The sequence below is a fragment of the Euleptes europaea genome, chromosome 9 (genome assembly GCF_029931775.1).
Source record: "Euleptes europaea isolate rEulEur1 chromosome 9, rEulEur1.hap1, whole genome shotgun sequence".
NCBI classification, from domain to species: domain Eukaryota; kingdom Metazoa; phylum Chordata; class Lepidosauria; order Squamata; family Sphaerodactylidae; genus Euleptes; species Euleptes europaea.
This window is the reverse complement of record NC_079320.1, coordinates 87970989-88115167: the sequence shown is the minus strand read 5'-3', so window position 1 is coordinate 88115167 and position 144179 is coordinate 87970989. Positions and strand designations below refer to the sequence as shown.

Sequence of the window (144179 nt, the reverse complement as noted above, 5' to 3'; positions counted from 1 at the left end):
AAATAGCTGAACTGGAGAAGCACTGATGAGACCTTAAGGGGTGTACTGGGTGGGGGCGGGGGGGGGGGGGAGGCGGTCCGCTGTCTGGTATAAGCTCTTGTGTTATCACGGAAAATTAACAGTCTCAGGGCAGGTGGGAAACATTCTGGAGAAGAGGAAATGGGCTTTAGAAAAGATCTACTCCTCAAGTGATGAACAGAATATCCTTTCAGGGGAAGGAGGCTCCTGCCAATGGAAGACACAGTCATCAGGGTCATGGAGAGATACGTTTGAGTGATTTGCCTGCCTGGTGCTAAGGTTACAGATACCACATGTAGATAGGAAGAGTTGGCAATTACAAAGTACTTTGGGAAATGAAGCTGTAATGTCCAGGAAGAAAAAATTAGGTTACTAAGTCAAGCTTGGGCAAAACAGGTGGGATCTCGTTTAACAGCAATGGCGTATGGCTGTTGTCACTTAATATCCCACGGTCACAGAGTAGCTTTCAAACTAATATCTGATTTGGAATAACTCAGGGATCTGTGCTGGGCCCTGTGTTGCTCAATATCTTTATAAATGATTTGGATGAAGGAATAGAGGGGATGCTTATTAAATCTGCAGATGATACTAAATTGGGAAGGGTAGCAAATATGGTAGAAGACAGAGCCAAGATGCAGGATGATCTTGACAGGCTGGAGAATTGGGCTAAAACTAATAAAATGCACTTCAACAAAGATAAATGTAAAGTTCTGCATTTAGGTAGGAAAAATCGAATGCATGATTATAGAATGGGGGAGACTTGTCTGAGCAGCAGTGTGTACGAAAAGGATCTTGGGGTCTTAGCAGACCAAGCACTGAACATGAGTCAGCAGTGTGATATGGTAGCTAAAAAGGCAAATGTGATCTTGGGCCATATCAACAGAAGTATAGTGTCCAGATCACGCGAAGTGACGGTATTGCTTTACTCTGCTCTGGTTAGACATCACCTAGAGTATTGTGTTGTTTGGGGCCAGAGGAGGGCAACAAAGACGGTGAAAGGTCTGGAGACCAAGTCCTATAAGGAAAGGTTGAAGGAGCTGGGTATGTTTAGCCTGAAGAGGAGAAGACTGAGAGGGGATATGATAACCATCTTCAAATACTTGAAGGGCTGTCATATAGAGGAGGGTGCCGAGTTGTTTTCTGTTGCTCCAGAAGATCGGACCAGAACCAATGGGCTGAAATTAAATCAAAAGAGTTTCCGTCTAGACATTAGGAAGAATTTTCTAACAGAGTGGTTCCTCAGTGGAATAGGCTTCCTTGGGAGGTGGTAAGCTCTCCTTCCCTGGAGGTTTTTAAGAAGAGGCTGGATGGCCATCTGTCAGCAATGCTGATTCTATGACCTTAGGCAGATCACGAGAGGGAGGTCACCTTGGCCATCTTCTGGGCCTGGAGGAGGGGTCACTGGGTGTGTGTGTAGGGGGGAGGTAGTTTGGAATGTCCTGCATTGTGCAGGGGGTTGGATTAGATGACCCTGGTGGTCCCTTCCAACTATATGATTCTATGATTCTAACTCTTCCCTAAGTGTAAATACTGCAAATATTTTAGGCCATTTAAATGGGGATAGAGTAGAACGTGACAATGAGCATGCAGAATGAAATGACAGCTATTTAAGAGGCCAAAAGGCCTTAGGGGGAAATGGACATATGTTTACATGCTAATGCTAGACGTTTTTGAAACAGGATGGGGAAACTAGAGTGCTGAGTGGTAAATGAGAACATATCCACCTGGTGGGCAGTTTAGATATCTGTTGGAACCAGATATGATTATTCCTGCTCGTCGCGTCTGTTCATCCCAGTTCTTTGGAATACCCCCTCCACGTGGTCTGCCTGCCTATACATATTATCTAACAACTCCTCGTCTCTGTAGAGCTTTTTGCTTGGCTAGATTGAATGCTAACCCTTCTATGGTAATGCAGGGCAGAATTCTGAATATACCCTACTCAGACAGGATCTGCCCTTGCTCTTCTGGCTCTATTGACTCATTAGCCCATGCCCTTTTGGAATGCCGATTTTATGAGGAACTTCGATCGCACTATATTTCCCCCCTTTTAATATACAAATCCAATGCCTCTGTGACTGACATAATGCCTTTTTTACTGATAGGGACCCCAAGGCTACATTGTCAGTGGCAAGATTTGTTTCAGTCCTTATATCCCTCCAACACTAGATATATGCTGCTCAAGATCAATTGATCAAGGAGCTTCTAAGGGATAAAAGGAAAGGAAAAGGAAAGGATAAACAAATTATGGAAGGACAGGGAAGGATGAGTCAGAGATGGTGCTGTTCTGTATGTCGAAGAAGGCAAATCAAGTAAACTAGAGAAGAGGAATAAGCTGTTCCACACCATTGTAGTGGGGGAAAATGCCAGCTCCCCAAAGTAAGGGCACCTGTGGGTATGCTATTGCCTCTTCTGGGTGATCACTAGATGGAGAAAAAAAATCAGAAAGGCATAAGAACGGAAATAATTGAGACTTCAACAGTTTTCATATTGACTGGGATAGATATGTCCAGGCTGTGACAAAGAGAGATGATAGAATGTTTAGATACCGTAAAGGCTGCCCCCTTGTGAAGTTAATTGTGGAACTGAGAGAGGGAAGGCAGCCTTGAACTTAACCTTGGTGGCCAAGTGTGTGCTATGTTCTGGTGGTCCCTTCTCAAGGAAGACAGAAGGCTGGAGAAGGGGCAGATTAGGGCCATCCCTAATGAACAAGAGATGGAACATCTTCCTTTCAGGGAAAGTCTAACAGCACCATCCTAAGCAGATGGCACTAAGCAGATGGCACTTCTTAGGATGGCACTGTAAATGATTTCATTTGGGATCTTCAGTTTAGAAAGACCAGGAGGTGGATCCTGCAGTCTAAGTGATTGACAGCCATGGGCCTTTCCTGTTCTCCCTCCTTTATTTCTTTTATTTATTTTTTATTTATTATTAGTCTTATATCCCGCTCTAAATCCTGGCTGAAGCTGTGGGGCGCACACGTGGGTCATCAAGAAGATGCAATGAGGAGGGGGACTGGGGGAAAATGCCCCCCCCTTGCCCGACTATGCGGCCATTAGCCCAATTTGATCCAGTGATCCTGGGAATCCTGGGATCAGATGGGATTACTGGAAGGAGGGGAGCTCAGAAAAGAGCCCCAATTGTTGTAGGGATGGTGGGATGTAAACCCTGCGCACGCACACACATTCACTCCCCAGAGCCAGGCCCACCAGCCACCAGCGGGCGACTTGATACTGGGCTCGGTCCCCGACTCCCCCAGGCATGGGTGCTCGCCACTGCTCAACAGCAGCAGCCCCCCCCCCCCAGAAGGCTCGTAGGGGTGTTGGTGAGAGTTTTAGACTCGATTCTGAGAGCCCCGTGAGACTCTCCCCTCGGCCACGGGCGCTCGCGGGATGGCCCGGAGCCTGGGACACGTTCTCGGCCAGAGAGCCAGGCAGGCCGGCCGGCCGTCGAGGGCCCGTCGAGGCGGCCTCCCCGGTGTCCAGCAGGCGAACGGGCTCGCTCTTCCCGGCGGCGCGGGGCTGTGGCAGGGGCCCCGCGCCCCGCCGCGCCACGCCCAGCCCGCCGCCCCTCGGGCCGGACGGCGAGCCGCTGGCCAGGAGGGGCCCCGGGGCGCGGCTCCCGCCACGCCACGCCGCCCGCCCGCCGGCTGCAACCCGACTCCGCCCGCGCGCCCCGCAGCCCGGCCGGGCCCCTATATAGGGGCGGCGAGGCGCCTGCCCGGCCAGCGTGCCAGCGGCGGGCGGCCAAGCGAGCGGCAGCAGCAGCCTCGACGGGGCTCCGGGCGCGGCGCGAGGGACGGAGGGAGGAGGCGGGGGGCGCGCTCGGCTGCGCGGCCATGGTGGCCGAGGGCCCGGCCGAGGGGGCGCCGCAGGGCCGGCGGGGCCGCGCCAGGGCGCCCGAGGAGTGGGAGCTGGAGAAGGCGGCCGGGCGGCCCCCCTCGCCGCCGCCGCCGCGCGCCCCCCGGGCGTACCCGCAGAAGAGCGCCGAGATCCTGAGCAGCCAGTACGGCCTGAACCTCTTCCTGGCCGGCCTGGTGCTGATGTTCGCGTGGGCCGTGCACGCCGCCAACCTGCCCAAGAGCGCCGTGCTCGCCTACCTCGTCACCCTCATGCTCCTGCAGCTCGTCTGGATGGCCTGGTACGTGTGCCGACGCTGCGCCCACAAGAGGCTCATCCAGGACAAGGACACCCACGCCGGCGCCCGATGGCTCAAGGGTGAGTGCCAGGCGCGCGCAGCACCCCCCCCCCCACACCCGCGCAGGGCCCGCCAGGCGTGAGACCGCGCAGCGCAGCGCAGCGCCCAGCCACCAGGGAGGGGAAGAAAAGCGCGCCGGAAAGGCTCCCGCCTCCCGCCCGGGAGCTTCGGCCCGGCCTTGGCCGCCGCTCTCTGCGGAGACGCCCCCTCCCCGCGCCCCAATTCCCAGCGGCCAACGATCAGCCCCGTGCAGAGGGCGGACCCTTCGGACGCGGGGAAGGGGCGTCCGGCCGAAGCTCCCGGGCATAAGTGGCCGCTGCGGGTGTTCTGCCGGTCGTCGCCCCCCCCCCCGCCCCAATGAAACTTCACTTCCAGGCAAACAGGCCCGGGATCAGGCCGCCTGTGTTGGTCAAACTACAGCCTGGGCTCATGCAGGTTGACTAGGAAAGACGAAAGCCACAGCAGGGCCCAGGCTGCATTGTTTTTGAAAGGGGGCAAAAGTACAAAATGACCCCCCCCCATATATTATATACATTTTTTCTTTATATGTGCATATATAATCAACAACTATTTTAAACGATAGAATAAATTATGTTGACCTCTATGAACTGTTGATGAATAATTACACTTTTACATGATTGTGTCTATCGTGTTTGAATATTCCCTCAACCACTCTGCACACATAAAAACCCAACCCAAGGAGAAAGTTTTTCAGCTCAGCCTTTTCGTGGACATTTTTTTTAAAAATATAACACGCATAATTTTGACATGGGAAACACCAAACGTTTGCAGCCAGTGTGGAAAGGGCAAGATTAAAACCCAATAAATAAATAAATGAATTGCAGCCCAAGAAAAGCTTAATCTGGTCATTACGTCACTAGAAGCCAAAATAACTTGAAGTGACTGCACTTTAGTTACTGGAACAGACAATAATGCTAGGAAACGTTGAAGAGAGTAGGAAAAGAGGAAGACCCACCATGAGATGGATCGACTCAATCAAGGAAGCCACGACCCTCAGTTTGCATGACTTGAGCCAGGCTGTTAATGAAAGGACGCTTTGGAGGTCATTGATCCATTGATCAGAAGTGACTTAATGGCACGTAAGGCACATGAACAGGCCTGCTGTTCTTGTCCCTCCCCTTTCCCAAGGTGTAAAATCAGGCTCTTAGGGAAGGCCAAGCCTTTCAGATGAGGGGGCAGGTCTACTCGTGGCCTTCGGCAAAGCCAAGCATAATGCAGCTCCCAGTTTTAAAGCAGTGGAGTGTGTGTGTGGGGGGAGATAAGAGCCCATCCTCTTCCCCTCCACCCCATTCAACTCCAGGCTGCTTTAGGATTTGCAGTGCATCAGCAGAGCACAAGGCAGGGGGGGGGAAGAGGGGCACATCAGGCATTCTAAACTGTTAATGGTCACCAGCCCCCAAAACTCCTCATCTCTCGCCAGCTAACAGCCACAGCTTCTGCCTTACCAAGGGCTGCGACTCACCTCTGAGGCCCGGGGTCTCCCTCTTTCTTCTACCCCACCTCCTAGCAGCAGCCTAATCAGGGGAGTGGGTCACGCATGCTGCAGAATGAGCCCTCTCTGCTGGGCAATTCAGCCTCCCCCACCTCCTAGCAGCAGCCTAATAGGGGAAGCTGTGTGCGCTGCTGAACGAGCCATCTCTTCTGGGCAGTTGAGCATCCCCCACTTCCTGCGGCTGCCCCCACTTTGCCCACCGCCCAGGGTACCTGCTCCCCCTTGCCCCCTTTGCCCTGAGGCACAGTATGATCTTAAACAGAGTTACACCTTTCCGAGTCTATTAAAATCGGTGGGCTTAGAATGGTGTAACTCTGTTTAGGATTGCACTGTGACTTTACTTATGGGGCCCCGCATTTTCATTGGATGGAATGGCAAGAATTTAGGCTTCGTGGTGTAGCAAATGCAGGCAGATCTCTGGCATACTAACAAGGGGTGTGATGGCTGATGTCCCAGTTTAAACCTAGATGCAGAGTTCAGTCAGAGTTGCAGTTTTTTTCTTTTGTGACCCATCACTCAGAATTGCCGCCTAATAAGTAAGTAAAAGTCGGTTCTAATGTCTTCTGCTGGGCTTTCCCTCAAGTAAATATGCATAAGAGTTTGGTCTCAACATTCAACTCCTACTTGGATTTGCATTCAGTGAGATAAAATGTCACTGGTGGGGGGGGAGTATTTGAGAATGCATTACAGCTTAACTGTAGTCATGTGTGAAGTCCAGATTCATGTGTGCTTACTTGGGAGTAAGTCCCATTGAGTTCAGTGGGATTTATTCCTGAGTAAGCACGTATGGAGCAAAGCCACAGTATTGTAAGAATGCTTGCAAATATGTAAAATATTGTGCTTATAATAGACCATACAAATGTGTATGTAAATATCTGTACAGATTTGCTGTCTGTCATTGCATTTTCCTGCAGAAGTTGTGTTTTGGGGACTGGTTAGGATGCAGAGAAGGGGTAGGGGTGAAAGTATAGAGTTTTGCTGTACTAGTTACCTATGAGCAGGTAGATAGACGGGGTGCTGTACAGAGGGAGGCCTTGGCCTCCTTGCCCCTGAAAGTTCACTGGATGACCTTGGGCCAGTCACTCTCCCTCAGCCTAGCTTACCCAACAGGGTAGTTGTGAGGATAAGAAAGAGGAGAGAATGATGTTTTAAGCAGTTTGGGGTGCCCATTGGGGAGAAAAGCAGGTTATAAAGAAATCACCTGTTTTGGAGGTAGCGGGAAGGCTGGGTTGAGAAGTCACGTGGCACTGGGCAAGGTTTCAAGGTCGCTTGAATGAAGCAGGAGGCATCTGACACAAGTCAGCAGGTGGCAGCTAACACATCTTCAGCGCGGTGGGGGGAGGTTGGGGTGGGGAGGATTGTTCTGCAGGACCTGGGAGAGCTCCCAGTGAGAACATCACACAACGCCAAAGCGCTTCAGGGGTGGTCTGAGCTCAGTTGAGCACCGAAACCGATCAAGCGAACCTGCTGGATGCCCAAGCTCTTCCCCCTTGGCTGAAAACCCATGGAGGTTTAAAAGGACAGGACCCTGTCTCATAACCCTAAACGTTCAGCGTTGCAGGCTGCCTTCAGGTTCACCTGTTTTCTCTTGAACTCGGAGAGGCAGGCCCCAGGATGGATCTAGTCTGACGTTTCCATCAGTGGAATGGAACTTTCCTTCCTCCACCTACTTATCTCCATGAAATGTTGGTCTTTGGGGACAGGAGACCTTGAGGAATGCAAGGGTGTGTGTGTCTGCAGGCAGGAAGGCAGAATCAGTGGAAATTGCCAATTTAGTCCGGATTTGGACTTAGTCTAGATTTGGAATTTAGTCTGTAATTTGGATGGAATTCTGGCTTCTGCAGAATACCAGAGCCCTAAGGAACTGGCAAGCAGGTTCACCAAAGGGATGGACTCTTTCGGCAAGAGGTGATCCCCAAGTGTCCTGTATATCGGTTTGGATCAGGTAACAACTTCAAACTTTAGTTAAAATCCATCTGTGAAATTAATCTCCTGTAAAGCACAAGGACAGAATTAAAAAGATTCTCCCTCCACCCACTAGAACCCAGCCCAAACAGAGAAGCCTTGTGGCATTTCCAGCAATTGTCCAAGCTTGTATTTTGGTGTGTTATGAGGAAGAAGAGATATGTTGCACAGGTGTAAAGCAGCATTGCCAGTTTCTATTTTCATTGTCTGTAAGCTTAATTTTTGGCCTAACCCTTTTTTAAAATTTCTTTACACAGCCTCTAAAGCTATCACCTTCATAGTAACATTTTTTCTCTTTTAACATTTTTCTTAGGTGGGATTACTTTGTTTGCAATGATTACTTTAATTATGGACTCTTTCAAAATTGGATATTTTGTTGGATATTCCGATTGCTTATCCATCGCAGAAGGCATTTTCCCTGTGACACATGCTTTGCATACGGTTGTGCAGGTAACACCCTTTAGTCTTGCTTTGTTCCTTTGCATGCCCAATTGTTGCATATACTGTGCCAGGCTGTGCATTACTTTTATCACATCTAAAGCAGCTGAGTGTAAACCAGGCTTTGTCTGTTGAGCATTCTGAATCTGCCCCCAAAAAGAGGCAGAGAAAGCTGGAGGGGATTCTAGGCAAATTGGTACTTACCTTATCTCTCCTTTAGCACCTAATTGTACCTGCTCCTCCTGCATGCTCTCTCAACAATAAAGGAGAGGTAAAGTAAGCTGGGATGAAAAAGGGCTGTGCACCATCCCCCCCCCCCACCGTGCCTTCTCTGCCTGCATCCAGACACTGAGGTTTTAAGCCCCAGAGGGCTGGTGTTACAGCAGCCGTTCTTGCAGTGCCCTCACTCTTCTGCGGATGGTCTAATTGATATTGTACAATGTGGACTGGCCAGTAAGACATTTACAGCCCAAAGTATGGTTTACAGATGAAACAGTCACGTCAGGAATGTTAGCCATGTCTCCAAATGAAAATTGGGATTAATTCCCTTTACTAAAGAAGTTGTGGTTAAACTGCCTTAATCTTCTTTCTGAATGGGCAAACTATTTATTGAATGACATTTCAGTTCCTCTTGCCTTGTAAGCACAGTGTATTGGCTTGTCATAATTTGTTTCACGTTACACCAGTCCTTTCCAAAACATCACCATAAGAGTTGTGAAGTTTTCGTCTGTTGAGGAAATATTTTCTAACATCTATGCTGTTAATCCTAAAAACAGACCATCAGCAGGTAGACGCCTGCCTAGGAACTGACCCTGCACCAGCTCCGTTGAAAGAACTGTGAGCCTGTTGAAAGAGCGTGGCTTTTGCTCCAGGGCATTCCACTAGAGGTTGGTGCAGGAGAAGTTCCCATCAGCTGGGACCTGTCATCAGAGAGAGCTGCAAGAATATCACGTCATTTTTCTAGGTCCGGAAATGTGTTGTTTTGACATCTACATTTGCATACCATGTTGCATACCTGCCGCATCCTTGAATTTTACCAGCAAATCTTTAGCAGTGAAGCAGAAAGTAGTAACAGGATAGATGGAAATAATAGCCTCTTACTTCAAACAGAGAGTCAGCTTGTTCCTAGCCCTTCTGCAAATGCCGAGTATGGGGAGAACAACACAAATCCCCTTTCCTTCCCTATGCAGTCAACCTTGAAGAGGCGAGGTAACATTAGCCCCTCCATATGTACTGTAGAGCTGTACAGAGGAGAGGGGAGAGACACGGCCATACATAACTGCTGCATAATACACCTCTTGTAAATTCCTCAACATTACAGTGAAGGGCATGATCTAAGAACCCAAAGCAAAGAGAATAGCACTCCCATTATTGGCCTGGGTCTGAAATAGCAAAACTGGGGCTTGAAACAAAGGCTTTTCAGTCCTTACTAAAACTTCTCCTGTAACTCTCTTGCTTCCCATGCCCCTCTCGTCTCAACCTTTTGTTGTTGTTCCTTTTCCTGAACTTTAAAAAGATCAAAGAAAATAAACTCCAGAGTATGCACGAGCACATTTGAATCTGCATTAAACATAACTGAAATACTCACGAGAGAAGTCACTTGCAAGGTACACAATCCCTCTGCCAGTTTTGAGCATGCCGTCAGCAGACTCGAGGGCTGCTAATTTGTCTCTGGTCTGCGGCTCAGGTTGGAAGGAAGGGGCTGGAGGTGCGATGGGCACTCGGAACCTCTCCCCTGGCACCCCTGGTCCCCAGCCTATGCTGTGCCAAAACCTGAGGAACCGGTAATCAATAAAGTTGTGGCCTGATTCTTCCCAGCCTCCTTCCCTCTCCCCACTCCCCGGCTGGCCCCCACTCCAGGCACAGATGGCCCAGCTTGCTTTTTCTCTCAAGGCAAACTGATCGGTTTTCCCGTGAACAAGCTGGGTGTTGGGAAAGTTGTCCAGCCCCCTGTGAAGTGTAGAGCTCAAACATGTCTGTTTGCAAGAGAGCCACCAAGGAAGCACACTGCAGGCCATCAGCCAGCCTTGCAAAAAGAACCCCAAGTGTGACTGGTGTTCTGTGTCAGGAGTTTGTGTGTGTGTGTGTGTGTGTGTTGGTATGTGTTGCTTTGGACCTGATGTGCACTTAGAAGAAAGGAGCTGAGCCTTCCCAACATTAACATCTGTGTATCCATGAGGATACACAGCAACCAAGAAATCAGATGAGACTGGGAAGGGCAGCCATGAAGGAGCTAGAAAAGATTCTGAAGTGTAAGGATGTGTCACTGGCAACCAAAATCAGGTTAATTCATGCCATCGTATTCCCTGTTACTCTGTATGGGTGTGAAAGCTGGACAATGAAGAAAGCTGATAGGAAGAAAGTAGATTCCTTTGAAATGAAGCTAAAATGACTAAACTGAGGCTGTCATACTTTGGTCACATTATGAGAAGACAAGAGTCACTGGAAAAGACAATCATGCTAGGAAAAGTTGTGGGCAGCAGGAAAAGAGGAAGACCCAACAAGAGATGGATTGACTCTATAAAGGAAGCCACAGCCCTCAATTTGCAAGACCTGAGCAAGGCTGTTAAGGATAGGATGTTTTGGAGGACACTGATTCATAAGGTCGCCATGGGCCAGAAATGACTTGACGGCACTTAAAACACACACACACACATCCATGAGGAAGCTGCAGAGCCCGGCACGCTGCCATCCGCAACGGGCATAGTGACCTCCTTCTAAATAGGTCTGCTTGCAGGAATTCTCGTGGGTGTAAGCTCTTGACCCATCGAACCAGAAATCACCACAGAGACAATCAGATTCCAAGCAGATGGCTTTACTGGTCAAATAGGCAATACAATGCTTTGAAGGCAAGATGACAGCTATGGGTTGTCTTGCCCGTTATTTGGAAATATAAGGCAGAGAAACGGCGGGAGATTACAAAGCATAAACAGAGCATTATTTCCCAGGAGTGGCGTTCCCAGGCTTTGGTATGTGTAGCCGTCCTTGAAGTCTGGACGGTTCAGCAGAGAAACGAAAGGAAACATCTAAACCGAGATAACAGCCTGACATCCTGCTCCCCTTAAGGCCCCCTCCCATCCGGCAAGGGGGCAGGTCTGTCTGGGTAGGTATTGTGAAAAGCGTTGACGAGTTTGGGGGCGGAGACATCCCGTGCGCGAACCCATTCGTCATAGGCAGGGGGGAAGTGTTTCCAGCGGATCAGGTATTGCAAGACCCCGTGGTGTATGCGGGAATCGAGGATTTTGGAGACTTCGAAATGTTCCTCCCCCCCCCCACCATTATGGGCTGTTCAGGAGGCGGCTCCGGGTGCCATTGTGGGGAAGCAACATGGGGCTTTAGAAGGCTGATATGGAAAACGGGGTGTACACGCCTCAGAGTTTTGGGGAGAGACAGTTCCACTGTGACAGGATTTATGAGGCGGATGATGGGAAATGGGCCAATGCATTTAGCATTGAGCTTATGGCACGGACGGGTAGAGCGCAGGTTCTTGGTGGAAAGGTATACTAAGTTACCCACTTGCAGGTCCCTACCAAGGGAACGATGCTTGTCGGCCTGCGCCTTGTATTTGTGCTTGGCTCGGTCTAGGTTGCTAACCAGCCAGGGCCATGTTGTACGGAGGGTGTGTGCCCAAGAGGCAATGTCGGCATCCCCCTCCCCCTCTAATCCTTCTATTGGGGTGATAGGACCGAAGTCCTGTCCATACACCGCATAAAACGGGCTGAAACCTGTGGACTGATGTACAGCATTATTGTAGGCATATTCTGCAAAAGGCAACAGTTCCACCCAGTCATCTTGGTGGTAATTGACATAACAGCGCAAATAGCATTCAAGTACAGCATTGACACGTTCGGTTTGACCATCCGTTTGGGGATGGTATGCACTAGACAACCCCTGCTCCACCCCCACCAATTTGAGAAAAGCTTTCCAAAACTTAGCAACGAAACTACTTCCGTGGTCGCAGATTATCTTGCGCTGAAACGAATGTAGTCTAAAGACTACATGTGACACGAAGAGGCGGGCCAACTTCTGAGCGGAGGGGATCCCCGCACATGGAACCAAATGTATTTGCTTAGAAAATAAGTCAGTGATAACCCATAACACAGTTTTTCCCCCGCTGAGAGGGAGATCCGTCATAAAATCCATAGCAATCACTTCCCAGGGTTTGCTGGGTATTTCAAGTGGTTGCAGTAGTCCTGGGGGCTTGCCTTGAGATCGTTTGACTGTGGCGCAAACAGGACAGTTGCGAATGAAAGAGTCAATGTCAGAACGCATTCCCCCCCACCAAAATTGTCTGCGCAACAGGTGAAGGGTCTTTAGAAACCCAAAGTGTCCAGCTGTTTTTACTCCATGAGCCAAGTGTAAGACGTCTTTTCGGAGCGCTTTGGGCACATATAATTTCGAGTCTTTGTACCAAGAGCCTCCTTGTTCGATTACACCAGGAGGCAGGGTTTGATCAGAGCGTTCCATAAGGCATTGTTCCCGAAGGGAATTTAAGAAAGATTCAGAGACGGGAACCCCCCCCCTTGTTTACGGTGGTAGTAGGAGCAGTTATGGGGGTTGACGAGGGGGAAGCGCTTACGTGCGGTGGTGTGCAGACTGCAGGCATCTGGGCGGCCGGTTGGGTTGGAGGAGTTGGAGCGCCGGCTATCGTGTGTTTCCGTTGTGGGGGCAGCTGGGCGGCCGGTAGGGCTGGAGGAGCTTGCGCGCCGGCTACCGTGTGCTTCCGCTGGGGCAGCGTCTGGGATCGAGTTTGTACAGCCAGTACGGGCAGGGCTTCTCTTTGAGCGGGCGTAAATAAAGAGTTTGTTGGCCGATCGAGTTTCGCCGGGTATTGAGGCAACCGGGAGAGAGCATCTGCGAGAACGTTTTGTTTTCCAGGGACATGCTTCAGGACAAAACGAAACTGAGCAAAGAATTCCGCCCAACGCTGTTGTTTCGCGGATAACTTATGGGTTCCCGTGAGGGCGGCTAGATTCTTGTGATCGGTCCATACTTCGAAGGGGACTTTAGACCCTTCCAGGAATTGTCGCCATAGAGTAAGCGCATGGTGAACGGCTGAGGCTTCTTTCTCCCAAATGGGCCAGTTCAATTGGGAGTGCGCAAATTTCTTTGAGAAGTAAGCGCAGGGGTGAAGGAGACCATATGGTCCTCTTTGGAGCAGGGCCCCTCCCATAGCTACGTCGGAGGCATCGACTTGTACAATGAACATTCGATTAGGGTCTGGGTGCCGTAGTACAGGTTCTGACGTGAAAAGTCGTTTGAGGGCTACAAAGGCGGTCTGGCATTGATCAGTCCACTGTATCTTAGCGGAGGGTAATGTAGCAGAGCTTCCTTTACCCTTGGTTTTCAGAAGGTCGGTGATGGGCAGCGCTATTTGGGCGAAGTTAGGGATAAATCCGCGGTAGAAATTAGCAAAGCCCAGAAACTGTTGTACTTGCTTGCGGTTGGAGGGAGGAGTCCAATCGAGGACGGATTGGACCTTGGCCGGGTCCATGCTAAGGCCATGGTGGGAGATTATATATCCCAAGAAAGTTATTTTGCTCTGGTGAAATTCGCATTTAGCCAACTTTGCAAAGAGTTGGTGATTGCGCAGGCGGTGCAGAACTTCTCGGACCAAAGTGACGTGCTCGTCCATGATTTTTGAATAAATAAGAATGTCATCCAAATAAACTACCACCCCGCGGTACAGTAAATCATGGAGGATTTCGTTGATGAGTTGCATGAAGACCCCCGGGGCACCTTTTAACCCGAAGGGCATCACAAGGAATTCAAACATTCCAAAACAGCTAGAGAAGGCAGTGAGGGGTTCGTCCCCCTCGCGGATACGGACGCGGTAGTAGGCTTCTACTAGGTCCAATTTGGAGAATATACGTCCCTCTTGTAGTTGTCCCAAAATATCTGAAATTATCGGTATAGGATAGGCGTTGGCTTGAGTAACTGCATTGAGTTTTCGGAAGTCAATGCAGAGGCGTAGGTCGCCCTCCTTTTTTCGGACGAAAAACGCGGGGGCTGAGTTGGGAGCATTTGATGGGCGAATGAACCCTCTGGCAAGGTTTTTGTCCAAAAAGTCCCGTAGTACAGTGCGCTCGGAAGTGCTCATAGGGTAAATCTTACTCTTGGTTAATGTGCAGTCCTTCACCACCTCAATTGCACAGTCAGTGGCCCGGTGGGGGGGTAAGGCATCACATTCTTTAATGTTAAAGACATCCGCAAAGTCCTGGTATACATCAGGTAGGGACGGCGGTGATGGGACATCGGAGATTAATGCCGGAGCGGGTGGAGACAGCACCGCAACTTGCTGTCGGTGCTGGTCGCATTTGGGGTTAGCAAAGGAGATAGTGTTCGTCTCCCAGTCTATACTGGGACTATGACCTTTAATCCAGTTAATTCCCAGGACCACTTCAAATCGGATAGGAGCTATGGTAAAGTCTATTTGCTCCCAGTGGGAACCAATACCCATCGCTATTCCCCATGTGCGATGATCGACTGGTCCCCCCTTAAAAGGGCTCCCATCCATCTGGGCAAATTGGACGGGAGCTGGTAAAGCCTCGGACTTGACTTTGAGGGCTGCAAACGTGGCCTCACTGATTAAAGTGCGGCCGCAGCCAGAGTCAATAAGTGCCTTGACAGGCAGTTGGGGACCCCCTTTATAGTGTTGCAACACTGCGTCCACATACACCGTATTTTCTACTTCTTTCACCTTCGTCGGTTTCGTAGGTTTTGCAGGAGAAACTGCGGGGGTCTGCGGGGACGTTCCATTCACCGCAGACTGTGACCGGTTATTAGACAGGTCAAGAGGCGAGTCCAGGTTTAACGCTGGGGTATCCTGGAGATGACCCCCGTCCGAAGATGGAGAATTGTCCCCCACTGGGGCACTTGTAATCCGAGACCCGGAGGGGTCTGTAGAAACAGGAAGATCGGGAGAGTCTCTGAACTGAAGTGCAGAGGGTGTGAACCGACCCGGCGTTGTACTGCGGGCGGCCGCGGTGCCTCCACGTTGAGGTCTTCCCCGGTTTTGTGACAGGTCAGGAAGCGAGTCCAGGGTTAACGCTGGGGTATCCCAGGGAAGATCCCTGTCCGAAGATGGAGAATTGTCCCCCACTGGGGCACTTGTAATCCAGAACCCGGAGGAGTCTGCAGAAGTAGGAAGTGCAGAGGGTGTGGGCCGTCCCGGTGCTGTACTGCGGGTGGCCGCGGTGCCTCTGCGTTGAGGTCGTCCCCGAACTCGGGGCAATGCATTCGGTCGAGGGAGTTCCAGGCGTTGAGGACATGCTGAAACAAAGTGGTTCATCGCGCCGCAAACGAGGCAAGCTCCCCTTTGGAATCGGGATTCGCGATCTTGAGGGGGCCGTGCTGATCTCTGCGGGCAGGGAACGGAAGCTTCGGGGGGAGGCTTCTGGCTTCCCCTCAGCTTGGGTCGCTGACAAGGTAGTATCTCTGCCGAGCCGGCAAAAGAGATCTTCAGTTTGGGTGGTCTCCATGGAACTGGAGGTAGTACGGGTGCTGGTGTAGATCCAAGGAACGGGGCCCCTGGACTTCCTGGCGGTGGCAGGACGGGAGCTCTGGGGTCTCCTGGCGCCACAGGCACTGCTGGAGTTACTGGCAACATGGGTGCTCCGCCCAGAGGTGCCGCAGGTTGCTGCGGTTGAGCCTGATCAGGAGACCCTGGTTGTGGAGCTGGGGCCGAGCCATCCGGTTCGGCTTGTATCTGCTGCAAGCAGTCGTCGTCGTGAAGCAAAAAGTGCATTTGACCCTGCAAGTGGGCCACCCGGTCTATGTGTTCCCAATTGTGCTGTCGGAGCAAAAACATATCCTTGCCCGCATCACCTAAGCGACGGGGCTGGCTGATTCGGAGGTTTGCAGTCCAGAGAGTTTCCTCATGGTGCAAGTCCTCCTTGGTCCCTTTACGATCCGCTAAAACTTGATCCCCTTCAAGTTTGGTGGTCAGGGTCGTGGTCACTAGTGGCAGAGCTTCCTGCTCCCATGCCGAAATAGGTCCGGCTTGATCCGGAAGATCCAGCCGCGGCTGGACCTGAACCGCTAAGGTCGCTGCGCTGACACCAAAGACGGGGGTTGACAGCTTAGCAATCCCGGCCATTGAAACGGTGGTCGAGGTCATTCCGTGGAAGAGCGCAACCATCCGTTTTGCCAGTGCTTTTGACCCGGCTCCGCACACCCGGGCCAGTTGAGCATCCTCCACTAGACAATCTGACACTAGGAGGTCGTGGCGGGCGCTGGCTTCCACGCTGCGCCCGTACAAGTCCAGTCAGGCGGCTACGTTCCACTTCTGCCCGATGAACGTTGTCTAGGGCGTCCTCAAAGGAAGGTGTCAAGGATGAGACCCTTCCAGGGCTCCGGCTTCGGGGAACAGATCCACCGGGACCGGGGAAAACCACACCGGGCTCACTCGGAGAGCTCTGTCTTAGCTCTCATCCGAGTGGCAGGCGAACCACACGGGGCTCCAGCCACGGTAAACTCACTCGGAGAGCTCTGTCTTAGCTCCCATCCGAGTGGCAGGCGAACCCTCCTGGGCTCCAGCCTGACTGATGAAAAGGGTAATGGGATAGCTGTCATAATGTAAGCTCTTGACCCATCGAACCAGAAATCACCACAGAGACAATCAGATTCCAAGCAGATGGCTTTACTGGTCAAATAGGCAATACAGTGCTTTGAAGGCAAGATGACAGCTATGGGTTGTCTTGCCCGTTATTTGGAAATATAAGGCAGAGAAACGGCGGGAGATTACAAAGCATAAACAGAGCATTATTTCCCAGAAGTGGCGTTCCCAGGCTTTGGTATGTGTAGCCGTCCTTGAAGTCTGGACGGTTCAGCAGAGAAACGAAAGGAAACATCTAAACCGAGATAACAGCCTGACAGTGGGGCCCGGTGCGCCTCCTTGTGACAGGCTCACTGATTTCCTTCCAATGGAAGAGGAGAGTGCTTCTGGATGGATTGTCTGTGTGCATCACTGCATTTAAAGTACATGTTGATGATGCTGGCCCAAGTTCTGTTTTTATGAGTGAAATTAATAACATTCCACAGAAAGTCATGAACCACCGCTTATCCTAATAATGGAACCATTTAAATTTATATGTGTAAAAGTAAGTTCAGCCTTCCCGGAAGAAGTAATTATATGTCTAGAACACAGGGTGGTGTATGTCTCCCTTTGTGTAAGGACCCTACATAATTCAGTGAATGGGCTGTTGGGCCTGGATTAGAAAGTCTGTTTTCAGCCACAAATTCACTGTAAAATGGGAGTCACTGACAGCCCATTCCTGAGGATTGGGCTGAAAGCGGAGTGGAGGCGGTGTGTTATTCTTATAACAGAATAAGAGGCACTTATGCTGGCGGCGGGGGCAGTTCTGTTGGCACCTGGGCACCACGGAGCTGCACTGTGCCCCTCTGATGCCGCAGCCTCTCTGGGTCCTGAAATGTGGCGCTGGTGGTGGTGGTGGGGTTTCCAGGGGCGGAGCTGACTGTATGCCTCTCCAGCCCAGGTTTTTCTTGGTGCAGCATTGCTGTTTTCAGTGGGGCCTTCTGCCTCCCATGTTTGTTTTTTGTTTTTTATAAAGGGGTTTTTAAACCTTGCAGCGGCCGGGAAACCTCTTTAGAGGCGCCGCTGCAGAGCCTTGGCCACAACGTCTCCTGCCTCTGCAAGGCTTAGCAATGAGCTGTTAGTCTACCTCCACAAAGAGTTATGCTTTCAGGAATGACCCGGTTCTTGCACAGGGGACCTTTACCTTTTTAGTAAGCCAAACTGGTTTTGCCTTCATTGAACTTTTTTTTCCCTTCATATTTCCAGCTGTATCTTTTTATATATAAAGTACAGAGGGTAAATGAGATAAAGCAGTTCATTTGGTGGATACATTGTTGGGAAGCTAAGGAAGAGGAAAACATAAATTATTCCCTGGCAAATCAGTAGAAGATTTAAAACTACAAGGCAGCTAAGACAGGCATTCTCCATAAGGGAGCAGAGCTTGGAAATCACCAACCTCCTGTGCACAAAAATGTTTTTAAAGGGGAAGGGAATTTGGGAGCCATGGCTGCAGGTGTGTCATTCCTGATTGTGCTGAAACCACTAAAATACATAAGGTACAGAAGTGTTTATACACTTTTATTTCTGCATCTTTTGTTGTCCTTGACATGTCGCACAATTCAATTTTGTTGCCACAGGAGTTCAGTATTTCCAGATTAGACAATAGTACAAATAAAATGTCCCACCAGTACACCAGGGCAAAACAAATATGGCAGCATTTTTCCAGCAACAACTCTTATCTGTATTTTTCTTTCAGGTGTATTTCTTATGGTGTCACGCAAAGGATATCATCCAGTCTTTCAAAACGCTGGAGAGGTAAACAGAATTTTTTGCATTTATAATATCGTACGTGTTGTGTTTGAACCTGGAAAATAACAACAGCAAACCCAAAAACTGATGATATGGGAAGCATGACAATAATGCAAAGAACTATTCACCTAAGTTAAACAGCAGGGGAATGCTTGTATTGATGGCTGGTGTCTGCCTTCGGTGGGAGAAGTCTCATATTCTCTCTGAGCCTTTTGGGGTTTTTTTCTTGCATATTGTGTATATTGTGGGCTGTGCCCCCTCCAATTGTCTTTTCACTATTATTTTGGATGGCTTTGGTGAGGCTATACTAAGGTGGGGAATCTGTGCTTCAGACTGATGGCACATTGATGGTGCATTTCCCTTGAAAACTCTTTAGAAGAAGAAGAAGAGTTGGTTTTTATATGCTGACTTTCTCTACCTTTTAAGGAGAATCAAACTGGCTTACAATCTCCTTCCCTTCCTCTCCCCACAACAGACACCTTGTGGGGTAGGTGTGGCTGAGAGAGCTGTGACTAGCCCAAGGTCACCCAGCTGGCTTCATGTGGAGGAGTGGGGAAACCAACCCAGTTCACCAGTTCACATGAAAGTAGTTTGGGATGCATTCAGTTTTTGAGTCAGTGGATGGTCAAGAAGGTTGACAGATGACAGATTCAGTCTTCCTGTGCTGCAGAACGCACATGCAATTTCGTCTGATGAAAGGAGAGGTTCCTGTTTCCCTTCATTTCACACACTGTTCCTGGGACAAAGTAGTGAGTCCAAAGCCAGGGGTTTCTCCACTGGAGATATAATTTACGTCCAGCTCTGAGCCATTATTTCCATGGGTCCCCAACAAAGTAGCCTCTTTTATGACAATCTCTAGTTTCCTTTGACAAGTAGAAAAGAGTCAGAGTCCAGTAGCACCTTAACGACTAACCAAATTTCTGGCAGCGTATGAGCTTCCATGAGCCACAGCTCACTTCTTCAGTCTTTAAGGTGCTCCTGGACTCTTGCTCTTTTCTGCTGCTACAGACACAGCCCATTCCTGACCTCAAAGGATGAAAGTGCATCATTGCCCAGGGACACTGGCTGGGCCTTCCACCAGCGTCCCACTGGCACAAAGCCCTGTGCCAGGGCCCCGGGGGTGTTCCCAGGGCATGCCAGGGTGCGGAGCTGCTAGTAGGCAGTTTCCTGTCCCCTTTTGGCCCAGCACACCAATGGGGAGAACAGCGTTGCTGCGACAGTTTTTTTTGCTGGCACAGCCTCGCTGTTCTCAATGGGGCAAAATGGCCCATTTTAAAAATAAAAAGCCTCCAAAAGGCTTTTTAAAGCCTTTTGGCAGCCAGAAAATGGCTTTGGGGGCACCACGGTGGCACCTTGGCCACACTGGCCACCGAAAGGTCAGGAATGGGCTGACAGTCTTAACATGGCTACCCTTTGTGACCCCTCTTCCTCTGACAAGGCAGAGATATTTTTATGCTTAAGACTCAGTAACTTAGGCACCAGTTTAAATATCAGAAAGTAAAATATTCATGTCCACGTTTAATAAGTGTTTATCAATAAATGCATTTACATTACCTTCTAGGTTTGGAGTGATCCATTCAGTGTTTACAAATTTGCTTCTGTGGACAAATGCAGTCTTAGCAGAATCCAAGCATCAACTTAATGAGCACAAGGAAAGGCTAATTACTCTTGGGTTTGGAAACATATCAATAGGTGAGATAATGGTATTGCTAATTTCTAAAAGTTTGACTACTCTGTTTTATAAAGGCTGTGTAGCCAGAAAGCCACTCTATCACATTTCTGAAATCTATTTTCTTTTGTCTTGAATTCTTAGATTTGCACAATCTGTGTTCTTTGTTGTATGACCATGGAACATTGTCTGCATTGGCTCTGATTATCCTTCTGATATTCTATTTAAACTCCTCCTGTTGACTATCAACAGTCTTCATTTTCTTATTCCCACTTAACTTTCCCTCTTGATTTTCCTTCTTGCTCTCTTTTTTGTACTCTGGTCTTTATCACCTTAATCCAAAAATTATACCTTCCATTCCCCAACTGGGCTTTTCCTACCTGACTTTTCCCTGTTACTGAGACTCTTTATTTCCATCTGGCCAATAATTACCTTTTTGAAAAGTCATCTTTCACGCTGGCGTTTGACTGCTCCTGCACATCTGTGTTTTCCTTTATGTGCTTTGTGTTTTATAAAACATTGAAGTCAGCAAACATTAGAAGAAAAAATATTTTGTGAACCCTTTTACCCATTTTACCAGGTTCCTCAGTATGGTCTAGAGCAGGGATGCAGAACGTAATTGTTAGGAGGGCTGGAAATGACATAAATGTCATTTGGTCAGGCTGGGCCACATGTACCAAATAAATAAATAAATGCCATAAAATGTAATGCCAGATACTGGAGCTACAAACTTTATAAAAGACACATGTGGGGCACATGTTTGACACCCCTGGTCTAGAGGGCTTGTCCTGGTTCCAGAGTGGTAGATGTCCCATTCATTAGTCTGTTCTTGTGAATAGTGTTCAGCTGCAGGTACCTCTGCACAGAGGCTGATAGTGTCGTGCCGTAAGCTTTCTGTTTCTATTCATATAGCATTCTTGCAGCCAGACCCTATGCATGTCTAAAATGATATTGATAGCTAACATACTTTAATATGCTGCTATTATTCTCTCTTTTCTTAGAGCTGGATGACCATGCTCCGCAGTGTAATTGTTCCACTACATCTCTCTGCTCTATATTTTCTCAAGGAATATACTACTTGTACCCTTTCAACATAGAGTATCACATCTTAGCATCTACGGTGCTCTATGTGCTTTGGAAGAACATTGGGCGCAACGTCGAACACCTTCAGCATCACAAGATACCGTTCAAATTTCAAGGCAAAACACTGGGCACCATTGTGGGCATGGTTGTGTTTGCCACCACGATAGCCATCGTTGTGGTGTATCTGATCCAGATTGGGCGTTCAAAGCTAAAGAGTGAAATTGCTCTGGTGATGTTTTACATGTTTGCAATCATCGTACTGACCCTGATGTGTGCAGCTGGGATTGTCGCTCTGCTGATATACAGACTTGAAGGTCGATCACTAGACGTCTCCAAAAACCCAGCCAGAAAACTTGACGGGGACCTTCTGGTTGGAACGGCTTCAGGATCCTGGCTCCTTTCTTGGGGCTCCATCCTGGCAATTATCTGTGCTGAAACCCACCCTATATACGCGTGGTACAATCTGCCTTATTCCATATTAGTTATAATTGAGAAATATGTCCAGAACCTCTTTATAATTGAATCGATACATCGTGAGCATGAAAAGGGTCACGACGACATCAAAACTCTTCGGATACTGACAGTGTCCAACGGGAGCACCCTTTCTCCTGCACCTTCTTACAAAGAAATCTACAATGGGGCCAATGGCCTCCACAACGGGGAGTTTCCGTGCAAGTTCAACGGCAGCATTTGCCTGCCTGAGAGCAATGGAACAGGCGCTCCGGATGAAGGAAAGGGGGAGCCCAGCAAAGCCCTCGCCCCTCCTGCGTCTGATTCCTCCCACTGTGGAAGAAGCTTCACACTCGACAAGCGGCGCATCCTGAAGAATGTGGCTGCTTTCCTGTTCCTGTGCAATCTGTCGGTAAGTCGCCGTACGGGAATGAGGACGGCTCTTCCACAAGAGTTCCCTCTTATTGGGGAAAATTGACAGCCTTGGCCGGCTGCTGTTGTGTTTTTAAAGAGCCGCTTGGTCTGCAGAAATCAGCAGGTGAAACTTTTCGCAACACGAAAGTAAACATCACCTACGGAAGCCTGAACTGTGGTCAACGCACCAGCTGCAGAGGCCTGTGGGGGAGAGGAAATTAGCCACTTTGCCTCCCTTTCCCCACAATATGCCAAATCAAAGAAATTACTCTAAGTGCTATTGCATGTGGGAGTTGATGGCTTGGTTAAAGGTCCTCACCTGCAACTTCCTCAGTGATGAATCACATTAAAACGGGGGGATGTACTTAAGTATTAGCATTTAGGACTTCTGTCCTAAGCACACTTAGGGAATGTAAGTGCTCTTAAATGGCACTGAAATCAATGGAGATTAAGCAGACCATTGGCTATTCAAGCACCAGTGATTTCCACAAGATTTCTAAATGCTTGCTCTTTTCTGGAGCATTTTATCCATCATCCATAACGAAGACCTCACCCAGGCCAAGCCCACAACTTATTTTCAAAAGGAGAAAATGCAGCTGACTTGAGTCAGACTTCTGTGCAATGGCTTGGCTCTAGCAATTCAGAGTTGGAAACGTCAATGGAATTAGTACAGTTACCCTTGCTCCGGAACTCATGCACCACTTAGCACTTTCCTCCCTATATACTACAATGCCTAGAAATAGGTTGCACAAGATCCTGTGCAAGTGGAAATGCACGTGGGGATACGATACAGGTGGATGTTTTGTTCTTGATCCAACCCCATGTGTGGAATGTCCATTTTCTTTAAATTCATGTGGTGGCAAAAGAGATATTTGGAACATATGGGGAGGCTGGAAGCCAAAGTCTCTGATCCACTATGTAGAGATGGTTTTTAGGACCCAGCATAAGGATGTTGGTTACTTCTCCGAACCCGTGCTAGAGTCCTAATCAAATCAGCAGCTCTTTTGAGCATTGCTGAACCCAGGGTTGCCCTCCAAAAATCTGTGAAGCACAGCTGTATGAAACTTCGGCCTTCTTCAAAACTTGCTTTTATGAATCAATGCTTTAATAAAGCCAGCTAAGATCTCAGGAGAGAGCCAGCATGGTGTAGTGGTTAAGAGCAGTGGACTCTAATCTGGAGAACTGGGTTCGATTCACCATTCCTCCACATGAGCCCTGCTGGGTGACCTTGGGCCAGTCATAACTCTCTGTACTCTCTCAGCTCATGGGGAGGCAGGCAATGGCAAACCACCTTCCAACGTTTCTTGCCTTGAATACCCTATGGGGTCACCATAAGTCAGCTGTGACTTGATGGCACTTTCCATCATCGAGATCTCAGGTATAGGGAAATGGCACCTGAGCAGTATCCAAAAAGTGCACCTCTATCATTTTCTGTTATTGTTATTCTCAGAGCAGCTGAGAAAACAGCTGAGAAAAAAGCTGAAAAATGCAAAGAAAACAAATATGTGAAAGGGGGAATCTTGGGAAGAGTTATGCGTCCCACCCCCACCCCCCCAACAAATTTGACACTACAGAGGTTAGCTGGAGAGTATTTACCACAAGCAAAGTGTTCATTTGGCAGAGGCAGAATGAATTGTGCTGTTGCTGCATGTTCATGAAAATATAACGTGTAAAAGAGGTCTGCATAGACACGCAGGGCTCTTCTGCTGTGAAGCCACACCTTTAGGCCCAGCCCAGGGCCTGTCCACTTACTCACCAGCTTTAGTGGAATCACATGTTCTACTGACTTTGAAAATAAGTCCTGGGCTTGGCCTGAGGGAGGTCTTCGCTATGGATGATGTAATGCTGTTTTCCTGTAGAATTCCTTAATGAGAGTGATGTTCAAACCAAACAACCTAGCAAACTTTAGTAGGAGTGCCCAGAACTGCCTTGAGCCAAGAGGGAAGGGAAGGTGTAACAGAGCATGCAGGCGATTTAGGCTGCAAGCCACTGTGGCCTAGTTTAGTCAGACTAGGATCTGGATACTTCCCCACTCTCCCTGAAAAGCTCGCTGGGTGACCTCAGGCAAGTCACACACCTCAGCCTCACCTACCTCACAGGGCTGTTGTGAGGATAAAATGGAGGAGAGAAGAATGATGTCATCTGCTTTGAGTCCCTACTGGGGAAAAAGACAGGTTATAAAATAAATACATTAAAGTTTGTATTTGTTTTAACGTATTCCTTTTCTTACCCACCCACCCAGCTTTGGATTCCACCAGCTTTCGGCTGCCGTCCTGAGTACGACAACGGATTGGAAGAGATGGTTTTTGGGTTTGAGCCGTGGATCATCATTGTGAACCTTGCAATGCCCTTTTCCATCTTCTATCGGATGCATTCGGCTGCCTCGCTCTTTGAGGTCAGTTGCATAACATGAACTGCACAGGCACGGAACGTATTGACAGGATGAATGCTCAGTCAGCTGTTTGACCAAAGCAACACGTGCAGTAATTTAATGAAGAATGAAGAAAATACAGACATTCATAGAGTGGAGTACTTCTCTCTCCCCCCCCCCAATATTCTAGGCAAGCTTTTAATACATTGTTTCTAGTGTTGAATGGCTAAGTTATTGAGGATATGTCTGGATCTTTCTCTGGATAACCATTTCACTACTGAAAAAAACATATGTTCCCAATATATTTTTTATGGCAGTACAACTTTCCTCCCAATTCCAAGAGATTTGAAAGTTAAAACAAGAAGCACACAAGCTAGTCACATCCAAGGCCCTTTAAATCACTGTGTGAGAGAGTGAAATAACATATATCTGTGGGTCTTAAAGTGGCTGCACTATACTCATGATGCACAAAACTGTTCAGCAAACATTTTATTTAACGTTTGATATGTAGAAAAACAGTGTTACATTAACATTTCACAAGGCAGGTGTAGTTTGACAGCTGAATCTGAAATGTCATAATATGCTTGCTAGGAGAAACACACGCGTTCATGACACTGTGGTGTTTTGTACTTGTTATATATGTATTTTTGTATTTGTTTATGAAAGGACTAAATAATAAAGTTAATTTCTTTAATAAGCAAGACTCATTCTTTCCAAAACAAGATTGATTTTCCAACGTTTGATATAAATCTGGAGGAACCAATCAAAGGAGATGAGTTGGCTTTTCAAATCCAAAATCTTTATTGCTCATTGACAAAGTCTTAAGCATTCATAGTATAGAGAAACAAAGAAATAAGCAATTATACAATTTTAGAATAAACACAATAAAAGACTTTATCCATTTGTGGTACAGGGTAAACTTGCATTATCAGAGCTATTTGATAGCTTTAGGGTTATTTCATATGCTGGGTATTTTGCTATCTGTTGTACTTTCTCAGTATCTGAGTCTAGATCTGATAAAAGGAACGGTATAATTCAAGGTTTTAAGAGGACCGTACTTTACTAAAATAGGCAAAATCCATTGGGTTGTCTCTGCTTCCCACTTCTTACAAAAGAGTTGGTTTTTATATGCCATCTTTCTCCAGATTAGAGTCCAACACTCTTAACCACTACACCATGCTGACAGCTTCGAGAACATTATCACAGAGATATTTTCAGAAAGCAGCCATGTTGGTCTACAGTAGAACAGCTAGAATCAGAGTTGGAAGGGACCACCAGGGTCATCTAGTCCAACCCCCTGCACAATGCAGGAAATTCCAAACTACCTCCCCCCCACACCCCCAGTGACCCCTCCTCCATGCCCAGAAGATGGCCAAGATGCCCTCCCTCTCATCATCTGCCTAAGGTCATAGAATCAGCATTGCTGACAGATGGCCATCCAGCCTCTGCTTAAAAACCTCCAGGGAAGGAGCACTTACCACCTCCCAAGGAAGCCTGTTCCACTGAGGAACCGCTCTAACTATTAGAAAATTCTTCCTAATGTCTAGACGGAAACTCTTTTGATTTAATTTCAACCCGTTGGTTCTGGTCGGACCTTCTGGGGCAACAGAAAACAACTCGGCACCATCCTCTATATGACAGCCCTTCAAGTACTTGAAGATGGTTATCATATCCCCTCTCAGCCTTCTCCTCTTCAGGCTAAACATATCCAGCTCCTTCAACCTTTCCTCATAGGACTTGGTCTCCAGACCCCTCACCATCTTGGTTGCCCTCCTCTGGACACGTTCCAGCTTGTCTACATCCTTAAATTACAGTGCCCAAAACTGAACACAGTAGTCTAGTTGAGGTCTAACCAGAGCAGAGTAAAGTGATACCATCACTTCGACTGATCTGGACACTATACTTCTGTTGATACAGCCCAGGATCCCATTTGCCTTCTGATGAAGTCTTCTGATGAAGGGAGCTTTGACTTTTGAAAGCGTATACCCAGAAACTCTGGTTGGTCTCTAAGGTGCTACTGGGCTTGGGTACTGCTTTCCATTGCAGTGGTATGCAGGTGCTCTCTGGGATAGGCAAAGAGGTGGGAGAAGGAGGTATTCATATTTCATATTTATTTATTGCGGTCAGTTGACCAGTTCCATATAATGGGAATTGTGACAGCATGGGAATGTGACAGCACATTGCCTTCTCTTGGTCTCAGCTAGGTGTCAAGCTAAGGTGTCCACCTCTCGATCTATGTAAAGGACTCAGACAGGTGTGGTCTGAAGTAAAACGCTTTATTCAAAGACAAGCAGGCTAAGATTTAAGACTTGACCGCTCACAGGTGTAGCAAAGCAGGCAATACTTTCCTAGGAAAGTTTACTAGACTATAAGCACCTCTTCTGGGGTCCTGGGCCGGCGTTGCCTGGCAATGACGGAGATAAGGATTCCCACGGTTGGAGTCTCAGCCCAAGTGCTTGGCCGGGCTAAACTGAAAGCACAAACACCAGAGAGGTCCTGGGAAGCGAGACCAGGCCAAAGCCCTGACACTAGGCCTGGCACCACTTGGACAAGGCAAAGCAACTCTGGCAGCAGCGGCTGGAGGAGGAGAGAGAACCGGCATTACACAAAGCAAGATGGTGGCAGTGGACAAGTGAAGAGAACTGGGATCACATAGAAATAGAGCTTAGGAGGGGGAGGTTATTTACTTCTCTATTTCAGTGTAGTGCATATCCCATTCCTAAGGGTCAGGAAAGGTGGATATGCCTTTTAATTATTATTTTTTTTAGCCAAAGGCCATAAGTACAGGATAACATGCAAATACTAAAATACATCTTTAAATGCCTCACATTTTTCTGCTAAGCTGTGACTCCCAAAAGTGAGCTCAAACAGGCTACTGTTCTGAAAGGTGCTCAGGAATGAACACTGGTGAGTTTCCTTGGGAAAGAACTGCAATAACTGGGGCAGTCACTGAGAATGCTTCTGAGTGTATCTGGGCCATCTGAAACACAACCGACCATGTGAACAGTGAAGGTGCGTGCTGGGTCATAGTCAAGCAATATGTGACAATGTGTCTTTTCCCTTGAACAAAAAATATAGGAGGGAGGATTTTTAATGGCAGGGAGGGAAAGGGTTAAAAATCCTCCACAGCAGGTTGCGCACGATAGTTTCCATTAAAATGGTGAGGACAAATGGCACAGAACGGAGCATCCCTCCCACTTGGGCCTCCCAATTAGCACGCTGGAATAGTCTCATAGCTTTGCTAGCTTTTATTAATTATCTTCTCATCCACTAGATGGCAGTACTTCATAATTTAATGAGTATCACCACTAGACGTGATACTATCCAACATGGTGTGGTGCGGTGGTTAAGAGCAGCAGACTCTAATCCAGAGAACCCGGTTCAATTCCCCACTCCTCCACATGAAGCCTGCTGGATGACCTTGGGCTAGTCACAGTTATCTCAGAACTCTCTCAGCCCCACCTACATCACAGGGTGTCTGTTGTGGGAAGAGGAAGGGAAGGCAATTGCAAGCCTCTTTGAGAATCCTTAAAAGCAGAGAAAATCAGGGCATAAAAACCAACTCTTCTTCTTCTAAACTAACTGGTTCCTGTGTGGATAACTCCGCATAATAGAGCCACCCACAGACACGAATCTGTGTATACACAGGGGAGTGATCAGGTACGCATAAAAATATAGCACTGTAAATTGAGCAAAAGAAAACACCTTGCTCCCCCCCCCAAAAAAAACACCCCATCCTGATAGAGACTGAGCATGCTCCAGGGGGCCTGGACTGTAAAGAATATGCTAAATGGGGGTGGTATTCAGTTATACCCCGCTTTTCCCCAATGGTTCCTCAGTGTACCAAAAGTGGTTTAAAACATTCTCCCCCTCCCCATTTTATCCTCACAACAACCCTGTGAGGTAGGTTAGGCTGAGAGTGTGTAACTGGCCCAAGGTCATCCAGCAAGCTTCCGTGGCAGAGCTGGGATTTGAACCTGGGTCTCCCAGACCCTAATCCTATTCTCTAACTACTGCACTGAGCTGGCAGAGTGAAACAGAGAAACAGGCTTGTTCAAGACACTGAGAGTTTATGGAATCCAGAAGGAGGAGATTTGGATGTGCAGATTTGGGTGTGTGTAATTTCTTTGCAGCTTTGCTGCCACTTAACAGTAACACAGTCTGTCCCTTCCTCTTGCCAAAGACACACATTTCTTCCATGATCTCACATGAACAAACTGGCCCAAGAAGACCTAGGCTTGGCAAGATGGCGACCGTTGCAGGTAGGGGTGCGCTAGGCAGAAGTTGGAGCAACCTGGCTCCCTCCCTCCTCACTCCACTGGGAAGTCAGGGCTGGAGCCGGGCCCTCTTTGTCTTTCCCTTCCTCTTTCTATTAGGCGTGGGGCCAGGGGCCATTTTTTTGCCTTCGAGGCCACCCGTTCCAGACAATCTCTGGACAATTCTCCTCCTTATTAAAGCCCCCATTTGGCATGACTTATGCCCATGCAGGTCCCACGATCCCCAGCAGTGCCTTTTTAGTGGTCAAAGGACTACAGAAAAGCTAGCTGGATCCGACCCAGTCTTTCACCCAGCCGCTGGTCTTTTTTTAGTGTTACACCCTCTGGACCAGCTACGTGTTCAGTGCACACAGCAGTGGGTCTGTCTGAGGAGTGCTGCCCTTGGGCGGGCCCTTTCGCCTATGAGAGAGGTCTCAGGAAGGCCTGTCAGTATCTCCATCTGTTGTTGCAATGGCAGCCTTTAAGGGGAATAAACTTCATCTGTTTATACAATGCACAGTCATTCGCAGCTAAATTCCCTGCTTAGTTGCTCCATTGTGATTCCATTTTACTCTCACACTGCTACAAACAAACTGACTTGCTAGTACCTTATTAATATATTGGGATGCCAATAAGCTAATTGGTTGCAGGTGTGTGTGCACAGTCTCATCCTTCAGAGTAAACCTAAGAACCTTTGAATTAATGAGATGTACGTGACCCTTTGGAATAAACTATGCCCCAAAGTGTTTGTTTCAGTGTGCGCTCTGCTGTCAAAGCAGACAAAGCTTTCACATCCCTCCAAGCTGTCCTCAGAAGACCTCTGCAGACTTACCTCTGACCCCTAACCTTCCTTGTATATTTAACAGTTAGGTAAGATAATATTTCAAGGACAACAGAGCAAAGTAAAACAAATACAGCTGATGGTTTTCTCAGGGCTTTAGGTATAGAGGAATACTTTGCATTGCTAGTACGACGTTCTCTTTGTTTTGATTGTCAAGGAGAAACCCCTCACAATCCAGGAAGTGACCTGGTGGCTTCACATGCTGGTCACTGTGCTGCAATCCTCCTCCTCACGATGCCACTAAGAGAGTCAAAGGTGCTGAGCCCCCATTTGGCTGTCACGGCTGCTGCAAATCCAAAGGCGTCCATAGCTGCCATGGGGCTTCCGCACAGGGGTTCTGCCTTTGCTTTCCCCTTGCAACCACCATTTCCCCTCCCATGCCCCTGTCAGGCTTTTTGCCAGGTTTCTTTTTAAATGCTAGAGTGTTAGGAAACCATAGTCATAGAACCACTACCTGATTTAAAAAGGCAACAGCAAATATCCCACAAGCAACAGCACAAGGAGAGGGCAGTGACAGATGCAAGGAAGAAAGAGCAGTTTCCTGTTCATCCTCTCCCAAACCTGCTCTGGGTACCATATTTAAGGAAAGCTCCAACAAAGTAGATCTGGTAAACTGTGGAGCAGAGGAAGAAGAAGAGTTGGTTTTCATATGCCGACTTTCTCTACTACTTAAGGGAGACTCAAACCGGCTTACAATCACTTTCCCTTCCCTTCCCCACAACAGACACCCTGTGAGGTGGGTAGGGCTGAGAGAGCTCTGACAGAGCTGTGACTTGCCCAGGGTCACCCAAGGTGACCCAGCTGGCTTTGTGTGGAGGAGTGGGGAAACAAATCCAGTTCACCAGATTAGCCCCTGCCGCTCATGTGGAGGAGTGGGGGATCAAACCCAATTCTCCTGATCAGACTCCACCACTCCAAACCACCGCTCTTAACTACTACACCACGCTGCCTCTCAACCACTCCAAACCACCGCTCTTAACCACCACACCACGCTGCCTCTCAACCACTCCAAACCACTGCTCTTAACCACTACACCACGGTTCCTCTCAACCACTCCAAACCACTGCTCTTAACCACACCACGCTGCCTCTCAACCACTCCAAACCACTGCTCTTAACCACTACACCACGGTTCCTCTCAACCACTCCAAACCACTGCTCTTAACCACACCACGCTGCCTCTCAACCACTCCAAACCACTGCTCTTAACCACTACACACGCTGCCTCTCAACCACTCCAAACCACTGCTCTTAACCACTACACAACGCTGCCTCTCAACCACTCCAAACCGCTCTTAACTACTACACCACGCTGCCTCTCAATCACTCCAAACCACTGCTCTTAACCACCACACCGCCTCTCAACCACTCCAAACCACCGCTCTTAACCACTACACCACGCTGCCTCTCAACCACTCCAAACCACTGCTCTTAACCACTACACCAGGCTGGCTCTCAACCACTCCAAACCACTGCTCTTAACCACACCACGCTGCCTCTCAATCACTCCAAACCACTGCTCTTAACCACCACACCCCGCTGCCTCTCAACCACTCCAAACCACCGCTCTTAACCACTACACCACATTGCCTCTCAACCACTCCAAATCACTGCTCTTAACCACCACACCATGCTGGCTCTCAACCCAAGTGTCACCTTGATGGTCACCTGGAAACTTTCCCCACCTACCTTAAATTGCATCCCAGTTGGGCAGATCAAGTTACACAGTTGAGATGAGCGATGGGCACATGCCAGGTGGCCTCTCCTTCCTCGGGATTAGATAAGATGAAGGGTGGGGCTTCAGAAGTTACCCAGGTGATAACCAAGGCACCGATTCATGTGGCTCCTTCTCAGGCCAATAGGTGAAATCTTGCGCGTGTGTATGTAGTTTGGAGCACCAGCTGTATTCATATGAAAACTGCCAACACAGAAGTTCCTTTCTGAGTACTGTACATATTTGTTAAACATTCTATTTCAGATACGCACCAACATGGAAAATGCTCCAATTCCAGCCTGGTGGCTACGTAAAAAGGCAGCTATTTTAATTGCTAGCTGTAATTAAACCTGCATGAGAAACACGTATGGTGTCATTTCTGTGGATTTTGAGGTCATGGAATGTATTGGTTAGTATTAAAATAGTTCTGAGTAAAAGAGAAGCAAGTTTGTAGATGGTTTTACTGAAAAATTAACACACCATAAATTAAACAAATCATATATGGTGAGCTCCAACTCAATGGGAAGCCCCCCAATAAATATCATTTCAGTTGTAGAAAAACCTCTTTGTAAATAAGGGCACTTAAAGCATGTGTGAAATGTACCTTACATCTGGATATGAGCAATGAGAAAGATTGTACACACACACACACACAGAGAGAGAGAGAGAAGACTGTCTGAATCATGATAACAGACTTATGTTTTACAAAGCTGGAATAAATGCACAAATTAAATTCCACAATTAACTCTGTCGTTTCCACACATCCCAGGCATGGCAGCCTTGATTCCTTGCAACTGTATCTCATCTGCTTGTGGAATGCATCCCATAGGTCTCAAATTGCAATGTCACTGATCACCCAAAGACAATGTCCGTTCAGGGGAGAGGGGCTGCCTAGACTATTCTCAATCCTGAGCAGAAAACTCAGATGCTTAAAAGCCATAGGCAGACTGGCAGGCATCTGAATTGATTCCCCCCCTTTGTAAGCCCTTCCAGTCTGTCTTATCTCACCTGCATTGCCACTTATGGGACAGCAAAGAGGAATGATGAACTGCTCAGTGTTGGATGATGTGTTTGTCGGCCCTCCAGGGTAACTGGTTGGTTACTGTGTGGAAAGGCAGCTGGACCACCGGTCTGATCCAGCAGGGCTTTAATGTCCTTATTAATGTTACTTAGCTGTGCATGCCTGCAACAATGATGTGAATCCAGTTATTTCCATGCTTATCCTTGTCTTTTATTATGCAGCTATGATGCACCCCCCTTCCCACCACTTCAATATCCCACTCACTCAGCCGGGCTGTATATGCTGAGGGGAAAAGGTGTTGGCCTGAGTATATTTGTGAGGATAATTTTTTTCCCCTTCTTCTCCTCCAGTCCCACACCTGTATTTACCTCAGTGAGAAATAGGAGACAAGAGGCTTTTCACCTTAAACAGAGAAAACAGGGAAGTTTATTAAAGAGAACTCACAGAGATTGGTTTTTAAGAAAAGGGGGAAATTTTGGAGGGAAAACTCAATTGATACAAGCAAGATTACTTCAGAGAAAAAGCTTAGATGTTCCCTTTATTCAAGTTACTTTCAGTTCTCAAGCTTAGTTCTATCTCTCAGAACTATTATGCACATTCAGCTTCAGCTCTAGTTCGATCCCTTAGAACTACTATTCAGATTCAGCTTTCAAAACTGCCATGCAGCTTCAGACTCTCAAAACTCTGTCCCCAGCCCAGCTCTCTCTCTCTGACTACCCCACCTCAGTGGCTGTAATCCTCCACACCTCCCTGCTACCGGAATAGCTCTACCTCAGAGACTCATTCCCCTTGTGACGTGAGAACGGGCCCTCAGTCTCTAACCCAGTTCTCACTCCTGTCACTCCCACAGGTTGTGTGTCTGTCAATAGCTCTGGCTTTCACAGAACCCCTCTCAGGTTCTCAGAGTATAGTCTGGCTTCCGCTCGGTCTTGCTACCAAGCTCTGCATCCCACTCTGGCTGGTCTCCAGCTTCCACTACTTTCTCAGCCTCCTCTCAGGCTGGTTCCACGCTTCGAATCCTCTCACAGCCCTCCTGTCAGGCTGGGTCCCAAACTCGAATCCCTTCTCTGTCTCTCTCAGCTCCGAGTGTCAGCTCTCTGGCTCGGCCCACTCTTCGCCTGTCAGCTCTTGCTGCTGGTTAACCCCTTATCCCTCCCAGCAGATTATTCCCAATCCCATGCAAAAGCTTTGCCATCCACCTGAGAAGGCCTGTCTTGTTGTAGGTCCTGGAGGGCAGCCCTTATAAACAGAGGCGGGAGGCAGTTTACTGCTGACACAAAAATTGGTGGGAATTCTTGAGCTGTAGACATGGAATCCTGCCCATGAAATGTCAAGTCCAATCTGAGTGCACTTCTATGCTGCTTTGACTGTGAACATGTTGGAGCCGTGCTATTTCATCCTGCTGTTTGTCTGTCTTGAGACAATGTGCAGATTGAATATCCTCATCTGCAAAAAGTAAGAAGCTGTGATACCAAGTGAGTTGATTGAGTAATCAGGCCTTTACTTTTGGCCATGTCCCCATTGTGGTTACAGGTGTCCTGCGGTGAAATTACCACCCCCACTCCTTTGATAAGATCAAGAACTATCTGTAGCTCTGTTCTGATGATATGAACAATGGGGTGGACAGGCACATTCCTAACAGTGTTGCAGCCATGAACCTAAAAATATAGATATAGGAACGTATAGAGCAGGAGAGTTTGTATAATTTCCCCATTAAAGTTCCTAATTCAGAGGCTTGTTTTTCAGAAAGGAACAAAACCAAAATATTCCTTTGCTATGGCTTGCCAGAAAACACTTTAACCCTATCCGTCCTTGACTGATTGCCCTCTTAGAAAGGCCCTTGTTTCTGAGGATATTCAGAGTGACCTTGAAGCCGGCAAGGAGGCTTCCAGGATGTTCTCCACTGAAACGCAGGCAGCATCAAAGAGTTTTTCACTTTTTCTCCTGTACTCTGGTAATGTGTTACTAACTATGACCTAATGATGTAATGTAGTCATATAATGTGAGCTTTAAGGTTTCAAAATGAAAGAAACATCTTACAAGATAAAGGACTGATTCCTTCTGACCATAAGATTCAGAATATGGGAATGCAGGTAAAATCAACCATTACATACACACAGCAGAGACACAAACTGACTGTTTAGTTTATAGTTATGGTCAGCAAATGACCTAACAGGAAATCCTTATAAGGTAAGCACAAAAGACTTGTGGCCCAGAGGACATGCAATGCACACAGGTATCAGGGTATATCTCCAGATCCAACCAAATACTGTCAAGGTAGGGAAGGATACTGATCTTGAAAGATATAAAAGAAGGAATTTCCTAGCTAAGAGTTGGAGTTCCTCACAGGTGGATGCCTGAATGGATCTCTCCATCCCTTGCATGGGATGTGGGCTCTCAGACCTTAATTCTTGCATGGGTTGAGGCTCTTAGACTTGCCATATGGGTTAAGACTTTCTTGCTTACAAAGTCTCTTTAAGTATTCAGTCCTTGTTGTGTACTCTGAGTACTTACAGATTTCTCCAACATTTACAAGTCTTCTGATAAGACTGGAGAACTCCCTAAACTGAGGATTCTCTCTGGATATTCAGCCCTTAAGGGGACTGGGTGTCTAGCCTGAATACCTGCAGATTTTCACATCTTTTACATAAGATGGGAGCTCTTGGAGTCCATTGACCCTTGCGTGGATTCTGGTGTGAACCAGTCCTCATGGACTGTAGGAGCTTAGATTTCTCCAAGTCTTTGCGTAGACATGGAGGTTCTATAGACTCCTTATGGACCTCTCCATCCTTTGAATGGAGGCACTGAATACTCATTAATACTTGCAGGCATTGGGAAGTGTTCACTAAGGTCTATCCAGCCCTTATAGACATAGAAGTTCATAAGACTTCTCATAGACCAAAGTCTTACACAACTTTACACAGCTTTAAGCTTTGCATAGCCTTCTAGTTCGGACAAGGTCTTCTGAGTCACTTGCAGGAAGATCTTGGACCTTCCCACAACATGAACCTTCCTTTTACACACCTCCCCCCCTCCGCCCCCAGGCTGTATCATGGAACATCCCAGACACATGAAATGAAGGGGTGGATGGCAGCATCATGGGAGGCAGCACCATGAAACGCCAGCCAAAAGATCCTCTAGCCAGGAGAGGGAGGAGCCCGAAGTCAGGGCTCTGGAGGAATGATCTCCACCACCAAAGGGAAGGAGGAACCACGTCAAGGAGAAGCAAGAAATAGTCAAACATGTACTCTAGACTTTAAGAAAGCTGATTTCAATAAATTTAGGGAACTACTGGGTGTGATCCCGTGGGTGAGAATATTGAATGAGAAGGGAGTACATGAAGGACGGGAAATTCTTAAAAGGGAGATATTGAAGGCGCAATTTCAATCAATTCCCACGAGGAGCAAAAAAGATAGAGGTTTGAAGAAACCAGGGTGGATGACCAAAGAACTTTTGGTTGAGAAAGGATTTAAGAAGGGCATGTACAAGAAATGGGAAAAGGGAGAAATCAACAAAGAGCCAGCACATGTAGAGAGAAAGTCAGGAAGGCTAAAGTGCAGAATGAGCTCCGGCTAGCCAGGGAAGTTAAAAACAACAAAAAAGGTTTTTTTGGTTATGTCCATAACAAAAGGAAGATAAAGGTACGGGATCAGGTCACTGCGTGGAGAGGATGGTGAGTTATTAACAGGGGAGGCAGAAAAGGCAGCCAAGCATAGAAGGCCATAGAAGTAGCTACTAGGGTTGCCATCTCTGGGTTGGGAAATTCCTGGAGATTCAAGGGCAGTGTTTGGGGGGGGGGAGGTTTCAGGGAGGGGAAGGAGCTCATCATGTCAATAAAGGTGACTGAAACTGAAACGGGAAGGAGCTGAGTGGGATGGGATGCCACACAGTCCACCCTCCAAAGCTGTCATTTCCTCCAAGGGAAGTGATCTCTGTAGCCTGGAGATCAGCTGCAATTCCAGGAGAATTCCGGGCTCCACCTGGGGGTTGGTAAGCCTGGTGGGTCCTTCCAGAAAGCAGCCAGAACACCCCCCACCCAAGAGTTGTGACACAGGGGCTGAAGACGGGGGGCTGAAGAGGCTGGGGGATGGTGCTTGAAGGGGGGGAGGGAAGCACAGGCCATTTTTGCATGGTAATTAGCAGCTGGTTCCAGGCAGAAGTGCCCCGCATATTTTAAAAAAATTTGCTGAACCGTCATTTCGGAAGTGACCGCGAAGCCGAGGCGACCTTTGGCGTTTGCCGGGAAGAAACCCCCTCAAGGAAGCATGCAAAACAGAGGCGCGATGGCTATGCGTATGCTAACGGCGATGCAAACAGGAACAAAGGAGTCGGGGAGTGGGGGGAGTGGACCTTCTCCTTTGGCGTGGGGACCGTGGGAAGGCATCGTTAAGGTCGCATTTTAAAAAAGGGCTTCGAGCGAGCCTCAAAGCTGACGGTGCCAAAAGGGCCACAGGCTGGTGGGCAGCCGCCGCGTCCGACCGGGGGCCTTCTTCCCACCGGCCGGACCGGCCCTCTCCGGCCTGCCCTCCCCCCCGGGTTGCTGCCGGCCACCCCGAGGCAGGCGGGCGAGAGCGAGCGAGCGAGCGGAGCCCAGCTGCTCGGGCGGCAGAGGCGCCGTGCAGGCAGGCGGGCCAGGCGGCTGCTGGCCGGGGCCCGGGGCGCGCGCGGGACGGGCCGCGTCCGGAGGTCCGCCGTCCTTTGCCGGCGGGGCGGGGCGGGGCTGCCGTTTGCAAGGCGGCCGCCTGGCCCGCCCCGCGGAGCTCCCCCGGCCCCCTGCTGCCGGCCGCGGCCAGGAGGGCTCGGCCGGGCGGCGCTGCGCAGGCAGGCTTGCCCGACGCCTGCCGGAGCCGCCCGCCAGAGGCGCGCCGGGCGCTGCGCGGGAGAGGCGGGCGGCGGCGCTGGGGGTCGGCGGGCGGGCGGGCGGGCGGGCGGCGTCGCGGGACCCGCCCGGGCAGCCCGACGACGCTTGGCCGCCGCCGCCGCCGCCGCGAGAGCTGGACGGGGCGGGGCGGGGGGCGCCGCCGCGTTGAGAGGCGGGCAGGGGGCGGCGGGGGCGAGGGGCGGCGCGGCAGGCGCGCGCGGCAGCCCTGAGGCGATGGGGCGGGCGGCGCTGGGGCCGCGGCGGGCCATGCTGCCGTCGCCCTGGGCCCCCAACGCCACGGCGCCCTGGCAGCCCGGCGGCGGCGGCGGCGGCGGCGGGTCCCCGACGGCGTGGCGCTGGGAGGCGTCGGGGTCTGCGTCGTCGCCGGGCCCCCCGGCGTGGGGCGCGGGCTCGGTGGCGGCTGGCGGCGCGCTGTCGCTGCTGGTGGCCTGGACGCTGCTGGGCAACGGGCTGGTGTGCGCCGCCCTCGTGGGCTGCCGCCGGCTGCGCGCCCGGGTGAGCAGCGTCTTCCTGGCCTCGCTGGCCGTGTCGGACCTGCTGGTGGCGCTGCTGGTGATGCCCTGGAAGGCGGCGGCCGAGGTGGCGGGCCACTGGCCCTTCGGCGCCTTCTGCCGCGTGTGGGTGGCCTTCGACATCCTCTGCTCCACCGCCTCCATCCTCAGCCTGTGCGCCATCGCGCTGGACCGCTGCTGGGCCGTGTGCAGCCCCTTCGGCTACGAGCGCCGCATGACCCCGCGCCGGGCCCTGGCCGCCGCCGCCCTGGCCTGGGCCCTGGCCCTCGCCGTCTCCTTCCTGCCCGTCCAGCTCGACTGGCACCGCCGCCCCGACGCGGCGGCCCCGCGCGACGGCAGCGCGCCCCCGCCGGCCCGGCGCTGCGACGCCCGCCTGAACCGCGCCTACGCCCTCTCCTCGTCGCTGGTCAGCTTCTACATCCCGGGGGCCGTCATGCTGGTGGCCTACGGCCGCATCTACCGCGTCGCCCGGGGCCAGATCCGGCGCATCTCCTCGCTGGAGCGGGCGGCCGAGCGGGCCCGGCGCTGCCGCGGCGGCCCCCGGACCCCGACGGCCCCGCCGCGCGCCGCGCCGCGCCACGAGGCGCGCGTGCTCCGGACGCTGGCCCTCCTCGTGGGCGTCTTCGTGGGCTGCTGGCTGCCCTTCTTCGTGCTCAACTGCCTGGCGCCCTTCTGCCCGCCCGGCCGCGACGGCGCCGGCCCGCCCTGCGTCAGCGACGCCACCTTCGACGTCTTCGCCTGGGTCGGCTGGGCCAACTCCTCGCTCAACCCGCTCATCTACGCCTGCAACGCCGACTTCCGCAAGGTCTTCTCCGGCCTGCTGGGCTGCGGCCACCGCGGCCCCTCTGCGCCCCGGGAGACGGCCAACCTCACCCGCGAGCTCCTCTCCTGCCGCCACGACCCGCTCCCGCCGCCCCGGCGCCTGCCCTCTGCCTGCCCGGCCGGCAGCCCCCACACCCCAGCCCCCCTGCCCTGCCCGGGCACCGGGCCCCAGTCGCCCGAGCCCACCGACTGCCAGCTGGATCTCTCGCTTGGTGCCCCGTCCCCCTGCACCCCCCAGGGGCTGTGCTGACCTGCTGTGGAAGGGATGGGGCTTGCTGGGGGGTGGTGGTGGGGTTACGCAACCAAACTTGCAGGAAGGGCCTCTGATCCGGATGTCGCGAGGGTGGGCGGCCCCTACAGCGATGGAGATCAGTTGGCTGGGAAGCCAGCTGGTGGAAAGGGGCCAGAACTGGGCCAGTGGGGTTTGGGGTTTGTGCGGACCGAAAAGGGGTTCGGCTGGACCAGTAAGCCCCCTTTCCCCTGCATGGTTCTTCTCCTGCCCAACTGGTCTGTGGTTGCCCCAGGGCATCTGGCTCTCCTGCTCCCTCTTCCTGTGTTCCTGAAGACAAAATAAACTGAAAGTAGACAGGATTCTTGTGGATTTCAAACTGGCCCCGTTTGAACTGGGGTATGTGTGCTCTCCTGCAGAAGCCCACCGGGAAAGAAGAGGGAGGTGGTGAGCAAGAATTCTTGTACAGGACAGATTCCTACTGGATGGTTCCGTGTGGTGGTCCACTTCAATGTGCAGGTTTAAGGAGGCAATCCTGTGCATACTTGCTTTGAACCAACCCCATCAAGAACTGTGGGATTTACTTCTGAATAAACATGATTGGGTAGCACCGTTGCTTCCCTAGGTGGGTTTGGGTCTTCTTTTGATAATGCCACCTTAATATCCTGTGTGGCAGATCCCCTCCTCTGCATCCTGAAAAAGAAACACAGACAGCACTCACTTCTGCTCATGAAATGCCGGTTGGTAATTATAAGGTAGTCTTCCCTTGACTGTATTCCCCAAACTGTAGGTTACAGGTTTATAATGCTAGTAATTTTCAAATATGATCGTATTCTGCAATCATTTCCATATTTGCTTGTAAATACCTCTCATGTGTTATACTTTCAGAGGAGACAAAATGATGAAACATTTATAATTACATTAAAAACCCTTTAAACTGCCTTTTCGATTTCCCATAATCAAAGAAAGAATGCTTAGGCAGCCCCTGAAGTACATGATTTGAGGAATGGTACCATTGGCACAGGTTTGTTAGCTGGGCTGCATTTTAGTGATTGGGCACAAATTGAATCCAACATTAAATCCAGCCTAAGAGTCACACTTACATGCAAGTAAGCCTGGACTCACACCGAGGATTACTTCCAAGTAAACATGCAACCATTCCCTTAGGCACTAAGAAGTATATCTCATTGAAATGAATGGGGCTTCAGTCAGTTTAATGAACACATGAAGCTGCCTTATACTGAATCAGATTCTCTGTCCATCAAGGTCAGTATTGACTACTCAGACTGGCAGTGGCTCTCCAGGGTCTCAGGCAGAGGGCTTTCAAATCACCTACCACTTGATCCTTTTAGCTGGCAATGCTGGGGACTGAACCGGAGACCTACACTCCAAGCAGATGCTCTGCCACTGAGGCACAGCCCCTTCCCTTTATAAGACTGGACTATAAATGAAACAGCCAAACAGAAAGAATGTGGCAGCTTTGAAAAACCATGACAGCACAAGGCTGATATTGTCGAAGGCTTTCACGGTCAGAGTTCATTGGTTCTTGTAGGTTATCCGGGCTGTGTAACCGTGGTCTTGGTATTTTCTTTCCTGACATTTCGCCAGCAGCTGTGGCAGGCATCTTCAGAGGAGTAACACTGAAGGACACTGAAGTGTCTCTCAGTGTCTAGTGTGTAGGAAGAGTAATATATAGTCAGAAAGGGGTGGGTTTGAGCTGAATCATTGTCCTGCAAAAAGTATCAAAGGTAATGTGCTAATCTTACGGACAATGATTAGCACATTACCTTTGATACTTTTTGCAGGACAATGATTCAGCTCAAACCCACCCCTTTCTGACTATATATTACTCTTCCTACACACTAGACACTGTGAGACACTGTCCTTCAGTGTTACTCCTCTGAAGATGCCTGCCACAGCTGCTGGCGAAACGTCAGCAAAGAAAATACCAAGACCACGGTCACAGAGCCCATATAACCTACAAGAACCAACACAGGGCTGATGTTCTTTTGCCATAGGGAGCTGGAAATATTAAAATAGCTAACTTTTAAAAATTACACTGATCCTGCTACGACCTCTCAAGCAATAACGAAATGGGTAGAAAACATTTTCCAGGGAAGGCCTTTTGTGCTTGCACAATATATTTACCATTTATTATCAGATTCTTACAAGATATTTGACTGCCAGCAGGCCAGTCAAATGTATTGGGCATTTCTCCCCCCCCCCCCGCCTTTTTGAAGGCTTGCTGAGGGGTCTTGTGAATCTGCCATTTTTTATAAGGTTGTAAAACACTTGGAGCTCTTTTGTGTAGCAAATATTTGTGCTGTATTTTCAATTTCACTTCTGATAGTTAAAGATGATGTCCTGTCTTTCCGTTGCTTCTTTATTTCTGATCATAGGGTTTTTATTGCAAGGTTTAAAATAACGCACAGCTCTTCGTCAGGCAGATGAGGCATTTCGTATGCTGAATAAGGGCTGTTTTTCTTCTTCCATAATCCTTAGGACAAGATACCTTTGATTTAAAATTAATGCAACATTTATCAATATGCCAATATTAAGAACAAGGCTGAATTGAAGGGGTTCAGGTATTGTAATTCCTGTAGTTTCTGATTAAAATATCCTCTGGAGTAGCCCATGCCCAGTTCTTGAAGGATAAACTCTAGGTGCAAAGTTTATTACTGTATTCTGTGTGTGAAAAGAAGTTGGGATCCATGTACAAGTCCAAATGAAAAAAAAGCACAATCCACATAGTACCATTTATTCAGATTGACCAGATTACACAGAACAGTGTGCAAGGTTTCAGGGTCTCCAGAACTCTGTTTCAGGCTGGACAAAAAAACAAAATTAAAAATAGGAAAAGGCCTTTCCTCTATAGTCAAGGAATGTCACTTGAGCAGGTAAACATGTGCTTTTATATTTCAGCTTTCAGATCTAAGCCAGTATAAGGCTTTTAACAATAGATTATCCTTTTCTAGCAACATTCAGAGCAGAGGGGAAAGGTGTCAACATCTACAGACAATCTTGGAAAGACCATATTTTTAAAAAAGCAGTTCCAATTTCTCTACTGAGGCCTTGCAGTGATGACAGTTTGTTACTGTGATAAGAACTGAGCACCTGTAAATTGGTAAAGTGCATTTAAGCTTTGGGGTGGACAGCTGTGCTCCCAGATGTGTCCTTTCTGACCTCTGCCTCACAATAGAAAAAGCTCCTCTTTAGCAGAAGGAATCTTTGAGTTAGGATTTTCCTTTGGGTCTTTTGGCCAGTCAGAGTCCAGGGGCTGGTCTTTGTGTCACTTGTAAATTTACAGCCAGCCAATGGAGCTTTGAAGAATTTGGGGAGCCCCGCGGTCCTCAGGAGTGCTCTGCCAGTCCCCCAAAAACTGGCTCTTCCAAGTAGTGCATTAAAGGCGTACGGAGGAAGAAACAAATAACCACCTGCTGAGCCCAGGTGTCCCTCCTCTCTTGCTGCTTGGTGGGGCTCTGGTTGGGAGGGGCCAGGCTCTGTGCTGTGTTTGGGGAGAGGCTGGGCGTGAGGCAGCCCTACGAGGCATCCTGGCTCTTCTCTCAAAGGGGGTTCATGAATCTCTTGCAGAAATCTTGGGTCTGACTTTCAATTCTAGATAGCTAGGACATCAAAGTGTATATAAAAAGAGGTATTCTGGGAGCAATTGTAAGCGTGCCTACTCAGAAGTAAGTCCCATTTTATTCAGTGGGACTTATTTCCAGAAAAGTGGTCTTAAGAATGCAGCCTTTGACATTTATTCAGATCCACTTGTTATGCAAAGAGTCCAAACTATGGAGCTGCTTGTGTGCTTCATTCCAGTACTTTGTCATTTTCTTCAACCTTTCCCAGACCAGATTTGTGCTGATTTTTTGTTTTTGCATAAAACACCATCAGCCTGTCCAATGTGGACTAGCAAAGGAATACATTTGTTACCACACCCTCACAAGCACGTGAACTTGTGTTCAGACTGCCATGGGGAATTAGCTTGTGTGTTTGTGCAGGGAGTGGAAAACTGGGATCGTTTACCTCGTGAGGTGGCTGGAAGGAACGGGTTCCTGCAGGAAAACAATGGCAGAAAATGGATTTAAAGGTTTAAAATGGAAATGTGGAGTTTATTGAGAGATTTGATATGAGGGTGGGTGGGTGGGTGGGGACTTATCCTAAGAAAATATTAGCAAATATTAAATCAAAGCACCAACAAATAGCACATTCCTACTACTACTACTACTACAAAATCAACCAGAGCTACTCCAGTTTGAGGCAGGAGTTACTTTTTAAGCCAAAGGTGTAAAAGTGGGGGAAATGGGGAAGTAGGACTGAGGAGAAGTGGAATCTTTTTGGACACAGGTGTTCAGCCTTCCAGATGTGGATGCCAGCTCTCTGTGTAGTGCAGTGGGAGTTAAAAAATAAGGTAAGATGAGAACAAGATGGGGAGCAAAGATACACCTTTCCTAGTCTGCGTAGAAATCAGATGAAAGAAGGAAGGATTTATTGGGAGCCTGAGTTGCAGTCCAGTGTGTAACCAGGATCAGGCTCAAATTACTGGCTCTAAATCCAGGCCAGTTACCTGTGGCTTCCTTTAGGCCCATAGGATAACATGGTTTATTTTCAGGAAACAAAAGATTGAAATAGGGGACAAATGAATACTTAGGAGCTGGTCAACTTATCAGGAGAAAACCACAGAATGGACTGAATTATCAGGGAAGGGCAACAGGAAGGAAAGTTATAGATTGAATTATAATTCAGAATTACAAAACTGGAGACATGAAATGGAGTCACATATTCATTTTGGTTAAAACACTCCTGTGCTGTTTTAAGTACTCGAAAGGCTGCCACTTAGAGGAGGGCAGGGAGCTGTTCCTGTTGGCAGCAGAGGATCATAGGACTCGCAATAATGGGTTTAAGTTGCAGGCGGAGAGGTACCGGCTGGATATTAGGAAGAATTTTTTTACAGCAAGAGTTGTTCAGCAGTGGAATGGGCTGCCTAGGGAGGTGATGAGCTCCCCCTCACTGAGGGTGTTCAAGCAACTGCTGGACGAACACTTGTCAGGGATGCTCTAGGCCAGTGATGGCGAACCTTTTAGAGACCGAGTGCCCAAACTGCAACCCAAAACCCACTTACTTATCGCAAAGTGCCAACACAGCAATTTAACCTGAATACTGAGGTTTTAGTTTAGAAAAAACAACTTGTACATTAACATCTTTTGTCTTAAAAGAAAAACACAATAACAGAGCTTTCAATGATACAAACAACTTTTTATTGAAAGGTAACAGTTTGCATTTTGCATGCTTTTGAACAATTAATGTGATTTTTGCTGTTGTATGCATGCTGATAATCTGTCTAACCTTGGCTCATACCTATCTATTCCAGCTCCTGTATCTCACAGTGGCCCACATCTATAATAAGGAGGTAGCACATACCCATCAGGGCTAGTAACCCGTGATGGACTTTTCCTCCAGAAATTTGTCCAATCCCCTCTTAAAGGCATCTAGGCTAGATGCCATCACCACATCCTGTGGCAAGGAGTTCCACAGGTTAATTACATGTTGGGTAAGTGGGTGTTCCTCTTTTAGTAGGAGATTTCACTAAAAGGTGGGAGGCGCCGCAAAGCCCGCTCTGTGGCCCGGGCACTCTGCTCCCCTCCAGCTATGCCACGCTGTGAGCTATGCTCCCCTCCAACCTAGCTCCTCTCCAACCCCACCACGGGAATCACCTTTGCCACAGACTCAACAGGCTGCTGTCCGCGCCGCACCCTCACACTGCATGTGAGCCAACCGGCATGTGAGCCGCCTTGCCACATGTGACGGGAGGGAGGAAGCGCTCCCATTGGGCTGCTGGGCAGAGGGGTGGGTGGCATGAGAAATGCCCTCAGGCGCGCGTGGAGAGGGGGAGGGGAGCAGCCCAGCCCTGCGTTCCTCTGGCTTTCTAGTAACGAACGCAGGCGAACTCTGTGCTGGGGCGACAGCGCGTGTGCCCACAGAGAGGCTCTGAGTGTCCCCACTGGCATGTGTACTATAGGTTCGCTACCATGGATGTAGGCTGATCCTGCATTGAGCAGGGGGCTGGAATAGATGGCCTTATGGCCCCTTCCAACTCTGATTCCTTGTGGGGAAACAAGGCAGGAAAAAAGTGTTGACTGCTCTAGAGAAGTCTGAGCATCCATCTCTACTGATTCTCATTTGGGTTTGGCCTCCTTGTCAGTCGTGAAGAAGCATCCTTGGATCCTGAGCCTGGGTGCCCCCAAAACCAACAGAGCCTGCCTGCCTTCCAGCTTCCACCCCATCTAGCTCATGATCTAGCTCTGCCTTTCAATACATTCTGTAACATCCATTCACCCTCCTAAAAAAAAATAGTATCAGTGAGTGATAAAACACCTATACAGTGTTACAAAAATGGCAACTCATTAATAATCTCACCAGCAATACCTGTCAGCAGGTTCAGCTAAAAAAAACTGTGTTGCAGAAAAGTAATTGAGGGTTGAAATAGATGTGATTTGGGAGATCGCTCTTTTATAAACAAACAAACAGACTGCAGGGCGGAAGATGGCCAAACTAGATCAGGACAGCACTTTCCTCTGTCCTGTTTTCCTGATTAAAATCATTCCAGTAGAGGTACTCTTAGACCTACAGTGTGTGTGTGCGCGCGCGCGGGGCAGGGGGACAGGTCCCTGAATCATATCTATATTTTTTAAAATTTATTAATAAAATAGACAGTCAACAATAGATATATACATAAACTAAAAACAAATAGCTACATAATCACATAAAATCACGTCAAGTACTTTAGAGCTCTGTATCAGTAACCCTTCTCATTTAACCAAAACTATAACTTATAAAATGGACATCTCCATTCTTTGAATCTTTCTTGCCCATAAAAGGTCTACACTATTAATATCATTATTTTTTTGGTAAGCGGTTAACTTCACCTCTTTTATTTTTGATATCCAGTCATGTATCTTAGGGGAGGCTTTCTGATTCCACTGACTAGCAAAGACCGTTCTGGCTGCAGTTATCATATGTAAAGCAACTATCCGTTGATCTCTCGGAATATAAGGATGATAACAAGGTTTCTGGCTTAAGAATCATATCTATATTTTATTATCCTGAGGAGCAAATAGCAACTTCAGGGTTGTACGATTTGCAGTTCAGTCCTAAGGAGAGTTACACCCTAGTAGTTCATAGACTTCAGTCACTGCAGTAAGCCCCACTGAATAAAGTGGGACTTGCTTCTGGGTGAACATGCACAGAGTGCACTGTTAGATCGGGGAAAGGGTCAAATACCCCATTTCCCCAGCTGCTCTGATGGAAATAAGTAGGGCTGGAGCTGGTTTAAAGTTGTGGTGGCCCCAGTTTTCTACTCCTTTATTTTTGACCTATGTGAAGACTGTTTGAGAGTGCTACATAACTCCTAGGCTGAAAAATGTACATTCTAGCTGTGATGGAGAGAAGGCTTACAAGTGGTGCATTTCAACCTCCTGGCATTCCCCCCCCTCCACCCCCCGCTCGCTGGATTGATGTGAAGAGTGGAAATAATGTCACACTATGAACCAACTTCAGTTCTGGGTGAAAAACTGAAAGTAACACCAGTGTATGGGGGGCATTCCAGAGCATTGCCTGACACACCGATGTCACATCCAGGTAGGGTTGCCAGGTCCCTCCTTCGCCACTGGTGGGAAGGTTTTTGGGGCAGAGCCTGAGGAGGGAGGGGTTTGGGGAGGGGAGGGACTTCAATGCCATAGAGTACAATTGCCAAAGCAGCCATTTTCTCCCGGTGAACTGGTCTCTTATCGGCTGGAGATCAGTGGTAATAGCAGGAGATCTGCAGCTAGTACCTGGAGGTTGAGCAACCAAAATAAACACCTCTGTACTGATACCACCGGTAAGGAAATGAGTACAGGAGAGGCTAATATAACCAATTAAACACCAGCTGTGTTTAATTGGTTATATTAGCCTCTCCTGTACTCAGTACCTGGAGGTTGGCAACCCTACATCCAGGTTATTACCTGGAAGTGATGTTTTTGCATTGTGAGGTGTCATTTCTGTCCCTTGCCCTGCCTCCACGAGTGCCCAGCAATGGAGAGAGATGTTGACAGCACCTCTTGCCCTTCTGGAGGTTAGACAAGAAGCAGGAAGAGGATTTAGTCAGAAGGAAGAAAATCCCTGAGAACAGGAATCTGATTAGTTAAACAAGAGACAGCTGCAGAGTAGACAAGAGGAATGATACTGAGGAAGCCAACCTCGCTAGCTTTCTAGTTCTACTGCCCCTTCTGGAGTACTGGTGTGCTTGGCACAAGAAGCCATCACACAGTCCTTCTCTTCCAACATCACATGCATCCTCTGGCATTTGATGGGGGCAAACAAAATGTTTGTTTTATTTATAGTTTGTATTGAGTCTCAAGATGGGAACAGCAGCAGAGCCTTCCATCCTTCCGAGGTTGGTAAAATGAGTACCCAGCTTGCTGGGGGTAAAGGGAAGGCACTGGCAAAGTCTGCCTAGTAAACATTGGGATGTGACATCACCCCATGGGTCAGGAATGACCCGGTGCTTGCACAGGGGACTTTTACCTTTAGTGATGCTGAAATGGTACACAGATGCGTTTCCATTGCCTTAAACATGACTTACAAGGATACTGGAGGAATGAATACTTCCTTTGGGAACCACTATGGCCTGAGATCTCACAAATGGGCACAACCATTCTAGCTCTTTTCAAGGCCTTGGGATGGCTGAGCATTACTAATCACAGAACAACTAACGGTAGTTTATTCCACATGAATGGAGAAGTGTATGTAGAAGAATTCTGCCCAATTATTTTTTAATTGAAAGAATACTGAGGTGAGATGTGTTTCAGGAGCTTAAATCAAAGCAACAGCTTGAGACATCATGAATGGAATGGAGTGATTTCAGCTGGCCCCCCTTGTAGCTTTGAAAGACAATTTAAGTAACGAAGACCAACATCCAATTAAAAATGTCAGTGTTTCTAGCAGTTGCCTGTTGGGTTGCAAATGCACAAAACATATGTTTCAAATTCTGAAAGAGTTTATTTATCTCTGGCTGCTTCGGGTCCACCCATGGAAGCAGAGTAAGGCACAAAGTCTATTGTCCTCGGTGTGACTGAGAGATGCTGTTTGGTTGAGATGATTGTTAGTGCTTCACTTCATTAAACAGATTATTGTTACATGTTTTTAAATTGTCTACTCAAGCCTTTTCAGAAAGGTAGACTATAATTTTTTAAACTAAAATACAAAAGTAAAATCTTCTGCACTAATTGCAGCCATATTTGTAATGGCTCCAGCACTGTCCACATCTCCAGATTAACAGTGCAATCCTAAGGACACTTTCCTGGGAGTAAGCTCCATTTAGTAGACTTCAGAAGGCTCTTGAGTAGACCTGCCTAGGATTGCACTGTAAGTTTAGTAAGGAGACATTTCTCCCTTGACTTTGCGGGGGGGGGGGGGGAGGTAGAGCATATGTTTGTTTGTCTGGACGACTTCTATTCAATTCTATCAGGATATAATGGATCTGCTCTGGAGGTCATATACATCACTGGAGGATGTATTCCTGTTGGGCATTGAGTGTTTGCGATACAGAACAACAGCAAATGGATACGTTATGGGTCTTTGCTGGCCATATTCCACACATCTCTCCATTACCTGACTCATGTCCCATAAACTCTTTGAAAGGCAGGCATCTTTTCCATGTTACAGAAATATTTCAATAATTTTTAAAAATTATTTTACTGAAAGTGAAAATGCATGGATAGCTTCTGCAGTATTGCAGTATTCTGTGTTTTCCCACACACATGGTAGCTCCTTGTCAACATGCAACATCGTACTATAAAAGGGGTCACTCGACATTTTGCCACAACAATCCAAGGTGGGTAGGGTTGCCAACCTCCCGGTGAACTAGATTTGTTTCCCCACTCTTACCAGCTGGGTGACCTTGGGCGAGCCACACTCTTTCCTGCTATCACAACTGATCTCCAGGTGACAGAGATCAGTTCACCTGGAGAAAATGCCTGCTTTGGCCATTGGACTCTATGGCATTGAAGTCCCCCTCTCTCCAAACCCTGCCCTCAGGCTCTGGCTGTGAGAGTTCCCAACCTTCCTGTGCAAACTCCATAAAATCCTCTGCTCAGACGGTCATGCAGAAACAAGGAACTTTATTGGAAGCTTCAGGTAGTACAGGCCTTACACTGGTAAAGTTGCAAGTGAATACAGATTCACAAAGACAGAATTATAACCCCTACAGGGAAGCAGATGTCAAACGTATGTTATGGGAACCTACGAGATAATTGTGCATGGTACAAGAACATCAAAGAACTCAGAGCTTGTTAGTACTATCTACCCACCAAGGCCACATTGGTGGAAGGGAGTCAGTGAGAGCAAGGGAGGGACGTGGGAAGAGGGAAGAGACATTCCAACCTGGGGCCCGTCAGACGCTGCGCCTGAACCAAGGAAAGTCAAGAGGCCTGGACTGCTTTTACGAGTCCAGGGAGGGGGGGGGAAACATACAAGGCAAAGGCCTATCCAAGGCAAGGCATACAGACCCTCACATTCTGCCCCCCTTAAGGCCCCCCTCCCCCGAGTCCGGGCGGACGAGGCTTGTCAGGATAGGCAGAGTGAAACTCTCGAACCAGACGGGGAGCTGCCACATGGGGAGCAGCCACCCACTTATCCTGGGCGGACCCAGGTGCTTCCAGCGGACCAAATAGAACAGTTTTCCCTTTTTCAGCTTAGAGTCCAACACTTTAGAAACTTCAAGATGCGATTCCCCTCCCACAACTGTAGGAACTTCAGACTTAGGGAGGGGGTGGAACTGAGGGGCAGCGACGTACGGTTTAAGTAGGCTGATATGGAACACCGGATGCACCCCTCGAAGAGACTTGGGAAGTTCCAACTCTACCGTGACGTCATTGATCCCCGGGTAATGAGGAAAGGACCTACATACTTGTCACTAAGCTTTTTGCAAGGCCGAAGTAACCGTAGGTTCTTTGTGGAAAGGTAAACCTGCCCTCCCACCTTGAGTTCCCACCCCGGAGACCGATGTTTATCGGCCTGGTCTTTGTACTTGCGCTTGGCCCTTTCCAGGTTCTTTTGCAGCCAGGGCCAAGTGGTCTGCACTACTTGTACCCAATCCTGAACCTCCTGCACCCCCTCAAGTTCAGGAGTGATGTTAGGAGAACCAAAGGGCCCAAAGTTCTTTCCATAAACCACGTGAAAAGGACTGAAACCTGTGGAGGAATGGGGGGCATTATTGTAGGCATATTCAGCAAAAGGCAGTAGGTCTACCCAATCGTCCTGGTGGTAATTGACATAACACCTTAGATAGCATTCTACTACAGCATTGACACGTTCGGTCTGACCATCGGTCTGGGGGTGGTAGGCTGAAGAGAGTCCAGATGGATGGGAGTAATTTCAGGGGCGGTCCGGTCCGCTATAAAACTGCATGGGTTTCCTTGGGAGTGGGGGAACATTGGGAACAGATCCATTTAACTATTGCTCCCATACAGGCTCCCGTTATTTTGGGAATGAACTGGCTTTTCAGTCATAGCCCAATTATAGACTGGAAGAATCGAACCCTAACCTTTTCACAAGCCCAGTGCGACCGTCATAGGAGGGCAGTGGCCTTCAAAGAGCAAGCGGCTGCGTTACTGGAACAGCCATCCACGAGCGTTCCACCGCCTCAACTCCCCAGGGAATATGCCCAGTTCACTGATGTATTTGACATGCGTGAATGTGATGAATTACCCCCTCACCGTGAGACAGACTGTGCAATTGAAGTGGTGGGGGAGGGCAAGCATTCAAAAGGGGAAATCTACCCTATGAGCCCAAAGGAGAAGGTGGTGTTGAGAGACTATTTGGCTCCTAATCTGAAGAGAGGGTTTATTCTTCCTTATGACCACACAACCCACTAATAATTGACTCGGTGCCAAGGTTCCTACAGCTCGCAATCTAGTCACACTCTCTCAGAGCTCTCTCAGCCCCACTTACCTCATAGGGTGTCTGTTGTGGGGAAGGGAAGGTGAAAGTAAGCCGGTTTGAGTCTCCCTTAAATGGCAGAGAAAGTCAGCATATTTTGTATAATATGATTTTATTGTAAACTCCATTGCATGATTTCCCTTTTAATGCCAGAAAAAGCTTTCATATTGTAAGCACTTGTTCCATAGGGTTCCCAATAGCCACACCAGGAGACTAGTAGTCCAAAAGAGTTGGTTTATTGGTAACACAGATAAGCAGAGCTTAGGAATCGAAAGGCAGCAATGAGGGGGAAATGTCATGCACTTGATTATATGAGAACACTACAAAAGCAGGAGCAATACAGTCTCATGAGATAATACCAAACAGCTTAGACACACCAAGGCTCCCACGGGCACCCGCTAGCTACAAAAGGAACAGGAATGTGATCGTTAGGGAAACAGACCTTGAACGGGAGTCTGAGAAAACGAAACTATCCCTAGACACAGAGAGCAGGCCTGACACATATTCGTTTGTTCGAATAGCTTTTGCTCTTACTACAGGTCACTATTTTCCTACACAGAAGCGTAGAATGACTATTCACTTATCTGGGAGAAATTAAAGGGTGTACTGTGAGATAACATGGGGAGAGGGCATGGGGGGACTAAAATGGCTCTCTGCGTCTGGTCAGGCCCTGCTAGCTGTGCCCTTGGCTCTGTTAACTTGGTCACAAGCCAGCGTGGTGTAGTGGTTAAGAACGGATGGTTTGGAGCGGTGGAGTCTGATCTGGAGAACCGGGTTTGATTCCCCTCTCCTCCACATGAACGGCGGAGGCTAATCTGCTGAACTGGATTTGTTTCCCCACTCCTACACACGAAGCCAGGTGGGTGACCTTGGGCCAGTCACACACTCTCAGCCCCACCCACCTCACAGGGAGCCTGTTGTGGGAAGGGGAAGGGAAGGTGATTGTAAGCCGGTTTGATTCTCCCTTAAGTGGCAGAGAAAGTCGGCATATAAAAACCAACTCTTCTTCTTATTCTACATTAGACTAAAATGGAGTGCCAGCCAGTCAAGTACTCCAAGAATGGTTGCATCAGAAGATTGCTGAGCACTCCTGAATGCCAGGAACAATTCTGTTTCAGAGGGCTTACTGTCATACATAAGACATGGTTTGGAACAGGTCCAGATTTGGAAAGTCCCAACTGTACAGACCTAATATGAAGGACTAGAGACAGCTTTCTCCCTTGTGTGATGCTCAGATGCAGAGTCACCCAAGGAAGCAGATGGAAAGTTGTTTGATATGGACTGAGAAAATTAAATTCTCATCTTTTTCATACAATAGGTAACATATGGGATTCACAGTCACAAAATGTGGCAATAACCACTACTTGTTTAGGTGGCTCAGACAGGATTAACAGATTCTATGGAGGATTAATCTATTAACAGCACTAACCATTATAGCTAAATGGACTGTTCATGTACATGGGAAATTACAAAATATTCACTATATGATTTTGATACAACAGCAGTGCACTATGTACAAACAATCTCTGTAAATGACTGACAGTCTTGTACAAAGCTGAAAAAAGAAACAGCTACAAAGATTTCTTTGAAAATCTGACTGTGTATGCACATTATGGAAGTACTGGTTTTAAAAACAGTAAGAAGAGTTGGCTTTTTATATGCTGATTTTCTCTACCTTTTAAGGAGAATCAAACTGGCTTACAATCTTCCCCCCTTTCCCGCCCCACAACAGATGCCTTGTGAGGTAGGTGGGCCTGAGAATTCGGAGAGAACTGTGACTGGCTCAAGGTCACCCAGCTGGTTTCATGTGGAGTGGGGAATCAAACCCAGTTCTCCAGATTAGAGTCCACCGCTTTTAACCACTATCACGCTGGCTCTCGTAACTGAAGAACACCCACTTATTCAAGTCAAAAAAGCATGTCATCTTTTAACATTTTGTCATTGCAAATACTGCTGTTTATTAGTGATTTGGCTTAACAAACAAGTGAATGAAGCCTCTGGTTTACTCTCCGTGTAACAGAGTGTGCCAGTGATTTAAGCTGCAAGCCAATGTGGTGTAGTGGTTAGAGTGCTGGGCCAGGATCTGAGAGACCCGGAATTGAATCCCCACTCCGCCATGGGAAGTTCATAGGGAGACCTTGGGCCAGTCAGACACTAACTGATAAAATGGAGAAGGAGCAAATGTCAGCTGCTTTGGGTTCCCATTGGGGAGAAAGGGGGGTATATAAATGAAGTAAATAAATAAATTCTGCCCCCCTTCTCTGCCATGTGCATGAGCATACAGCTGTCTGCTGAGGAACTCCTTGGAGGGCCCAAGATCCCCCCTCCCCTCTTCTTTCATGGAGTGGCCATGCCAGCGAGGTTTAGCCGAGCGCTCATGACCCAGCAATTCCCCCCTGGACAATCTGGCAGCACCCCCTGCCCAAGGCCCTCTGCGTGCCCAACCTGCTTCTGCTAAGAGCCGCCTGTGCACTTCCCAGGGAATGCTGCAGTGGCTGCCAGATTGATGAGTGAGGGGTGTGGGTCGAACTCTGCTTGGGTTTCATTGTCTGGCCCCCATGGTGTGTCGATACAGCAATGGTTCAGCCGGCACAGTGAACCACTGTCACTCCATAATCTGCTGTCCACACACACATATGCATACGAGCAAAGAGAACAGGGTTTCCGCCCCCGCCCCCATGTCTGAACTTTCAACGGGCTCAAGGCTCAAGGCTTTGTGCATGCTAATTTCTAGGTAAATCAAACAAAAACTGCAAGTGAAAAGTATTAGCTACATTTTATTCATTTTTTGATTACATTCAGAGCATCTGACACCTACGGACCCCGTCTTTGTTGACTTCAAGTGCAGAAGGGTCTGGGCTGGCTCACGGGTTCCTTGGAAGCCACTGAACAGCCAGCCAAACACCGGGACCAGAAGAATCCCACAGGAAGCTTAGAATTTGGTGAAATATCACATAACAGAAACAGGAATCCACTTAGTTCAACTGAAACCCATCAGCCACACCTGGAAAAGAGTACCTAGGGCACATTTTTGAGCTTCTGTTCTTCAAGTTACAGGAATATACAATGGAAATAGGAAAGGACCACTGGATGGTGAGATCTTGGAAATCTGAGGTATTTTTGGCATGTCTTAACATTGAATATGACAACTTTCCTGCTCAAGTTGATGAATGGTGTGTATTCTCCCATGCATGAATCATAAAACAATTCTTTCTGTGAAAGCTACATGCCCATTAACACGGAGTCTGCACTTTCCATTATCTCAGTTCTGCTTATCTCCAGCCTCATTTTTTTGTTCACAGTTGAAGTGATGTTATTCAAGCCTGAGGTAGGTAGGAGATGGCCACAGAAATCATATGCTCCTGAAAATGCCACAGAGACGTGTGCATTCTCCTGCAAGGGCGCAAATGGGAGTGGCAATGCTTAGTAAGCCATGCATTGGGGAGGGGAAGGTGGCAGAGCATAGCTCCATCAGATCTCAGAAGCTAAGCAGGGTCGGTACTTGGATGGGAGACCTCCAAGGAAGACTCTGCTGAGGAAAGCAAGGGCAAACCACATCTGCTTCTCACTTGCCTTGAAAGCCCCTTGCTGGGGTCACCACAGGTCAGTTGCCACTTGACAGCCCTTATGCACGCACACAATCTATGTATTACAGCACCTCCCAGAAAGTGGTTATACTGCTGGGGTAAAATCTGGGAGAATTGAGTTCAAATTCTCATGCTCCAGCAACGCTCACTGGGTGATGTGGCTAGTCCCTACCTCACAGGGTTGTTGTGGGGATAAAATGAGGAATGGAAGAGCCACAAACATGGCCCAAGGACCCTTGGATGAAAGGCGGAATACAAACAGATGGACACTAGGCTAGGGGGGCAAATAGTTCTCTCTCAGTCTGCAAAATCACACCCAAGCCTCATTTGCTCTTTGATCAAGGAAGGGGAAAGAGGCAAGGAAGCCTCCATAATCTATGGTCAAATGAGACCACAAATATTTGTGTATTCAGTTATGGGGATCCAAAGCAAACAGAAGAGTACATTCCAGAGGGCTGTTACGTCCCAGAATGAGGGGCTGTCATTAATTTAAAGGAGTTTAATTGACAGTTGTTAAAATGTGTTTAGTTCAGGTCCGTTTGCCGATATAAGCAGATTTGGTTTGACAAACTTTATACGATGCAGTTTTGTCACCAATATCTGCAAGGCTCTAGGAAGCAGCACAGGGTGACGCTACACGTGGGTTTGAACTTTGGTTATGCATATTCCACAGTTAAGGGGTGGAGTTATCTCCTTGTAATGACCCCTAAGACAGTGGATAGAGGAATCTGGTGGCTTCAGTGGACTTACATGGAACCAGACGTTTTGACACATTAGATGTGTGTGTGTGTGTGTGTTAAGTGCCATCAAGTCGCTTCCGACTCATGGCGACCCTATGAATGAAAGTCCTCGAAAATGGCGACCCTATGAATGAAAGTCCTCGAAAATGTCCTATCTTTGACAGCCTTGCTCAGATCTTGCAAATTGAAGGCTGTGGCTTCCTTTATTGAGTCAATCCATCCCTTGTTGGGTCTTCCTCTTTTCCTGCTGCCCTCAACTTTTCCTAGCATGACTGTCTTTTCCAGTGACTCTTGTCATCTCATGACGTGACCAAAATACGACAGCCTCAGTTTAGTCATTTTAGCTTCTAGGGTCAGTTCAGGCTTGATTTGATCTATAACCCACTGATTTGTTTTTTTGGCAGTCCACGGAATCTGTAACACTCTCCTCCAACATCACATTTCAAAGGAATCTATTTTCTTCCTATCAGCTTTCTTCACTGTCCAGCTTTCACACCCATACATAGTAATAGGGAATACGATGGCATGAATTAATCTAGTCTTGGTGGCCAGTGACATATCCTTACACTTCAAAATATTTTCTAGCTCCTTCATGCCTGCCCTTCCCAGTCTCAAACTCCTTCTGATTTCTTGGCTGCAGTCTCCCTTTTGGTTGATGGTGGAGCCAAGGAATAGAAAGTCTTGAACAATTTCAATTTCCTCATTGTCAGCCTTAAAGTTGTGTAATTCTCCTGTAGTCATTACTTTTGTTTTCTTGATGTTCAGCTGTAGTCCTGCTTTGGCACTTTCTCTTTCAACTTTCAGCAGTAGTCGTTTAAAATCTTCACTATTTTCTGCCAATAATGTAGTGTCATCAGCATATCTCAAATTATTAATGTTCCTCCCTCCAATTTTCATTCCACCTTCATCTAAATCTAATCCAGCTTTCCTAATTATATGTTCTGCATACAGATTGAAGAGATAGGGAGATAAAATACATCTTTGTCTGACACCTTTGACAATTGGAAACCATTCTGTTTCTCCATATTCTGTTTTAACTGTGGCCTCTTGTCCAGAGTACAGGTTGCGCATTAAAACGATCAGATGTAGTGGCACACCCATTTCTTTTAAAACCAGCCATAGCTTTTCATGATCCACACAGTCAAAAACTTACATTAGATACAGACTCCTAATCAGGGCCTGAATTACCAGGGCCACTTTTAACATCCAATAATCAGGAAATACCAAACCCAAATACATGAACAGGAAAGCAGTGAACATTTATCAGTGGTTCCCAAATAGGATCAATCTGCAACCTTAACTTAAAAATTTGAGTGGGGCTGTGGCTCAGTGGAAGAGCATCTGCTCGGCATGCACAAGGTCCCAGGTTCAAAGCCTGCCGTCTCCAGTTAAAAGGATCAGGTAGAATGTTTGAAAGACCTCGACCTGAGTCCCTGGACAGCCATTGCCAGTGTGAGTAGAGAGTGCTGACCTTGACGGGCTTATTCAGTATAGGCTCGTTTTATATTGGTATGATTAAATTGAAGCCCACAACCCAAAGTTAAACTCAGCAGTCTTTCTCTTACATATTGTCTGAAAATGAACCTGAATTTCTTTGGGCGATGCTGTTTAGGATGGAGCATGGGCCTGAAATTCAAGCAGGCACTGTGAATTGGCATCTACACTTTGAAATGTTGGGCTTGTTGGCAACGTGATTGTTGCACTAAGACAGTTTGATCAAAATTGTTAAAATAAAAATTAATAAATACTTCCAGAAACTGATATTACACGTACCCCAAACCTGAAAACATTATTGAAAAAGGATTTGCTTAGCCTGAAAATGTCCGTGGACTATACGTTGGCGATAAGGGAGACAGATTAAATTATTTTATTTACATAGTGGTTGCTCTGCCACAAAAATGATTCTGAAGTCCTAAAAAGCTGCAATTTGGCTGTAATAAAGATACTCTACTTCAAAGCACTTCAAAGCAAGTTATCGTGGAGAGTTTGATTTCATTAATTTCCTTGATTTCATTTAAATATGGGAGACAACACAGACAAAGAAAAAAGATGGTATGGCCTGAGATTTAAGTAATATCTTATATCACATTTGAGTCCAAGAAATCTGTAATATGTGGAGAATGTCCAGTGCTTCTTCCCTGAGCCCAGGTAGTTCTTGGAAAACTGTGAAATTCAAGAGGGTGAGAAGCTGTCAATCAGATTGCACAACACAGACATGGAAAGACAGTCTTCTAGCAGGGCACGCAAACATCTGTTGTCATTTTGCAAGCAGGTGACAACTTCAATGGGAGCGGTTGCCATTGGGGCAACTCCTCCCCTTAGAAGGGCCTGCCTGAGGAAAGTGCCTTCCACGGGGTCAGTTCTTTGGCCCAGTCATCCAGGCGACTGCTTCAGGTGGTGCAATGAGGAAGGGGCCGATCCGCTGCAGGGGCTCGACTTACTCCCAGCCATCAGCAGCACAGGAGGGGACCAGCATTCCTGCTTGCATCTGCACCGATACCAGCTGCGGCTGAGCTGGGCTTCTTTGGTGTTGCTTGCAAGGCTTGGATCCAGACCAGAAGTGAGGGGGTGATCTTGGTCAGGGCGATCAAAGACCTTCAATGGACTGCTACGCAGGAAGGTGCTGTGTGCAGCTGCCTCTCCTTTAGCTGGTCTTGGAAGAACTGGGCCAAATAGCAAAGGCATACCACAGAGGCAGCATTCTTCCCCACTGTTTCCCTTACCTGCCATCCCTAAAGGTATTCCCTGACTTTAGAGAGCATCTTGGGGAAACTGCCAGGAAACATTCCAGTGCTTCTTGCCCCAGCCCCAAATGGTCGGGCCAGATGGCTGGGACCAAAATACAGCAGCAGAACCTGCCCAGGGAGAGGTCGATCTTACGAAGATGCACAACATTAAGAATATGGGGATGGGAGGAAAACACGTGGCCCCAGCGTCCAGAGCAGTGAAACATCTTGGTTACGGCTCCTTTGAAATGACATCTAACTAATGTGACCCGCTAATTTTTCTCTTGTCTACCTGAATAAACAAGGACCCGTCTGGAATCAGAATAGCTGGAAGTGAAAATTGCAATCCGTTCTGCTTCCTCTAGCAGCTTTTCCCTACGAATTTTGCATTATCCCCCCTCCCCTGCCTCTTGTACCGTAGGTCAGCCCCAGTGACAGCAAATTCCCCTACAATCATACTGAGGTTTTTTGGTTTTTTTTTTTTTTTTTTTTTAAAGAGAGCTATCTTGGCAGACAGCACAGGTATGGTATCAGTCCATTTGGTACAAAAATATTCTCTGGTAAAAATAGGGTTTAACATATTCTGGCTTTGGTTTCCCCATTGTCCAGCGCAGAAGAGAAGGGAGGCTCTTGTCCGCCACTCGATTTTCTTGTGGCTGCGAACTGGTCCATCTCACGCACTTCTGAAGACGCCTTCTTTTTGGCAAATGCTTGATTGATTTCAAGGAGCGTTTTGTTTTTTGTTTCGGGAAGGACGAAAAAGAGGAAGGTGGCTCCAGCCAGACAGACGGCTGCAAACACCAAGAAGCAGTAAGTCTGCAGGCCACTCTGCAAAAAAAGGAAGAGTGCAGCGTTACCAGGACCAAAGAAGCCAGGACTGCAGCTGGAAAATATGTGAATGCTACAGAAAAGTCTTTCAACATGCACAGAGAACATTTTTATTGAGTAGCCAGAGCCCCCCCCCCCCATGCAGGATTAGGGTTTGAAAATCTGGATGCTGTCCAAACTCATGTGCATTTCTGTCATACTCCTGTTTGGAGTGGGGGTGGAGGAAACAGAAGAGACTTCTATTTGTGAAAGGGCAACAAAAACATTCACCTAATAGTGTGACTAGGAGCCCCGTGGTGCAGAGTGGTAAGCTGCAGTAATGCAGTTCGAAGCTTTGCTCACGACCTGAGTTCGATCCCGACAGAAGTCGGTTTCAGGTAGCCGGCTCAAGGTTGACTCAGCCTTCCATCCTTCCGAGGTCAGTCAAATGAGTACCCAGCTTGCTGGGGGTAAAGGGAAGATGACTGGGGAAGGCACTGGTAAACCACCCCACAAACAAAGTCTGCCTAGAAAATGTCGGGATGTGACATCACCCCATGGGTCAAGAATGACCCGATGCTTGCACAGGGGACCTTTACCTTATAATAGTGTGACTGTCAACTCATCCTAATGTTTATGCAATGAAATAAAATGTAGGGAGAGTCCTGAGCCACCATTTGCCTGTCTTTATGGGATCAGGAGTTCTGACAGGGGAATCCAATTGGAACCGGTACTGTGGAGCCCATAAGCCTGTGTACAGTGGATTTTATTTGGTGTCTGTAAGTGTGTGTGTGTGTGTGTGTGTGTGTGTGTGTGTGTGTGTGTAGGTATGCTGGATATGGTAGGGCTTTCCCTCTTTTCTCATCTCTTCCAGCTCTTCTCACACTTACCTTCATGTCTTACAGAGAGGGTCCCTCTCCTTCCACCCCTCATGAAGACAAACGGGCTAGCCAAGTTGCAGAGTAAGCCCCCCACCCCCAGTTGCCTTTTAAGCTCTGGCTACTGCTTGGGCTTCATTGAGAGGAGGCTGGCACGTGGCCCTCCCTCTGCCCCTTCAATCCCACCCCCACACCTCACTGCCCTCCCACTGCCTTTAGCCCACCTGGGCATCAGGCAGAGGTGGTGAGAAGTGAGGGTCACAGAGACCTGAGAAAGAACAAGAGGCAGAGAAAGGGGAAGGAGAGACTGTGACAAGGGAAAGTGCAGGACAGGACAGAATGGCAGGAAGCTGTCACTGTCAGGGCAAGCGGGCACCAGCAAACACATCATCTAGTGCAAGGCTGGGGACCCCTGGAATCATGCATCTAATATTATGCAATTGATAGACTCCAATCTACGCAGAAGCAGCATTCAGGAATCCATATGTAGAGTCCTGTAGGTACTCTTACAATTTTGGCTGGTAAACTCTGCAGGGAAGAACCTCCCACCTTGCACTGTGTAAGGAAGCATGCCCACTGAATACACTGCAGAAATAAATAACAATGAGCATAGCGAACTCTTGTGGGCATGGTTTGCCCAATTCATGTCAGCACAGTGGGGAGTGTGAATATAGGTCAGCTTCCTCTACTCAAAGGGATATTGTGGGCAGTGCAATTCATAAATGCCCTGGAAGTCAGGGACAGAAATATGGAGTGGTTGCAACTCAAAACTATGTAGAGCTCAGCATCACATAGAGTTGGAAGGGACCTCCAAGGTCATCTAGTCCAACCCCCTGCACAATGCAGAAAAATCACAACTACCTACTGCTCACACCCCCAGTAACTCCTACTCCATGCCCAGAAGATGGCAACAAAAACCCTCCAGGATCCCTGGCCAATCTGGCCTGGAGGAAAATTCCTTCCTGACCCCAAAGTGGCGATCGGCATTACCCTGGGCATGTAAGAAGGGGCCATGAGAGTCAAGCACTGACACAACCCTACCTGCCCTCCCTCTCATGACCCGCCTAAGTTCACAGAATCAGCATTATTGTCAAATGGCCATCTAGCCTCTGCTTAAAAACCTCCAAAGAAGAGCCCACCACCTCACAAGGAAGCTAGTTCCACTAAGAAACTGCTCTAACTGTCAGAAAGTTCTTCCTAATGTTTAGCCAAAAACTCTTTTAATTCCAACCCGTTGGTTCTGATCCAACCTTCTGGGGCAACAGAAAACAATTCAGCACACCATCCTCTCTATGACAACCCTTCAAGTACTTGAAGACCATTATCATATCACCTCTCAGTCGTCGCCTCTTCAGACTAAACACACCCAGTTCCTTCAACCTTTCCTCATAGGACTTGGTTTCCAGACCCCTCACCATCTTTGTTGCCCTCCTCTGGATACGTTCTAGCTTGTCTACATCCTTCTTAAATTGTAGTGCCCAAAACTGAACACAATACTCTAGGTGAGGTCTAACCAGAGAAGAGTAAAGTGATACCATCACTTTGCGTGATCTGGACACTATACTTCTGTTGATGCAGCCCAAGACCACATTTGCCTTTTTAGCTACCATATCACACTGCTGACTCATGTTCAGTGTATGGTCTACTAAGACCCCTAGATCATTTTCACACATACTACTATCAAGACAAGACTCCCCCATCCTATAATTATGCATTTGATTTTTCCTACCGAAATGCAGAACTTCACATTTATCTCCGTTGAAATTCATTCAGTTTTCCAGCCTGTCAAGATCATCCTATATCCTGGCTCAGTCTTCTACCTTATTTGCTACCTCTCCCAATTTAGTATCATCTGTTAATTTAATAAGCATTCCCTCTGTTCCTTCATTCAAATAATTTATAAAGATGTTGAACAACACAGGGCCCAGGATAGATCCCCAAGGCGCTCCACTTGTCACTCCTCTCCAAAAGGATGAGGAACCATTAGCAAGCACTCTTTGGGTGTGATCCGTCAACCGGTTACAGACCCACCTAACGGTAATAGGATCTAAACCACATTTTACCAATTTGTCAACCAGAATATTATGTGGGACCTTATCAAAAGCCTTACCGAAATCAAGATAAACTATGTCCACATCATTCCCCTAATCCAGCAAGATAGTAACTTTCTCAAAAAAGGAGATGAAATTAATCTGACATGACTTGTTCTTGAGAAACCCATGCTGGCTCTTAGTAATTAAAGCCAGCCTTTATCTTTCCTTCCTGTATTTAGACTTGTATCCCACCCTCAATCCCTGGCCAAGGGTGGGCTCAAGACGGGTAACAACAAATCAATAACAATAAGTACAATAAAAACATCTTCCATTAAAACTATTAAAACCACACAACAATATAGAAATACATAGAATAAGATGGCACTTCACCAAGCATAGAAAGCACTGAGGGCCCAGAAGAGCACCCACATAATTGATAAGACTAAGAGAGGCCAGCACAGATGACAACCTGTGGCTGCCCTCAATTGTAGGCCTGGTGGAATAACTCCATTTTACAGGCCCTATGGAACTCTTTCAGGTCCCGCAGGGCCTTGATGTCACTAGGGAGGGAATTCCACCCTTCTTGAAAATGGGGACAATATTTGCCCGCCTCCAATCTTCCGGCACCTCACCTGTTCTCTAAGAATTCTGAACAATAATGGACAGAGGTTCAGAAATTACTTCCGTGAGTTCTTTCAGTACTCTTGGATGCAATTCATCTGGCCCCGGGGACTTAATTTCATTTAAAGAAACCAGGTGTTTCTGTACTACCCCTATGCCAATCCTAGGCTGCAGCTCCCTTCCCTCATCATGTGTTCTGTTTTTGCCATATTGAGCACCGTTTCCCTCACAAGATTGGGAATAGTAGGAATTGAGCAGTTCTGCCCTCTCTTTATCACCTGTTACAATTTCATTTTCCTGTCCCCGCAATGGGCCTACCATATCCTTGTTCTTTTTCTTACTTTGAAAATAACAAAATAACTCTTTTTTTGTTGTTTTTAGCATCTCTTGCTAGTCTAGGCTCATACTGAGCTTTAGCTTTCCTAACACTCTCCCTACAAACACTAGTTATTTGTTTATATTCCTCTATGGTTATAAGGCCCTCCTTCCACTTTTTAAATAAATGTTTTTTATTTCTCAAATCTTTATAGACAGAATTATGTACCGAGCACTTCCCAGGAAGAGAAAGGGGGCATGCCAGTTCAGTGCTTTCTCTCTATTTTGTTATTTTAGGGAAGAAAGAAAAATCAGTCACTTAGAAGAACAGAACTTGTAATTGAGTAAATGTCCCTGTCAAAAAAGATGGAGCCCCTTTTAAGCTAAAGCAATGAAAATTTCATCAAAGTTTAAAGAGAAGTTGGATTTCCCAGGGAATAAGGTTTCCTTTGAAAACAGAGAAATTCAAACTGAGCATGAAATGAATTATGGCCTTCTTATTTGCATTCAAACCACAAAAGAGAAACCTTCTCTTTTCAGAAGTGTTTATGGTTTAGTATTTTAAAGAATTTTTTAAAAAATAAATACATTTAGTGCACCACTTTTCTGAAAAAGTTAAAGCAAAACCCATCCAATTCACCAACAAGCACCACTTTATATTAAAAAAATCTCTTTCAGTTGAATGGATGTTAGCCGCTCTGAGCACGACCTTTGTTGGGATAGAGAGTGGGATACAAATTTAATAAAATAACCATTAAGAAGGCTGTGCCAAGTGCCCCTCATACAGAAAAATACAATACAGTAATTGAATTATGCTTTTAACTGCTGCAAAGTGCTCTTGGATTTTCAGTGGGATGCGACTGCATCCGTCGTCTGTCCCAACTAGTCATACGCAAGAGTTATGAGGTGGACCCTGGGGATGACCCTCTTGCCGACCAGCAACGAAACTGGCAAGCACAGCTGTGCCCAGACTGGAAGCCTCGCTCTGCGGTCTTGACATGGTGGGGGAGGGGGCACTTCTACTGCTCCTGATTCAAAGTGAGGGAATGGGAGGAATCGCAAGAGTCTGCCCTTCTGCTACAACAAGTCTACATAATAATGTTCTCCTGTGGGATGAGGCATGTCCCACTTCTGGCTGGAGCGGTTCACAGAGACCATATCACACCAGTCTCACCTACAGTAGCTTCCAGTTTGCTTCTGGGCCCAATTCAAAGAGCTGGCATTGACCTTTAAAGCCCGATATAGCTTGGGGTCAGCTTAACTGAAGCACCACCTATTCCCATATTAATCAACCTGGCCACTATGCTCACATGCAGAAGCCTTGCTTTGGGTGCCCCTGCCATCTGAGGCGAGATGGATGGTAACCTGGGAAACCCTGGCAACCCGAGGCCTTCTCAGTCGAAGGATCAAGCTGATGGAATTCCCTCACCAGGGATCTGTTCCCTTCTATTGCTGTCTTCTGTCCAGTGTTCCCTCACTGGTTCTCATCAGCCATTCCTCCCTTCCATGTGGTAATCTGTTTACGAGTTTTATATGTATTTCAACCTTGTTTTAATGTTTTGATTGTTTGTTGCCTCGTGGACCTTAGGTTGGGTGGGCAGCTTAAAATACTTTAAATACATAAATAACTATCTAAGACCACCCTATAAGACAGGAGCTACAACAAAGAGGACATGGTTTTGTGTACCACTGACATTTTAATGTGGTATGCTCTGATGGAAGATGGTGATCCACAGTAGGGCCCCAACTGCATATGATTTTCATACCATTACACACACAAATTTTCATCAAAGAACTAACTTGAAGGGGAAGAGAGAGAGGAGAGGTGTTGTTTTAAGTGCTTACCCTTTAAAATGGAACAAATATTTTCAACACTGTGATTTCTCTCAGTAAAAACTCCATATCAGCCCACAATTTTGCATAATGCTGCAGTATACATGTCACAGGAAAGTTCTGGACCGATCTTCTGGGGCAACAGAAAACAACTCCACACCATCCTCTCTGTCGTGAGCAGCAGGGATCTAGATACTGAACAGACACAGATCCCGGCTGAGGCGGGGCCCTCTGTCTCCTCTGAAGTTGGCAGTTTGCCTCCGTTGAAGTCAGAAGTTCCCGCTCCTCTCATGATTAACGATGAGGACAGTCAGCCGGCAAGGATAGAAGATTCACCCCCACAGATAGATAGGCTTAAGGAAAGATTACGCAGACTTAGCTACCCGTCGCAAGAAGGCACGGGAGTATACACGGACACAAAGCCCTGAATATTGAGAGAAGGCAGGCTAGGTAATTGATGGGGCTAATGAGCACGCTACCGGAGGGTCATATAATCCCAGGCTGTTGAAAGGTTTCTCCGTGGAAGCAACAATTCAGTTTCCGGACTGCTTCGCATCCACTTCGGCTCCTGACCCTTTCTCCGACCGGCTTGAATTCCTGGCACTCTGACCCTCGGCTTGATTAACGACTCTTCTTCTGGACACGTTTGTACTCCTGTTTTGATCTCCACTAACTTGACCTTGGACCGCACGACTACCCAGCCACCTAGCCCCGCCCGGGACCTGACAGATTGCTTCCACCTCCTTCAACTCCCACTCTCCTCCCTTATCGCAACCGGCTGACTGCGAAGAATGGAAGCTGCAGCCGGGCCCACGATGTCCGACCTGCTGCAACAGGTGCAGCAACTGACCCAAGCCGTCGCTCATCTGCAGCAACAACAACTGTACCAACAAGCTGCAGCTGTTCCTCAGCCCAAATGCCCAGTGAGTCCCCCAGAAAAATTCAGAGGCAATGTAGAGGAATTTGCTGCTTTCTTGGCTCAGTGCAAGCTCTATATTGAGTTACGGGCACGGGATTTCCCCTCAGATAAAACCAAGGTTTGCTTTATTATCAGTCTCTTAAAGGGGCAGGTGGCCAAATGGGCAACTCTGTTATTGGTTGGCTCTTCTCCTTTACTCACCGACTTCCAGGGGTTTCTAGACTATTTTTCTGCTGCTTATGCAAACCCCCAACAAGCAGCCTCAGCCAACCAGAAGATAAGGGCTCTGAAACAAGGGAAGGAGGCAGTGGCCCACTACACCACAGAGTTTCGGCTCTTAGCTCAAGATTTGAACTGGAATGAAGTGGCCTTGATGGATCAATATGTGGAAGGGTTGGCCGATGAAGTACTCGATGAATTGGCCCGGGTAGATTGCCCCTCCAAGACCGAGTGTCACGCTTTCAAAGGGGAGCTTGCCTCGTTTGGGGTGCCATGGGTCATTTTGCTGCGGCCTGCCCATCTCGCCCATTTTGCGGTGGGGGGGGTAATGCATCACATTCTTTTACATCAAAAACATCCTCAAAGTTTCGGTATACATCGGGTAATTGGGTCAATGGTAGGGCATCGGAGGCTAAGGCTGAGGCGGGTGGAAGAACAACCGCGACCTTGCGTCGATGCTGGTCACACTTAGGGTTGGTAAACGTAATAGTGTCAGCCTCCCAGTCTATGGAGGGACTGTGCCCTTTGAGCCAGTTGATTCCCAAAATGACCTTGTATCGGACTGGAGCTATGGTAAAGTCTATCTGCTCCCTATGGGAACCAATGCCCATCACTACTTCCCGTGTGCGACGGTCGACCGGACCCCCTTTAAAGTGGCTACCGTCCATTTGGGCGAATTGGATGGGAGCAGGTAGATTTTCGGACTTGACTTGCAGAGCTGCAAACGTGGCCTCATTGATTAAAGAGCACCCGCAGCCGGAATCTATGAGTGCTTTGACACGTAACTGGGGGCCCTTTTTATAGTGTTGTAACACTACGTCCACATACACAGTATTTTCGACTTCACTCACCATGACAGGAGCCTTGGGTTTTGCAGGGGATTCTGCAGGGGTCTGTGGGGACGCTCCACTCACCACAGACCGTGTCCGTTTTTTGACAGGTCAAGAGGAGATTCCAGATTTAGAGCTGGGGAATTCTAATGATGGTCTTCGTCTGAAGAAGGAGAGTTGTCCCCCAATGGGGCACTTGTAATCTGGGACCCTATGGGGTCGATGGGTGCAGGGAGACTAGACGGTTCTCCGACATGAAGTGCAGAGGGAGTGGGTCGTCCCGGTGCTGCGCTGCGGGTGGCTGCGGTGCCTCTGCATTGAGGTCATCCCCGAGCTCGAGGCGGTGCGTCCGGTCGAGTGGGTTCTGGACGTTGAGGACAAGCTGCTGCAAAGTGGCCCATAATACCGCAAACGAGACAGGCTCCTCTCTGGAATCGGGACTCGCGATCCAGAGGGAGCCGGGTTGGTCTCTGCCGGTTGGGAGTCAAAGGTTTGGGGAAAGGTTTTTGACTGCCCCTCTCTTTGGCCCGATTTCGGACTAGGGAAACGAATCGCCAGCGGCTTTCTACTTCCTCGGCCAGTAAAATCCAATCCTCAAGGGTATCTGGGTCGCCTCGCATATAAGACCAGTTCAAAATGTCCGGGTGCAAAGCTTCTCGGAAGTAGTGGATAAGGGTAGCTTCAGGCCAGTCCACTACTTTACTCGCGAGTCGTTGGAATTCATTTGCGAATTCCCGAACCGGAGAGGAGACTTGCCTGAGTTGCAAAAGTTCCGCTTTGGCTCTCTCTCCCATGAAGGGATCCTCAAAGCGCCTCCTCAAGGCAAATATAAAATTGTTGAGGGAGCGAATGGAGCGGGACCGCGTATCGAACTGGAGAATCATCTAGTTGGCCACTTTCTCCGTTAGCAGGGAGGCAACGAAACGGACACAGCTATCCTCGGTAGGGAGGAATTGTCTTTGCTCCCTCATGTAACTATCCACATGGTGCAAGAATCAGGGCAGTGTTTCAACCGAACCGTCATAAGTAATCTTCAACTTGGGTTGCCTCCATGGCATTGGGGGTGCAGGTGGGTGTCCAGGAATTGGTGCCCCTGGTACTCCCGGGGCACCGGGTAGCAATGGTAGGGCAGGGACTCCTGGCACTATGGGACCTCCACCAGGGGCAACGACCCTCCGCCAGCGGCAAAGGGTCCTCCGCCGGGAGGCACCACCAGTGCAGCTGGTTGCTGCGGCAGCTGTTGTGGTGGTTGTTGTGGTGGCTGCTGCGGCATCGCCGGAGCCGGGGCAACGGGCGTTGTTTGGGCCCGTTGTAACTGGTGGTTGTCTTGGAGTACTAGGGCCAGTTGGTCCTGTAAGCACGCCACCTGTTCCATAAGGTCTAGATTCTGGTTGCGCAACAAAAACACAGCGTCGCCGGCACAACCAGTGCAGCGGGATTGGCTTGCCCGTAGGTTAGTAGCCCAGAGGGACTCCCCACCATATAGGTCCTCCTCGTCAGAGTCATCCGGTACAGTGGACAAAGGTCCCGCGAACCTATGGGCGCGTTGGACGCTGCGAGACGAAACGCAAGTCGGGGAGAACAAGGGAAATTCATAGCCCCCAGGGTGTCGGGGGCGTGTTCCGGAACGCGCCCGTTCAGCAGCCAAGCATTCCTTCTCCTCCTGTTCAGCCCGAGCCTTGGCCGCGGCATCCGCCGCTGCCCGTGCCTGATCCTCAGCCTTCTTGCATTCAGCTAAGGCCTGGTCGGCCGTCATCTTAGTGGCGAGGGCTGTGGTAACCAGTGGGAGAGCCTCCAGTTCCAAAGCCAAGAGGAGTTCAGAGGGGTCGGTAAGATCCAACAGCAGTTGGATCTGCACCGCCAAGGCTGCCGCACCAGCACTGAAGTCAGGGGTCAGAAGCTTTGTGATTTCTGCCACCGAAATCGTTGCTGAGGTCTTGCCCTGCAAGAGCGCAGCCACCCGTGTTGCTATCACTTTTGCCTCCGTTTGGCAAAGCTGGGGGTCCGGCGTGGCTGGAGTCGCCATATTTAGTGATTCAGCAGGGCGGATTGGGACCCCTGCCTGATCCAACTGCGTGTCGCTAGAGGTTAGTCCCGCCAACAGGCTAGTTAACAACTGTAAATCCTCCGCCGTCAAGCGAGTATCCTCCACCAACCAGTCCAGGGTGTGGAGGTCTTGGCGAGCACTGGCGTCCGCGACCTCGGACGTCCAGGGAACCGTCGCGGCCAGAGAACGCCACTGAGCTCGAACAAGTCCAGTTAGGGGGCTGACTTCCGCGTCAGTACGATGTATCTCAGCTAAAATGTCCCGTGTTAAATCGGGGTCGTCCTCCGCTGTCCCCAAGGGAAGGAACCAAGGATGGAAGCCTTCCAGGGCTTCGGGCCGGAACCCACCACCCGGGGAGCGGATCCACTCCCACCCGGGTCCCAGGCGAACCGCACGGGGCTCCAGCCACGGGTAGGTCACTCGGAGAGCACCGTCCCAGCTCCAATCCGAGCGGCAGGCGAACCCTCCGGGGCTCTAGCCTGACAGGTAAAAGAGGTGTGATTGCTGCCTTAATGTAAGCACTTGTTCCATAGAAATCCCAAAAGCCACACCAGGAGACTTAGTAGTCCAAAAGAGTAGGTTTATTGGTAACATAGGCAAGCAGAGCTTAGAAATCGAAAGGCAGCAATGGAGGGGAAATGGCATGAACTTGATTATATGAGAACACTAGAAAAACAGAAGCAATACAGTCTCATGAGATAATCCCAAACAGTTTAGACACACCAAGGCTCCCACGGGCACCCGCTAGCTTCAAAGGGAACAGGAATGCTATCGTTAAGGAAACAGACCTTGAACGGGAGTCTGTGAGAAAACGAAACTAACTCAGACACAGAGAGCAGGCCTGACAGTACCTGCTGGTACATGGGACACCATCTCCATGGACTTTATCACCAAATTACCCTGATCCCTGGGATATACCTGTATAATGGTGGTCGTGGATCTTCTCACCAAGATGGCCCATTTCATTCCTTGTCTAAAGCTTCCATCAGCCCAGGAAACGGCTCAGCTATATATCTAGCACATTTTCCGGTTACATGGGCTCCCAGCCCATGTCATATCTGACAGAGGTTCTCAATTTACCTCCCGGTTCTGGAAAGCCTTTCATTCGTATCTCGACACCCAGGTTCAACTATCCTCTGCGTACCACCCCCAATCTGATGGCCAAACGGAGCGAACTAACGCCACTTTAGAACAATACCTCTGGTGTTATACAAGTTACCAGCAAGACAACTGGGCTACGCTGCTGCCACTCGCAGAGTTCGCTTATAACAACGCAGTACACTCGTCTACGCAGCAGACTCTGTCGCAAACTACGGGTACAATCCCCGGTATTTCCCGGCGAGCCTCCCACCTACCAATGTCCCCGCCTTACAGACTCGCTTACAAGAATTGCAAGCGCTACAGAATCTACTGCAAGAACAGCTCCAACAGGCGAAAGACACCTACAAAGCAGTTGCAGACACTAAACGTAAAGAAGGCCCGATGCTCAAACCTGGAGATCGTGTTTGGTTGTCTACCCGATACCTTCGCTATCCAGGACGCACCCGAAAGTTAAGTGCTCATTTCATTGGCCCCTTCCCTATTTTGGAACAGGTCAACCCTGTCGCTTTCCAGCTCCAGTTACCACCAGCCCTCCACCTCCATCCGGTCTTCCATCGATCGCTATTATCACCAGCCGGGCCGACCGACCCTACCCAATCTCCAACTCAGCCGCCACCTCCTGTGGTGATTGATGACCAGGAAGAATATGAGGTGTGCGACATCCTGGATTCCCGTTTACACCGTGGAGGTCTGCAATACCTAGTAGACTGGGAAGGGTACGGTCCCGAGGATCGGTCTTGGGAGCCTGCAGAGAACCTCCATACACCCAACCTGCTTCACCAGTTTCATACCTCATACCCTGATAAAACAGGCCCCCTGGATGGGGGGGGGGCTGCGGGGGGGATAGTGTCATGAGCAGCAGGGATCTAGATACTGAACAGACACAGATCCCGGCTGAGTTGGTAACAGAGGCAGAGGTGGGGCCCTCTGTCTCCTCTGAAGTTGGCAGTTTGCCTCCGTCTGAGTCAGAAGTTCCTGCTCCTCTCATGATTAACGATGAGGAGACTCAGCCGGCAAGGATAGAAGATTCACCCCCACAGATAGATAGGCTTAGGGAAAGATTACGCAAAGACTTAGCTACCAGTCGCAAGAAGGCACGGGAGTATAGACAGACACAAAGCCCTGAATACTGAGGGGAGCCAGGCTAGGTAGTTGATGGGGCTAATGAGCACGCTACCGGAGGGTCATATAATCCCAGGCTGTTGAAAGGTTTCTCCGTGGAAGCAACGATTCAGTTTCCGGACTGCTTCGCATCCACTTCGGCTCCTGACCCTTTCTCCGACCGGCTTGAATTCCTGGCACTCTGACCCTCGGCTTGATTAACGACTCTTCTTCTGGACAAGTTTGTACTCCTGTTTTGATCTCCACTAACTCGACCTTGGACCACATGACTACCCAGCCTCCTAGCCCTGCCCGGGACCTGACACTCTCTATGACAGCCCTTCAAGTACTTGAAGATGGTTATCTCAATCGTCTCCTCTCCAGGCTAAACATACTGATATTAACTAAGGGCTATTGGGGCCAATCTGGCGGTCACTCATAAACCCAGCTGTGCTATTTTATGACGTTGCCATGCCATGTGATTGTTTAGGGAATATAATTCAGAACTCATACCTGAATGTAAGGGAAAAGAAGTCCAACTGCAAAATTGGAGAGCCAGTTGATTATCCCAGCAATCATAAAGGCAGCAGGTCTTTGCGACTGGGGAAAGAACTCCCCCGTCAGGACGAAAGGGATCCCACCTGCATGTGAAGGAGGAAGAAAATGGTGTTTTAGTAAATGATGCTGCCATTCTCAGATATCAGGTTTTACTGCTTTAGCTAACCACCTCCAACTTCTGGCATTAAACTCACTAGTTGGGAATATTTGCTGCGAAGGAACGTGTCACTTTCTTGCTGGTGGATTTAAACAGATATGGCACCCGAGGAATACAATGGTCTACTATCTACAAGTCATATTTACAGTTTTAGCAAAGAAAAAGATGTCAGATTAGTGGTGTGATATATTTTTTCACAGTCAAAATAGTATACAGGTCAATTCATTTAGAAAACTCAAGAACGGTTCAGTTAAACTCAAAGTCTGAAAATTATTCACTTTAAATGAAACTTAAAATGTTGAGAAATCAAATGTATAACCTTTATTAGCAGGTACACTTCACTGTTTCAGTATTGCTGTAATCAGTCTCTTCCCTCGCATCTCAGAAGCTCCATAAAAAGGGTTGCCAACCTCTAGGTGGTAGCTGGAGATCTCCTGGGATTACAAATGACCTCCAGGTGACAGATCCGTTCACCTGGAGAAAACAGCTGCTTTGGAAGGTGGACTCTAGGACATTATACCCCCCCTTGAAATCCCTCCCCTCCCCTAACCCCATTTTCCTCAGGCTCCATCCTCAAAATCTCCAGGTATTTCCCAACCTGGAGCTGGCAACCCTGTCCATAAATGCCCACAAATACTTTCTTTTATCACAGTTCTAATGTAATTATTGATGTCTCCTTGAAATCTCCTTAATTTAGCCACTGTTAACCATAGTACCAATCAAAGACAATCTGAGCGTGTTTCTATGAGCCATTTCTAGGCATCAGCTGATTTTAACATTATTTATATATCAGAAACAGTTTGTTCATTCTGAAGTCCAACTTCCTGCTTCAATTAAACTTTTCCAAGTCCTGAGAGTTGCTTAGATGAGCATGACGGAGCACTACAAGGAAGAGGTACAAATGGAACGCAAATATCTCTTCGTGCTGAGAAAGGCCTTTAGAGAACTACTGAATGTCTGTCATCTTCAGTGTTCCTCTGCCTTCCCTCCTTTTCTTGACCCCTTAATCCCACCACAGCCAACGAGGAAGGCCGGGTACAGGTCTGCTGCTCTTAGTTAATGGCTCCTAATAACCCTCATTTTAAGCAGAAGGATATTAGAATCACAAGAGTTGGAAAGGACCACCAGCTTCATCTAGCACAATGCAGGAAATCACAACTACCTCCCCCCACATCCCCTGTGACCATGCCCAGAAGGTGGCCAAACCCCCCCCCCCCAAGCCTCCAGGATCCCTTGCTAATCTGGCCTGGAGGGAAATTGCTTCCTGACCCTGAAGTGGTGATCACAGCATTACCCTGGGCATGTAAGAAAGGGCCACAAGAGCCAAACACTGATGCAGCCCTTCCTGCCCTCCCTCTCATAATCTGCTTTGCAATGCATAATCAGCATTGCTGACCGATGGCCATCTAGGCTCTGCTTAAAAACTTCCAAAGAAGGTAAGCCCACAACCTGCCGAGGAAGCCTGTTCTGCTGAGGAACTGCTTTAACTATCAGAAAGTTCTTCCTAATGTTTAGCTGGAAACATTTTCATTTAATTTCAACCCGTTGGCTCTGGTCTGACCTTCTGGAGCAACAGAAAACAACTCGGCACCATCCTCTATATGACAGCCCTTCAAGTACTTGAAGATGGTTATCATACCACCTCTCAGTCATCTCCTCTCCAGGCTAAACATGCTGATATTAACTACGGGCTATTGGGGCTAAGGAGCCCGTGGAGCAGAGTGTTAAGCTGCAGTACTGCAGTCAAAAGCTCTGCTCATGACCTGAGTTCAATCCTGACGGAAGTCGGTTTTAGGTAGCTGGCTCAAGATTGACTCAGCCTTCCATCCTTGCGAGGTAGGTGGAATGAGTACCCAGCTTGCTGGGGGTAAAGGGAAGATGACTGTGGAAGGCACTGGCAAACTACCCCGCAAACAAAGTCTGCCTTGGAAACGTTGGGATGTGATGTCACCCCGAGGGTCAGGAATGACCCGGTGCTTGCACAGGGGACCTTTACCTTTTTACCTTATTGGGGCTAATCTGGCAGCTTGCCAGGAGGAATCACTGTTGGATCCTGTGGGTGTTAAAGGGGGATGTAATAACTATTAGATGACAAAGGAGACCTCTGAACACTGTGCCTGGTCACCGCTGCTTACTGGCTAGCAGCCCCCAGAAGCACAAGCCACCGAGGTCAGCAAGGGCAGCTGGTCAGTCCAAGGCTGTGCATTTCCAGGGGGCTGGCTGAGTCATATCATCAGTCCCAATGGTCACTGCTAAGGAAACTGCCTTCTTTCATTTCGGCCAGAGAACTTTCTCACCACCCTACAAACAACTATTACATTCTGATTGACATTATATGGGTTATGAATTTTCCTTCCATCTCAGCTATTAATATAACTAGCACTACACTTCCACATCTTATAGCAACTGTAAATATAAGTCACTAGTCATCTGTGATTCCGTGTGCACATAATTTTATAAGGAAGGCACGGAATCTGGTAAGGAATCTTGAGGATGAGCTTGTGTTCTCCTCCCCATAACCCGCAACTGCACTGCTCCTCTTCCAACCCTAATAAATCTTCCAACCCTAAATAATCCTTATTCACAGATCAGGTTTATAAGAAATAGAGCATTTATATGCAAAAGGCAGCAGGTCTTTGCGACTGGGGAAAGAACTCCCCCGTCAGGACGAAAAGGATCCCACCTGCATGTGTATACAATCGCTGTCATTGAAGGTAGAAACTGGAAGCCATGTCCCCACTTGTGTCTGACTCTGATCCATGTGATCCATGTGATCTCCTCCATTTCACACCTACACACATGCTTCAACCGTTTAAAAAACACAGGCAACTGCAATTTGTTCTTAGGGAGGTATTTTTTGTTAGAAAAGCAAGCAACGAGAGCCGCCACAGCAATTAAAGTCCCTATTGTGATCCGCGGCAGCCTCCACAGAGTAGATTATAAATATGGCCGTTGTTGATTCACCACACTTCACCGCAATGTCATCTCCCACTCAAAATGAGCAGCACACGAGCACCACCTCTGGAAGTCTGTGGACACACTGTTAAGTGAAAACATCTAATTTTTTTGGGCACCAGTCATTGAGAAGGGTCCTGGGAAGAGCCTCTGTAGGAGTCTCAGAGCAAGGCAGCTTCAAGACGAATGTGCAAAGTTAATGTGGTGAACATAATTATTGCAGTGATTCACTTCTATGGCTTTTCTCTACTAAATGGAAAGAGGCATGTGCGCACGCACACACGCACACGCTTTTTAAGGAGAGGCTAGTGACCCATCTGTTTGCAGCGCCTTCAAGAATCTGTACAGCACTGGTTTTATTTAAAGTTAATAATTCAACCATCAAAAAGAAAAATACATCTGGAAGAGAAAAATACTTTCATCTGTCATGAGTGCTACATTAAGTCACTTTAAAATAACAAAGGCTGCATATTTTAGACACTGCAAATATCCCAATCACTTGCTCTTAATGCAAAATTATTTCATGAATCCAGAAATAAGAAGGAAGCTTCAGTAGTATCTTTAATGCCTGAAGCTCTTTGGTCTCCAGCTATTTTCCTGTGGAAATCCCCTCCCCCACAATCATTACAACATGATACCTCAGAAACATTTTAAACAGCACTTAAGACATTGTATGATTTTCAACATTTGCACAAAAAGTTATCTTTTCCAAAAGGTACATTTAATTTTTTTTTTTTAAAGCAGTGCACATCCAAAGAAATGGCTCAGAAAGACCAGTACAAAGAGGGTCCTCAGATTCAGAGGAGAGAGGAATGTTGTCCTGGATCTGGCCCCAAACCACCACGTTTTTTCCCCCAAAAAGAGTTCCTGCTGGGCCAACTGCTTGTTCCTAATTGTGTAAAATTGGCCCTTTTAATACTGGTGAGGGACAGGGACAGACTGACGTGGGAGGGCTCACAGTCACATGCATTTTACGACTTACAGCCCATTCCTGGGGGGGGCCGAAACCTCTTAGGAGGCGGCCTGACCCTGCAGCCAGCATAAGTGCATGTAATCATGAGATTACATGCACTTACGCAGGTGGAGAGGGTGGCTCTGCCGGCACCCAAGCGCCGCAGAGCGGCACCTCTCCCTTCCGGCGCAGGGGGGCAGGCCAGGGGGAGGAGCCACCAGTTAGGCGGCTTCCTACACCCTTTCGGCCACTTGTGCCACCGGCCGGAACGGCTTTGCTGCACTTGCTATTTTGCAGGCGCAGCCTCGCTGTTTTCAATGGGGCAAAAAGCCCCCGTTAAACAAAAAAAAAAGCCACGAAACGGCTTCTTTGTGTTGTTTAATGGTGTGCACGATTTGGCTTACAAAGAGGCGCCGCTGCACCTCTTCCCCGCCGACTCCACACACCATATTTTCAGGAATGGGCTGTTACTCAAGCCATGAAATTTTTTTGGGGTTAGTTCAGGAAGTGCACAGCTCTTTCTTCCCAAGGAACTTCATTGATGACATCCTTTACCTCCACTAATAGCCCAGGACACTGGAACTGGTTGGCTGGTTTCAATTCCGCTTGAATTCTACATTCTTAACTGGCAGCCCAAATAGCCCAGACGACCCTGCAGTCATCAGATCTCAGAACTTAAGCTGGGTTGGCCCTGGTTAGCAGTTGGATGGGAAACCACCATGGAATACCTGGGTTGTGACACGGAGGTAGGCAATGGCAAACCACCTCTGCTTATTTCTTGCCTTGAAAACCCCATGAGGGGTCACCATGAGTTGGTTGCAACTGGATGGCACTTAATTATTATTATTTAACTAACTATTAACTATTGATGCCTTGAATGCTTTCAGGTGTATACCAGAGAGTTGCTCTGGTATAGTTTTCTATGGATTATGTATGGAAGTGCAAATTTTTCCCATCTTCCTAAATATCACTGAAGTAGCTCTGAGTTTAATATGAGAGGTGAACATTCTAACACTAACTCAACAAGATACTTTCAGAGATTGCAAGATTGACCCGACATGATGACACTTTCTGTCATCTGAAATAATTTGTGAACCTGGGGAGCGGGGGGAAGGTCCACACACATTATTTACTGCAAAATGATGCTGATTTTGCACATCTGCAACAAATGAATCGATACTACGGGCTTTTTTATCCAAGTTCACAAATGAGAAGTATATTTAGAGTGTCGAAAAGCCATATGGGTTGACAGGAAACAGCAGTTATCTAGGCAATATGTGCCACAAAGTTACTGCACTGAAAAACTGAGGAAGGATTTTAGTAGATTATGGAAACTGAAACCACAGCCAGGCAATCCTGAGGTAGTTTGCTTGCTCCCAAATTATACTCTTGTTCTCGGGTAGCTATTTTGGTCAGACATAGGAGAACAAGAAGAACACTGATGGAGTCAAGAAGCCCATATGAGTGGATCTCTGGATCAGGATGAATGCATGTAGACTTGAAGCTCAATGCACATATGGCACCGGGGAAAGGAAAGGACTGTCTAATGAAAATGCACAGAAAATATGAGAATTACAGATGGGTGGCCATGCCAGTCTGTAGCAGCAAAGTAAAACAGGAGTTGGTGGCTCCTTAAAGGCGAGCAGCATTCATTTCTGCATCAGCTCTCGTGAGTCAAAACTCACATCATCAGATGATTACGCTAGAAAGAATGTAGGCCATCTTTAAGAAGCCACTGGATTCCTGTTTGATTCTGCTGAAAATAAGAAGCTTTGTTAGACCTCTGGTATCCTCATCACAGTATTTTCTGCCTGAACTGTCAGTGGCTCGCCAAGGTCTCTAGCAGCATTCTAAGTGCAGGATCGGAACCTGAGGCCTTATACAGGTAACATTATGTCCCTTCCTTAAAGGCTGTGGAGAGGCACTTCCCTGGTAGCACCCCCTCTCCAGCCAACACATTGAAATAATAAGCCCTGAAAGCCCCCTTCTTGATAACTGGAACATTTCACAGCATAGGAAACACTACCTGATTTCGTTCCGGCATTACAGATTTATATTTTCAGAAAAACTAAAGCTGCATTCATTATCAAACAAATTTAAAAACAAACACATCGCAACTTACAGGCTGACAGATCCAGAGAAAATGTTTTACTTGCACTAAAGTAAATCCCAATCTGTTTGTGTCAGTGGATTTTATTGTGGAGAACGGCTGCAGAATATTAATGCATGTCATATGCAATGTACCAGAAAGATCAAGAGTCCCAAACAAGCAGAACATTTCTATAAGGTCATCCAGAAAAGTGATTATGGACAAGAACAATGTAATTATGAGCAAACTCTTCCCTTAGTAGAACCCCCAATACAAGCACTCTGCACAATATTTGTTTAAAGGTATGCATTACAGTGTTGGATTAGGAAAGCAGCTTGTCTTCTCAGATCAGTGGGAAAATAAGGGAGAGAACTTCTACGCTTTCTCTTCTTTGTTAATTTAAAAAAAAATTCCAGCATATTTTAAGGACCTTTCTCCCTGAAGTAGAATATTCTGTAGCGACTTTAAAAATGTAGACATTTGACCATTAATGCTGCATACTGACGTAGGAGTGGATTCAACAACTGCTAGGGCTGGATCCCCTGGATCCCTTCCTTTCTCAGATGGAGAAGGCTTCCTTCATCAGATCTTACAATTCCTTTGGCAGAAGGGAGTTGCAGGATCCAACCCATAATGACTAACTACGGCTTGTTTTCTTAAACTCATTAAGTGTTATGTCTGAACACCTAAATCATGGTTAAGAATTGGTTGCAACTCGGTTTGTATTAACCACAGTTAAGCAATAGATCTGGAAAGAGCAAACAATAATTAAAGGATACCTCTCCCCTGTTTGCCCAGTGGCAAGCAAGTCTTATTGGCATCTCCCTAGGCAGCTTCTCGAAGGGCAGAGCTTAGCTTAGCAACCAAAACCATAGTTTTATTATGCATTTGAAAGCTTAACCAGAGCTGAGGAAACAAACCATATTTAGTGATAACCATAAGTTTCTCCACATGAGTTATTTGCTCTGAAGTCTGAAGCAGGCTTTCCCCCTCCTTCCCCACAGAACTTTAGTATATTTGTGAACCTCCCGGGATTTCCCTCCGGCATTCTCTGATCTTTCCAAATCAGATTTGCTGTAAAGTTAGGTGCAAGATGGCAGCAAAACTGGATCACAGCGAAACCTCTGAAGCCTTAAAATTATTTCTTTATGTATTTATGTATTTAATTTGTATCCTGCCCCTCCCCAACTCTCAAAATTGAAATAACAGAAATTAAGATGAGATTTAGATGGTTTCAGATGTTTGTTGGAAGGAAAAACGTCTTCTGGATACAGTGGACCTGGACAGAGGTTGAAGCACTACCAAAACAATGGAAGAAGTCAACACCACACGTCAATGATGCCCATGGGACTTCTCGTGAGACATTGCCCGGTCTGCACACTCATGAAGTGGGGATCTGATATGTATGGAGAGGCACCTACAAGGTAGTATGTGATCCATCTCCCAGTTTTCTGAGGGATGGGAGTGAAGGATTGCACAAATCAGGGACAGAAGCACACAGGCATCTCATGTAGGGCAAGAGGATCCCACTCTCCACAATGTTTATCAGATCCCTGTCTGGATGACTTTTTTGAAATCAATGACTTTTTTGAAATCAAGGACTATAAAGTAGTATTTCATGGTGCACCCAGCAAGTTCTTTCGGAACTGCTTTGTTAGCACGCTGCCATTCTTTCTCCCAACAATAAAATGTACACCTGATCAGCCTCCAATAGATTAGCAAAATGGGTAGGGAATCAGAGTTCTTGCTCTACTGTAACAGGTGGAAGGAACTCAGCAGTAACCTTCCTTGCCCTCAAGTATTGTAATGCAAAAGCCAGACTGTGTTAATTATGAAGTTCTTGTCCACAGCAACAAGCAATGACCCAGCTAGATCTCCCTCACTGCAGTGCAGGGGGCATCGGGGAATATCAATCTGTGCTGTAAGATAAAAAGAACATTCAGCTCACTAAATTTATTTGGCTTTTGAATATTAAGTTACAGGAGAAAACACAGTTCTTTACTGGGCAGACGAAGTACTAAATACCCCAGGGGCTGCTAAAAAATGTGGCTGAAGACTTCCACATGCTCTCTGTTCATGAACCTGGCCTCTTGTAGTGTGACCCTCAGCCCAAGATGGGGCAGAAATGATTAAATGGCTATTAAAAACAATCATTTCTCCAGATATAGCTACTGTGAGGGGTAAAATGTTCTTTCTACAATACTGCTTTTAAAATGTTTTTCATCCTTTCCTTCAGTGAATCAGAATTTCACACCTGTATCATTCTAATCAAATATTCCCATCATATTCCCCAGCCTCCTTGGCACAGATATTTCTTTTCAACGGTATGCAATTATGCCTACGTTCCTCCTACTATGCACAGATAATTTGTCAAAAAACAGAGTGAGATTAGAGCTAAAGAATTAGCCCTCAAGCAAAACTGGATGGCAAGCAAACGCCCTCGTTCCCAAGTCTGCTTGCTGAAGTGCAGCCCAGTGCCATACCCGAGGTTTCTACGATCTTTAGCCCCCCGGTGTGGTAAAAACCCCAATCCCACTCATGAACCCCGGCCCTGCTCCAAGTAAAGTGTCTGGCCTGCTGGCTATGCTGGAAGCTTCCAGTGGACATTTGGTGTCCTTGCTTGATCTACTTGCTTTGGATGGAGGACAAAAACCTTATAGGAGAATGACAACCACGAACTTCTAGTGACCGGTTCTCCTAGAGAACAAGTCTGCCACACCACAACTCCTACTCAGAGTGACAGTTTTGACTCCTCCATCTCTTGGGGGATTCCTTTCCAAGACAGTCCCACCCCCAGATTTTAAGGATCGGCACCTTCAACAGGTTCAGGCTGAAGTGGCCCCCAAGAGGAGGAATACCGTACATGGGGCCACCTGAAAACTTCTTGTTGCTACAAATGTTAAGTAGTATCAGAATGAGGGCAATATGTAGGGCTGTTGATTCGGTTCGGCCCGAACTGAAAATCAGCCGAATTTCCCTTGATTCGGGGTTTTTTAGTTCGGGACGAACCGAACTCAAAACTGGCAGGCAACCGGGGAGCCGAATTCAGCGAGTTCAGGAGTTCACGAATAAATCCGGCAAATTCGGGGCGTCAGTAAGCAGCATAACCGTCAGTAAGCAGCATTCTCCTCCCCCGGCCAATCGGTGGCCAAGCTGGGTCTCCTTCTGGCCAATCAGTCAGGATTGAATACTGGAGGAATCAGCTGATGTCCGGCCCGGCCGGGGAGAGAGAGAGAGAGGGAAATCCTCCTGTGTGTGTGTGTGTGTGTGGGGTGCTTGTGCACATTCGCTCCTTTCCGTGGCTGCAGGGGGTGCATTTTTGAGGGTACAGACCCCAAACTTTCAGCGGATATTCAGACAAGCCTTCTTAAGAGACCACCCAAGTTTTGTAAACATTGGGTCAGGGGGTCCCGAGATATGGGCTCCCCCCTTTTTTCTTTTCATGGTTGCAGGGGGCGCATTTTTGGTGGTACAGACCCCAAACCTTCAACGGAGCTTCAGAGCCTTCTTAAGAGACCCCCCAAGTTTTGTAAACATTGGGTCCGGGCCCCCCGAGATATGGCTCCACCCCTTTTTCCTCTCCCCGTTTTCCGTTTCCGTGGCTGCAGGGGGCGCTTTTTGGGGGGGCAGCCCCCAAACTTTCAGCATAGCTTCAGACAATCCTTCTTAAGAGACTACCCAAGTTTTGTAAAGATGGGTTCAGTGGGGGCAGAAATATCGGCTCCCCCCTTTTCTCTTTCCGTGACTGCAGGGAGCGCATTTTTGGGTGTGCCGACCCCAAACTTTCAGCGGAGCTTCAGACAAGGCTTCTTAAGAGATCACCCAAGTTTTGTAAACATTGGGTCAGGGGCCCGAGATATGGGCTTTCCCCTTTTCCCTATTGGGATGAATGGATCACCCTCGAGAGATGCATACATATGGATCTCATATTGGATACAAATGGAATCATATTGGATTACCCAGCCTCCCAGCCCCTCCTGATGGAACAGAAGACAACCACAGTAAGACCCCTTTGGGGGCTTTAATCTATAATTTTTCCTTTCTGTGTGTGTGTGTGGGGGGGAGCAGTTTCTTTGGGTGGGGGGGAGCCAAAGGGGGCTTTTGCCGGTTCTGCCTGGGGTGTGTGTTCCCCCTCCAGTCTCTCTCTCCCTGGTTTGAGGGGGGGGGGGCTTCAGTTTTGTGTCTTCAGGTTTTCCCTCATTCATAAGATCAGTTAGGTTATTTTGATGCTTGCTCAAAACTGGTTTTCAAATGGTGACTTAAAGAATGCATCTGCCTGGTCCCAAGTCCAATGCAAAAAGAGAAATTCCACCCCTTTCTGCTCATTATGCATAGCTAGCTGCCTCTGTCCCTTTCCATGGTTTGCAAACTCCCAGGTGTCAGGTGTTGCTTTGCACTGTTGCAAAGGTGTTGCATTGCGTGCTTGTGTTGCTTTGCAGTTGTATTGCTTTGCAAATTTTTTCACACTTGCCCCGCCCTTGCTCTCAGCTGTTTGTCGGGGCTGGGCGCTTTGTGCGTGGGGGGCAAGCTCTGCTCGGAGATACACATTAAGGGTGGGGGGACCCCTTTCGGGGCCCATATCTCAGCCCCCCCTGACCCAATCTTTACAAAACTTGGGGGGTCTTTCAAGAAGCGTCCTTTGAAGCTCCTCTGAAAGTTTGGGACCTTTACCCCCCAAAATGCCCCCCCAGAGCCGTGGAAAGGCGCGGTTGTGTTTTTAATGGCTTTATTCGGCCGATTTTTTCCCCGAACTTTGAATTCCCGCCGAATTGCACGGACCCGAAGCGGGGGAGTTCGGACTTTGGCATATCCCGAATCTAAACGGGCCGAATTCAGCCGAATCCGAACTATACCGAATTTTTTTTAATTCAACAGCCCTAGCCATATGTCAAGGCAGGAAGGAGACCACCAGCTGAGTATTAACCCTCAGTGTGGACTTGGCATTTGGTGGTGCAGCTGTTTTGCTAACCCAGCGTTTGAATACTTTCTCCCACAAGGATCCTGAGCTCCACCTGATGTCTACAGAAATTGGTCCTGATCCCCTCTGGTAACAGTTATCCCAAATAGCCGGGGAATATGCCTGCAGAATGTGCCTATCACTCCCACCACATCACTCCATGGGGGGGGCAGCAGTGCAGCTTCTGAGTCTGGAACATGACATCTTTCTGCTTGTGGCTCACTGTGGTCAGAGGCTGATGTGTTGGGGGTGGGGGAGATTTTTGGGGGGACTTTCATGGCCTTGCAGCAGAGGGTTAGACAGGAACACAACTCTGCAGTTTTCTAAAAGTAGGCAGGCTGGCCACAAGAATGTAAAAGAAATCTTTTCAGAGTTCTAAATTATGTGACTATTATTATGTGACTAAATTATGTAACCCCTAGTTTTTTTAATCTCCAATGCACAAGGCATTATCTAGCTAAGTTAAAGCAAGATGTATATGATTAAAGCAAGCATATTTCTCAAACATATGGACAGATCCTGCACTATTATCCATATAATGAAGACTGCTTTGGCGACACATAATAATCCGATTTGACTGGTTTCCTCTACATATTTCCTCTACAAGCATTCACCCTTTGAGCATTCTGCTGGTTCCACACCAACACTTTTTTTGCTTTATACTGAAAATACATTCCACATGGAGATTTTCATGAGATAAATTTACCATTTTCAAATATCCCTCTCCACTAGTAATAAAGGTTTCATGCATTGGGGGCGGGGAAATCCAAAACCAAGACATTTTTGATATTTCAGCAATGATATCGAGAGTCCTGTTCTCTGAGAGCTAATTCTCACATTGTATTTAGAAGGCATGGGTACATAGAACTGTGACTTAAAGTAACATGTAAGATTTTACTGCAGCTGAGAATTCTCCATGGTTTGCAGAAAATTCTTTTTTAGCCGCGTGTAGTCCAACCCCATATTTTTAATCTGTGTGACAGGGTCCTACCTCGCTATTATATTTATAGCCATTATAAATAAAAGCGCTTGTGTTCAATTTTTTTTTATGTTAGGTTGCTTAGTGCAAAATTAAGACTATGACTTGTAAAAATGCTGGTTATTACAGCAGAATTGAGGAACATAGCCAGAGGGCTATTTTGAGATTAGAAGTCAGCAAAGAAAACAAAAAATCATTTTATACTGATACATCTCTACTCAAGTTGCTTCCATGTGAGTGCAAAATGCATTAGCAAATGCTGATTGGCACAGTGATAAAGGGATAAAAGCTATACAACAAAAATAGACTTTACCATTTGGAACAAAAGAGAGACAAAGATGTATTTGCTTAAAACACCAACATCAAAGTTCTGAGCTATAGCAAGTATTAATGTTTTTAATCATTCACTCTTGAAACAAATGGCACTGCTCTCTCCAGGATCAGAGGAGCATGGCTATTCTATGAGGTGCCATGGAACACAGGCAGGATAAATGCTGCTGCCGTCTTGTTTGGTGGCTTCCTAGAGGCACCTGGTTGGCCACTGCGTGAACAGACTGCTGGACATGATGGGCCTTGGTCTGATCCAGCATGGCCGTTCTTTTGCTAAGTAAGCTATTACACATACCATTAGAAAGATGGAAGTTCACATATACAATTCATACTTATGTACTTTTGTACCTCAGACCTGTATACATAGAACTGTGGCAACACCAGCTATTTAATTTATGCTAGTAATTAAAAATGAATTCCCCCCTAGTGTGGAGCCAAAATAACCCCTACAAACAGGAGGTTCTTTCCCGTTTTCTCTTCTCCCTCCCCACATTCACAAACAGGAAACATGTAGAACCTTTACTTGTGACAGAAACATGATTGCAACAATACTTTTATAGTGAATAACTGACAGTTAATTCTAGTGAGAGCCCCGTGGAGCAGAGTGGTAAGCTGCAGTACTGCAGTCCAAGCTCTGCTCATGACCTGGGTTCGATCCTGATGGAAGTCGGTTTCAGGTAGCCGGCTCAAGGTTGACTCAGCCTACCATCCCTCCGGGGTCGGTAAAATGAGTACCCAGCTTGCTGGGGGTAAAGGGAAGATGACTGGAGAAGGCACTGGCAAACCACCCCGTAAAACAAAGTCTGCCTTGTAAACGTCGGGATGTGATGTTGCCCCATGGGTCGGGAATGACCCGGTGCTTGCACAGGGGACCTTTACCTTTTTAATTCTAGTGAAATGTGCTTTGACAAGCGCATTACCTGGTCCGATGCAAAATGATGCAATTATAGCAAGAATGCAGAATATACTGAGGTAGCGGAGCCATTCTGCTTGATTCTGAAAAACACAGCATGGGGGCGGGGGTCAGTAATCAGTAGTTTAGGATTACACTTATACTATGTGTGCAACAAATGCCAGACAGGTATTTATTTATAGTTCTTTCCTGCTGAGACTCAAGGCAGGTTACAACATTTAAAACAATGCAACAGGAATTCCTTGGTCTGCATAACCACTGGGTCAGTAAAGGCTTTCAGGATTTATGGTTTTACCTGACCCTGTGCCAGTCAATACATGTTCAGCATTTACCAATATGCTAATACAGTGTCACAAACTGCTAGCAAATCAGCACTGTCTACATGATCAAGCTTAAGAACCTGCTGCAGCTTGAACCCAAGCATTGTGTTATTACCAAAAAGAAGTAAGAATGGACGTGTGGAGTGTTACACTTGGACTGCACTTTGCAACATGATGCTCATACTGTGTATGAGTGTGTGTATGTAAAGTGCCGTAAAGTCACAGCCAATTTATGGTGACCCCAGAAAGGGGCTTTCAAGGCAGGTAAGAAGCAGAGGTGGTTTGCTCTTGCCTTCCTCTGCAGAGCCTTACTTGGGGGTCTTCCTTCCATGTACCAACCCTGCTCTGCCATGCCACCTTCCCTCCCACACTTTCATTTGATGTTAAAGGCAGTTTTATTTAGGACTGCACTTTGATGGATTTAGCTTTTATTATTGGCAGTCCAAATGGGAGTTTTTAATCTGTGACTTCTATAGGTTTTACGATTGTTGTTTTAGTGTGTTTTTATAATGTTTATATTTATTTATATTGTAAGCTGACTTGAGTTCTGCAATGGAGAAAGGTGTTTAAAATAAATAAATACTAGAAGCATTATAATTGTTTGTTATATTTTATTTATGCAATGTATACCCCACTTTTCTCCCCGATGGAGACCCAAAGTGTCTTACAGCATTTTCCTCTCCTTCATTTTGTCCTCACAACACCCCTGCAATATAGGTTAGGCTGAGAGTGTGTGACTGGCCCATGGTCACCTAGCAAGCTCATGGGGCAGAATGGGGATTTCAACCTAGGCCTCCAAGATCCTAATCCAATGCTATAGCCACTATACCGGTTCTCTCTTCTTAAATCATCTGCCAAAGCAGTTCACACCCATTAGAAGAGTCCGGAACTGCCCGTGGGCCTCCAAATTAAAAAGACAAACGACACCCAAGTAAAGGGGACTAGAGTGGCAGTTTTCAAGCAGCGGCTAAACAAACACTTGTCAGGGATGCTCTAGGATGATCCTGCATTGAGCAGGGGGGTGAACTAGATGGCCTGTATGGCCCCTTCCAACTCTGTGATTCTATGCTAGTGGGGAAGAGAGATCAGTTTGACTGAACGTATATGGGTTTGTCTGACTTTCTCTTGCTAGGAGTCTTGGTTGTGTGAATAATGTAGAAGCCTCCCATGGTCCTTGTTCTTTGGACTGGTATCAAGGCATTCTTCCCCTCATTTCGGCAGCCACAGGGCAAACGCCAGTTGGAGCAGAGTCCTTCCTGCTGGTGCAGAGTCCCCCTCACCCCACAGCCGCCACAGATACCAACTGCCTACTCTGGCACCACACCAGCACCAGCAATGTGTTGGTATCCATGACTTAGGACTGATATGACCACAATATTGTGGCAAAGGGTTATGGTCATATATAGTTAACACTGGGTTGAAGCCAACCAGTATTGGTTGAAAAGAGATGGAGGGGTCATTTTGACCACCCCCAAAAAGAATATGCTGGGATCTTGGGAGCTACAAGGACAAAAGCCAAGTGGGATGGGGCCATAGTAAAAAAGCTGCCTGGATCCATTCAGGTCTTATTCATAAGAGGTAACAAATGAAACTAGTCTTCATTAGCCAGGCATTTTATCCTTTAAGCATATGAACACATGAAGCTGCCTTATATTGAATCTGACCATCGGTCCATCAGGGTCAGTACTGTCGACTCAGACTGGCAGTGGCACCTTCAGTTAAAAGGACCAGGTAGGAGGTGAAGGGAAAGACCTCAGCCTGAGAGCCTGAAGAGCCGCTGCAGTCTGAGTCAACAGTACAGAAGTTGATGGACCAAGGGTCTGATTCAGTATAAGGCAGATTCATGTGTTCTCCAGGGTCTCAGGCAGTGTTCTTTCCCATCACCTACCACCTGATCTTTTCAGCTGGAGATGCAGAAGATTGAACCTGGGGCCTTCCGCATGACAAGCAGATGCTCTACCACTGAGCCATAACCCACCCCTCAGGCGTCTCACGAGGGATCTGGCAGGAACAGTGTTAAGGTGCTGGCTGCTTCTTGTTCAAGCAATAAAGGAAGAAACAAAGAACTGGCCATGTCATAAATCCACAGTTCAGCTAGCCATACTGCTTCAGTTTCCAAGTTACTTAGTACCCTCCTCCTTGTGCATGAGAATGAGTTAGAACAAAAGGTCTGGTTTTACAAAGAAAGAAGAGCGATTAAGAATGCCCACATACCTGCAAAGTCATGCACACAGTGAGTATTATGAAGAAGAGAATCATCAAGCCAAATCCCCCGATGAGAAGAGGTCTACGCCCAAGCCGTTCTATCACTAAGCCCTGAAGGGGGGAAAAATGGCAGGTGTTCTTATAAAACTAGAGGAGTTCTGAATGGCTGCTGTCAACTCGGGTAATTTCTACAGGATTAATCCAAAAGCAACAGGAACCAAGTATTCCCAGGGCTCCACAATGCCTTCAGATTATTCACATCGGTACAAACAGCAACAACAAAACCTCCCCCAAGAAGACTGTACATCAGAAACATCTTCGTCTTGCAGCATTCCCACTTTCTAGATACATGGCACGTCTTTGGCTCACAAGACCATTTAGGGCACAATTCGACCCTTCTGCACAGGACATTCAATGAGCAGGATAATGTCTCACTGAGCCATGCTTATCATGACTAGTAGCAGGATTCTGTGTCATTACAGGAAAATAAAACATTGCTGATCCCTACTAACAGCACTGAAGTGCTGCGTTAGACACTGTTTGCCACCCCCTCTCCATCCTTTCCCGTTCCTTCCTTTGCCACATTCCCCCTTTTCTCTGCCTGTCTTTCTCTCCTTGACCCTCACTCCACACCACCTCTGCCTGATGCCCAGGTGGGCTAAAGGCAGTGGGAGGGCAGTGAGGTGTGGGGGTGGGATTGCAGGGGCAGAGGGAGGGCCAAACACCAGCCTCCTCCCAATGAGGTCCCCCTCTCCCCGGCAGCAGCCAGAGCCTAAAAGGCTGAACTTGCAACCTGGCTAGCCCATTTGTCTTCATGAGGGGTGGAAGGCAATGGACCCTCACTTTAAGATGTAAAAGTAAATCCGCTGTACGCAGCCTTATGGGCTCCATAGTACTGGTTCCAACTGGATTGCCGTCAGAACTCCTGATCTCATAAAGACAGGCAAATGTCTCAGGCTGCTCACGGGCTGGATAAATACTGCATTACGGCAATTATATCACAAACTTTAAAAAGTGAAACCTTTCATTCCATCCCCACCCCACCCCCAGGCAAAAACAAAACAAAACATGTAATTTCTTTTCCATTTAAAAATAGTGTGTGTGTGGGGGATGCACAGGGGTTTAGTGACAGAAAAATGGATCTGCCCCAACACTCTTCTGGTTGTTTTAATTTCTCTGTAAATGTATTTGCAGTGAGTTGCACAATTTTAGAGGAGGGTTCTGACCTTCCTTTGGCATTCTATTATGTCCTCCTATTGTGGCTGGTATGACATTGGTGTGCGTGTATGGAGGGGGGGGGGCTGGCTACCTCTGCCACCCTGACCTTCTGGAATGCTTGCAGCAAAACACAATGTGCCAGGGGAAGATTTGTGCTAATGACTTAGAGTTTGTTGCTGCTAGCAGGTTTAGAATAGATCTAAGGCTAGTGCCGTTGTAACCAAGGAAATTCAGAGAACAACTGTGAGCCCTGCTGCACTGTCATTTCTGTTTTATTTTATTTTTTAAAAACTTTGCCCTGTAAAATCAAATTGGTGCTGAAGATGGCTCATGAAAATGAAAATAAGTACAAAATATTTCCTGAAAAAATTCTCTAAAAGCAGTAAAAATTAATCTAGAGATTCACGCAACACAGAAAGAAATCAAAGGCTTCACCCAATGGTCTTCAGCCAGTACTGGCATTTACGCGCCACCCTTTGTACCCAAAAGGCTTCTGTGCTAAGTAAAACCAGGGAGAGGGTCCCATGGGTAAAGGGGGGCAAGAAAGAGGCCTGTCCTGCTTGCTGGGAGGCCTGAGACTTGGGCCATGACAAGGCCAGGCAGGGGGACAGTCCAGGCTGGCAGGCAGCTCAGCTTCCCGGGCAACTGGGAGGCTTTGGCTGATGTACTGGAATTGCCGGTGTCCTGGTGGTCCTGGCACTCAGTAAATTGGGGGGTGGGCAACGACAAACTACTATGACCATTAAGAAAAACTATTAACTGAAGTGCTTTTTTGTTTCCTCTGGTGATACATACACATCCCTGTCTACTGAGGGTGGTAAAACACATTCACTGGGTGCCAAAATGGATGTGGTGCGGAGTACTTGGCTCAGAAGTGCTTGGCGGGAAAGACAGAGGCCCATCCTGCCTTCTGGCATGTGAAAGTCTGTGCTGGTGGGGGAGAATCTGGGCCAGGGCTCCAGAGTTAAGGCTCACAATAATTGTCTGACGGTGTTGTTTCGCGTTCACTATTTTTTAGGTGTGCTGTTATGCAAATCTTCATGCTGCTTGGTGCAACAAAATATACCTTGTGAGCTGGAAGGGAAACAAAAGTCCTGTCCTTTTAATAAAGGTTTAATGGGACGTTATTCACCAGGTGATGTTATTTACCTCTATGTCACAAAATGCTTCATTTCTCATTCCCACACATTAAGCTTCTGTTAAAAGGACAGGAGCCCCATGGAGCAGAGTGATAAGCTGCAGTACAGCAGTCAAAAGCTTTGCTCACGACCTGAGTTCGATCCCGACAGAAGTCGGTTTCAGGTAGCTGGCTCAAGGTTGACTCAGCCTTCCATCCTTCCGAGGTTGGTAAAATTAGTACCCAGCTTGCTGGTGGTAAAGGGAAGATGACTGGGGAAGGCACTGGCAAACCACCCCGTAAACAAAGTCTGCCTAGAAAATGTCAGGATGTGACATCACCCCATGGGTCAAGAATGACCTGGTGCTTGCACAGGGGACCTTTACTTTTTTTTTTTTTTTAAAGGACAGGATCTTTTCCCCCCTCCCTGCAGCTGGCAACCCTACACATATTTGGAAGCTGAAACACGGCTATGATTTTAGTGCAGTCCCACAGAACTGAATTTCTAGGTCGCACTGATTTTGCCAGGAAAGAGTTACGTCTGTACATGGCTCTTCTGCAAAAATAAAGGGGGAAATGGGGTTGGATTGTGCCCATAAATTATTTGTGGTATTTATTTACTATTATATCTCCCCCCTTACTTCTAAAAGAATGCTGAGTAAATCATTAAGCACTTTTTGGCTTGCCCTACTGAGCACATTTGATGCAGACGGGCTAAGCAAATATTTAAACATCTAAAATGCATCACCTGCCGTGTATTTATTGAAAATATATGAACCTAACACAGCCAGCCACTTTACCAAATGATGGTCCATCAATTATAATTATTTACAGATGTCCCAAATAATTAATGGCATCCCACATAAAAATTTCATGGGGCATATTAAATATGGAACAGAAAAGCTTTTATTCCATATTAAGAAAGGCTGTTTTAAGTGTTTGCAAAGTTTAGTGAAACACTTAATCCATATAAGTCTATCAATAAGTGTATGTGTGCCATCAAGTCACAGCTGACTTATGACGACCCCATAGGGTTTTCAAGGCAAGAGACGTTCGGAGTTCAGAGTTCAAAGAGAACTGTGACTGGCCCAAGGTCACCTAGCAGCCTTCATGTGGAAGACTGGGGAATCGAACCCAGTTCTCCCAGATTAGAGTCCGTCGCTCTTAACCATTATGCCAGGCTGGCTCTCATCAATAAGTGTAGACTAGACTAACTCTGCTTTATCAGGACAATTATTTTAACCTATTTTACAGGGCCGTTCCAAAGACTGAAGAGATAATATATGTGAAGAACCTGAACGTTCTGTCAGAACTGCTCTGCCACAGTCCTGCTCAAGACTCAAAAGGGAGGACCAAATATGGCATCACCTACCAGTTTTTACAACCTCACCCACACTGTGTGTGGCCTGGGATACCATAGGATGGCCGAGGGAAAGAGCTTGCAATCCATAATGGATTGTGCACCGCTGACCACGTTATCAAGACCACATGCAAACTTTCTAGCATCCCAAGGACATGGCAGCGGATGCAGGACCTCTCTCTAGGCTCCAATGATGCATCAGCACCGATAGAAATGCCAAGCTGAGATTAGATGCTTTAGAGTACTATGAACATAATATTCAGCATAAAGCTGCTTTTATCTTTTTGGATGCAGAAAAGGCATTTGATATGGTCTCTTGGGACTTTATGAAAAAGGTTTTGGACAATATGAATTTTGGCGAAAAATTTAAAAGAGGTATAAATGCAATATATACAAAACAACAAGCGAAAATATTAGTAAATGAATCAATGTCAGAAAATTGCAATATACAAAAAGGAACAAGACAAGGATGCCCACTTTCACCTTTGCTTTTTATTCTGGTCTTGGAAACGTTATGCTGTAAAATACAAGAATCAGAAGACATCCATGGTTTAAAGATAAAGATACATGAATTTAAACTGAGAGCATTTGTGGATGATCTTCTATTGATTTTGGATGATCCTACTCACTCTGCTAATACTTTGAAAGGTATATTGGACTTAAGAGTAAGCAGTGAGGTTTCAGGTTTTAAAATTAATCAAGAGAAAACGCAAACAATCTTTAAAAATCTTACTATAGCAGAACAACATGATTTTATTGACAAGACAGGATGGGAAAAAGCAAAAAAAATACTTGGGAATCTGGATTTCTATCAAAAATAAGGATTTGTTTACAAACAATTATGTCAAGTTATGGGAAACAATAAAAAAGGATATGCTGATATGGTCAAATAAAAAACTTTCTTTGCTTGGACGTATTTCGACCATACAAATGAACATTTTACTGAGATTATTGTTTCTGTTTCAAAATCTACCTATAATATCCCAAGTAAAGCACTTCGATGCTTGGAAAAAAGATTTAATAAACTTCATCTGGCAAGGGAAAAAACCAAGAATTGCCTACAAGTACTTGGTAGACTCTAAAGAGAGGGGTGGTTTTGCACTTCCTAATTTTAAACTATATGCTGAAGCAGCTGCCTTGGTATGGCTTAAAGATTGGATGGAATTGTCCAATACACGTTTATTAGGTTTAGAGGGTTTTGACAATAGAAGTGGATGGCATGGATATTTATGGTTTGGTAAAATTAAGGCTCACGCATCCTTTCAGCAACACATGGTTAAATCATCTTTATTTAAAACATGGTCCAGATATAAACATTTGCTGGAAACAAAAACCCCATTACGGATTTCATCACAAGAAATGTTGACATTGAAACCATTAAGACCAGCCCAATTTATTACTTATCAAGATCTCTTAAAGTGGGAAGGAGTACACTGCTCACTTAAAGAACATGAAGAAGTTAAAGACAATCTAACTTGGTTCCAATATTATCAAATAAAATTGGTTTTTCTTAAAGATCAAAAAGTGGGATTTTCAAAAAATAAATCAACCTTTCAAAAACTTATATTGGATACAAATGAACACTTAGTATCGAAAATCTACAAGTTACTGTTGGAGCTTTACTGTGAGCAAGAAAGAATTAAACCCACTATGATTAATTGGGCACAAATGTTGGGTCACGATATACAACTTCATAAATGGGAAAGACTTTGGTCTCGAGATATGAAATCCATACTCTCTCAATCATTAAGAGAAAATATTTACAAAATGATGTACTGTTGGTATCTGACACCGAAAAAACTGGCAAAGACTTACAAAACAATGTCCCCACAATGTTGGAAGTGTAAAAAAGAAATTGGTTCATTTCATCACATGTGGTGGACTTGTGAAAAAGCTAAAAAATTCTGGGACATGATATATAATGAAATGAGGCTGATTTTACAGAATAATATCCCAAAGATACCTGAAATGATGCTATTAAGTATGATACCGGACACTATAATTACCCAAAGATCATTTTTTATGTATGCCACTACTGCAGCAAGATTGACATATGCAGCTAAATGGAAACTGACTGAAATACCAGATAAAAAAGACTGGATACAGAAATTGATGGACCTGATGGAAATGGCGAAACTTACAGCTCTAATGAATCAAAAAGATAATACACAATTTTCGGAAGAATGGGGGGCATGGAAAACTTATTGTGAAACTGAATTTCAAATGGGGTCGTTTAGAGGGTATTCATTAAACTAATCTTTTTATGCATATAAGTAAAAATAGCTTTCTATCATATGTTAAATTTATAATAAGGGCAAAATGTTATGTTATAATTGGTTGATTAAGTAATTAAGATATTAGTGAATGCAATGATATGTAAGATTAGTAACCATTTACAAAAGAGAAATAATTTTATTTCTAGACGGAAGGAGGTGGAGGGAGGTCAAATGCAATTTAAATTTATGTTATTATATATCAACAAAGTTTTGTTTTTCTGTTATTGTAATTTTGATGACAATGGACTTTTAAACTTGTTGAATAGTCAAGTTAAGATTTTGGAGAAAATAATAAAAAAATTTAAAAAAAAGAAAAAAAAGAAATGCCAAGCTGAGAGATGCAACCTAGAAGCCTCCACAATATCAGGAGGGAGATTGGAGTTTATGGGCATCAATGGCAATCAGTTAGTCCGTCCCTGCACTACAGAGACAAAACGAGTAGACTGAAGCGATTGTCGTTCTTAGGTTCATTCCGCAGGGCTACGGTCTGGGACAAACTGGTGTGACTGTTGCCCGCGGCCTCAGTCTGGGTGACTGACTTGTGGTCAGGTCCCCTGGGGATCCCCCTTGTCCTCGCCCCTTACCAGGTGCAAATGACCTCAGTCACTGCCCCCACCAGCCTATCAGACCCAGTCCCCCACTCCTTTCCACCTTCCAGCCCGGTTGTTTCTCAGCTCTCTGGCCTTGTAGATTGGCATCCCTAGCCCCCACTGTCCTAGCAGGCACACCTCATCAGGGGTTTCAAGGCTGGGCATTTCTCCTGTGGCTGCCTGCCCGCAGTCCTTAATCCCTTCTCCTTCTCCTTCCCCTTCGCCCCTTCCAAGCGCCTTGGCTCCCTCCTCCAGAAGGAGGGTATGGCTGTATGTTGGGGCTGTGCTAAGTCTTGGCCACCCATGCAGGTGCTGGTGACAATCCCTGGCTGCCTCGCCATCTGTGCCTTGCCAACGCAGCTGGGTGACTTGCTCTTTTGACTGGGCACCACCGCACTCCATCTGCAGCTCCGGCACAGCTTCCTCCTCCTTGCTTCCCCCTTTCATGCTTCCTGGTGTCAGGCCTGTATCTCAGTTACTTTGTTTTGCTTTCGTTTCTATCGCTGACCTGACTACTGACTAAGCTCAAGGACAAGCCTGCATACCGAAGCCTGTTTGAAGTCCTGGGAACAGCAGCTATGTTTGTGTTCTGTAATCACTTGCAAATATCATAGCCTTTATACTGCTGAGTGTTAGACAGCGAACTCACTGCTGTCAGCTTTTCTTCATGCTCTGTACTCCTATTTAGACCAAGTAAAAACCAGCTTCTTTTGGACCTGGCTGTCTCGATGTGGTTTGTTTTGGTTCTGATTTAGGCCAAGGGCTCACACCTGGCGGCCTTTTGACCATGCACCCGGTTGGGGTGATCCCTGCCCTCCTGTCAGCATCCCTGCATTCCTTCTGGCCAGCCCATGCTTTCTTCCGGCTGGCCTGTCAGGAGCACCCTGACACACACACACACACACACACACACACACTTTTTTTGGTCAAATGACTGTAAAATAAAAACTGACTCACACACACACACACGTGCGCACACCCGATCCAGGAAGCTGTCACAGCCGCCACAACTGGATTTAACCAGAACACAAGCAAGGCTCTGTGCTGTAAAGTAGGTAATCAAGGTAAAAGACAGCACAAGGAACAAAAACTGTGCTAGTGAATATAATGTGCCAAATCCAACTGGATTTAAAGCAGTTGATGACTCACCAATACTGCTTTTCTTCTCTTAATACTAGTAGCCTGATTTCAAGAGAAACAAACCACAACCATAATTTCTCTGGTGCATTTCAAATGTTCAAAATATGTCTCATTCACTCTAACATCAGCCTTGTAATGTAGGCCAGAATTATTGCCACCCGTACACTGCAGATGGGAGGAAAAGGACCAGGAGAACCAGAGCTCACCTAATGCTACTGGGCGGTTTTGTTGCTGAGGTGAGCTTTAAGCACGGGGTTTCCAGGCTCTCAGTCTTAGCTACTCTGTGACAGCTCTCGCCTACAAAACGTGTAGGCGCAAGTATGTTTTCAAGTTCTATTAGCTGTCTTAATTAGCGATGGGCTTGGATTTCTTCTTGCTATGATGTTCCTGACCTCTGATTCCATTTTCAGCTTTGCCTTCTGTCAGAGCCACATATGGCATCAAAGCAGCAGATTTGTCTGGGTGGAAAGGTCAAACAAATTAACACCGCCAATGAGACATTCTTGCTGCCTCTTCTAGTCTGATTCGGGTTTACCAACCCTGTCATTTATTGGTAAGTTTAGAAGCGGCCGGGCCCTGAATCAGCGCCCCCCACCCCCCATCTTCATGCATCAAATCAGGTCCTGTTTCAGCTGCCATCGAACGTATGCAACATAAAATCTGACATTATATGCACACTTGCACAATGCGTGATGAGCAACCGTCAGTTTGCCAGTCAGCATTGTGAATCACCATTTCCAAAGCCAGCTACCTGGCTCCAAGGCAGAATTATTTTGCTTGCTTATAACCTGAGAACACCCAAACAAACTTAAAAGCAATTGAACTTCCAAATGCAAAAATCCTGAATTTTGAATGCCCTACTTGGTCCTGCAACATATGAAACTCTCACAATACTTACGGAGAAAACAGCAGCCAGAATCTCAACCCCTCCTGTGCTTAAGGTGACGTACGGGATCATCTCTTTACTGAGCCCTGCTCCCAGGAAAATGTCATTGGTGTAGTACCAAATCTGTAACAATAAAGACAGCTTTCAACAGTCACATTTCTACAAGGATCCTTCAGCACCTAGTTAAAATGGAAAGGTTATATACATTTTTAACATCTTTGTACTTATCTGTTATCTAACTCTTCCAGGCTAATAGCAGTGAAGGGGTGGTTGTGCTAAATGCTGGCACAGGGAACAAAATTATGTCCCGTCCCCCTACACCACTGCTCTGATCAAAATCAGAACCCCCAGGGGCTGCTTCAAGATACAAAAAAAAAAAAAGATTATGGCCCTAGGAGGTACAATCATGGATCCCCCGTACCATGTGCAGTTTCTCCATGACTACAAAATACTGCCCGATTAGCAGCTTGCCCTGAAAAAGTTATCGCTTTCAGAGAACAATCATGGAGCAATTTTTACAACCAGATATTTTATGTAATATATCTCTACGGATATTTGCAAAAAACTGATTTGTGCTATCCTTGGGATTGTGCTAACAAAGGACAAGATTGTGTAAGAAATAAATTTTCCCCTTCCCCTAGTGAAAACCAGCAATGGTGTCGTTGACAGAGTGACAGACGTCAGCTGCAGTGACCTGGGCTCAAATCCCTGCTCAGCTGAGAAAGATCACTGGGTGACCTGAAACCGACCACAGCCTCTCAGCGCAGGCTCGGTGTTGACGTTTTCCTCGCCAGCCCCTCACAGCTGCCGGTTTCCCCACCACCCCCTGGAAGACTTTTTGTTTGAGGTCTAGAGATATACTTTCTTTAAAAAAAATAAAAGCTGGAAATTCAGAGGAACGGGAAGATCACAGCACCAGATCGCTTTAGTGTTATTGAGCTATAGCACAATACCAATTACTGATTATTTAAAAAACTCTCTCTGGTCGTCCAGTTTGGGGAGGGGGGAATGCCGGGAAAATGGCAGTCAATGGAAGAAAGTGTGCACAAGACCCCTGCGCGAACATTCCCTTCCCAATGCAAAAGTCTTTGTGTTCATGGCGGCGATGACAGGGAAACACAGAAACCTTGCCTTGTGGGGGGCCACCCATTAGCATCTCCAGTAGAGACCAAACACATTCTTCAAAACACAACAAGGGCACCCGTTTCTCACTGTGAAGCCAGATACATCTTGCCTTCTCTGCAGTTTTGCAGCTCTTCAAGCACAGAACTCGACTAAGCTGCATTACTTCATTCTGGATGTCATTTTTCCTGTCACTTGTGAGTGTAATTATATGCGGAGCTGTAGAGAGGGAAGGTGACAAGATAATTCCATGTCTTCTCTCAGCAAAGTATCCACAACAGGGAACAGAACAAGCCTGTCATTAGCACTGAAATCCTGCAGTTAGCAGAAAGCTATACTTGTGGAGCTATACTTGTGGTGGAGTGTCTTTGATAGGTTTACTGAAAATTTGATAAAATGCATTTTTCATCTGATTCCCAGCAGGCGGTGAAAAGTTGTGTAGGAACACATAATTAACTCTTACTGCAAGGAGTTCAGGGTATAAACTAGTGATTCTTGACAAGCACTAACAAACTGATTTAGAGGGGGCAGGTTTCTATTTTAAAAAAAAGAAAAATAGCTTTATCCATCATCCGAAACATACCAAGCAATTTCCAAGTTACTTCTTAATTAGGTGTGGTCACAACATCAGCCTTGACAGATTACTGAGAAGGTAACAGGGCTCCATTTTACACAGGGTTGTTTCCATTAGCTATTCTTCAGAAGTTGGCTTGTATTGGAATTTATTTTGACTATTACTTTCTGATGAAAGATCTGCTTTTCGAGTAATCAAGCAAAGGCTTCTGGATCATGAACTGCAAACCCTTTTCCCTACTAAGGCATATATATGTTCACCTGCTTTTTTTGGCATTTCTAGCCAGCTAAGCTCTATGGCTCATTATTTTCATAATTTAGTTGATCCAGACCAAAGAAGAGCTTTTTTCTTAGCTCATATGAATGCCTTTCCATTGAAGGTCCTATTAGGTAGATTTAGTCACATTCCGTATCAGGAGAGACTCTGCCCCCCTGCGGTTCAGGATCTCCAGATTCGCTTATGCATATTATATTGGAATGCCGCCTGGGTGAGGGCCCTCATAATGACTGTCTATTACAGTGGTCGGCAAGCCGCGGCTCCCGAGCCGCATGCGGCTCTTTGGCCCCTAGTATGCGGCTCTTCCCGGGGCCCGGGCGGCCGTGATTCCTGGCCCAGCCCAACCGCCGGCGGGATCCCGCCAGCCAGCCAGGAAGCCGGCTCCCCACCTCCCCACCCCCCCGTCCATAGGCTCAGTGGCTCCTCCGCATCCCCGTGCCCAGCCAGGCAGAGGTGCCGCACTCCCGCCGGGTTCCAGCGCGCCCCAGGCAGGAGGAACCAGCAGGCGAGTGGGAGGCGGCGGCCCCTCCCCCGGCCTCCCCTCCTCTCTCTCTCTCTCTCTCTCCGGCGGGGAGGGATCAGAGGAGGCGGAGAGAGGTGGCGGCCGCCCACCCAGGCTGCTGCTGCAAGGGGGGGGGGGAGAGGCAGGCTCCGCCTCACGCTGGGCCAGAGCGGGCTGCGCGCCCCGTGCGCTCCTGCCACCGCCTCGCCCAGCTGGCCCGGGAAGGAGGGGAGGGCGGCGGCAGTGGGGCGTGGGGGAATCCCTCCCGGAGGCTGACTCCGTCGGCTGGGGGTGGGGGTAAGGCATGATGGACTTTGATGGACCAAGGGTCTGATTCAGTATAAGGCAGATTCATGTGAGTGCAATTGGAAGGGGCCGAATCCCTCCTCTCATTGGACCTTTCAAGCCGACCGCCTGCCAGTGCCCAGTGCCGGGAGGGCGGGGGGGGCGGGGGCGGCGGGTGGCCTCCAAGGGTTGGGCAGCCAGCCTTGTTTGCTGTTTTATTGGGGGGGGGGCTTGGGAACCGGGAGGGGGGAAGTCTGCACTTGCACCGTTTGGGAGGGGGCTGTGGGTCAGTGGTGGAGCATCTGCTTGGCATGCACAAGGTCCCAGGTTCAATCCCCGGCATCTCCAGCTAAAGGGACAAGCAAGTAGGACGGTGGCTCTCAAAAGAAATCTCAATCGTTGTACTGTTGATATTTGGCTCTGTTGACTAATGAGTTTGCCAACCACTGGTCTATTAGATCTGCTTGATACCGAAATAGTCAATAATAAAAGCCGAATGTTATTTGCTCTATTGTCTGATGCTAAGCCTGAAACAACTGCTTTGGTTGCAAAAATTTTGGCAATGTTATTGAGACGGGGATCCATGAAGTCCGTCTAATATTTTAAGTTGCTGTTGTGATTGCGGTTTATCTAGTGAATAGTCAATGATTATGACTATTATTGTTTATTGTATTATATCACAGTCCGGCTGGATGGGCAGATTATTTTAACCTTTTGCTTAATTTCAATTATGTGGTATATTTTATATATTTCATATTTATTTGTATTTGATATATTCTGTATATTTCTGAGCCTGATAGGGACCCTGGTTTGTTCATCTTGGGTTGGTGTGATTTGATTTTGATCGTGAGAATTTGTACAAGATGTCTTTTGAACTATGCCTATTAAAGGTTAATGAATGAAATTGTTTCCATTACTGTTCTCTACACAGAAATCAATCTGTGCGAAAGGATTTCACATAACTTGAAGACTGTTTTGCACGGGCTGCTTGGATTGAGCAGGTGCAGTTCACAAAGGATGCTTCCTTCTACTCATGGTTCAAAGAATCCCAGCAGCATCCTGCTTTCCACTCAGCTCCCATCTCTTCACCTGTTATAATTTCTCATGTCTCCCTGCAGCCCTACTGCCTTGATGGACGTCCGGGGCTGTTGGCTCCCCGCTTAATGGGAGATTTCTGCTCCCTGGAATCTGCCTTTCTGGCATGGGGAGCAGCATGGCATTTGCTGAATGAAGAGGCTGATCGGCACTGGTAGCACTGAGGCAGTAAAGGATGAAATCGTAGCTAGCTCATAGAACTCTCCTTCTTCTTTGTGCTAAACTGCTGATTTTATTGATATGTACTGTTTTTATAAGTTGATTTCTAATGTCTTTTTAATTATTCAGCACCTTGAGGACTCTGAGCAGAAAGGCAGCATACAAATGTTTCAAATAAGTATCTGTCCTTGGAACATACTCATATTTGCCTTTATTTTTGTTACTGTTTTGTTACTTTATTTTTGTTACTGTTACCCTTGCCTTTCTTCAGGTTGCAAGTCCCACTCCAGGATTTCTAGAAATTTAATTGTATGCATGCCTGGGTGGATACACCAGGTCTCTAACTCACAGATAGCCAGTTCACACACTATAGCTGTCGAAGTCTGTTTTAAACTGTTGGTAACATGGTTGTAGGACAAATTATGTTTGATTAGTATTGTTTCTCATGGAAAGAATTATCACCTTCCTGGCTTTCAAACATGTGGCTATTACAGCATGTAGCAGATGCTGAAGATCCTTCGAAGTGATTCACAGTATGAAAGAAGGAGACAAGCATGTCCCTAAGTTTATCTGTGATATACTGTAGGGTAAGTCGCTGCCACCAAGAAGTACAGGAATTTCCTGTGGCTTCCTGCCTCAGTGCAGTGAGGCCTACACTTCCCATGCCTCAGGTGGCAATAGATGCTTCTAATGATGCTCACAGGAGAATCTGGGACATATGAAAAGGCCTGCCCTATGTCGGGCTCCTCTTGGCAGCCTAAGCTTGAGAAATGAATTGGAGGTTGGGGATTTGGAGGGAATGTCTCTAAATAAATAAAGCGCTTCTCAAATTAGGCTCCACTTGTGGGGGTGGGAGGTGTCATCCTGGATCTTGGCAAAGTTGTTTGCCACAATTCTCAAATGGCCCAATGGCAGACCGAATTTGGATACTCACAGCATTCAGGCCGCAGAGCTGGTAGCAGGCCATGGTGACGACGACAGTCAGGACCTGCCAGCGCTTGCTCCTGTCACGCAAAAGCTGAATGATCGAGGCCGCCTGGATGTTCCTCTGCACCCGACTCTCTTCCAAAACTTCTTCGATTTCATACGACACATCAGATTTCCCACGGAAGGTCTGAAATGCTGAGAACCGACAATTCACACATCTGTTTAGAATGCAAACAGGAGCTATATGCATCAGCAATGGACAATATTCACAACAATTAAATATTTCATTTTCACCTAGTTTTTTTCTCCTTCCCAGAGTATCAGAAACTGTGGCAGAGTTTTCCTTCAGTGTTAAGTTATAGTTAGGTCTGGCTGATAGATAAGACTTCACAAAAGCCATAGTTCTGTGGCAATGTGGGGGGAAAGTTGAACATGGTACAGAGGCTTAAAATTAATAAATAGTATTATTACAATACTGTATATCCTATTTTCACATGGCTTGTACCAGTCTGGGACACAGAAATGCACTCAACTTAATTTGTAATGCTGATTCTGACAAATATCACAATTTCACTGCTGTTCGCACTCATGTATTAGAGGCCTGGATGAGGAGCAAATACCATGGAAAGTCTGTCTTCAGTAAAGTCAAAGCAGCCGGCTGTACAGTGCTGAACAATGGTATTTGTAAAATGGATGTTATAAGCACAGACAATTGGATCCATCTAATTCATCCAGTTCAGAACATATACAAATGTTTGATGTAGTCACTAGGGAACATTTTTTTAAAGTAACCGAGCACATGGAAGAAAGAACTCTGTTATTGCATATTATATTTTCTGAGTAGCTTATTTGTTCTCCCAGATGATAAGACTGCCATTTCTGCCCCTAGTTTAATTAATTAAAAGGTGCCTATTGTAATACATGGAGAGCCAGTGTGGTGTAGTGGTTAAGATGTCGGACTAGGACCTGGGAAACCCAGGTTCAAATCCCCACTGGTGCCATGGAAGCCTGCTGGGTGGAAGGGGCTGTGACTCAATGGTAGAGCATCTGCTTGGCTTGCAGAAGGTCCCAGGTTCAATCCCCAGCATCTCCAGTTAAAGAGACTAGGCAAGTAGGTGATGTGAAAGACCTCTACCTGAGACCCTGGAGAGCTTCTGCCAGTCTGAGTAGACAATACTGACTTTGATGGACCCAGGGTCTGATTCAGTAGAAGGCAGCTTCATGTGTTATCACATTGCATGCCAATGGGAGGCCAAAGAGGCTAGTGGCTGAGCTAAAGACCAAGAAAACATCTCTCATTAGTCCAAGAGTATCATTAACCATTCACATTTTCATTTTCAAACGCGTGCGTCACAGGGCGATTTAGTAACAGACACTTAAATATTCAACAGTCGAGATTTATTCCTGCTACAGGGGAAAAATATTTAATTACAGCCAAAATCCCCACCCGAGGCTCCACTCAACACTGCAGGCTGTTTACTTCAAAAACCATTCTTAGCTCAGCAGGCTCAGTTAAAGCCACCTCCTTTAGAGAAACAACAGTAGTTGTTATTTTATTAGGAAGAGAAGCATTAAAATATATTTAATTATTCAAACAGAAAGACATCCAAGGTAGGGTTGTTGTTGTTGTTGTTGTTGTTGTTTTTAATCTTACCCAGAGCACAATTCAAGTCAAAGACATACAGTATTTTTAGAACTGGAAAGATCTTGCCAGCTTTAGACAGTGTCCTGAATCCATTTGTGGTCTGCTGTACAGTGCTGCAGCTCACAAGCAGAGGAACCTGCATCATTTCTTTCTAATCCAAGCTAAGCAGGGTCAGTCCTGGTAAGTATTTGGATGGGAGACCACCAAGGAATTCCAAGGTCTCTATGCAGAGAAAGAGAGCCAGCATAGTGTAGTGGTTAAGGTGTCGAACTAGGATCTGGGAAACCCAGGTTCGAATCCCCACTCTGCTATGGAAACTTGCCGGATGACCTTGGGCCAGACACACACTCTCAGCCTCAACCCTGGCAAGTATTTGGACGGGAGACCTCCAAGGAATACCAAAGCCATAACACAAAGGCAGGCAATGGCAAACCAACTCTGAACATCTCTTGCCTTGAAAAAGCCACCAGGGGTTGCCATAAGTCAGCTGTGACTTGACGACACAAAAAAAAAAATTGCAGAGGCAGGTAATGGTAAGGCCACCTCTCTAAGTCTCTTGCCTTGAAAACCCTACAAGGTTGCCATGAGTCAATTGTGACTGAATGGCCATTTATGCACACATGCCAGCTATGGAATTCAGTTTTTATTGGCACATTATTTGGATGTTTTAATTTCAGAATAAACACCACCTTGAAAATTACTTATGTGGGCAGGTAGACTGGAGGCTCTCATCTCTGATTTCCATGACCTTTCACTTTACTTTCCTGATACTTCAGGGTCGCTCCCTTCCCCACTGAAAGTGGGCACTGAAGCAGCTATTAGTACAGACCGTCCACACTCACCTGACCTGAACAGCTGCATTTGAGCCCAGGAGCACCTTCAAGACTAACAAGATTTTTAAAATATCAGCTTTTGAGAGTCAAAACTGTCTTCATCAGATACCTACTTGAATAGTAATCAAAGCCACACCAAGGTTCGAATCCACTCTGCTGTGGAAGTGGGGTTGCCAACCTCCAGGTGGAAACTGGAGATCTCCCAAAATCACAACTGATCTCCATATGACAGAGATCACCTCCCATGGAGAAAATGGCTGCCCTCATCAGTGAAAACCAGGGCAAAAGTAAAGGGCTTATAACACTTCAAGGTTCATGAGCCCCAACCCTTACTTAGCATACAACCCTCCAAGCCCAAAACAACAGGAGGCATTGGGCTTCCTTTTGAGTAAACATGCTTTGGATCAAGTTGTGAGCATACGACCCTGCACAATCCACAGTTTGCAAAACTGGGGATTACACAGGATCCACTTCTTGTGTATCTGGTACAGGAAAAGCCTGAAAAAATGGGCTCTATTTTCAAATTCTCTGAATTTTTATTTTGAACCTTGGGGTGCCTGTACTGAACAAAAAAGTCCTAGTGGTCCCTGGTCAAAAAAGGTTGGGAACCTCTGCTTTAGACAGTAAATTCCACATGATTTTGCTTCAACTCAAGCCCCTTTCTTCCCACAGGCAAATCCCCCTCAGATTAGACTTCTGTGTGAGCAAGTATGAGGAAAGTAGCTGGTGCGTGTGATGGTGAAAGGCCTTCAGGGCAACCATAATTCCTTCTCTTTTTCGCTCCATTTCAAGGAGTCCATGCTAGAAACAGACTTTTTGACAAACCTCTTTCAGTGGAGTTCCAAAAGTTTATTAAAAATGTCACTGACTTTTTTTTGTCTAGTAACAAGTTGTCGAAAAGATCTTTTTAATGGCCGTTACGTGCATTCCCCTCCCATTTCATTTTTTTCAAAAGAGCAGCTTTCAAAGCAGTCCATTATTATAGACAGTGACTTAAAAGTAATTTTCTGTAACCGGGCTGCTCAAAATCACAGCCAAGGAGGGGCTGGCTAGTCAGAGCCCATTTATACATTATAGAATCACAGAGTTGGAAGGGACCACCAGGGCCATCAAGTCCAACCCCCTGCACAATGCAGGAAATTCACAACGACCTCCCCTCTCCATACCCCTAGTGACCAGAAGATGGCCAAGATGCCCTCCCTCTCATCATCTGCCTAAGGTCACAGAATCAGCATTGCTGACAGATGGTCATCTAACCTCTTCTTAAAAACCTCCAGGGAAAAAGAGCTTACCACCTCCTGAGGAAGCCTGTTCCACTGAGGAACCGCTCTGTTAGAAAATTCTTCCAAATGTCTAGACGGAAACTCTTTTGATTTAATTTCAACCCTTTGGTTCTGGTCTGACCTTCTTGAGCAACAGAAACAACTCGGCACCCTCCTCTATATGACAGCCCTTTAAGTACTTGAACATGGTTATCGTATCCCCTCTCAGTCTTCTCCTCTTCAGGCTAAACATACCCAGCTCCTTCAACCTTTCCTCATAGGACTTGGTCTCCAGACCCCTCACCATCTTGGTTGCCCTTCTCTGGACACGTTCCAGCTTGTCTACATCTTTCTTAAATTGTGGTGCCCAAAACTGAACACAGTACTCTAGTTGAGGTCTAACCAGAGCAGAGTAGAGAAGAGCATTGCCCAAGCTATATGGATGTCTCTTTGCTGTGGCTTCATCCCAAGGCATTCCCACTATACCACCCAGCCTCACCCAGTCCCTTCTCTTAAGGACTAGCCACTGCATCAGCTTCTCTGAGTCTCAGCTAGGAAGCACTGGCAGGAGAAAGAGAGATGCAAACATAGTAGCCTGAGCAGAACAGACATCCCAAGACACTTGGTGCCAGAGCAGAAAATCCAAATGGCACCCCCTCCATGGGAGAAAACCAAATAATTGGCAACTTTCCATCCTTTAATGCAATCCCCAAATCTGCCTCCTCATCTTGCCTACTGGGAAGATCAGTTCTGCTCAGAGATGCTGGGTGCTGCATGGGTGATGGCATCAGCAACCAGTAGCCCCCACACACACACCCAAATGGGGTGACTTCCTCCACGCTGCCGGCTCTCATGAAAGGAGCATCACTTGACTTCCTGTGTTGACCTGCCTGTGCAACTGCAACAATGCATGAATAGCCTGGGTGGAAACCTCTGAGCAATCTGCAGGACTGCACCTGCCCATGCAGGCCCACTCACCAGCTCCTATCTGCCCCTTCTCCTGCTGGAGGTACCCTCCTTTAGGGAGGTACAACTAGCCTCTGACAGATCCCAATGCCTTCTCTGTGTTAGCACCCTTTGGAATGGCCTGCACGAGGGACAGAGGGTGCCCCCTTTGGCTCGGTTCAGGAGACTGTGCAAGACCATCTTATTTTGGTTGGCCTCCGGATCCAGACCCCACTGATGAAGTGTGCGTGTGGGATTGTTGAAATGTTGTTGGGCTAATGCTGTTGTGTTTAATGCTGATTGTTTCTGTATTGGTTTGGGGTTGGATATTTATTACGACTCTGCTCTTTTTTTAATAATTTTTTTATTATTTTTCAAAATATTGTACTGTAGGGTAAACTTTTCAGCAACATAAACATTTTTAAAACAAGTGCAAAAGAAGAATTTAACAATATTTTTGAAAAGCATTTTCATTATTAATGAATTATAATATAAGAGACTTCCCCTTCATCTTCTTCCATCCTGCTATAAACTTGTTCAATCCCTTGTGTTTAGAATTTCTAATCCTAATAGGATATTTCATAGTAAAATTTCAATTTCGTTTACTACCACTAAGATAAATATAAAAGATACATATAATTTTGTTTAACTTAAAGTAGTAATAGCTAAGTTATTTTCACAAATAATCCTTAAAATAAAAAGATTAGATCAATAGTAATTAAAATTGGCTGGTTATTATTTAGTTCCATAGTAAGCTCTCCGTGTCCCTCTTTCACCCACAAGTTGAACGATGTCTTTTAAATTTGTTCTTGCCATAAGTTTTAGTTTTTCCGCCACTTCTGTCATTTTTTATAACATGTCCTTTTTGTTCAAGTCTCAAAGGTGGATCTTCTTTTCCTTGTTCTTGTTCTTGCTTCTGTTCTAATATAGGGCTGGCTGAGTTTTGTTCATAATTTCTCAGAAATGTTTTAGCATCCTCCAATGAAACAATGGTGGTTCTGATTCCTTTGTAGGTAAAAATAAGTCCCTGTGGAAATATCCAGCAGAATCTTATTGCATTCTTCTTCAGTGTTACAGTGAGTTCTTTGAACATATATCTCTTCATCATCAAATGTTGAGGGATATCTTTAAGTATTATCAATGGATTTCCCTTCACTGACAGGGGATTATCATAAAAAATTTGCATGATGGTATCCTTCATCCTGTTGTCATAAAAGGAAATCATAACATCTCTGGTCTTTGATTTTTCCAATCTGGATGGTAAAGGGATTCTGTATATTCTATTTATTGCATAGTTCAATTCTTGTTCACTTATGTGAGTTAGGTCAGCCAGTGATTTTATAATGGACTCTCTGGTAACACCTAGTTCCTCCGGCAGGTTGCGAAGACGAATGTTAGACTCTCTTATTTTCATCTCCATCATTGCAAGCTGGTCCTTCATAATTTCTTCTTGGGAGAATAAAACTTTAATTTTTGCATCTTGAGTGTCCGTTTTTTCTTTTATTTCTTTCAGTTCCTTGGCTGTCTTTTTTATTGAAGAATCAATTTTTCCCATATCAGTTTTTATTGTAGTCATTTGTGATTTCATATTTATTATGTCCCCTGTCACAGTATCCAGTTTTTGGGTGATAGATTGGAACATGCCAGTTAATTTGAGTCAGTTGGTATAACATTTTATCTTGTTGTTTAGATATCTGATTCTGTTGGTTCTTGTAGGTTATCCGGGCTGTGTAACCGTGGTCTTGGAATTTTCTTTCCTGACGTTTCGCCAGCAACTGTGGCAGGCATCTTCAGAGTAGTAACACTGAAGGACAGTGTCTCTCAGTGTCAAGGGTGTAGGAAGAGTAATATATAGTCAGAAAGGGGTTGGGTTTGAGCTGAGTATTGTCCTGCAAAAGTAATGTGCTAATCATTGTCCTGTAAGTATCAAGATAATGTGCTAATGAGGGTATGGTATGTTAATATGGAACTATTGTATCCTGAAGTGATATGTTAATGTGTGTAATCCAAAGCTAATCTGCATGGCTATTGTTGAATGTTGTCTTTGTTAGTCTGGAGGTTTTTTAGAACAGGAAGCCAAGCCTTATTCATTCTTAAACTCTTTAAGAATTTTAAGAGTTTAAGAATGAATAAGGCTTGGCTTCCTGTTCTAAAAAACCTCCAGACTAACAAAGACAACATTCAACAATAGCCATGCAGATTAGCTTTGGATTACACACATTAACAGATCACTTCAGGATACAGTGGTTCCATATTAACATACCATACCCTCATTAGCACATTATCTTGATACTTACAGGACAATGATTAGCACATTACTTTTGCAGGACAATACTCAGCTCAAACCCAACCCCTTTCTGACTATATATTACTCTTCCTACACCCTTGACACTGAGAGACACTGTCCTTCAGTGTTACTACTCTGAAGATGCCTGCCACAGTTGCTGGCGAAACGTCAGGAAAGAAAATTCCAAGACCACGGTTACACAGCCCGGATAACCTACAAGAACCAATGAACTCTGACCGTGAAAGCCTTCGACAATATCTGATTCTGTTGTTTACTGAAGGCGTTGGATTGTTTTGTTAACATTCCCAGTATTTTTTTTCCCATCTCATCCATATTCGTTTCTGAAGAAGGTTCCAAAAAAAAATTTTTTTTTGTACAAGAAGAATGATCTATGAAGATCCAGTTAACAGAGTCAAGGCTTAATATTTATCTTTAAAATGAATTGAATTGGCAGGACCCTAAATCATTAGATTCATATTTAAAATGATTCAATTCTGTTTGTTTTATAAATCCGTCAGTTTAAATAAGTTTAAATTCTTTCAATTGCAATAAAAACGGGTCTTACAATCTCGCACTACCAACAAGTTTTAGTGCCGCTCTAGCTCGGCAGTGAAGTAGGAAGTAGACAGGATGTTGTTAATTTCGCTGACCTTCTGTCGTCTCCTCTCGTTGATCCAAGGTTGTAAGAGTTATTTAGCAGTTGCACAGGGGAAATGCACTTCCGGTCCTACAATTTGTGCTGTCCCTTTCGTTTTCGATGGTGGTGGATTTCTTATTGGATGCTTAAAAGCAGCGAGTATGTTTCCTTGCTGTCTTCCGATGCTCCGAGATAAATCGTTCCAGTGTAAACGTGGCTGGAGGACCTTCTCAAGCCCGAAAGATGACAGACCCAAAGGTTCCCACCTCTTTCCATGTCTCAATATCTGATTGGTAGTTGTGATGTCTTTCAAAAGTCCCGTTTGTTATGTCTAAATACAGATTAAGTAGATAGGGCTTCTGCCGATTTATCTAATATCTTTTAAAATAAAAGAGTCACTTATATTTTGGGTGGAGAAACGCGGATTGCATAGATGTCCTTTCCAGTCTTTCAAAACTTCAAAATCGAGGTAAAATCAAGAGAATTGTTGTGACTTACTCAGATTTTAGAAGATGAGGTTTTCAGTTCAATAATGTTGTTCTTAAGATGCTGATAGATAGAGGAGGTCAAAGCCTGGTGCCAAAGAGACGTTCATGGCGATGGAATTCCCCTCAATTGCCGGCGGGACAGCGTCCACAACTCCTCTCAGAGAACATGGGAGTCAAAACCGCTCCTGTCGGCTGCAGGGGTGGTCCTGCAACCCAGTCCACTAGTTAGGAACTGGGGCAGAGTGCTTTATTGCACCCCAATTTGAACTTTTCTTGGATTCCCTCGGGGAGATCCCCGAGGGACATATTGCTTGGATGAACTCTCTACCAGAAGTCTCTATTATGACTCTGCTCTTGGCCCTGGGTTTTATTGTATGTGTTTTTGTACTTGACTGTGAGGCTCTTCATACACAGAGGTGTACAGATTTTTAAAATAAATAATTTGGCTCGTTTAGCCATTTATTAGTGGACAAGGGCCAAGTCCACCAGGGTGAAGGTTTATTGCTGCCCATCATGTTTTCATTCTCAGGCATTTTTCATATAGTGAAACCCAGGAACTAAACGGGAGAAAGACACTGCGAAGCAAAGAGATATTTCCACCCAGAAGAGTGTTCAGTTTTTTAAGCCATAAGGATTGAATTTACAATCGCAGGGAACAGCGATACAACAAGTTTACCTTTCTCTGCTGCTTTTGTGTCATGCTTTTCAAGCAGCAGGTACCGAGGGCTTTCTGGAAGAAAAGGCAAGATCACAACTTGAACGGCTGATGGAACAACGATCATCCCAAACAAGAAAGGCCAGAAGAACTCCTGCAAACAAAATAAAGATTACTCTGACACATCTTGATTCAAAGGAAAGAAAGAGGGTGCACAACTCAACCCCAGAGGCACATAGCCTGCACTGCTCCAGTGCCTGTGGCATCTCCAGCTAGAAAGAGAACTCAGGTGGTAGAACTGAAGTGAAGTAAAAACCTCTGAGGCCTGTGACAGCCACTGCGTGGCACTGCCACGTGGCTCCCTACCGCAGGCATGAGTAGTCCTGTACCAGCGTTAGTGCCAATTTAGCTGGCGCAAGTGGCACTAATGCCGGCACAGGGGTCACGCCGGCTCCAAACCCCATTTGCACCCCACTTCAGGATTGCTCTGACAGCCAAGAATTATAAACACTTTTTACCATTATTGTAATTGTACTGCTTTCAAAACCATAAAGTGCTATATATAATGTCAGACACTACACAGCAAAAATATGTGTCTTCTAGTTTTTGAAATCATGGCCTGATATTTCTTTCTACTAAGGATCGGGCTTATAATATATATGCACTTTATAACCCTCTGTGAGATTTGTATTATGACAATCAACTGGCTTCTGGCAAACTAAATTCTGAATAACTCTGAAATTCACAACTATGAACCGCAAGGTTGGAGGGAGTCCTTGACGCCAAGACTTCAGGTGCAGAAGAAATATTATCATCTATCTATTTAGATACAGTGAGGGAAAAAAGTATTTGATCCCCTGCTAAATTTGCCTGTTTGCCCTCTGACGAAGAAATGACCAGTCCATAATTTAATGGTATGTTTATTGTAGCTGTGAGAGACAGAATAACAACAGGAAAACCCCCAGAAACCCAGAAGACAAAAGTCAGAGATTGATGTGCATTATAATGAGTGAAATAAGTATTTGATCCCCTATCAACCAGCCAGATTAGGGTTAGGGTTCTGCTGTCGACAGAAGCAATCAATCCATCAGATTCCAAACTAGCCACCATGACCAAGACCAAAGAGCTGTCCAAGGATGACAGGGACAAGATTGTAGACCTGCACAAGGCTGGACTGGGCTACAAGACTATTGCCAAGCAGCTAGGTGAGAAGGTGACAACCCTAACCCTAACCCTGTCAACCTCCCTCGGTCTGGGACTCCATGCAAAATCTCATCTCGTGGAGTTGCAATGATCATGAGAACGGTGATGAAGCAGCCCAGAACTACACAGGGGGAACTTGTCAATGATCTCAGGGCAGATGGGACCATAGTCACCATGAAAACAGTTGGTAACACAGTACGCCGTGAAGAACTGAGATCTTGCAGAGCCCGCAAGGTCCCCTTGCTCAAGACAGCACATGTACAGGCCCGTCTGCAGTTTGCCAACGCACATCCAAATTACCCAGAGGAGAACTGGGTGAAAGTGTTGTGGTCAGATGAGACCAAAATCAAGCTCTTTGGCATCAACTCAACTCGCTGTGTTTGGAGAAGGAGGAATGCTGCCTACGACCCCAAGAACACCATCCCCACCATCAAACATGGAGGGGGACATATTATGCTTTGGGGGTGTTTTTCTACTAAGGGGACAGGACACCTTCACCGCATCGAAGGGACGATGGACGGGACCATGTATCGTCAAATCTTGGGTGAGCGCCTCCATCCCTCAGCCAGGGCATTGAAAATGGGTCGAGGATGGGTATTCCAGCATGACAATGACCCAAAACACACGGCCAAGGCAACAAAGGAGTGGCTCAAGAAGAAGTACATTAAGGTCCTGGAGTGGCCTAGCCAGTCTCCAGACCTTAATCCCATCGAAAATCTGTGGAGGGAGCTGAAGGTTCGAGTAGCTACACATCAGCCTCGAAATCTTACTGACTTGGAGAGGATCTGCAAAGAGGAGTGGGACAAAATACATCCTGAGATGTGTGCAAACCTGGTGGCCACCTACAAGAAACGTCTGATCTCTGTAATTGCCAACAAGGGTTTTGCCACCAAGTACTAAGTCATCTTTTGCAAAGGGATCAAATACTTATTTCACTCATTATAATGCACATCAATCTCTGACTTTTGTCTTCTGGGTTTCTGCGGTTTTTCCTGTTGTTATTCTGTCTCTCACAGCTACAATAAACCTACCATTAAAATTATGGACTGGTCATTTCTTCGTCAGAGGGCAAATTCACCAGGGGATCAAATACTTTTTCCCCTCACTGTATGTTGAGGTGGGAGTGGAGGGACAGTTAGATGGACAAAGAGATGCTGTGCATGCACATAGGAATGAGTAAAAAAATTCAAACATTTTGCTGTGTGCTAAAGGGCAGACACACACCCCATCGGGAGGTTAATGGCCCCAGATTAACAACCTTCTCTTCAGTCTAGGGTGGATGGGATGCTACAAAGAGTTAATTAATGTTCAGTAAGCTAAAGCAATCCTAGTAGAAAGTGTTCATGGGCTGTTCCCTAGTTCAGAACCTCTTTTGTAATGAAAACATATATTTGAATATAACTGGGTATATAATCATTGTTGCTGTTTAACGGTAAGTAAATCTACACATAAGCTTGTTTTGATTGCATACATACCCACTAAGAATGCATGCAAAAATCACACAATCATAGCTGCAGCTATGGCTCCCCCCCAGACACCCCTCCTCTTTCCAGCAGTCTGTAGAAAGGAAGCAGATGTCCTAAGGACCAGAAGTTCCCAAGCTTTTTGAGTCATGGAGCACATGCCAGGATATAAATTTTCTCACGGAGCACTAATTTTCACCTAGCACCTATATACTAAACCGAATGACAGTAGTATTTTTCTTTGCAATCTCTTCACGGAGAACCAGGAGATGTTTCGCAGAGAACCAAGTACTCCTTGGAGCACAGTTTGGGAACAGCTGCTACAGATCAATGTTCTGCCCCCCATGTCTGCACTGGTCTGCACTGTGTTTTCTGGCCTCGATGGTGAGGTGGGCGACGGCAGCAGGGGGGGGGGGAGATCCCTGCACTAAAAAAAACCCTGTAAACCAACAAGGGAGAGTGTAAAATGGGTAATGGTGGGAGGCAGAAACTGTGCGCTACGGGGATATCTGTGCTGGCGGAGTTTGAGGCAAGAGCTGTTCTGGCAAGGGAAAGGACTCAGGGGAAGGGCCCAAACCTTGGTGGTGGCCAAGACAAGGTCCAGCTGCCCAGGGCCCAGACTTCCGTGGGGGCCCATCCCAAAGAATCTCTTGGTGGCATTTCAGAATGAAACACCTCCATGACTCACGAGATGTACAGGTGGGATGGGAGGAGGTGGCCCAGAGGAATGATGCGCCTCCAGTGGTGGCACATGGGGAAAAGAGGCTTAGGTTGTTTATGCATGGGAGTTTTACCTGAGGCTTGTTGCTCGCTGGACCCACACTTTCCAGTTGGGAATCTCTGCACCACCAGTCTCCAAGCTCAAATCAAGTCCCACCCCTTTAAATGCTGCTTTGTAATTGGCTTACTTTGTAGAGCTTACTGTGAGAGAAAATCCCCCCCAAACCCAATTGATGCATAAAAAAAGCATTTTAAGAACAAAAAACAGCACAATCTGAAAGGGGAGGGAGAAATCCAAGCCTCGGTTTTAAAAAGCCTTTCTCCTGCTCAGAAAGAGCTCTGAGAAAGCAGAAAGCAGGAAGCATTTGAATCCCCACCTCCTTACATGCGGCTTTGTAATTGGCTGTGAGAGAAACCTTGCTTGTTGTCCCGTGCTTTGCCTTATGAATGGGGATTTCACCCAGGCTGAGCTCAGGGGAGAGGGAAGAATCAGGTTAACAGAAGGATGGGAAGTCCCGGGATTTGTGAGGGCTGGCAGCAAGGTCATCTCTAATAGAGGGAACACTCATGCATAACTCTAAGGAACAACCAAGACAGATGGAGGGCAAACGTGAGTGAAAGTACCCATGCATAAACAACCATCGGAGAACAAAAAGATGCTCATATCCTCTTGGGGGGGGGTGAGCCAGTGATTAGAAGTGATGCTGGGCAAAGAACTGGAGCAGGCCAGGTGTGAGAAGGTGGCACATTGGGGCATGATCATTATTTAATTTTGTTGCCACAGACCAATGAAGGCCATTTATGCAGGGCTGCTTCACTCAGGGTCACCACCGTGACTGCTTCGGTGTTTTGTTTTGATTATGCATGCCTTTCCCATCCGTCAGAGGTTGCCTCGCTCTCCCTGAGCATTTCCGTGCATTCTGCCTGTGTTTTCTTGATGCTGTTTTAGTGAGAATCTGGAAAATGCAGACAAAATGTGTGGAAATGCAGTTGGGAAAGGCATGCATAATCAAAACAAAGCACCAGAGCAGTCAGCAGGCTGACCGCGGGGAAACAGCCCTGCATAAATGACCAAAGACACTCCTCAGGGGGTGGGTTCTAAGGGGTGGAAGTAGAAGACCATGCTTGTCCTACTGTGGCCCACCTTGCCCATAAAAATGGGGGTAAAATGGCTCCTGCTGTCTGTTGGGTGGAGAGTGTGCCCCCCCCATTTGAATGTCATGTCCATGATAAACAGAGCACACAATGTCACAGAGAACATGGTCTGGAGAAAAATACTTTCCCGAGCACAGAGGCAGCAATCAGTAGAGCCCCTAGGTGAGCGAAAACCATCCACAGTCATGTCAAAGCCAATTTAAATGGACACAACTTCAAACCGCCAAACATCCTGGTCCTGCTGGCATCCTCTAACGCCACAAGGCCAGCGGAAAGAGGCCAACAAGATCTCAGAAAGTGTCAGTGTGAGGGGGGAGGAGTGACCCTTCCCGATCCTAGCAAGTTGTCAGAAAGAAATCCTTCATGGACATAATACCCAAGTGGTCGTGAAGAGCTTCAGGAAGACAGGCCCATTGTTTGCCTCTAATAGGTAACACCTATTTTGTTTGCTAATTGATGATCTGGGTGTGGGGGGGGGCGCACATGCATGCATGCGTGTGAGTTACATGCTTGCGACTTATGGTGACCCTATGAATCGATGTCCTTCGAAACGTCCTCTCATTGACAGCCTTGCTCACGTCTTGCAAAGGGAGGGCTTCCTTGATGGAGTCAACCTATCTCTTGTTGGGTCTTCCTCTTTTCCTGCTGCCTTCAACTTTTCCTAATGTTACTGTAGCCCTCTTTTTTTAGATGGAGTTCCAGTCTGTGCTTGCATGACAATTCTCCATCCCTGTGTAGTGCTGCTATCACAACCATCCTTTGAGGAAGACACGTCACCCCCAGTTCAATCGCAGGCCCCCACACACAGACCATTGGCCCCACCTTTCCCTCCCCATTTGTTCCACAGAGCCAACCTTTCCTACAGCAGCCATTTTGCTTCCTCCGTTCCACACCAGTAATGAAATGGGCACCAACTGGGGCAAAGACATGATTGCGGGGGGCTAGGAAGGGGGAGGCGGGACAGAAGGGACATCAGGAGAAAGGATGGCCTGGCTGGGAGTCAGGCAGAAAAGCCAAATATCCCTACAAACACTTTCAGTGGCCACATTCACTCAAGAAAGGAAATGCTTCGCTAGTGCCACAATATGGCAGCAGCGGCCTACATTTTTTCTCTTCCCCCCCATACATGCGCACTACCAGTGAGACCCAGGATTGCCCAGTGGTTAGAGTGTCAGGCTAGGATCTGGGAGATCCAGGTTCAAATCCCTACTCTGCCATGGAAGTTCGATGAGTGACGTTGGGCCAGACTCTCTGGCCATTTATTCATGGTAATTAGCAGTGCGTTCCAGGCTGAATTGCCCCGCATATTTTTTTGAATTTTAAATGCTGAACCATCATTCTGGAAGTGACTGCGAAACCAGCGCATACCTGCTTCGCATTACTAAAGAGCTCACTTAACGCAATCTTTGGCGTTTGCCTGGAAGAATCCTCCTCAAAGAACCATACAAAACAACAGTGGTGCGTTAGCTATGCACATGCAAATGACTGCGAATGACTGCAATCAGGAACAAAGGAGCAGGCGAGTGGGGGGTGGGTGGAATTTCTCCTTTTGCGTCAGGACCATGGATAGGCATTTTTAAAGTCACATTTTAAAAAAGAGCTTTGAGTGAGCATCAAAACTGACCATGAATTAATGGCCTCTCTCTCAATCTAAGCAACCTCACAGGAGAAAGTTGTAAGGTGTTTTGGGTCCCCATTTGGGAAGAAAAGCAGGGCATAAATAAGCCCAGTTAATTAATTAATTGCCATGCCTGCGAACTGCCTCCTCTCCTCTCGCCTGCCTTCTGATTCTCTTCTTCCGTAACCATATTCCTCCTCTCCGGGGTGATCTAGGGACCCTCTTCAAGCTCAAAGGGGGAAACATGCTTTGCCTAGGGCTGGATCCCTTTAACTTAAGAATGGGGAAGGATCACATTTCTTCAGCTCAGAAGGGGCAGTACTTCATAATGATTAGATCATAGCCTGGGTTCAAACCTCCACTCTGCCATGAAGCTCACTGAGGATAGCCAATCTCTTGCCACCTAACCTACCTCACAAGTTCAATGTAAGGATAAAATGAAAGAACCTCATACCCTGAGCATCTTGGTGGTGTGAGATCAAAACGTTATGAATGGACAAATAAAAGGGAAGTGGGGATCTGCCTCCCCCCTAAACAGAGGTAAGGTGTTTCTTCATGCAGAATGGCGTGGGGGGATCCTCTTTTTCTACCCACTTAGGTTTAAATGTGCTCTTTAATTTGTCTTATTTATTTTGCCCCCCCCCCCAAGGAGTTCAATATGCTCCCCCATTTTATTTTTACATAAAATCTCTGGAAGTTTCAATAAAAACATAAGCATCACGCTTATAAAGCTAAATGATAACAATGGCCTCCATTAGATCAATGAAATAGTGACCCCAAATGGCCATACAACTGATTGCAGCTAAAGTATGATGTTCGTTTTTCTATATCCAAAACCAGCTTTATTTTAAGGTTCAAGACAGAAAGCGGCATGAGAGAGGGACCATTCTGTGCCCACTCCACCATCACCTCTGGTCAAGATGGGCTGTGCAAGCATTGACCTCGCTTCAAGATCCCGCTAACGTGACCAGAGACCAAAGTGGGCCCAAAGAAAAGTGGATGTGATGGGGTGCTTATGCCAAGGGCAAGGAGGCTTCTGGGAAACCACCTTCAACTCTCAAAACTTATCATCAGATTCCAGCCTAAGTTCTGAAGCAGATCTTATATATTTTCCCACACCTATAAAACAGAACAGCCACACTTAACAGAATCCACATTCTGTTTAAAAACTACTCCCTCTCACCTTCTACAAATTACAGGGAGTTACTGCACTTGTATTCCCAGCGATGTATTAAGAGTTTGAAAATGTTTTAAAAAATACTGTTCACACTTTCTATGTATTCCCAGCGATGTATTAAGAGTTTGAAAACATTATAAAAAATACTGTTAACACTTTGTTTGGCGCCTTTAGCTGTGAAGACGTCTTCCAACCATTTATAAGCCGTGGTATCCAAAAACCCTTTAAAAGCAATGTTTTTTACAACATTTTCAAACTCTTAATACATCGCTGGGAATACAAAGTGCGGTAACCCCCACAGTTAAAGTACTCAAAAGAAAGGCATTCCAAACTAAACCCTCAAACTCCCTAGTGAGAATGCCCACGATTTTACCTTTGCCTTTATTCCCATCTGTACCAGCTATTCCTTTAATGCCTCTCCCCTTCCGGCTCTACTAACTCTCAGAAAGCTGAGAGCAGACAGCCAGGTCCAGAACACAAGTCTCAGAGAATGTCAGAAAATATCACCACCTCATTTGTAGAGTCAATGCCATTAAATTGGGCATGACTTGGGTCAGATTTTGGTTAGCTGTCATCTGAACGTGCATCACCAAGGCAGCACGCCTAAGCATATCTGCTTGGAAGTAAGTCCCATTGCATTCAATGGGGCTTATCCCCAGGAACTTGTTCTTAGGATGGCACTGTGTATCTCCTTAGTAATAAACTGATGTAAACACAGTCCTGAGGGACAGACACTTGGGGAAGCAGACTTCAGAGGATGGAAGGAACAGGGCAAGCAAACATGCCCTGAACAGAATATTCAGGCTGTGTGCAAGCATGTAGCTCTTGTCAAAACATCAACCGGGGATGCCAGTTAGGAGGAAGAGGAAAAGAAGAAGAGTTGGTTTTTATATGCTGATTTTTTTCTACCACTTAAGGCAGAATCAAACTGGCTTACAATCACCCTTCCTTCCCCTCCCCACAACAGACACCCTGTGATGTAGGTGGGGCTGAGAGAGCGCTAAGCTGTGACTAGGCCAAGGTCACCCAGCTGGCTTCATGTGGAGGAGTGAGGAAACCAATCCGGTTCACCAGATCCGCTGCTCATGTGGAGGAGCAGAGAATCAAACCCGGTTCTCCAGATTAGAGTCCACTGCTCTTAACCACTACACCACGCTGGCTCTCTTCACAGGAACAGCCACATTTAGCTGGATCTAGATCAAGTGCAGCAACTCTGCTACACTTGAAGAGACACTGTCCTTCAGTGTTACTCCTCTGATGATGCCTGCCACAGCTGCTGGCGAAACGTCAGGAAAGAAAATACCAAGACCACGGTCACACAGCCCGGATAACCTACAAGAACCGATGCAGCAACTCTGCCCACCAGATGTGTAACTCCCAAAGTGGGCCTTTGTGCAGAACAGGGCAAGAAGCTACCAGAGACCAGACAGGAGAAGACCCCCCCTCCTTTTTAAAATGACAGATGTTACTTCTGTGTCTTCCTTCTTCCTTTATTGATCGGGCCCCACATTGAACAGCTTAGAAAGAAGTATGTTTGCAAATCTAGCATGGGCTTTGTGCAATACCTCAAGCTTCTTTAATCATAAAAGTACAATTCAGAATCTTACCAACCTTCCCAAATATTTCAGGTAGCCCCAAAACTTGTCCCGCAAAGACACCAACACAGATGAGAATGGCTGTAACTTGCCCTAAGGATCCACGGATTTGTTTGGGTGAAATTTCACTCAAATACATGGGGAGAGCACTGAGAGATATACCTGTGAAGGAGAAGAGAGGGAAAAGACAACTTTTTGCAGCAAAAACAACCTTAAAATCTAATAAATGAGAAGAAGCACAGAGATCAAACAAGAATATTTGGACTGTTGCCCAAATGAAAACCCTGTCTATTGGATGGTTCTCCCACCCTGGCCTAGACAAAAAATTAATGCAATAAAGTAAAAGAGATTTCCTGAAATACAAAATGAGGATGTTGTTGTAGCTTCAGAAGATTATTTGAACCCTGGTGTTTGGGGTGCACATAGTAATGTGCATAACTTTAAAAAAGAGAGTTCAGAATACATTTTAACTCAAGTATCAAATGAACAGGCCACACTTAGGACTGTGCCGACCATTTTTTTTAAAAGCTAGAATCCCACCCGTTCAGGAAGAAGCTGGGGGCTGGATTCGCAAACACACACCCGGCCGTAGCTGGTGGGGCGAGGAGGATAGCTGCCGCCCCAGTGGCATGCAGAGGGTGGCAGAACTGCCTCTCCTACGTGGCACAGAGGCACCTATAGAAGCAGTTCTGCCACCCTCTCTGCATGCCACGGGGGCAGTTGCTGCCCTCCTTGCCCCCCGTTACACCCCTGCCTATTCCACCTGTTCCTCAAGCAAACAGTTGGCTGCTGAAATCCCAGCATTCTAAAATGCCAGCTCATGCACAGCCCCAGAGGTTTCTTGCACACGCTATTGGAATGGGACAGAGACAGAGACAGAGAGAGATCCTGTGCTCAGAAAATTCATTCAGAATTCAGACTTTTACTGGTACTAACAGATTCCATTTCTAAGCATTTAGGCCTGCCTATTCTTCTTCAGTCTCTCCCAGTTCCACTGAAATATCAGGCCTGTGAAAAAGCACTGACCAGCATAAATTTCTCAAGCATACACAGCACGGGTGTTAAACCATACCTCCATCAATGCCCATTACGAATCGTCCCAGAATAACCATTTCGAGGGATCCTGCCAGTCGAGAAAATGCCATTAAAAATGCAGCCACAATGGCAAATACATTATTTAGAAGGAGTGTACGTTTTCTGAAAGGAAATAAATACATATGTGTACATACACATTACATACAAGGACCACCTTCACCTCCACTGTCCAGCCCACCATTTAAGAGCTTCTTCTTCTTCTCAAGCCCTGTTCGCTGTGTCCCCATGTGCAGAGCAGGGAGGGGAACGAAGACAGGACCTTTCCAGTGGTGGCCCAGGAATTCAACTAAGAGGCTTCTATCTTATTAGGCTGTTTTATGAGGTACTTCTGGTTGTGTGCAATTCTACCTACAGACATACAGCTCTGAACCATGAAGGCAAGAGAGTTACACCTGGGAAACGTAGATTCTGGAGGCCCTCCACACTGAAGGAGCTGAAATACCTAGCAGGTGAACCAGGTAAACCAACCAGATGAAAAGCAGAGACAGAAAAATTCCTGAGAATCAGAGGGACAAAGGGACAAGTGTAAAAATCCTCACTCATGCTTGTGGCTTTTTTCCCTTATTGCTGATCTCTCTCTTACACGCTAGCTGGAATATGAAGTATTATTTTAAGCATTTCCAAAGGAAATTCTGATTTCTGTTCTTTTGAACAACTGATTCCCCCATGCAGTGTCACTTACTGATATCTGACACTCTCCTTTGTTCAAAAACATGTAGAATAAGAGACACACACCACACGCATTCTTGAGCATGGGGAACTAAATGCATGTGTGTGGCGGGCATCCTAGCCATTTCCGTGAGCCTGCAATGCAATGCCTACATACTTAATGCTAACTATAGCCATAACTGTGTTTGTGACAGTACCAAGCCTGTGAAGGAAGGCATGTTATTTGTTGTAAAAGGTAGTTATACAATCCACCGCCTTGACCTGGACAGCCCAGGCTAGCCTGATCTTGTCAGATCTTGGAAGGTAAGCAGGGTAAGCTGTGGATAGTATTTGTATGGGAAACCACCCAGGAAGATCAGGGTTGCTATGCAGAGGCAGGCAATGGCAAACCAACTTGGAGCATCTCTTGCCTTGAAAACCCTACGGGATCACCATAAGTTGGCGGCAAAAAAACCAACAACCAACCAACCAGAAGTGATCGAGTAAACAAGCTTATGCAACACAGAAATATTTGTAGTTTGCTTACCGACCAAAATATTTGACAGCTGGAGTAACAATCAAAGCACCAATAAGTCCACCAATGGCAAAAATAGAAACTGATATAGTCCACAGCAGGGTCACTGAGTCCTCGGTGATAGATTGGTTATATCTTCTTTCCCAAGTCTCATTGTAAAAGCTCTTGATATGCTAAAAGAAAAGCATAACAATCAAGATGGCAATCAGGTAGGATAAAAATAAACCTTTAAACATGTTTAAACCATTTTTTAAAAGTTAAAACAGCTTTTTATTTAAATTGGATATTTTTCATTTTAAATCATCTTTGTTTTCAATGGAATATGTATTTCTAACAAACAAGCATGTTAAACTTAAGACTTGGTGGATGGGAAGGAGAGAAGGGCCTTTTATGCAAGGGGGTTGTTTCCGTCGCCATCAAGCCCCCAGTACTTTGGGGCTTTGTTTTCATTATGCATGCATTTTCTGACCTTTAGAAGTTGCTTCGCTCTCCCATCATGTTTTCCCCAAGTTTTGTGAATACTGTTTTCCCCCAAGTTTAATGTCTGCCAAATCGCAAATCCCAAATCGAAAGCTGGTCCTGTGCATACTTCTCAATTAGGGTTTTTTTTTTACATTTGTGTCAAAGATCCTCATTTGTGGCTGAAATTACCTCCTCAGGCCACGATCCCTCCTCCCAAGTGAAAAGTGCTGAACAATGCCTGACACCCCCCCTGCCCTGCTCAGCATGAACACACTCTATTCCCTACCTTGGCTTGTCAAAGTCCAAGTGGGGCCTGGAGAACTCCTGAAATTACGACTGATCTCCAGATGACCGAGATCAGTTCCCAATGAGAAAATGGTTGCTCTGGAGGGTGGACTCTATGGCACTATATCCTGATGAGGTTCCTCCCCTACTTGAACCCTGACCTCACCCAGCTCCATCTGCCAAACCTCCAGGTATTTCCCAACCCAGAGCTGGCAACCCTAGCCCCACCCACAACCAACAGGCTGTTCACCTAAATTGACAATGAGACTCTTAATATTATAGCTTTGTTGCCAATTTAAGTGAGCAGAGAGGAGCTATCTGTTCAGAGGAAGGCTTACAGCTATGTAAGCACCACCAATTTCTTGTTCTTATGCCCCTGAGGTGTGGCAGTGCTTGGCCAGGCCTTTGCTTTGGAGGCTGAGTCTGTACGTACTGCCAGCTCTCACTGGATAAATTGTTCCTGCCTGTAATGGTTCAACCTAAGAGCAAAGGGCAAATGGTAAAGATCAAAGGTGTGCAATAAATACAACTCAGCTGTGACTAATTTCAGCATTTCACAACCTCATTACGCGTGACCATCAGCCAGAGCCCTGAAGGTCTCTCTTGCAGCTTCTCTTCCAAGAAGAGTTTGTTTGTTCACTTTAATTGCTCTGAAGAAGCCTTATAACAACCCAGTTTCATTGGCAAAAGGAACCTCTGCAATCTGCTTATGCCCCAAAAGCATGATTTTTTCACCCCCCGGGGAGGCCCCCTTAATTTTGGCTGTGGTTTCTGCCTTTCCACATTCTGCCCGTTCATGTTCAAGGCTCTGATCTAGAAAGCAACGAGACTGTGTCAGGGCCTACATTTCTCTTGCACAGGGGATGCCTCTGAAAACAGCACATGCACACGGGCGAACGAGCACCCAGAGGCTCAGGGGTGGCAGGTGTGCAGAGCTTGGGGGCTTCCACAAAAGTAGATAAAAAGGACTACCCACTGCTGTTTGGCACCTGCAGGCCCAGCTGCGACCTGACATCTTGTCACACCAGCACAATCCAACCTCGTTCAGTTGGTAAACGCTTCCTCCATTTCACAGAGTGATACCAGCCGCTCTCTTGGGGCATTTGTGTCCTGGCGAGCTCCATCTGCTTCTCTCCCTCACTTTGCTTTGTAGGTTATGTCAACATCTTGACTGAAGAAGAGTTCTGGTGAACCTGAAAGCTTGTGTCGCGTCCCAGCCGGGACTGCTGCGCCGGCAGGCGGGACTGTCCCTGAGGCAGGGCCTCCTGAGTGAACCCAACCCCCTTCAGCTAGGTTTCCTCGGCCTCAGACCACTCAGCGGAGGAGGACGACCCTTCCTCCTCTGAGCTGGCCAGCTTGCTTGCTCCTCAGACACAGGAAGTGAGCGTTTCCAGCCATCCTCATCGGCCTCCACCCACCTCGCTTTTATAGACCTCCCCCACCTGTGCTTCCCCCAGTTGCCTCAATCCGAGGCTGTATCTAACCCCTCCCTCTCCCCTGGCTTTCTTCCGCCCAGTCGTCCCGCCTGCGGGTGAGGGCCCCGCCGCTGTCTGGCTCAAGCTCTACCGCCTGCCTTGATCCGGTCCATCTGCCCCCTCCCTCCGTTCCACCCCGACCATCCCAGGGTCGTTGGGGCGGGAGCCACACCGGCCCGTTCGCCGCCCGCGTCTCCCGGGCTTCTGCCGGCCCCCCTCTCCTCGTCAGCCACGAGGCGGGCTTCCGGCGTTTCCCCGGGGCTTCCATTCGCCCCCCGGCTCGGGCGCCCCACAACGCCGCCACGGATGCTGGGCCCGGCCCGCGGGGCTCGGCCCTTCCCCGCTGTCGGACGCGGGGGCCTCCGGCCCCTTTACCGGGGCACTTGGAAAAGGTTCGGGTCGGCCTCTGCACGCCGCCGCTCCTGGCTCCTTCCCCGGTGAGTGGGGCCTCTGGGGGTCTGCCTCCCCCCTCCCATCTATTGTGGCCGGGACCGGGGTGTCCGGGGAGCCCGGGAGTGAGGACGACCCGGGACAGCTTGCATGCTGTTTTTGTGATTTTTAGCGCGTTACACCGTTACTATCCATTCGACAGAGCTATGTCAAGAACTAGAACTGACTTGTATGTCAGCGTGCTCCCCTGTTCCCACATCCTAGCAGTGTGTTATAAGTGCCATGGAGAAGCATTTCACACATGAACACATGAAGCTGCCTTATACTGAACCAAAGTCAGTATTGTCTACGCAGACCGGCAGTGGCTCTCCAGGGTCTCAGGCAGGGGTCTTTCACATCACCTACTTGCCTAGTCCCTTTAACTAGAGATGCCAGGGGATTGAATCTGGGACCTTCTCCATGCCAAGCAGATGCTCTACTACTGAGCCACAGCCCCTCCCCACAGTCCCTTCCTACGTGGCTTGGTACACATGTGGAGTTACGGTTCTTCAGGAACATATGGAATGTGCAACGTTACTGGCTTGTATCCCACTACTCTGTTCAACTAAGTCTGAGGCCTTCCTTCAGCCCAAAGAGACTTCATAGCTCCATGGCTTGAGGTAGGCTTGGCACTCAGCTGAGTGGAAGGGCAGGAGATCAGTTATCAGAGCAGTACATACTCTGTGGCTCACATCTGCAATGATCAGCAACCAAAGAGCCACATTTACATCCATCCCTGGCATAAGACCTGCACCTCAGGGAGGCATGCAGGTTTCTGTTCCTCCAGCGTAGGGTTGCCGGGTCCTCCCTCTTCACCGGTGGGAGGTTTTGGGGGGTGGGTGGTTGCGTGCGCGTGGCTGCGCATGACTTCCTTACGACACATCTGGGTTTAGTCTCAGAAGTGCAGCATCACAAAAGGCCCCTTCCTGATGCGGTGCTTCCGGGACTAAATCCAGAAGTGATGTAAGGACATTGTGCACGGCCGCCGATCCAAGCAGGTTGCTGGACTGACAGGCAGTTGCCAGCTGGTTCCAGCAACCTTGCAACCCTACTCCTGCGGCAGCTGTTTCAAGGTGGGAGCCACCTGCCAACCACACTTTCCTGAAATATGGTGCAGGTGCCATAGTGGGGAACGGTGCTCAGGAAAGCCACAGGTGAGCATCACCATTTCCCACCCTATCAATATATTGATTTGTTTACAACGGCCACTGCTTTCTAACCATGCGCCACTCTGTGGCAACAGTGCCCTCTTGTGGGCTTCGATGTTGAAACATTTATTCACTCACCTTGGCTGGTGCATTTACTACCGACAGATTGTAGCCATACAAAAAGGAGGATCCAAAGGCCCCGGCCAAAGCAGCAACAATAAGGCTGGCCGACCAATCCTGAAATGGAATCAATACAGAAATGCTGTTCATAAAAGAGGGGAGAGAAGACTGGATTTTAACGAAGCACAAACCACACACGCGTGCTTGTGTTTTTTAAAATTAAAATATTGCTAGAGTTTATTATATTTATTTTACAAAATTTATATCCCAACTTTCTGCCCTCACAACGTCCACTAAGGTTCCTAAAAATTAAAACAGACATAATAAAACCAAGTTTTCAAAACCAGCAAACTCTCCCCCAACACATATTTAAAGCAAATAAACCAAACAATAAAATACATACAAAGACATAAAAACAACAATTATTGGGCAGAAAGGAGGGATCACTGAAGGAATGCCAAACCAAACAAAGAAGTCTTCATCTGCTGGTGAAAGATGGCAACCGAAGGTGACAGAAAAATCTCCTTGGGGAGAGAGTTCCAGAGCTTTGGTGCCATGACCAAGACGGCCCTCTCTCAGGTTGCCGCCTACCAAATCTCAGAAGGCGGGGGGACCTGAAGCAGGGCCTCCGAAGGGGTTCATGATGGTCAGACAGGTTCATGAGGGAGTAGGTGGTCCTTCAGGTATGTTGGTGCCAAACCACACAGGGCTTTGAAGGTCAACAAGAGCATCTGGAATTGTGCCCAGAAGCAAATTGAGAGCCACTGTAGATGGGCCCAGACTGGAGTGATACGGTCCCTACGACCCACTCTGGTCAACAACCTGGCTGCAGCATTCTGTACCAACTGAAATTTCTGAACTCTTCTCAAGGGCAGCCCTATGTGCAGCGCTTTGTAGTAAATTAGTCAACATGTAAGCAGGGCATGTACCACACTGGCCAGGTCTTTTTTGCCCAGGAAAGGCCACAGCTGGTTAAGCAGTTGAAGCTGGTGAAAGGGATCGCTGCCCGCTTATCTAACAGTAGGCCTGGGAGCCCCCCTCCCCAGATTACAAACCAGATCCTTCAAGGGGAGGGCTTCCCTATCCAGAAGGGATGGCTCCTTAAATCCCAGGTCACACCTTCCGTTCTCCAGTTATTACAGCCAGCAATTATAACGAGACTCTTTGAAAACAGACTGGAAAACTGAATCCTGTGATGTAGTGACAAGAGTGTTGGACTAGGATCTGGGAGACCCAGGTTCAAATCCCCACTCTGCCATGGAAGGTTGCTGGATGACCTTATGCCAGCCACACACTTTCAGTCTAACCTACCCTGCAGGGTTCTTGTGAGGGTAAAACTGAGGAGAGGAGAATAATGTAAACTGATTAGGGTCCCCAATGGGGGAAAAGGTGGGATATATATGAAGAAAATAGATAAATGAAATAAACTGTGCAAAGCTCACATTCCAGAGAAGTACAAAATACCACAATATACCAGTATAATTTGTTTGATAATCTAAAGCCATCTGAAACAATATATTTCCATGCACTGAAACTCTGCAAGGTGCTTGGCTTAATTCTCTGTGGGCTGCAGTTCCAGGAGGGCAACACAGCTCGTCTCATGGAGGAGGGAGCTGAAGAATTTTCTTCGCAGTGTTTACAGGCATTATATTTATGGTTGGCGATTTATTACGAAAATAGTCAACTAATGTATTCAACTAATTAAATGCATTTAATTTGCATGAGGCACAAAACAATTTTCTAACGTCTAAGGAAATGCACACCCTGAACTGGATAGCCCAGGCTAACCTGATCTTGTCAGATATTGGCTGCTAAGCAGCTTTAGCCCCGTTTAGCACTTGGGAGACCACCAAGGAAGTCATTTAACAGTGTGACCAGTCTTGCAGTGGGGGTGGGGGGTGGGGGGTGGGGAGCCTCACTGGAGGTTTTCAAGAAACTAGCCTGCGCTGTCCCAACTCTATGCTGGATTAGATTGCTAGAAGGCCCCTTCTGACTTTATGGCTCTATAGATCTCTTGCATCGAACCTAATTGTGCACTAACAAACCCCATATCCAAAACAGCCTAAAAAAAACCCAAGTGTGCTCTTTAATAAAAGTGCACCCTTATTTATTTGTAAAATGTTAGCTATTAATCTAGCAATCAAGGCTTATAGACAGTGGGGTATACAGATATTTTTTCACCAGGGCATATTGTTGTTGCTGTTATTTGGTTGAAATTTCTCTGAAGTCATAAAAGGCTTGGCACGCCAAATGGGAACCTGTTATTTTGTATGGGAACTTTGGCACATGCCTTCAGTATAAAGCCTACCAGCTCCCGCCCTTCTCCCAATTAAACCAATGCCACCATGTTTAAAAGATCCCATGCAGAACTTTCCCTGGCTAGTCCATGTGCCAGCCAGCCAGCCAGCCAAGTTAACCCGCGTACTCTGCTTACCATAGATTATTTCAAATTACTGTATGATAGTTTCAGATGAGTTCTAATAATCGCAACATTCGAATTTCCCAAGAGGTGATTTGAGAAAAAAAAGTTTAAATATGAGTCGTTCTTGGTAAGTGGCCCAAGATGGGGGCACTTTTCCTCTGGCCCTTGTTAAAGCTGGTCATACAGCAACTCCGCTGTAGTTGTCTCTCTTCACTGTTCCCCAGTACTAGAATTTCATTGTCGATTTACCGGTACATGCCTGTCACCACAGTGATCTTTCTCATCCAAACAACAACAGTCAGAGCAGGGCAAAGACTACTAAGAAGTGTGTTGATAGCTTACCTGATGGCAGGTAACCATGAACTCAGCCGAGCACTATCCGAGCGTAAAGCCCACACATTGACTGTGATAATAGCACGGCATTTTATCAGATTCAAACCTTTCCCCATATATTCAGTGATAAAATGTATCTTCTGAATCATCCTTGACAACAATCTAGAAGGCAGATGAACATTTTCGCACACACCCTTGCTGAAACTGGGGGCCTAAGCACACTCTGCGTTACCCTTGTGTCTCTCCTGCGTCCACCCCGGTCCTGTGTGCCGTGCTGAAACTTAGTTCCCATGTGGACACTCCACCCAAAGCCAATCTGGACAGGGGGCTGAGCTAAGCAGAGCCCCTGCCTTTAGCTCCTAAGCATTTTTTGGTCCTACTTCCCAGCTACTCCACGGCATCCTTTAAATGTAGGTCTGCTGGGAAGGGGGGAGAGCTTGCCAGTGTCAGGGTAAAGGGCAATGCTGCAGAAAGCAGGGGTGGTATGAGCAGGGACAGCCATTCCTGCACACTGCTAGAATAAGAATTGGTTTTTATACCCTTCTTTTTTCTACCTTCAGGAGTCTCTAAGCAGCTTACAATTGCCTTCCTCCCCCTCTCCCCCCAACAGGCACCTTGTGAGGTAGGTGAGGCTCAGACAGTTCTGAGAGAACTGTGACTGGCCCAAGGTCACCCAGCAGGCTGCATATGGAGGAGTAGGGAAGCGAACCTGGTTCTCCAGATTAGAGTCTGCTGCTCTTAACCACTACACTGACACTGTTAGTGTCAGAAGGGTTTAACTAGGACTACACTTAGTTATTTTGAGGTTCCAGTCTGATTTGAACAATGGGGGATTCCGTTCTCATTTTTAGCCTTTAGTCTCCTACACATTCACTGTAAGATTTTGAGGGGAAGGCTTTGGTTAAGAGCAGTGGAGTCTAACCTGGAGAACCGGGTTTGCTTCCCCACTCCTCCACATGAGCGGTGGACTTTAATCTGGCAAACCGACCTCCTCCACTAGCTGGGTGACCCTGGAATAGTCACAGTTCTCTTGGAGCTTTCTCTGCCTCACAAGGTGTCTGTTGTGAGGAGAGGAAAGGAAGGAGATTGCAAGCCAGTTTGAGTCTCCTTAAAAGGTGGAGAAAGTTGGCATATAAAAACCAACTCTTCTTCTTGTCTATGATGATGATTCTGTTATTACCAACTTGTGTAATGGGTGTTAGTGTACACACAGGGCTTTAGAATAACATGTTCTCCCACCAAAGAAAAGATCCCAGCAAAGAAGAGTATACAATCTTAAACGAAGGGAATGCAAACATGGAGAAGGACAAGAACAAGCAAGGGATGGATGCAGGGGGCTGTCATATAGAGGAGGGTGCCGAGTTGTTTTCTGTTGCTCCAGAACCAACGGGTTGAAATTAAATCAAAAGAGTTTCCGTCTAGACCACTGGTTCCCAACCGGGGGTCCGTGGACCCCCAGGGGTCTGTGAAAACTAAATTAAGGTCCGCAAAACAAAGTTATAAACCCATAATAAATTAATATTTTCAATTAAAAGTTCTCTATTATAAAAATACATATTCAAATATTATTCTAAGTTTAATGTTTAACTAACAGTTATGATTAAAGTTTACTTTCAAATTCTCTGAATTTTTATTTTGAACCTTGGGGTCCCTGCACCGAACAAAAAAGTCCTAGTGGTCCCTGGTCAAAAAAAGGTTGGGAACCACTGGTCTAGACATTAGGAAGAATTTTTTAACAGTTAGAGAGGTTCCTCAGTGGAACAGGCTTCCTCGGGAGGTGGTAAGCTCTCCTTTCCTGGAGGTTTTTAAGGATAGGCTAGATGGCCATCAAGGAGCCCCGTGGCGCAGACTGGTAAGCTGCAGTACTGCAGTCCAAGCTCTGCTCACGACCTGAGTTCGATCCTGACGGAAGTTGATTTCAGGTAGCCGGCTCAAGGTTGACTCAGCCTTCCATCCTTCCGAGGTCGGTAAAATGAGTACCCAGCTTGCTGGGGGTAAAGGGAAGATGACTGGGGGCAGGCACTAGCAAACCACCCCGCAAACAAAGTCTGCCTCGTAAACGTTGGGATGTGACGTCACCCCAAGAGTCAGGAATGACCCAGTGCTTGCACAGAGGACCTTTACTTTTAGATGGCCATCTGTCAGCAATGCTGCTTCTATGACCTTAGGTAGATGATGAGAGGGATGGTACCTTGGCCATCTTTTGGGCATGCTGTAGGGGTCACTGGTGTGTGTGGTGAAGATAGTTGTGAATTTCCTGCATTGTGCAGGGGGCTGGACTAATGACCCTGGTGGTCCCTTACAACTCTATGATTCTATGAAATACATACACTTGGGAAGCAGCCTCATTGAACCTGGTGGGACTTCCTTCCAAGCACAGGAGTAAGTTGTAGCTGCACCTCAAAAGAAAGCCAAGAGCCCAGTCATGCATGATGCAACAGATCTGATTTCCTAACTGATTTTTCTCCCTAATTCAAAAGAGGAAGAAACTGAGTTTTCTCGGAAGATCAGAGCTGGAGAGTAGGGGGAGGAATGTTTAACATTCTTCCCCAATTCAGTTTTCCAATAAACAGAGCATGCAGGCCAAGGCCTCTGGCCGCACCACCTCCAAATGTGGAGGTTACTTTACTCGCCATGGCTAATAGCCACTGATGGTGCTGTCCTCTCTCTAATCTGTCTATCCAGGGGTCCCCTACCTTTTTGAGCGGGTGGGCACACTTGGGATTCTGACACAGCATGGTGGGCACAGCAACAAAATGGCTGCTTCGGGAGGCGGAGCCAGCCACAAAATGATTGCCACAGCTCCAGTAACATGGTGTAGATCCTTGTGCCGTGGTGGCAGCTGGTCTAATCCATCTATGCTCATGGCCATCGCTACCTCCGCTAGCAGAGAATTCCAGAGTGTAATTTTAACTTCTTGAGTTAAGAAGTATTTCCTTTCTTCTGTCCTGAACCTATTTCTCAAAATGTCATTGGGTTGCCCCTGCATTCTAGCACTAGGGGAGAGTGAGAAAAGGCTCTCTCTATCCGCTTTCTCTACCCCCTGCATCATTTTAATAAACCTCTGCCGTGGCTCCCCTTTGTGGTCTTTTCCCTCGCTTCTCCACGTTTTCCTCAGGAGAAAGGGGCTCCGACCCTTTGCCCGTCTTGCCAGCGCTCTTCTGCACTTGCCCCAGCTCTGCCCTCTCTTTCCGTGCAGAGCGCGGGCCATTCGGGCGGGGAAAAGGGGCGCCCAAAGCCCCGATGCAGGTAGAGCGGCAGCCCTGGGGAGGGGGCGGCGTCAAAGCAGCGCCTTGCCCGGCCGGGCTGCGGGGACTCTTGCTGACCCCTTTGCGGCTTCCCAGGCGAATAATAACCGGCCGCAGCGCTGCCCCCACCCCCGCAACCCCAGCAGCAGCAGCAGCAGCAGCAGCAGCAGTATTTTTAGCCCGGGGCTGGCCGGGGCGGGGGGCGACGCGCGGCCTGCCTTCCCGGCGGCCGCCAAGCAGTCCCTGGCGGCGGCGAGCCCGGCGGGCCCTGGGCGCACACCTGTCCTGTCCTGTCCTGTCCTGTCGTGCCCCGCTCCGGCGCCCGGCGCCCCGCCCCCCAGGCCCGCCGGAGCCGAGGGCGCGCCTCTGCGGAGCCTCGCTCCCTTGCGGGGGGCCCGCAGGCAAAAGCCGGGCGGCGGGTTCCTGCGCAGGTGCAAAGCGCGTTTCCCCTGACGCCCCGTCCCCAGAGTGCCGAGCCCCCCTCCGCGCTCCGGGAGCCGGGGGGACTTGAGCCGCCGCCCGGCTACTTACGGGCTCGCCTCCCTTGCGCTCCGCCGGGAGCAGCGGCACCAGCTTGGCCATGGCGGGAGGCCGCCTCCCTCCGCCCCCACGGGCGGGCCAGGCCAGGCCAGGCACGGACGGAGGGGCGGGCGGAGGGCTCCGGGCCAGCGAGAAGGAGCCGCCGGGGCCGGCCAGCAGGGTCCCGCGCCGGGCTTTCCGCGCGCCGCGCCTGGGCTCCGGCTGCCGGCGGCGGGGTTTTGGCTGGGCGAGCCGAGCCGAGGGGGCGGGCCGGACCAGCCGGGGAATCCCCCCGGCGGAGCGGGCTCGCCTGTCGCGCTTGGCCGCCCGCCCGGCCGGCCCAACAAGGCGCCGCTTGTTCGCGCGCACGTGTCGGGCGCCGCGCCTTGTGCAACGCGGCCCCGTGGACGGCCGGAGGGGTGGGTCGGGGGATTGCTGCTTGCGAAGGGGGGCGGCGGCGGCTGTGGGGCAGGGACGGGGGCCAGACCCGCGGGGGCGAAGGGCGGCCTTCCTGGTCCTGGGGGAGGGGAGTCCGTGCGCTCCTGTTCACTGACCGTATGCACCCGTGCAGGTATGCCTGCTCCCGCTCGGGGGTCAAGACCCTCCTGCTAGAGGTTTGCGCTTGAGAGCCAGTGAGGCCTAGTGGGTGGGGCGCGTCAGACTAGCCCCCGGGGAGACCCAGACTCAGGGAAGCTCGCTGGGTGACCTGGGGCCAGCCGCACACTTAGCGTCACCTACCCTGTGGGGTTGTTGTGAAGATAGAGTGGAGGAGAGGAGAATGAAAAAGGCTGGTGTGGGTCCCCACTGGTGAGAAAGGTAGTGTATAAATGAAGTCATAAAATTATTCATGCCTTGCTAACCTCCACTTTATGGTGCTATAATGCCCTTTGAAGAGCTTTAGGAAATAGTGTTTCCAGCACCCAGACTCCCAGGCTGGGGCTGGCTGTAGCAGCGGAGTCTCTGCAACGGGCATGCCAGGCCAGCTACACCTGACGGTTCTTTCCTTCCGTGTTTATCTAATGGGTTTTTTTCCTTTTGCAAATTGAGCTGGCAGGATTGCTTTACAGTGTGGGAAGAGAAGGCAACGCCTCCACCATCCAGCCATTCAGGCAGCTCAGATTGCAAAGGTGGGGGGGAGTCATTCACATACGCTGAGCCCTAAGCCTGCCCCAGGCTCTGCCCCTGCAGTCTGACTGGCAAGCACCAGTCCGGGCCCAGTGGCGGAGCGAGGCGGAGGCGGACCCACCATGATACCCAGGGCTCCAATCCCCACCCCTGACTGCATGAACTGTCTGTAGCTGATGCTTGTAGCTGGTGCTGGGTTGTGATGGAGCAGACCCAGGGCATGGAGCAGCTCTCCTCTTTGGGGGCTGGGGGATTTCAGTCTCCACGCTGTGACTGTCTGTACAGGTGCAGCTCAGGACTTCATGGCTGCCATGCCAACTATGGGGCCGAATCAGTAGCCAAGTGGTGAGAGCCAGCATGGTGTAGTGGTTAAGAGCGGTGGTCTCTGATCTGGAGAACCGGGTTTGATTCCCCGCTGTTCCACATGAGCGGCAGACATTAATCTGGTGAACCAGTTTGGTTTCCCCACTCTTACACATGAAGCCAGCTGGGTGACCTTGGGTTAGTCACCGGCTTACAATCTCCTTCCCTTCCCCTCCCCACAACAGACACCCAGTTTGATTCTACCTTAAGTTGTAGAGAAAGTCGGCATATAAAAACCAATTCCTGTGCCGTTTTCAACCCACACCACTAGCTCATCTGGCCAAGTTCTAGTTGATGTTTGGGATCAAGAACTGACTTGGATAATGGATGGGCTTGTTCCCAAGAGACTGCTCCTGAATGCCAGAACCCGGGCACACCAGGGAATGGCAGAGTGGCAGGGAAGAGCTTTGCTTGCACACTGGCAGAACACCCAAGACAAGTTAGAACAAACCCGGGTCAGACAGAGTCTATCAAAAGGCACCTTGTCTATGCAAATGGATTTACATTCATCAACTAAACATCTTTAACCAAATGGCACGCCTACCAAGATCAGTCTGGAGCTCCCAGCCACAGCAAGCCCAGCTAAGTAAGGAGGGTCTCTGGGTCTGGTGGCGTGTTGGGGATGAGGACTCTCACAAGAGCTGGTTTAACCCCCACACACATTTTGCTGGTTTGCAGCTTCTGAATGTGCAATGGGACGTAGAAACGCTGCAGCACGTGCTCGCTCCTAAGAGCAGCCTACGACAAAGGGCAGCATCCGAGAACAGCTGCGAGAGCAGCCAGACCTTCCAGGGCCACAGATCATGACCCTCAAGTGGGTCAAAGAGCCCTGCCCCTCATACAGCTGCAGTTATTTTGGGGGGCTTTTTGGAAGGCCCTGCTGCTAATGCGTGCTGATAAAAGCGAGGGGGCTAGGCCGCCTGCTTCCATAGGACAGTGAGGCCAGGCCGTTCCAGTTTTGCTGGAGTTTGACATCGAAACCAAAGTGGGAGAATCCCCATGATGCCGTTCCCTGATCATCCACTTCCCAGGCTGTTTCCTGCTTTGCTGTGATTTTTCCCAAACCTGGTTTGGTATAGTAGTTTTGGAAATATAATAATTAAAAACATGTTTGTCATGAGGGCAGGAAGATGTGGACTTTTGCTTGCCCTGCCCTTGCCTCTCCCCACTGCAGCCATTTCCCCCAGTATTGCTTTTTTTAAAAATTGCCAGCTAATACATTGCTATAATGTTTTAATGATCTCTGAGGTTTCTCTGAATTCACAGCTTTTTAAAAAAGTCCATAGCCCTTTTCATTACATAGATATGCTTTCCCCCTTATATCTCCACTATGAAAAGGGCTAGGGTTGTTTCTCATGGAACTGGGGAATGCCTCTGCATTCACAATGGCAACAAAAGCTACATGAGGGTTGAAACCATTCAGAAACTGCTTCGGTGGAAATACTGCCTTTTTAGCACAAAAAGGCTCACAGATTCCCCCCCTCCCTCAAAAACGTGCTTTTCTTCTCACCCCCGCTGCCAGGCCCAGCCAATGTCTGCCAGTTTGTCCACCGGTGCCCTGTGTGTGCAAGTGGTACAGAATCCTCCACCTCGCTGTTGAGGCTAGAACTCCAGCCCCTAGTCCTGCCACATGACTGGTTGCACCTGACTTCCAGGAGCATGTGCTTGATGCCAAGGAATAAAGTGGCATCTTGGTCTGGAAAGTGTGAAAACCACAGATGTGGGGATGAGGTAATTTTCATCTGGAGGCTGCCAGCAAGAGAGCTGAGCCTGTTGTAAAGTGCGTGGTGGTCCCAGTCATAAAGACAGAAATTGAAATCCACCGTACTTACTGTGAACCACCTCTGAGCATGTGCTTGCATGGAAGGAATAGTACTTCTGGTACTCAGCTGAGCAGCAGCATTTGAGTCCCAGGAACACGATACAGATAGGGAAAGCCTTCATGCTTCTGCATCCACATGGCTGGAGTTTTCTAGCCGCATAGTTAGTCTGCACTGGGAATGGGGACTGCCTTTAGAGAAGCAGTGGTCAAATGTTCATTGCACAAGATCCATCTCGTGAGAAGGCTGCTGTCTCCCAACTGATGAAAACGCAGTTGCTTTCTAGCAGTGCAGTCGTACACCCTCCTAAGCCTGTGGAAGGGTGGAACTCTGGACCACATTGTAAATCTTTCCACAAGCTCAAGGCTGGACTAATGCAACACACTTTGCTTGGGGCCTGCCCTTCATGACTGGCCAAAGCCTAACTGATGGGGCAGCTCACCTGCTCATGAGGAGAACCACAGCAGCTCTCGCCAGGGATATATGTCCCCAGCGTTCAAACACAGATGAGTGAATGTTGACCATTTAAGCTGTTTTAAATATTCACCAGCAAATCTTGCCAGAGATCTCAGAGAGCATGCAGAGAGACCTAGTCATGTTTGTGCAGGCTTGGAGCAGACCGTAGACTCCATTCCCAATTCTGAAGTCTTCCCTGGAGGTTTGGCAGAGCCAAATAGGTGCTTTTCTGCATCTGCCAGAACTTTCCAGTGAACCTGGAGGCATCCACGAGCATATGAGGGAAGGCTCTGAAATACCCCGTCCTTAACACTTTGCCAGATCTGCAACAGTCCAGCATGTGTTTTGTTCCCGTGAAGACTGGATAAGTTTTTCACCCAGCCACACTGAAGTACCTATTTTCCATTTCATTGTAAGTGTAATAAACATTTTAAAAGAAAGGGAAGCTGTTGAAGAATTGGCATTTAAACACTTGCACTGTCCACAGGGCAAACCAGCTTGACACACCCCTACAGAGTTTTATAACTGATGGTGTTGAGGCATGTGGGGCGCAAAACTAAATTCCTGCCTTTTAATTTTCCCAATCTTAATTGGGAGATTTTAAAACCTCAATGAGTTTACATAAGAAAAATTAGTGCTGTGCCACAGAGAGAGATAATTACCAGAAATCTCTTATTTTAGATTTTTTCCTTAGCCCCCTTTACACAAAGTTCTCTCATCTCTGTCCTTCACTGTCCTTCAGTGTTACTCCTCTGAAGATGCCTGCCACAGCTGCTGGCGAAACGTCAGGAAAGAAAATACCAAGACCATGGTCACACAGCCCGGATAACCCACAAGAACCAATGAACTCTGACCATGAAAGCCTTCGACAATATTCTCTCATCTGTTTCCAAGAACTTGAAATACACCTAGCAGTAACAGCCACACCGTTCTAGGGCAATAAAGCCAAGTGTGCTTCTGCAGCCCCCTCCGGTTCTCTTCTGCTTGCGTATTAAATAGCTAGAAAGCCACTAATGGGTTTTGTCTTTGGGTTATGTTATTTCTTACTAGCAGAGGAAAAACCAGATAAACTGAAATTTGAGAGGGCTAGCCATGTTAAGCCTGTTGTAGCAAAACAACAAAGAGTCTTGTGGTATCTCAAAGATCAACATATTTCATATGGCATACGCTTTCCTGAGCCCCAGGTCAACTTCATCAGAAGCATCATTTCTTCTTATGCAGACAAAACAAGCCGTTGCCATAATTTCCCTGGGGTTATCTTGCTGTATGGATTCTATTTGGAAATAAAACTGCAGATTCAAGCCAGATTCTGAATCAACTCGTCTTCCTCTAGTTTTCTCTGGGTTTGAATTATTTACGCTGGGCGTTGGGGGGAGGGGCTGTTATTCACAGCACCAGAGAAAGATAGACTGCTATCGCTTCTCAGCCTTTTGGTTAAGATCAAGTGCAGAGAAAGACTGCTATTTGCCAAAAACACATCAGCCATGAAGACATTAGTGAACCAGATGGCATTTCCAAGACGAATCTGCTAGATGGTGTTGGTCTTCAGGTCACTCTTCACAGTTGATGTTGGGTTCAGGTGTGGCAGATTTAATTTGTACCTCGCAAAACAAATCTATTCCGAGAAATGGAGGATGAGTAGATTCTTCACTGGAGATTGATAGGCCTGTTGTGGGTATGGAGCTAGATAGAACACAAGGCTGCTACCACATGTGGCATTTAACCTGGACCACTGTGACTCCTCCAGGGGTTGGGGACCGCCTGGCAGGGGCACAGAGAAAGCCAGGGAACCAAGGGACCTGAAGACAGCAGGGAGGAGTGACCGGAACCCTGGGAAATCAGAACGAGAACAGGGGACCCAACCCGTTGGAAGGGTATGGCCTGGCATGGGTGGCTAGCCTGGGCAGCAGTCCACAGTGAGGGTGTCCCATCTGGGCTAAGATGGGGTTGGGACTGTCAGCCTGGGGGTGGGGGCCTGGTCAAGATGGACGGGTCCAGTGATTGGGACAGGCATTTAAGGCAGTGGTGAGGTGAGGTGGATCTGGGAGGTGGCCAGAGATTGAGAGCAAGATGGAAAGCTTTGTGGAAGATGCCCAGGGAGTGCCATTAACTGTCCTGGGGAAGTTATGGCCCAAGTGCTGTATAACTCACTCTGTGCAATAAAGAAGGTCGCTGGAATGTGGGTGTGTGCTTCCTGATTTGTGCTCCATTGAGCCCTGTCCACTCCCTCTCAGGCCCTGGCCACGGGCACTTTTTTGCCACATGATGTCATCTCCTATCCGTCCACTTTCCAGGTTTTCCCCTGCTTGGCTCCAATATTTCCTAAACCTCCACTGCTGCGATCTTTCTGGAAAGAAATCCAAGCATGTTTGCACACTGTCTGCATGGGAAGGTGCGCATTCTCAAAGGTCCCATCACCAGAGAGGTTTATGAAGGCTTTTTATTATTTTTTAAAAAAATCAGTAATAGTGATTTATCTGTGGTGCAGTAACATAACAATCATAGAATTGGAAGGGGCCATACAAGTCATCTAGTCCAACCCCCTGCTTAATGCAGTAGCAGCGTAGAGCATCCCTGACAAGTGTTTGTCCAGCCTCTGCTTAAAGACTGCTAGTGAGGGGGGGCTTACCACCTCCCTCGGAAGCTGATTTATTACCATGGTTTAATAGTACCTCTGAATGTCCAGCTTTCATATTTTTAAAAATAAATATCCAGCCCTTTTTTGTTGTAGAGCTCTAAGGGGAAAGGTGTAGGAAGTCTCTGTCCATATTACCTGGAAAGGAATGAGATGGAGAAGCAGCATGACAGCTGCCAGCAGGTATAGAATTCACTGTTCAATCTATTGTGTGGCTGCTCCTTTGCCAACAAATGCAACATAGAGAACTGTCACTTGTATGGGTGTAGCTCCAGAAAATGAGCTGTGACCTGGGAGAACTCTGGTTCAAATCTCTCCTCTGCCACTAGGTTGCCTTAAAGCACCATATGGCCTTTTATGCATGGCTGTTTCCTCGCGGTCACCCCGCTGACTACTTTGGGGCTTTGCTTTGATTATGCTTGCATTTACTGACCATCCGAGGTCGCCTCACTCTCCCTGTGCATTTCTGCACATTTTGCCCATGTTTTGCCCATGTGAGGAAAATGTGTAGAAATGCACAGGGAGAGCGAGGCGACCACTGACAGTCGGAAAATGCATGCATAATCAAAGCAAAGCCCTGAAGTAAATGGCGGGGTGACTGCGAGGAAACAGCCATGCAGAAATGGCCTCTCTTTTCCCCATCCTCAATGCAGGATCTATAATTATACTAGCCTAGTGTCTGTGGTTATGAGAATATATGGTACTATATGCATGCTAATTGTTATTATTATTCCACAATGGGAGTGAAGAAAAAGTACAGTATATGGTATGAGCTACTGAATCTCAACTACAAAAAAAAAGGCCAATTTTGTTCATATTTTTGGTGTTGTGCAAAAATACAGAATATTGGGGATTTTGTAATCGACTTCATTAATGATATGTCAAATAATAGTTTACCTCATAATCCAGAGGTTATATTATTGGGTTATGTTAAAGGTTATGTTATTTTGTCAGATCTGTAATCTGTCTTAACCCTTATTGCAGTTGCTAAAATAATCCTTGCTGCTAGATGGAAAAAAAATAGATCCTCCATATCCAAGAGACCAGTTGAATTCTGTTTGGGAAAATGTAGTGCTTATTACATTAACTTATCACCAAAGAACATTAAGAAACAATGTTGCTAGAACACTGGGCTACGTTCATAATGTTCTGAAATGATAAGGCTATAGAGGGAATTTCTCATTGTGCTTTCTCTGAGGTACTTTGAGCAAACTCTGTGTGGTGTTGGTATTTTGAGGAGTCACACAATAGTTATTATAAATCATTATTTACTTATTAAATAGGAATAGCTATCAGATATTTTTCTTGTTTATGACAATAGGACTATGTTAATTTTTCTTTTGTAACTATAGAGGCAAGCTAATCAAGATACATCATTAATATGACAATTTAGTGAGCTGGCTAACTTTATACTCTAATTGTCTCACTGAATCAATGTTTATTACTCAAACAAAGTGATCTGTATTGTGTATATTATTATCTTTCTAAATAATAAAAAAGCCATTCCTAGTCTTATCAGCCCATTCCTGAAAAAATCAGCCAAAAGTCTTCAGGAGGCAGCGTGACCTCGCCGCCAGCGTGTGTGTAAGTGCGTGATTACACGCACTTATGCTGGCAGCAAGGCCAGTCCCACTGGCGGCTGAGCGCCGTGGGACCGCGCCTCCCCCTCTGCCGGCGTGGCCTCTTTGTGGCGCTGGCCACGGCGTAGAGAGGCCATGCCAGTGCAGGGGAGCGTTCTGGGGGCGGGCTGGGCAGTGCGGTAAACCCTGGGCGGTAAACCCTCGCCGGTTTGGCCGGTTACGCTGGCGGCAGGAACGGCGGTGCTGCACCTGCTATTTAACAGGTGCAGCCTTGCTGTTTTCAACGGGGCTTTTTTCTTTCCTGTGGCCTCTTCCACACGCCGCCATTTGAGAAATGCACTCTTAGTGTCTGCAAAGGTGCACATCAAGAATACAAAAGTAGTTACTACTGGAGAATTGCTCAACTTTAAGGTTGACAATGAGGAAACTGAAATTGTTGAAGACTTTCTATTCCTTGGCTCCATCATCAACCAAAAGGGAGACTGCAGCCAGGAAATCAGAAGATTGAGACTGGGAAGGGCAGCCATGAAGGAGCTAGAAAAGATTCTGAAGTGTAAAGATAAGTCACTGGCAACCAAGATCAAGTTAATTCATGCCATCATATTTCCTATTATTAAATATGCGTATGAAAGCTGGACAATGAAGAAAGCTGACAGGAAGAAAGTATATTCCTTTGAAATGTGGTGTTGGAAGAGAATATTACGGATACCCTGGACCGCCAAAAAAACAAATAAGTGGGTTCTAGATCAAATCAAGCCTGAACTGTCTCTAAAAGCTACAATGACAAAACTGAGGCTATCATATTTTGGTCACATTATGAGAACACAGGAATTACTAGGAAAAACAATAATGCTAGGAAAAGCTGGAGGCAGCAGGAAAAGAGGAAGACCCAACATGAGATGGATTTCTATAAAGGAAGCCACTGCCCTTAGTTTGCAAGTCCTGAGCAAGGCTGTTAAGGATAGGACATTTTGGAGGACATTTATTCATAGGGTCGTCATGAGTCGGAAGCAACTTGTTGGCACTTAACACACACAATAATGTGTAGATGAAACTGGGAAAGATATTACGTCTCCTGGATTTTTAAACCTGAGTATCATTATTAATGTCTATTGCAAAAGTGCGATTTAGTTTCTTGTTCTGGAAAAAAAAATTTAGATCCCCTCCCCAGTCTATGCTTAAAACATTTTTTGCCGATCACTTTGATTAATTTTCTGTTTTACTGGGAGTCAATGTCATCCATGAGATAATTATGCATAATAATACCATATAATTAGAATTTGCATTGCTCTGCTTTTCATTTATACATGTTGTGTGTCTTCATGTGGTGTTTGATAATGATTAGAAAGACACTGCTTACAGAGACTTTGTGTTTGACTTGCTGTATTCATGGTAATTTTGCAAAGTATGAACTATAGAAAATAATTTATTCAGTGGTATTTGAAAATCCTTGTTTGGGAGTAGGCCTGTTTCTTTATGAGGACTGACTGTATATGATTTTATAATTGCTTTTGCATGGCAAGTTTTATGTGAAGCTTAGACAGTTAAATTACTATTGTATACTTACAAAATTACAAGATTTTGTAAACATTTTAAGGTCTCCTTTGTTGGAAATTTTGCCTTTGAAACAAGCACTTCACTGATTTCTATGAAGCAAGCAGCATCGTTGTAGTAAAATGGATAGTAAAGAGTTAACTAGAACCTGATTATGGACTGTTCTCTTTTCTTGTGTTCAGTTTTTTGTTAGTCTGATTTGTAGTTGCAATAAAGGAAGTTGTGTTACATTCTGCAATTTATGTAAGTACCTAGATTTACTTCATTATCACAGTGAGATCACAAATTTGGTGATGAGGTACAAAGCATGGCCTCATATGGAAAAATTGAGGAATTTGATCTGGATAAGGAGGACTTGCAGCAATATATTGAAAGACTGGGTCACTTTTTTCTGGCTAATGAGATCACAGATGAAGCTAAACAGAAAGCAATATATCTCAGTGTCTGTGGCTGCAAAACCTATTCACTCTTGCGAGGCCTATTGCATCCTGAGAAGGCTGGAGACCAAAGTTAAACAGAATTGCCAAAGATTTTGACTGAACATTACACTCCTAAACCTAATATCATTGTGGAACTTTTTAAATTCCATAACAGAATGAGGAAAGAAGTAGAATCTATATTAGACTATACAGCTGAGCTCAAAAAACTTACAGAACACTGCTCCTTTGGAAATGTTTTGGAAGATATGTTAAGAGATAGATTTGTGTGTGGAGTACAGGATGAGAAAATTCAAAGGCAGTTATTGTCAGAAGGGAACCTGACTTGGGCCAAAACTCTAAAACTGGCCACAGCCATGGAGGCAGCAATGAAAAATGTTACGGATTTACATCTAGACAACAACATTCAGGTGAACCCCTTAAATAAAATACAAAGTCAAAAGCAAATAATTCCAGCCCAAGAAGGATGTTTCAGGTGTGGAGGAAGTCATGTGGCCTGGGTTTGTCGATATAAAGGATCCCAGTGCCATAAATGTTTAAAAGTGGGACATCTAGCCAGAAAATGTAGAAACAGTTATCAGAGAGTGCAACAAGGCCCAGAGAGAGTCTCACATCCTCCTAAAGACAAAGGGAAGAAGCAGGAAGCTTGCTATTTGGAAGAGGCAGAACAGGCAGAAGGCCTTGTCTTCACAATGTATTCTATTCAGGCAAAAAGAGTAGAACCCTATACAGTCACTGTGGAACTGAATAGTAAACCTGCATGCATGGAGATAGATACAGGGGCTTCGGTGACTGTGATTAATGAAAAGACTTATCAACAGAGCAAAGTAGGCCTCAAGGCCCTGGAAAATGCAAAAATAAAATTGCAGACATACACTGGGGAAGATATTCCTGTAGTGGGGTCAGTGTGGATTCCTGTGAATTATAAAGGGCAACAGGGAGATTTACAGGCCATAGTAATAAAGGGTGATCGACCCAATTTACTGGTTGAAAGAACTGAGATTAGACTGGGAAGAAATATGTAAACTGGACATGAAGTGAATGCCACCAGTACAAAAAGTCCTGAGTGCTCATCCTGCAGTATTCCAAGAAGGACTGGGGACCTTAAAAGGTGTTAGAACAAGGATATATATCAAAGAGGGGAGTCAGCCTAAGTATTTTAAACCTAGGCCTGTTCCGTTTGCTCTCCAAGACAAGATTGAGGCTGAACTGGACAGGCTGGAGGAGGAAGGCATCATGTCTCCAGTGCAGTTTTCAGAATGGGCAACTCCAATAGTCTCTGTAGCAAACCCAGATAAAACCATTCACATTTGTGGGGACTATGAAGTTACAGTAAATCAAGCCTCCAAATTAGACAGTTACCCAATTCCACGTACAGAGGACCTACTGGCTGTGCTTGGAGGAGGTCAACATTTTAGCAAGTTGGATATTTGCTAAATAGCCTACCAACAGATGGAACTGGAAGAGGACTGCAAGAAATTCACCACAATAAATACTCATAAAGGCTTGTACCAATACAATCAACTACCCTATGGCATTTGTTCAGCCCCTGGCATATTTCAAAGAGCTATGGAACACCTGTTGAAGGAGATTCCAGGGGCAGTGGGCAGGATTGATGATATCCTCATCACTGGCAAAGATGATAAAGAACACCTTTTGACCCTTGAGTGAGTACTTCAAAGATTAGAGGAATCGGGCCTGCACTTAAGACAGAACAAATGCTTTTTCATGAAACCTGAATTACAGTATTTGGGATATAAAATCAACAAAGAAGGAGTACAGCTTCTGGCTGATAAACTTCTGGCTATTGAAAAAAGCACCAGCACCACAAAATACAACAGAACTCCGAGCCTATTTAGGGATGTTGAATTATCATCAATTTCTTCCAAATCTCTCTGCCTTATTGGAACCCTTGCGTGTCCTTTTGAGGAAAGACACTGTCTGGTGATGGGGGCAGAGGCAAGATGAAGCCTTTCAAAAATCTAAGAGCCTACTGAAGTCATCAAATCTATTGGTCCATTTTGACCCTACAAAGGAACTGATCCTGTCTTGTGATGCTTCATCTTATGGCATGGGGCCTGTGTTGTCACACAAAATGGGAAGCCAAGAACGGCCTCTAGCATATGCTTCAAGTTCACTCAGTAAAGCAGAATGAGGTTATTCACAAGTGGAAAAAGAGGGCCTAGCCATTATCTTTGCTGTAAAAAAATTTCACCAGTATCTGTATGGGAAACAGTTCACAATTGTCACAGACCAAAAACCATTGATTGGACTCTTTAATGAAAGTAAAGCTGTGCCCACCATGGCAGCAGCCCGGTTACAACATTGAGTAGGGAATTTTCGCAAAACCACCTAACATCTCTGCAGTTGGATAAGCATTTAGTCTAGCGAGCATAAAGGCACGTCTATGGCCTGGGATTGTCAGCAAGCTCACATAAGGGGGCACGGTCTCAGGCGGGGGAATCCCCAGTGCAAGGGTAGAACATACGCGCCTAGCACGGAATGTAGTGCTAACACACTCAAGATTTGAGTGCTAACACACTCAAGATTTCTCACCCTTGACCTTACTAATTTAAGTGCTTCAGAGACGTTTAAGTTGTTAAGAACTAATGGTGGAAGGTCAAGCAGTACCAGTTTACTATCTATATGTCTTCCCCACGTCCCTCTGTAATTATCTTCCTTTAATCTATGTAACAGGCCCCCTTGGATGTTAGGAGTTGAGTAGAAAACCTTCAGCCTTAATTTGAAGGCAGCAATCCAGGCCCTAGATTCAAAAGAACACTGTGTGAGTTCCATTCTAAGTGCCGTTCCCGCCACACACTTTGGAGAGCCTGTCAAACACCGCAGAAAATGTATAAGTATATTGTCAACATACTCCGTAACTTCATTAATCCAAATGGGAGCTCCCAATAGAAACTGAGGGATTATTTTGGCATTGAAAGCTGTAATAGCCATAGGAACATATTGGCCTCCCCTGGAATAAAAGAACCTTAACAAAGCGTTCGAATTAACTTTGGCAGTTTTATTTGCCAAGCTAAGATGAGGTCTCCAAGACAAATTTTGACTAAAAGTAACTCCCAAATATTTAAATTGGGACACCATCTCTAATTCACCCCCCTCAACTTTCCATTGACTTTGTTTTACTTTGATCTTCTTTGAGAAAACCATTACTTTTGATTTACTATAGTTAACTGATAGACCCTCCTGGTTGCAATAATCAATAAACCTATTAATAGTCTTACGAAGGCCCACCTCAGATCTAGACAAAAGGACTGTATCATCCGCATAAAGCAAAATGGGAACCTCATGACCAGCTAATATTGGTGCATGATAAGCTGTCTTTTGGATAAACGGAATCACATCATTAAAATAAAAATTAAACAGCATGGG

General features: G+C 46.9%; 3 protein-coding genes and 1 pseudogene across 3 annotated transcripts; 3 read left to right on the top strand and 1 right to left on the bottom strand.

Annotated features, from left to right (window-relative positions):
* Positions 1-3853: 3853 nt before the first annotated feature.
* OTOP1 (otopetrin 1) lies at positions 3854-24502 on the top strand. The gene is made up of 6 exons (XM_056855120.1): positions 3854-4232; positions 8004-8140; positions 18421-18479; positions 20035-20165; positions 21144-22087; positions 24332-24502. Exons 1-6 carry the CDS (start codon positions 3854-3856, stop codon positions 24500-24502), a joined length of 1821 nt encoding a protein of 606 aa, XP_056711098.1.
* Positions 24503-36574: 12072 nt separating this feature from the next.
* DRD5 (dopamine receptor D5) lies at positions 36575-38757 on the top strand. The gene is made up of 2 exons (XM_056855119.1): positions 36575-36599; positions 37580-38757. The coding sequence occupies exons 1-2, from the start codon at positions 36575-36577 to the stop codon at positions 38755-38757; spliced, it is 1203 nt and encodes a 400-aa protein (XP_056711097.1).
* A 19582-nt stretch (positions 38758-58339) lies between these two features.
* On the bottom strand, positions 58340-134251 carry SLC2A9 (solute carrier family 2 member 9). Its single transcript, XM_056855118.1, has 14 exons — positions 134140-134251; positions 132624-132725; positions 130581-131280; positions 124316-124439; positions 120391-120551; positions 119173-119297; positions 118117-118262; positions 109191-109323; positions 100425-100612; positions 95490-95600; positions 86900-87001; positions 84373-84448; positions 70989-71116; positions 58340-58599 (listed from the first exon to the last, which is right to left on the bottom strand). Exons 1-14 carry the CDS (start codon positions 134249-134251, stop codon positions 58345-58347), a joined length of 2463 nt encoding a protein of 820 aa, XP_056711096.1. The 3' UTR covers positions 58340-58344.
* A 6408-nt stretch (positions 134252-140659) lies between these two features.
* LOC130482411 (uncharacterized protein K02A2.6-like) lies at positions 140660-143118 on the top strand (annotated as a pseudogene).
* Positions 143119-144179: the final 1061 nt, after the last annotated feature.

Coding starts and splice junctions, on each gene's coding strand:
- OTOP1 (XM_056855120.1), top strand. CDS start 3,854: ATGGTGGCCGAGGGCCCGGCCGAGGGGGCGCCGCAGGGCCGGCGGGGC. Junction 4,233..8,003: donor CGGCGCCCGATGGCTCAAGG/GTGAGTGCCAGG, acceptor CATTTTTCTTAG/GTGGGATTACTTTGTTTGCA. Junction 8,141..18,420: donor CTTTGCATACGGTTGTGCAG/GTAACACCCTTT, acceptor TTTTTCTTTCAG/GTGTATTTCTTATGGTGTCA.
- SLC2A9 (XM_056855118.1), bottom strand. CDS start 134,251: ATGAAGGCTTTCCCTATCTGTATCGTGTTCCTGGGACTCAAATGCTGC. Junction 132,726..134,139: donor ATGCTCAGAGGTGGTTCACA/GTAAGTACGGTG, acceptor GTGTTCTGCCAG/TGTGCAAGCAAAGCTCTTCC. Junction 58,600..70,988: donor TTCTTTTCCCTTACATTCAG/GTATGAGTTCTG, acceptor CTTTTTTTGCAG/AGTGGCCTGCAGACTTACTG.
- DRD5 (XM_056855119.1), top strand. CDS start 36,575: ATGGCTATGCGTATGCTAACGGCGA. Junction 36,600..37,579: donor TATGCGTATGCTAACGGCGA/TGCAAACAGGAA, acceptor TGGCGGCTGGCG/GCGCGCTGTCGCTGCTGGTG.